The sequence below is a fragment of the Rhinoderma darwinii genome, chromosome 8, assembly GCF_050947455.1.
Source record: "Rhinoderma darwinii isolate aRhiDar2 chromosome 8, aRhiDar2.hap1, whole genome shotgun sequence".
In the NCBI taxonomy this organism is placed as follows: domain Eukaryota; kingdom Metazoa; phylum Chordata; class Amphibia; order Anura; family Rhinodermatidae; genus Rhinoderma; species Rhinoderma darwinii.
Genome location: NC_134694.1, coordinates 11,472,306 through 11,594,305, shown reverse-complemented (window position 1 = coordinate 11,594,305; position 122,000 = coordinate 11,472,306). Strand labels below are relative to the sequence as shown.

The following is a 122,000-nucleotide window of genomic DNA, read 5'->3' as shown; positions in this document are numbered from 1 at the left end:
AAAGACGGCCGTCTCCTACAATGGTGAAAGAATTAAATGCTTCCGGAATGAATCCATAATTTCCTACCTGACCTGTGGCTCTTAAGTGGTTGAGAAACTACAACTCCCAGAATGGACAAACCGCTGTCAGGACATGCTGGGAGTTGTAGTTTCTCAACTGCTGGAGAGTCACCGGTTGGAGACTACTGCATATAGTCCATGCAGGTCTTAGTCTACCATTCAAGAGTAATTGTCAAAAAATAGGAGGTAAATGCCATATACAATTCGTATTAGATTTAATAGAGAAGAGAGGGGTCCCATGTTTAGGACCCTCATCTATTAACCCGAGCGCAGAGTAGCTACAAAGACCCTCGCTCACTCTGGAGGACTCGGCACGTCCGTCCATTACACTGACGGCCCATTGACTTCAATAGAAATTGCGTAATGCTTCATTTCTCCTGTGGTGGTGCTGTAGGGAAATTGAACGCATGCTGCCGGGTTCTCCAAGAGATTACGGCTAATCACTGGAGGTCCCGGAAACGGGAAACCCTCTGACCTGGATAATCCTTTTTATTAGATGATAAACCAGTGTGTACAACCCCTTTAAGAGATCTGTATATACAATAATTCCCTAATGTAGTTCTATTACTTGAATTACACTCTTTAGAAGCTGTATTAAACCTAAGCCTGCTCACCCGGGACTATAGATTACAGTTGCAGTAATGAGCGAGCCGTCGTGACTCCTGATTGACAGCGGTGGGCATCTATTTTTCTACTGACTTAATGGCATTACAACATTGTACGTGACCAACGTTAGATCATTATGCCCCCACGTTATCCGCTTGTGATGACCTTATTCTCTGTATAGCTGGGAAAGTATATAGGTGTAAGGGCCGAGCTGTGATCACAACCTATAGCTATGCCACTGTTTGCGTTGGGTTTGCTTGATCCCCCTATGTTCACAAAAAGTCTTATTTCCAGAAACCGTGTTACTCTAGTCCATGGGCTGTGCATGGCATTGCTGTTCAGCCCCATTCACCTTAATGCTGCAATACCAGACACAGCCTATGTACAAGGGTGGCACTGTTTCAGGAAATAAAGCAATGTGTGTATCTATGACACTCTTAAAGAGAACCTTTCACCTGCCCATACATGTGCAGCATGTAATGGGCAGGGCTGCACAAACCCTGTCTCACTTTAAAAAAAAAAAAAAAATTCCTATCCTCCATCGTTATTTAGATATCTGTGCCGTTATATTTGGCGCCCGATCTGTAAATAACTCCCTGAACTGTCAATGGCACTTGTATGGGAAAGGTTCTCTAACTCCATGCATCTCGTATCTTTAGTGATTGTTTCTGATACTGATGGCTCAAACTTTTAGGTGACTTACAGGATACATCTTATCCCTTCCCCCTTGAGGGTATGTTCACATGCTTCACAAAACACGGCTGTAAAATACGGAGCTGATTTAAAGTGAAAACAGCCTCTGATTTACAGCCGCTTTTGGACCTGTTTTTTTCTTTTGACCCAATCAAAAACTGCTCCAGAAGTAATATGCACTTCTTTTTTCGGGGTGTGTTTTTTTTTTTTTTTTTTTTTTTTTCTGCGCAGTTTTTAAAAACAGCCACGTAAAAAAAACGCCCTGTGGTAACGGAACGCTGTTTTTCCCATAATGAATGGGAGGATGTTTGAAGGCTCTTTTCTCCATTAAGATTCCAGCTGCATCTACGTGTGTTCAATCACTCCTCACATGCATACCTTGTGCCCCCCCCCAGGCTTAATTTTTTGTGTTTGTCAGTGTCCATGATGGTAAATTCAATAAAGTCATTGAATAGCCAAATATGGGCAAAGTGAGAATGTCACATACCCTGGGGCGGCCGGGTCTGTTCGCAGCACTCATCCAGTCTCGGAGGAGCAGGTGCCGTTCTCCTGTGCATAATGCAATTATCTGATAGGCAGGAGCGCTGTGCATATTATTGCAGCTGACGAGACCGTGCCCACATCATTGAGACCTCAAGTGTATCACTTCCCTGGAAACAGGTATTTAAATGCTCTCTGTACCATAGACCAGACTAGTACTAGTAATAGCTAAAGGGCATACCCCTATGTATAAGCAAGGAAATAATGCGCCTGTGTCTCTTGCAGTGACACGACGGGTTAAATGTGAACTTTAATATACCCAGAAAATCACCCTCAGGCGCATGTTTGGAGGTGCCGCTTCACATTCAGCTGCATAAAATACAAGAGGAAAATATATTCTTAATGGGCATGTCTTCCTGTTATGTGGATTCAATCCACAGCATTTAGAAATCTAGAATTTGTGGCAAATTAAAAAAAACAAAAAACAATCCCCCTAAATGCCTTTTTTTTTTTCTTTTTTTTTTTTTTATGGTCTGAAAATTAAGGACCATGATGCTTTGCAGTGCGAGCTGCGTCCACACTTCTAATGTGGGAGGGGCTTATGTCTGAGCACAGAGAACTCTGTTCCCCTGTACTGCTGGATAAAGGAAGCAAATGATACGTACTGTAAGTATATTGTACAATAGCCAGGGATGGGGTATGTGATCGCAGGTACTACCACCAATTAAATGGTGCCCAATTTTGATTGTAGGTTCTACCTCTCCTCTATTTTCAGTAATAAGTTCCTTAAAATTTTAACTAAAGGAGAACACCTGTCAGCATTGAGGAACCTCCAATATCTCCTACACTAGCAGAAGAGATTAGCAGAAACATTTGCCTATTTTGTCCTAGCGAACCAGATTATGGTTAGATTTGAAGAATTCATTTATTGTGTTCACCCTAAAAATTGGCAGGTTCCCTTTTTAGGACAAACCGTTACTTGTGTTTAGCACACAGGAAACGGCTTGGAACTTATGCTATACATAGAAGTCAACGGAGAGGCAGAACCCACAGTCCTTCTGTCTCGTTCACACCAAGACATCTCGCAGAGCTATTTTTTTTTTTTTTCTAGAGATGAATACCCGCAACGAATATTCCCAATGGTTACTCTGATATAGGGTCATGGTTATTATTGACTCCCCATAGGGGGCAGTATTGTACCCTCTTCTGTTTATTAATTCCCTTGTGATAATCTCTGGGATTACAATTTCCATAGTTGCATATGATACTGAATTGTGAAAGGTAATTAACAGAGTATAATTTATTCCAGAGGGGTTTGGAGAAGTTAGAAGGTTGGGCTGAGAAATGATAAATTAAATTCAATAGAGGTAAATGTAAGGTTAAGTAATTAGAATGGGAGAGCAAATGTTGTAATTGCATATTAAATGGTACAAGAAATCTGACTTAGTCACTGGGAATTATTAGTGGAAAGCAATCCATGCCAGGCAGCAGCTGCTAAAGCCAATACAATAATGAGATGCCTTTTAAAAGGTATCTAGATGCACCTGAAACTATCTATATTTATATAAATCACTAGTCAGACCACACATGGGTTATTCTATACAGTTTTGGGCTCTATTGTAAAACAAAAATATAGTAGAACTGGACAAGTTTCAGAGGTGGGCAACCAAAATAATTGAGGGAATAGGTGGATTGCAGATCCAAGAAAGATTATAGAAATTGGTGCGATTTCATGCACCAAACCATAATAAATGAAGCCTAGAATCTGAGGTACAAGCCCTGAGTGCACAGCCCCATTAACATTCGAAGGGAGGAGGGTGTTGACGCCAGGATGCATCTACTACAATCAATGGACCCAGTTTAGGACAATGCATGGTAATGACTTGTTCTCCAGCAAATAAAATGAAATATATTTGAGAGGCGGTTCCCCTATTCATCTATTAGCCCGGTTGGCGAGTGGCTACCAAGGGGGCCTGTTAAGCTGGCCATACACTATATAGATTTTGGATGGCTGAAAAGGCTGATTTTAGACCATTTTCTGCCAAGTTTCAGCACCTTTTCATGACCATGACAGACACCAATGGACGATAGATATGTGGGGAAAAAGTAATTCGTTTCCATTTTTATTTTAATTTATTTTTGTTGTAGTGTGGACCCTTGGAAGATAAACGACAGATCTGAATTCCCACGTCAGGCCACAGATAAAAAAAAAAAGATCGATCAGTGATTTGTCATCTTAACTTGTGGTGGTGCCCAGAACAACAACCTTCACAGATCACCATGTTCCACAAGTCATTCAGAAAATGTTTGCCTAAAACTCCAAATGTATGACCAGCTATACTCTGGAGGACCTGACACCTCCATGCTATATATGGACAGTCCATTTATTTAAGTACTGTGTAATGCTTAATGACTCCTGTGGTGGCGCTGCAGAGAAATTGACCACTTGCTGCCAGGTTACCCCATAGATTACAGCTGATCGTCAGTGGGACACTCTATGGTCAGCGCCTTAAAAAAACTAGAATGTCCTAAGTGGACAACCCCTTTAACATCTTGACAGAAGAGGGCAATTTACTGGTAACTTTAATTTTTAGGGGAAAATGCTCTTTAGAAGCTTGCAAAGGTTGGTGTTCCAGGGGTGGACATTGAGCTTCCCAGCAGCTGTCATTCGGAAACGTAGCAGGCATTGAAAGTCAGTAAAAAGCTAGATGGCCCACTCCAATTAGGGCCCATTAGTCGGTGGCAGCCAATGAAGATGACATGACCTGAGGGCTCTGGAGCTCAATGAGATTTGCAAACCACTAAATGTGATTATAGACTTTTGCTGACCCAACCTGCAGAGGAGAGCGGAGGTATAAAAGTCACTAGCCGGGTGACTGCCTCTTGTTCACACACGGAGATGGCGAAGAGGAAACCCTGCTCCTGTTCTCACCTGAAGATCACAATGGTCGTCCCCATCTACTTCACCATGATAGGTTTGGTTTTGGTGTTTTCCCTTGTGGCTCTCCACGACACAACCCCTGTGTCCAGCTTCTTCCCATATAACGTCCCCCTGGACCCCGAGGGCTCTCTCCAGCTCTTCTGGAACGTCAGTTATGCTGAAAAAGTGGTGAACTTCCAGATCCTCATCAAAAACCTAAAATTTGGGATGATTTTTGGCATGTCAGACCGAGGAGACTTTGAAGGTGCGGATTTGGCGGTCCTATGGAGCGATGGATTGAGCTCCTATTTCGGAGTAAGCTACTTTTTTCATTTTTCTTGAATAGATATTGCAGATAGTACTGACTGTCCGGGTCCAATAGACCCCTAAACCTAAAGTGCAGTTTCTAATGTCAGCCATTTATATGTATTTACATGTCTTTGGGGGTTCTCCACACTGGAGATATGTGATATAAATCAGTGATCATGGGGGCAGGGAGTTTTACGGCCGGAATATCAATCATGCCTTTGAAGAACGTTAGTCAGTGTCATCTCTGCTCTGGCTGATAACTGGGAACAATAGGCCGAAAATACTGCACAGGCATTTTGATACTAGATAGATTTTAGATTTACTGTCCCTTTTAAATGTAATAGGATTTAAAAAAATTTGTTCACAATTTTTAAGATCTCTGCTTGCTACCAGAGAATGAAAATGTTCATATTTACATCCAGGGGCTGAAAATAAGTCCTGATAATATGCTGCTCAAACAGCTGCCTAGCTTGTTACAAGAGATATTTTTTTTAATGACAAGAAAATATATTTTTTTTCATGAGAAAAATCAAGGAGAAAATGCTTCAAAACTGGCACATGTGGATACAGCCTGATACACTGCGATAAGCTGGGCACCTGTGTGAGTAGCACAGTATCTAGGATGCTTTCCGTTCAACAACCACAAGGAGAGATCTTGAAAATGGTGGAGAATTGAGACACAAAGTATATTGGAAAGTTCCACAACTTTTTTTTATTATACAATGGGGAGATTTATTAATACGGTCCTAAAAATGTACAGGTTAAAACTAAACCAAACAGGCAGAAACTGCGCCAAATTTGTCAGTGGTGCACGCTGTATGATAAATTTGGTTCATCTTGCTCGACCCGTAAGACCCTTTTCTCCTCCTCATGGCTGGCGTACTTATCAATGTTTTGCACAAAGGTGCAATTTAAGACTCCTCTTAGCTAAGGTTTTTTTTTTTTTCTAGACAGGTGCAAAATTATTTTTTTAAAGCAATTAGTGCCAGAATTCTGGTGCATTTGGCTTAGTAAATCTCCTGATTCACCAAGCTTTAGTTAATAAAAAAAGATAATCCACAATTTACAGTATTTGTTCCATTAGGAAGTTGTTGGAGTCCTAGGGAAAATTGTCTACTCCTGTGTCGGTAAAAAAATATGTACTCCATTCTCTTGTGAACCACAAGTCCAAGCATTTGTGTTCCCTAGCTGTGCCCATTGGTTCCCCCATTGCGTACCCCCTATACCACAAAAATCAAAGGTTCGAAAATGCAGACCCTTCCTCGCCCCCAAACCATTCCGGGTGTTTTTTTTTTCTATAGAGACTTCCAAATAAATGACCGTAACAGTTAGACCTCCTTAGATACTTCTGGTTTTACTACTTAAACCGCCAGGACAAAATAAGCACAAAAACTTTATATTCATTTTTGTTTCACCGTTTAATTTTGTCTTAACCTTCAACCAATACTTATTACTCATTTTCAGGATGCCTGGAGTGATGAAAAGGGACATCTACATATCGACTCCCACCAAGACTACGAGCTGCTGAAAGCGCAACAGACACCAGAGGGTCTCTATCTTGTCTTCAGAAGGCCATTCGCTACCTGCGATCCCAATGATTACCTAATAGAGGTACTGTGTTCATACTACTTTTTTACACCCAATGCAAATGCATACGTGTAGACCCTGAGACTGCTATAGGGTACTTGGAGAGATGGAGCCCGTTCCTGGTTGGTCCTTTCCCCTTTTCTGTTGGGTGACCAGAACCAGTGCAGGACGCAAGGGGGTAGAGAAGGGCAACAAACATCGGATTCCTCTGTCTTGGGTGGTGACACTCCTAATGGGGGCCAAGTTTGATCTCTGCAATGGGGCCCATTCTCTTCTATGTACGCCACTGACCTAAGATATTTTGGTGTCTGCTGAACAGTGGGCAATGCCCTGGTGACAGGGGTAAGTAATAGTGTGTGGTAAGAGTGGTAATGATCTTTTGTACATCTTTGGTGGAAATGGGTTGCGCCAGTTTGAAAATTCATTGGACGTTCAAATTTTCACTTTCTTTACCAGGATGGGACTGTACATCTAGTCTATGCCCTGCTGGAGAAGCCAGTCCAGTCCCTGTCCGATATCAATATCTCCTCACTCCACCGTGGACTTCAGAGGGTGCAACTTTTGAAACCAGAGGTCCCCACACCCCACCTCCCGAAGGACGTTATAACAATGGATGTCCGAGCACCAAATGTTCTTATTCCAGATAAAGAGACCACTTACTGGTGTTATATCACCGAGCTGCCAGAGGACTTATCCAAACACCACATAGTCATGGTAAGACCAATTACAACTCAATATGGTCTGACACTTCAGATGGGCATAGATTTAGATAGAAAGTGGTGGCCACCAGATGGTCAACCGACAGTTTTTTTTTTTTTTGTTTTTTTTTGCTGATCTCCCTAAAAACATATACTATTAGACTGACAAACCTATACCTCAGGGGCCAAAAATATCCAGCATGGCAGATCCTTTTTCATCAGTTGGACCAGAGCATGGGACCATCAGTGGAGACTATTTGGGGGAAATACAGCTATGATGTCTAAAGAGTGACTTCTTTGGAAATACTTAGTCTACTTGGAATCATGCTGTATTATAAAACCTATTTGATATTCTGCCTGAAAACGCCTGTTAAACTCAGAATCCCATCTCCTCGAATCCACTTTATAGGTGAATTCCCTGATCTAACAACATTTGTAACCATGAAATCGTCACTGTCGTCTACAGGTCCATTCTATGATTACAGATGTTCCTAAGTTGACAGTCAAACTGTATCAAGAGTGTTTCTAAGAATTTAACAGGCAATTTCAGGAGAACTTTATATTCAAAGTTTGAAGCTTGTAGAACCCTAAATATTTTTTGGGGTTGTCACTTTTTTTGCATTCTTTTCTCCGTTAGGCTGTATGAGACTGTGGCAGTTTTGGCACTGACATATGTTGCTACAGCAGAGAGATGAAGCGCTAGTCTTCAATGTCCATCTGCTGTCAGCAAAGTGACCATGGCGTAAGCCGGTGGCCAGATTACTATGTCATTCTATAGCAAATAGGAGGATTTTGCTAGTCTGAAATGTCAATCTTCTGTCTGGAAAAGTCAAAAATTATATATAGGACAATACAACCCTCCATGTTCAATTATTTCATCTTGAGAATAGAGATTTTCTTTAATTCATAGTAACAGTCCCACTTAAACCGACCTAGTCCAAAAAAAAATTTAATTATTGACTATACATTGTAAGTCCACCTACCTGCTGCCCCATTTCAAAATGAATCGGCCACCGTTCCAGTGTACCAGTCCCTCATTTTCTGCTCTCCAATTTGGCCTAAGCAGCCTCAGACTTCGCTATGAAGAGCATCTTTGGAAGTCTTCGTCATGCCTCCACCCTGTCCACTGCTCCCCGATGGATGAGTGCTGATTACGTTGGAGCTACTAGATACAGGCCAACCTCATTAGCTGTGGTCGATCGGAGGGCAGTGGAGTGGGTGGCAGCGTGTCAGTCTTCCAGAAAGAAGCTCTCCATAGCAAAGTCTGAGACTGTGTAGGCCATCTTGGAGAGTGGAAAACGTCATCAGACCAGCACGCAGAAACGGAGGCTGACTCATTCAGGAGCGGGGCAGCAGGTAAGTTGACTATACATTTCCTCCACAAATAATATCACCATACGCTTCTCAAATAACAGCACCATACCCTCACCAAATCGTTTTGCCATACTCTCTCAAAATAATGGCACCATACTCTCTCCAAATAATGGCGCCATACTCTCTCCAAATGGCATTCTCAAACAGTGTCCTGAGAGTCAATGGAGACTGTTGGCCATAGACAGAGAATTGTATTTTTATTAGTGATTATATCTCTAGTCCTCTTTAACTCGTTTGTTTTTTTTGTTTAGTATGAACCGGTCATCACAAAGGGACATGAAGCTATAGTTCACCACATTGAAGTCTTCCAGTGCTCAGAGGAGTATGACACGATCCCAAACTATAGCGGACCTTGTGACTCCAAGATGAGACCACAAAGGCTCGACTACTGCAGGCACGTCCTGGCCGCCTGGGCAATGGGAGCAAAGGTTGGTATAAGTTATATGCAAGGCCAGGAATTCAGCACTTTGACATTTTTAAACATCCGTCACTTACAATTTGCGTAACGTGTGGAGTAACTTCTCTTGTATCCTTTTTTTAAATTCCGTGTTTTTTTCTTCTCCCCTCATACCAAAAGCTAAATTCAGAATTGTGGTGTTTCCGGTTACCAGAGAGCATTGTATTGTCGGAGTTTAGATGTTACATAGTTCAAAGATCAAAGCTGTTAGGTCACATGACTGACAGCAAAATAAAGAAACCGCTGTCTGTTTCCATGGGCAACCAGCAATGTTCTGAAAGTAACCCATAATATTAATGGAGGCAAATACATTGAACTACGGTCATCCAGGTTTCTTGAGGTGCAGGACTCCCTTCTCACTCATTGTTGTGACATAAGTATTGTAGTCCCAGTCTTGCATATATAAAGCTGTACTGATGCCCTCCCTATAACATGGTCTCCCGTATAATGGCAGCTGTCTATATTCCAGGCATTTTACTATCCTGACGACGTTGGCTTGGCATTTGGAGGTCCCAGATCTTCTCGCTACCTTCGACTAGAAGTTCATTACCACAATCCCCTGGAACTGAAAGGTATGTCTTTTTTCACTTGAAGTTTTGACTAAGGGAACATGTGTATGAAGAACCAGCCTGCCAGACTCGCACATTACCTGCAGATCATCTCATCTGTAGCCTGTCAGATTTTTATATAATATATATATCTCCTGCAGATCATCTCACCTATGGTCTCGCACATACACTGCAGATCATCTCATCTTCAGCCTACATGCCACACTTCAGCATAACCTGCAGATCATCTCCTCTCTAGCCTCATTGTTACAGAAATTATGACACTGTAGGGGATTAGGAATTGTTCAGAAATTGGAAAAACTTTTTTTTAATATATATTTTTCCCCAATTCCAACACGAAGCTTTAAATAAGAGAGCAGTGATATAATAGGTTTATAAATAGCAGCGCAGAGATACCTAGCAACGCAGCGCCCAGCAAACCCCATCATCCACTGACAGATCTGTATAGAACCCAATATGCTTCATTAACTCCTTCAGATAGTCCTCAGCAGCTGAAGGGTTAATGCACCCATCTAATAATTCAATGAAAATGCCACCACTGTTATACATTGACATTTTGTGCCGACCCCCAGTATCTTTTAATTATAAACCCCCCCCCAAGGCAAAATCTCATTATTAGATTTCTATAAAATGCGTCATGTAGGACGAGGGCACGGAGGGGCAGGGAGTTGGGCTCAGTGTTCCTGTCTGTCTCGCTGACACATGGCAGATAATACCGAGCCCAGTTCTGCCCATTCCACACAATGAGATCTGTTGAGCACAATGCTCTTGGCAGTGGTAGCTGCGCGGTATTTATAGATGGAGGCTGCATGAAAGTTCAACTTTATAGAACAAAGGCCTCTTTCCCGGCTCACTCCGACTCTTGGTGTCCTTCGTGTGTGACATAAAATGCCATGATTGATTCCCAGGTTTGGAGAAACAAGTAGGCTGGTAGTATGGGCACAGCTCTGTACCAGCGCAAAACTGCAAAGACCCCTCATTAATTTTGGGACTAGAAATAAATAAACTGTTAACTGCTCCAGTCCTGGATACTCACTGTCTAGGTGCCACCTTCCCTTCATAGAGCAAATGGGCATGTTTAGGGGTATATGGGTATGATTTTACTAGGTGTTAAAGGCATTACCCTTGGGGTACAGGGTAAGGAGATGCTGGCGCTTGGGGTACAGGGTAAGGAGACGCTTGGGGTACAGGGTAATGACACGCTGGCACTTGGGGTACAGAACAGTGACATTATATTTCATCCATATCTGGCTGAGTTTGTCCCCATGTCCTCACCCCCCCCCCCCACACCCGTCCGTCAGTATTATTTTTACCTTTCGCCTTGTTTTTTTATAGGTCTACGAGACTCCTCTGGTATCCGTCTCCATTATACCCCCTCACTGAGGAGATATGATGCTGGGATCATGGAGCTCGGCCTGGTGTACACCCCGGTGATGGCCATCCCACCCCACCAGAGACACTTCACCCTCACCGGATATTGTACAGATAAATGCACTGACCTGGTGAGTGTCCTGTATGGGGTTGACTGGGGGTGCCAAAGATGGACAGGGACCTGATCGCTGGATGTAGCTGCTATTACCCGTAATGAGCTGCAAAATCGGGAAATTACGTTTTTTAAAGTTTGTGTCCGAATTCTCGCTCTGAGCAAAATCCTTTAAATCACATTCTGTGTCTTACGGGAACGCGTTTCGGTGTTTTATCTGTTGCACAGTACTACTTCCCACTTCTTTATGCTAGAAGTAATAATTCTGTATCTAATTAGGGGTGTGGTAGAGGCCATCTCTCCGGATGCCGCAAAATAGCGCCCCCTTACTAACCTCCCAGCAGGAAAAATCATATTGTTGGCAAGAAGCTAGATCATGGTGGTCACTGACTCGCCAATGGTTATTCATCTTGGACGTAATTGCCCTTTAATTCTCTGTGTTTGACTATTTAGCCTTTATATAAATTCTAGTTCGGCTCTAGTTGATGGTACACCATGCAGCCAGTGTCATACAAAGGGTTAATGTTGCCTCCTCCTTTCCCGTATCCCTGTCGCACTTCAAAACAAGCTGCATATTTGTGAACACAGGCTGTCAGGGAATAATTTGTGGATGATTGCCGCTCGTCTTTATGCTGCACGCCGCGCCGTGATGAATCTCTGACACGCGCTCGTTCTGGGGTATCGGCAATTTTTGTTCTTTTGATTTTTGTTTTCCTTTCATGAGAACAGAAAAAATTCCTTGTAACAATTAATAATGGAGTCGGAAGGCACGTGCTGCTGTCACGCCAGGACCCCATGCTGCACGCGCACCCGTAGAGCTGAAGTTGGGGGCCGAGACTAAATTTAAAGGCCCAATGCAAAAGTACTTGTTTCCCATTATGTGGCAGAGGGGCTTTGGGACCCCCTCAGACAACCTCCACATGGAAATCGGAGCATGCTGCAGAATTACAAATCCGCAGCATTTCTGTTCAGTTACGGAAATGTGGTGAAATTTTCGCTACGGATTTCGCCCTTCTAATATATGACTATTTTGGCAGGAATTCATCGCAGATTTTCAGTGGATTTACGGCAAAATCTGTGTGGGACTGATCTGCTGCATCTGGACACTCCTTAAGACTTCGTTAAGAAGTAGCAGATTTGCTGTGGAAAATTTTCTGCAGCAAATCCACGTGGAAATCCACATAAGCAAATCTTCCCCAAATTCTGCAGATTTGTTGTGGATTTGCTGCTGCATATTCCGAGAAGAAGAAAAAATCAATGGGTTCCAAATCCACAATTTTTTATTTTTAACATTTTCTGCAATCCACAACAAAATCTGCAAGAATAAATTTCATTGTGGTTCTGTAAGGGTATGTGCACACACACTAATTACGTCCGTAATTGACGGACGTATTTCGGCCGCAAGTCCCGGACCGAACACCGTGCAGGGAGCCGGGCTCCTAGCATCATACTTATGTACGATGCTAGGAGTCCCTGCCTCGCTGCAGGACAACTGTCCCGTACTGTAATCATGTTTTCAGTACGTGACAGTTGTCCTGCAGCGAGGCAGGGACTCCTAGCATCGTACATAAGTATGATGCTAGGAGCCCGGCTCCCTGCACTGTGTTCGGTCCGGGACTTGCGGCCGAAATACGTCCGTCAATTACGGACGTAATTAGTGTGTGTGCACATACACTAACAAATCGGCTACGTAAATTGACGCAGGCCAATTTCCACGGCGTGTAGATGAGATTTGTTCAAATCTCATCCACTTTGCTGCTACTGTATTCTGCTGTGAATTTTCTGTCTTCAAATCCAGACAGATAATCTGCAGTAAATCTGCTACATGTGAACATAGCCTAAAGGGGTACTTATGCTGCATTGATAAAGGGAAAACCTCTTCCGTTCAGGAACCTCTTCCGTTCAGGAACCTCTTCTATTAGCCAGAGTAGAGCGGCTGTGAATGCTCTGGAGGACCTGGCACATCTGTGCATTACGTGGACAGATCATTGATCTTAAAAGTGTGTGTGTCCCATTTCCCCTGTGGTGGCGCTGTAGGGAAACTGAACACTTCTGCCAACAGATCACAACTGATCGCTGAAGGTCTGTCTGTGCAACAGGACACTCTGCTTGGTCCCTTATATCCAATTGGGATTCTTGTCCAAAGTGGGCAAGTGGGGGAACCCCCTATAACTGGTGACCTTGGGTTTTTGCTCCATTGTCTTTAACCAGTGGTTGCTTCTAGGCCACCTCTTAGAAAGGAAGTCCATTACATGTGCTGCTTCCCACAGTTGTACTGAAAATGAAAGTTAAAGGGGGGGCTTTTATTTGTCCTAATGATACTATGGAGTACGATGGAACGTAGTCTGTGTATTTGTATGCCATTTGGCCACTCGTATTCACCATGTTTGAAAGGCCTCATTACAATGTGACCTTACCGCCATCCAAGCAGGGGAGACAGTACCTGCCTCCCCTGCCTATGCTTTGCCCAACGCCAACGGATAACTGAATCCGCATTGCCATATTAACTTTGGCTTGTAGTTTATTGTATAACCAGTTAACTCAAGAACTTGGTGCCCCATGTAGTGGCGTAGCAGTTGCAAGTAATACATCTTCTCTGCTCCTCCAGTCTTTCTGTCTCTGCCCGGGGCTGGAGGATTTGAGCTTGTTATCTTGACCTAGTCCCTTTGCAGGTGGACTGTGCGGGTAGACCGAGCCTTACATTTGGCATGTTCTTTCAAGGTAAACGGGAAGATTCTATGAATTATTCACATGGGCTGTACCGAGCAGGTTTAGAAGTCTTTTTATCATGTGTTCAGGAAGCGGGGGCAGATTACTTTTTGAGTGCCAGTGAATTGTCACTAATGTTCTGCTATTCTAACACCTGGGGACCACCAGGCCGCCGTTCTTATTCTGGCTACAATTTGCTTGGTACAATGTTTTCTTGCTCAGGGGTCTGATTCATGGACGTTGTGGCCTGCAGAGTGGCAAATAACCTCAGCTGTAACGCTAAAAATAAAGTATTCATCCCTTCTACATCTATTGGCTCACGCAATGCGTCTCATGTGGCGGTTCAGATATTTAATTGTTATTCAGGGACTGCAAATATAGGTCTTTATATAAGTTGGGACTCTGTGTAAAAAAAAAAAAAGAATAAAAAAAATATAAAAAAATAGGATATAAATACTAGAAAGATAGAGAAATAATAGATAGATGGATATCAGACAAAATGTTACTACACACAGTAATATAATCATATGCAAAATTCTCCAAATGTATTCAAGCATGATGGGAGTTGTAGTTGTAGCGTCACGAAGCCTCCTGTGACCTTTAGTTCTGCAGGTCATGTGTGGATTGAACCAATAGGTGAATCTTGGTTTCGCAGTTATTTTCTGGAGTGAGAGCTTCCATATTTTACATTGCCCCCCCCCCCCCCCAACGTCCCACCTAGTCCTCTCATGCAGAAGAGACGTCTACATGAAGCCGGGATGTATTAATTATTGAGGAGCACAGAGAAAAACACGCGTTTCAAGGATTTCTTTCTAGATTAAACTTCTTCTTATAGTCAGGTGTGTAGAGCAGTGCGACATGATGGGCACAAAACTAGAAGTACCCTCACTGGGGGCTCTAGGTTCTTAGGGAACAAATTAACTCTTGACCAACCTGTGTCTTCCGGGTGGGACTCTTACCTCTGAATCGCCTATAGCTACATCCCTGGACCTGGTGCCTAAAGTCACCAGTGTTGTAAATGGCACGTGGAAGTTGGGGGGCCCTGTTACAGATCTTGAATTGGGGCCCAGAAGCTTGGTTACACCTGCGTATCCGGTTGGCCTACTATTCCAAAAATACTCCCGAGACTCGAGCATGCTTGGACATGAGATTTCTGGACTCCAACATTAAGTTAGAACTCTGTTAGAACAAACTTATTTAGTCCCAACCTCCCTGAGTCCCTTAGATGTCATCTCCAGTACCTTCAAAGAACTTTTTAAGTGGTTTCTTCAGACCCTCGGTTGACCAATTGCCTCCTGCTGCCGACTTATCACATCTAGCACCAAATAGGAACAGTCCATTAAAGTTTGGTGGTAATGTTGTATTATGTGTGTTTCTGGACCATTTGGTGACAGATTAAAGGGGCATGAGAGCTCATATGAAAGAAATATCCCATTAGTTGAACAAGTGAATGGAGAATCCTCATGTTTTGACCATCACTGATGTGAGACTAGGGGACTAGGGGCTTGGGTTTAGTGAGATCACAAGCTTACTACTCCTCCTCTCATGTTCAGATGACCTCAGACCATTAATGTGGGCAAATTCTTTATTTCCATATTACATTTCCTTCACCTGGACTCAGGCTGCCTCCATAATGGCCAAACGGAGACTTCCATGGGTCCATGACTTTGGATTAATGGTCACTTGTGGGGATATGTTGGCTTCATGTACAGTATAATTTCCCCACCGCCGCTTATCTCCATGAAGTGGAAGGGTATTTCCGTTGGCCACCTCACCTGCCCTGTCCTTAGGTGCTAACAAACTCCTTTGGAGGACATCTACGTAGAGTAGACGCGCCTGACCCCGTCTCCCATCATGCTTCGCTTTATCTCCTGTGCACTCGGGGTTCCTACACTCGCTGTTGCAGACGTATTGCAGGCAGGTTAACAAAATCCCAATAGAGAAGTCTGTAGTGTTGCGTTATGCCATCTATTTCTTCAGGTCTCACCCACATGCCTTGTATTGCAGGCCCTTCCTTCAGGTGGGATTCACATATTTGCCTCTCAGCTTCACACACATTTAACAGGAAGAGCAGTGACCACCGTGACGGTGCGGGACGGAAAAGAAATTGCTATAGTGAATCAAGATAAACATTTCAGTCCACATTTTCAGGTAAGGATATACAGGAGGGTGGGCTGTACTAACAAATAAAATGCCCCCCCCCCCCCCAATCACAATCCTTGCAGGGCAGCAAGACCACAGCCAAGTGTCTGTGGAGAGGGGTCATCCAGTCCTGTTTCCACCCACCCATAGGTAAAGGAGCAACTGGGGCCCTCCTGGTAATGACCCCCAGGGAAGTCGTAGCATCTGCCTCGAATACCTATGCTCTTGTAGTAGAATATATGTATTTGATTTCTGCTCCAATTCCGCTTGTGACCTCATGGGGGTGCTATTGTAGGTGCCATATGCAAAGCAATGCGCAATGACTGGTAGAATGATTTGATCGATTTCCGAATTTTATTTTTGTTCTAATGTTTGGGTTGTACAGGGTAGTTTATTACTAGCTCGCCACCTGTAGAGTGTAGCATGCTCTGCTGCAGTGCATTGTGGGAGATGGTGTGTATTCGCATACAGATAAGATCTTTAACTGGAAATTGTATAAGGCTATTTAAAATATTTTACCCTAAAATGGTAACAAAATTTGTATTTTTGTCTGCAGGAGATCAGGATGCTCAAGAGGCCTGTCCAAGTTTTACCGGTAAGAGAAATTCAGGATTTTAACTAAAAACTTGGACCAATAAATATAAAATATCTTGAGGGTCACTGCGTTTCACTACGGTCAATATTACTCCATGACCCGGGACTGTAGAGCTCGTTCAGTCTTAAGGGAAAAGATTGTCATTACTAAAGGTGACCCACTCAATCATAAAAAAAAGTACAAGGGGGAGTTCAGAGTTTTTTTTAACGCAGAAACCGCGGCGCAAAGCGCACCAAAAAACAGCCGAAAATGCCTCCCATTGATTTTCAATGGGTGACGGAGGTTTTTTTTTCCCGCGAGCGGAAAAAACGGCTCGTAGGGAAAAAGAAGGGACATGCCCTATCTTCGGGTGTTTACGCCTCTAACCTCAATAGGAGGCAGAGAAAACTTATTTCGCTGCGTTTTTTGCACGCGGAGCTTAATGGCCGCGGGCGAAAAATGCCACGAAAATCAGCGTGCAGGCAGAGGAAAATCTGCCTCAAAATGCCAAACGGAATTTATTAGTTATGCAGTAATTCATCCACGGCTGTTGGGGCAGATTTTCCCTATTTGGGAAAGCAGGGTGATAACCCTTTGGAGAGTTGAATTTGCAGCTATAATGGTTGTCACCCAGCTTTTCCAGAAACAGATATAACTCATGAACTCGAGATGCACAGGTCAAGAACTAATAAACGATCACTATATTACATTCATATGAGGAAACTGCAAATATGGTCATAACCAATAAAATGTTCAAAATATATTCCATTTTTATCCGACGGATGAAAAGTTCCAAAATTTATTTCTTTCTTTCAGTAGAATTTTTATAATCTGATCTATTATATTATAAAATCTCATCTGTCGGTTCATTGATATTCCTGGTTCCCACCGGGTAGGCTTGATGCCTAAAGGCTATGTAATTGGTCTCTTTTTCAGAAAAAAACACAGGATATGTCATAAATATCTGATCAGTGGGGGGACGGAAGTCCCCTGACCTATTTTGCCAGATAAGACCGCCACAAATATCTGCAACCTTGAGCGGCTCTTTCTGTAACTTTTAGATACTTTCTTAAAGGGGATTTCACATAACCAATACTTATCACCGATCCACAATAACCATTCTGGAACATGTTTTCTTACTTTGCGTTGTGCCATTCCTCTGTTATTCCTCCTAGAAATTCATGAATAAATTGACATCTGGGTGTTACTATTCCCTTTGTCAAAGGGAGGTGTCCCTACACCCAGTGGCGTAACTACCGCTATAGCAGCCGTAGCGGCTGCTACGGGGCCCGCGGCACAAGTGGGCCCGTGTCGCCCGCCGGCACGGGCCCCCACCATGGCCGGAGGCTCCGCTAGCAGCCGCTATGGCTGCTACAGCGGGACGCCACTGAACACTACGGCAGAGCAGGGAGGTATCTCCCCGCTCTGCCATTAAACAAAAGACATGTATCCCCTCTCCACAGGATATACACGGGACAGGGGATACATGTGTGATCGCTGGCATTGATAGGGAGAACGGGGGACTGAAAGTCCCCTGAAGTTCTCCATCACAAACCTCGGACTTCCGGGGTCTGTCGGCAGCTCCGTAGAAATGAATGGAGCGCTGGTCGCGCTTGTGCGCCTGCGTGACCAGCGCTCCTTTCATTTTTATTGAGCTGCGCAGACGCCGGAAGTCACAGGTTAGTCATGGAGAACTTCAGGGGACTTTCGGTCCCCCGTTCTCCCTATCAATGCCAGCGATCACACATGTATCCCCTGTCCTGTGGATAGGGGATACATGTCTTTTTGTCTTTTCACACTGTAGGTCGCATTTTTTTGGGGGCTTGGGGACGCTGTGTGGCGTTCCCTACAGGGGGGGGGCGGCGGGGGCTATATTGCGGTCCCTACGTGGGGGGGGCGGGGGCTGTATGGCGTTCCCTACAGACCCCCCCCCCCCCTGTGGATAACGCCATACAGACCCCCCCCCCCCTGTGGATAACGCCATACAGACCCCCCCCCCCTGTGGATAACGCCATACAGACCCCCCCCCCCCTGTGGATAACGCCATACAGACCCCCCCCCCCCTGTGGATAACGCCATACAGACCCCCCCTGTGGATAACGCCATACAGACCCCCCCTGTGGATAACGCCATACAGACCCCCCCTGTGGATAACGCCATACAGACCCCCCCTGTGGATAACGCCATACAGACCCCCCCTGTGGATAACGCCATACAGACCCCCCCTGTGGATAACGCCATACAGACCCCCCCTGTGGATAACGCCATACAGACCCCCCCTGTGGATAACGCCATACAGACCCCCCCTGTGGATAACGCCATACAGACCCCCCCCTGTGGATAACGCCATACAGACCCCCCCTGTGGATAACGCCATACAGACCCCCCCTGTGGATAACGCCATACAGACCCCCCCTGTGGATAACGCCATACAGACCCCCCCTGTGGATAACGCCATACAGACCCCCCCCTGTGGATAACGCCATACAGACCCCCCCTGTGGATAACGCCATACAGACCCCCCCTGTGGATAACGCCATACAGACCCCCCCTGTGGATAACGCCATACAGACCCCCCCTGTGGATAACTCCATACAGACCCCCCCTGTGGATAACGCCATACAGACCCCCCCTGTGGATAACGCCATACAGACCCCCCCCCCCCTGTGGATAACGCCATACAGACCCCCCCCCCCTGTGGATAACGCCATACAGACCCCCCCCCCCCCCTGTGGATAACGCCATACAGACCCCCCCCCCCCCTGTGGATAACGCCATACAGACCCCCCCCCCCCCTGTGGATAACGCCATACAGACCCCTTTGTAGAGGTCTACAGAGGGGGGGCTGTATGGCGCTATCTACAGGGGGCACTGTATGGCGCTATCTACAGGGGGCACTGTATGGCGCTATCTACAGGGGGCACTGTATGGCGCTATCTACAGGGGGCACTGTATGGCGCTATCTACAGGGGGCACTGTATGGCGCTATCTACAGGGGGCACTGTATGGCGCTATCTACAGGGGGCACTGTATGGCGCTATCTACAGGGGGCACTGTATGGCGCTATCTACAGGGGGCACTGTATGGCGCTATCTACAGGGGGCACTGTATGGCGCTATCTACAGGGGGCACTGTATGGCGCTATCTACAGGGGGCACTGTATGGCGCTATCTACAGGGGGCACTGTATGGCGCTATCTACAGGGGGCACTGTATGGCGCTATCTACAGGGGGCACTGTATGGCGCTATCTACAGGGGGCACTGTATGGCGCTATCTACAGGGGGCACTGTATGGCGCTATCTACAGGGGGCACTGTATGGCGCTATCTACAGGGGGCACTGTATGGCGCTATCTACAGGGGGCACTGTATGGCGCTATCTACAGGGGGCACTGTATGGCGCTATCTACAGGGGGCACTGTATGGCGCTATCTACAGGGGGCACTGTATGGCGCTATCTACAGGGGGCACTGTATGGCGCTATCTACAGGGGGCACTGTATGGCGCTATCTACAGGGGGCACTGTATGGCGCTATCTACAGGGGGCACTGTATGGCGCTATCTACAGGGGGCACTGTATGGCGCTATCTACAGGGGGCACTGTATGGCGCTATCTACAGGGGGCACTGTATGGCGCTATCTACAGGGGGCACTGTATGGCGCTATCTACAGGGGGCACTGTATGGCGCTATCTACAGGGGGCACTGTATGGCGCTATCTACAGGGGGCACTGTATGGCGCTATCTACAGGGGGCACTGTATGGCGCTATCTACAGGGGGCACTGTATGGCGCTATCTACAGGGGGCACTGTATGGCGCTATCTACAGGGGGCACTGTATGGCGCTATCTACAGGGGGCACTGTATGGCGCTATCTACAGGGGGCACTGTATGGCGCTATCTACAGGGGGCACTGTATGGCGCTATCTACAGGGGGCACTGTATGGCGCTATCTACAGGGGGCACTGTATGGCGCTATCTACAGGGGGCACTGTATGGCGCTATCTACAGGGGGCACTGTATGGCGCTATCTACAGGGGGCACTGTATGGCGCTATCTACAGGGGGCACTGTATGGCGCTATCTACAGGGGGCACTGTATGGCGCTATCTACAGGGGGCACTGTATGGCGCTATCTACAGGGGGCACTGTATGGCGCTATCTACAGGGGGCACTGTATGGCGCTATCTACAGGGGGCACTGTATGGCGCTATCTACAGGGGGCACTGTATGGCGCTATCTACAGGGGGCACTGTATGGCGCTATCTACAGGGGGCACTGTATGGCGCTATCTACAGGGGGCACTGTATGGCGCTATCTACAGGGGGCACTGTATGGCGCTATCTACAGGGGGCACTGTATGGCGCTATCTACAGGGGGCACTGTATGGCGCTATCTACAGGGGGCACTGTATGGCGCTATCTACAGGGGGCACTGTATGGCGCTATCTACAGGGGGCACTGTATGGCGCTATCTACAGGGGGCACTGTATGGCGCTATCTACAGGGGGCACTGTATGGCGCTATCTACAGGGGGCACTGTATGGCGCTATCTACAGGGGGCACTGTATGGCGCTATCTACAGGGGGCACTGTATGGCGCTATCTACAGGGGGCACTGTATGGCGCTATCTACAGGGGGCACTGTATGGCGCTATCTACAGGGGGCACTGTATGGCGCTATCTACAGGGGGCACTGTATGGCGCTATCTACAGGGGGCACTGTATGGCGCTATCTACAGGGGGCACTGTATGGCGCTATCTACAGGGGGCACTGTATGGCGCTATCTACAGGGGGCACTGTATGGCGCTATCTACAGGGGGCACTGTATGGCGCTATCTACAGGGGGCACTGTATGGCGCTATCTACAGGGGGCACTGTATGGCGCTATCTACAGGGGGCACTGTATGGCGCTATCTACAGGGGGCACTGTATGGCGCTATCTACAGGGGGCACTGTATGGCGCTATCTACAGGGGGCACTGTATGGCGCTATCTACAGGGGGCACTGTATGGCGCTATCTACAGGGGGCACTGTATGGCGCTATCTACAGGGGGCACTGTATGGCGCTATCTACAGGGGGCACTGTATGGCGCTATCTACAGGGGGCACTGTATGGCGCTATCTACAGGGGGCACTGTATGGCGCTATCTACAGGGGGCACTGTATGGCGCTATCTACAGGGGGCACTGTATGGCGCTATCTACAGGGGGCACTGTATGGCGCTATCTACAGGGGGCACTGTATGGCGCTATCTACAGGGGGCACTGTATGGCGCTATCTACAGGGGGCACTGTATGGCGCTATCTACAGGGGGCACTGTATGGCGCTATCTACAGGGGGCACTGTATGGCGCTATCTACAGGGGGCACTGTATGGCGCTATCTACAGGGGGCACTGTATGGCGCTATCTACAGGGGGCACTGTATGGCGCTATCTACAGGGGGCACTGTATGGCGCTATCTACAGGGGGCACTGTATGGCGCTATCTACAGGGGGCACTGTATGGCGCTATCTACAGGGGGCACTGTATGGCGCTATCTACAGGGGGCACTGTATGGCGCTATCTACAGGGGGCACTGTATGGCGCTATCTACAGGGGGCACTGTATGGCGCTATCTACAGGGGGCACTGTATGGCGCTATCTACAGGGGGCACTGTATGGCGCTATCTACAGGGGGCACTGTATGGCGCTATCTACAGGGGGCACTGTATGGCGCTATCTACAGGGGGCACTGTATGGCGCTATCTACAGGGGGCACTGTATGGCGCTATCTACAGGGGGCACTGTATGGCGCTATCTACAGGGGGCACTGTATGGCGCTATCTACAGGGGGCACTGTATGGCGCTATCTACAGGGGGCACTGTATGGCGCTATCTACAGGGGGCACTGTATGGCGCTATCTACAGGGGGCACTGTATGGCGCTATCTACAGGGGGCACTGTATGGCGCTATCTACAGGGGGCACTGTATGGCGCTATCTACAGGGGGCACTGTATGGCGCTATCTACAGGGGGCACTGTATGGCGCTATCTACAGGGGGCACTGTATGGCGCTATCTACAGGGGGCACTGTATGGCGCTATCTACAGGGGGCACTGTATGGCGCTATCTACAGGGGGCACTGTATGGCGCTATCTACAGGGGGCACTGTATGGCGCTATCTACAGGGGGCACTGTATGGCGCTATCTACAGGGGGCACTGTATGGCGCTATCTACAGGGGGCACTGTATGGCGCTATCTACAGGGGGCACTGTATGGCGCTATCTACAGGGGGCACTGTATGGCGCTATCTACAGGGGGCACTGTATGGCGCTATCTACAGGGGGCACTGTATGGCGCTATCTACAGGGGGCACTGTATGGCGCTATCTACAGGGGGCACTGTATGGCGCTATCTACAGGGGGCACTGTATGGCGCTATCTACAGGGGGCACTGTATGGCGCTATCTACAGGGGGCACTGTATGGCGCTATCTACAGGGGGCACTGTATGGCGCTATCTACAGGGGGCACTGTATGGCGCTATCTACAGGGGGCACTGTATGGCGCTATCTACAGGGGGCACTGTATGGCGCTATCTACAGGGGGCACTGTATGGCGCTATCTACAGGGGGCACTGTATGGCGCTATCTACAGGGGGCACTGTATGGCGCTATCTACAGGGGGCACTGTATGGCGCTATCTACAGGGGGCACTGTATGGCGCTATCTACAGGGGGCACTGTATGGCGCTATCTACAGGGGGCACTGTATGGCGCTATCTACAGGGGGCACTGTATGGCGCTATCTACAGGGGGCACTGTATGGCGCTATCTACAGGGGGCACTGTATGGCGCTATCTACAGGGGGCACTGTATGGCGCTATCTACAGGGGGCACTGTATGGCGCTATCTACAGGGGGCACTGTATGGCGCTATCTACAGGGGGCACTGTATGGCGCTATCTACAGGGGGCACTGTATGGCGCTATCTACAGGGGGCACTGTATGGCGCTATCTACAGGGGGCACTGTATGGCGCTATCTACAGGGGGCACTGTATGGCGCTATCTACAGGGGGCACTGTATGGCGCTATCTACAGGGGGCACTGTATGGCGCTATCTACAGGGGGCACTGTATGGCGCTATCTACAGGGGGCACTGTATGGCGCTATCTACAGGGGGCACTGTATGGCGCTATCTACAGGGGGCACTGTATGGCGCTATCTACAGGGGGCACTGTATGGCGCTATCTACAGGGGGCACTGTATGGCGCTATCTACAGGGGGCACTGTATGGCGCTATCTACAGGGGGCACTGTATGGCGCTATCTACAGGGGGCACTGTATGGCGCTATCTACAGGGGGCACTGTATGGCGCTATCTACAGGGGGCACTGTATGGCGCTATCTACAGGGGGCACTGTATGGCGCTATCTACAGGGGGCACTGTATGGCGCTATCTACAGGGGGCACTGTATGGCGCTATCTACAGGGGGCACTGTATGGCGCTATCTACAGGGGGCACTGTATGGCGCTATCTACAGGGGGCACTGTATGGCGCTATCTACAGGGGGCACTGTATGGCGCTATCTACAGGGGGCACTGTATGGCGCTATCTACAGGGGGCACTGTATGGCGCTATCTACAGGGGGCACTGTATGGCGCTATCTACAGGGGGCACTGTATGGCGCTATCTACAGGGGGCACTGTATGGCGCTATCTACAGGGGGCACTGTATGGCGCTATCTACAGGGGGCACTGTATGGCGCTATCTACAGGGGGCACTGTATGGCGCTATCTACAGGGGGCACTGTATGGCGCTATCTACAGGGGGCACTGTATGGCGCTATCTACAGGGGGCACTGTATGGCGCTATCTACAGGGGGCACTGTATGGCGCTATCTACAGGGGGCACTGTATGGCGCTATCTACAGGGGGCACTGTATGGCGCTATCTACAGGGGGCACTGTATGGCGCTATCTACAGGGGGCACTGTATGGCGCTATCTACAGGGGGCACTGTATGGCGCTATCTACAGGGGGCACTGTATGGCGCTATCTACAGGGGGCACTGTATGGCGCTATCTACAGGGGGCACTGTATGGCGCTATCTACAGGGGGCACTGTATGGCGCTATCTACAGGGGGCACTGTATGGCGCTATCTACAGGGGGCACTGTATGGCGCTATCTACAGGGGGCACTGTATGGCGCTATCTACAGGGGGCACTGTATGGCGCTATCTACAGGGGGCACTGTATGGCGCTATCTACAGGGGGCACTGTATGGCGCTATCTACAGGGGGCACTGTATGGCGCTATCTACAGGGGGCACTGTATGGCGCTATCTACAGGGGGCACTGTATGGCGCTATCTACAGGGGGCACTGTATGGCGCTATCTACAGGGGGCACTGTATGGCGCTATCTACAGGGGGCACTGTATGGCGCTATCTACAGGGGGCACTGTATGGCGCTATCTACAGGGGGCACTGTATGGCGCTATCTACAGGGGGCACTGTATGGCGCTATCTACAGGGGGCACTGTATGGCGCTATCTACAGGGGGCACTGTATGGCGCTATCTACAGGGGGCACTGTATGGCGCTATCTACAGGGGGCACTGTATGGCGCTATCTACAGGGGGCACTGTATGGCGCTATCTACAGGGGGCACTGTATGGCGCTATCTACAGGGGGCACTGTATGGCGCTATCTACAGGGGGCACTGTATGGCGCTATCTACAGGGGGCACTGTATGGCGCTATCTACAGGGGGCACTGTATGGCGCTATCCACAATAGTGACACCCAGTCAAAAGTTTGCCATGGGGCCCAGTCTTTCCTAGTTACGCCCCTGCCTACACCGTATCCCACTGTTAGCGCTGATTGGACATTTGTCAGTTTGTGTAGGAACACCCCCCCCCCCCCTTTTCAGGGAGGAATAACCGATGTATGGCACAACATAATTTTAGTGCATCTTTTCCTAGAGCTTAGTTTTGTAGTAAATACTTGTATTCCCCATAAAATGAGCGGTCGGAAGAGGTGATGGGGCCTCTTTAAACTGATAGATGGAGGTCCAATCATGAGACCCCCTTTTGATCAGCTAAATGGAGGCTAGAGATCTGCAGCCCCTTTATTATTTATACAGGGCACATCCTAACGGTTGGCTTTGCCTAGTGCTACAGCTCAATCCTATGAGGCTGACCTGCTGTACCAAACACCGCCACACCTATAGGACAGTAGTGTAGTAGTTAATGCTGGCTAATAGATGAGGGTTCTAAAAGTTAGACACGCTTCTATTATCTCAGTATTTCCTAATGGAGTATTAGGCCATGGGTTTTCTTTAAAGGTACAACCACCCCAAGTCAATAATGCATCTTATTTACTAAGCCCCAATCCTTTTGCTTGTAGTCAGTCTTAATCCCATGTGATGTTTCCTCTCATTAACCTTCAACCTGGGCTCTCTCATCTCCTAATTATAGCCGCCTGGATGGATCAGGATTGGTTACGTTATTTTTTTATTAATCTATTAATCAGATTGTTTTTCCAGAAAAGTCAATAACACTTATGCAGACAACTCCACATGAAATGGCTTGTGTGTACTGTAAGTAAATTCAAGGTCAACCCCCCGTAGGCATCTAGAATACGCTAAGTACGCTGGAAAGAAGGGTAATCACCCGCAGAGGGTTAATGGGGGGCAGTTCAGCTGCTTGTATCTACTAGGTTATGGGTGCTGTTCAGCTGTCTATATCTACTTGGAGATTAGGTGTAGTTTAGCTACCTGTATCTACTGGGTTATGCATATCTCTCAACGGTCCCAGATTCAGTGGGATAGTCCCTGATTCAGGGCAGTGTCATGGAGGGGTGGTGGTATGTCCCAGTGTCAACTGTATCTGTCCTCTGCTCCCTGCATCAGCATTCACTGTCCACTAGTCGAGTACTCAACGTAGCGCTATGCCTGGGAAGTGCTGAGCCCGGGGAAGCCCTTGACGACACTCTCCATATATCGACAGTGATTATTAGGGGCCCCTCATGGAGCAGGTTTCTCAACGCTCTGGCTGGGGATTCTGTAATCTCAGAACCCCAAAAGTCACTGTCCATATATGGACTGATTTTTAGGGGCTCCCTCCAGGAGTGGAATCCCCACCCAGAGGTTTGCCGATGCTCTGGCCAGGGAATCCGCTTCTAGAGGGAGCCCTTGACATCCCTGTCGTGACATCAGGGACTTCCTCCAGGTGCATATTCCCCAGCCAGAGAGTTGCCGGGGACTCAGATCCTGGAGGAGCTCCTGGTGTCACTAACCATATATGGAGTGGAATCCCCGGCCACATCGTGGCCGACGCTCTGGCTTGGGATTCTGCTCCTAGAGGGAGCTCCAATGGTACGGTCTACAGGAGGGGGTGTAGCGCTATAGTCAAGGGGGAGTATGGTGCTATAATCAAGGGAAGGTATGGCACTATCTACATGGGTACCGTGGCGCTATCCACATGCACACTGGAACTTTGTAAGTGGGCACTGGTACTAGGGGCAGCTAAGGTGGCATTATACTGTATGGGGCCAGCTAAGCGGCATTTTACGGTATGTGGCAGCTAAGGTGATACTGTAGGGGGCAGCTATGGGGGTATTTTACTGCATGGGGCAGCTATGGGGGCTTTATGCTGTGTGGGGGGCATCTATGTGGGAATTATACTGTGGGGGCTCTGGGGCTATTTTACTGTGGGGAGGCACTATAGGAGCATGATACCGTGTGGGCTGAACCGGCTATGTGTGGGTGTGGCTTAAAGGTAAAAAAAATCTGCTACGACTCAACGGTTGTCCCTCTTTTTTGCAATACTTGAAGGTTGGGAGGCATGCGGTTATAGGGGCAGATCAGCTGACTGTATCTACCGGGATATGGAGCACAGTTCAGCTGCCTGTATCTACTAGATCATAAGGTGCAGTTCAGCTGCCTGTATCTACTGGGTTATGGGTGCAGTTCAGCCGTACCTCCCAATCATCCCGGATGCAGCGGGACCATCCCGGATACTGGGCGGTTTCCCAGGTGGCTGGGGCCATGTCCCACTTTCCTAAGGATGCAGATACAGTTTAACCCAATGCTGAAGCAGGGAACCATCAGCTCCCTGCTTCAGTTAGTTTCTGTCACCGTCTATATAAGGCACTGGCCCATAAGGCGCTGGGAAGAATCCCTGCGCAGGCCGGTGTGATGACATCCCTGCATCACGCTGGTCTGCGCATGCGTCCCGTCTGGAGGATATGTTTTTTGGTGGCTGTGTAGCACTATATACAGGGGGAGAACGCTGTGTAGCACTATATACAAGGGGGGATATGTCTGTGTAGCACTATATACAAGGAGGGCGGACATATGTTCGTACAAGGATACTGACTGCTGGGGCACTGTAAGCCTATCATGTGTGATACGGTCTGCTGAGACAAGGAGGGTATGTGGGACTACCCACAGGGGACTGCATGGCACAGTCTACAGTATGACAGGGGGACTGTGTGTGTAACCATACAGGGGGTTGTGTGGGGAACGCTCCTACAGGTGTCTTTGATTAGAGCCCTGAGACATAACTTTGCTTGGTGCCCCAGAAATGCCAAATTTGCCCCTGAGGGTTAGTACAAGGGTACTTACTGCTGGGTCCCTGTATCTAAGGCTACGTTCACACGAGCGTGAAGGATTTGTGCGTTAAAAACGTAAATCTGGTTGCATTTTGCATCAGTGTGCTTTGCGTGTGGAATGTGTTTTTCACGCACTTGCAAGCACTTTTTTTTTTCTCAATGTAATTTGATGCATGAAACACGCACACTGATGTCGTCCGCATGCTGTCTGTGGTTTTCATTGACTTCAATGGGTGGCTAGGTGCGTGAAAACGCACCAATATAGGACATGCGGTGAGTTTCAGACACTCACAAATGCGTGAGTTTTCACGCAGCGAATAGCCCCATTGAAATCAGTGGGTCCGTTTTGCTGTGCGTTATTTCAACGCATAGCCCACGGGCGAGAATAACGTTTGTCTCAATGAGCCCGAAGTCTCATGTATGATACGGTCTGCTGGGGCCCTGTATCTAATCCTACAATGTGTGATATTGTCTGCTGAGACAATGCATCCAATTCTATCCAGCAATGTAGCTATAGGAGCCTTAGTCTTATAGATGGTCTTCTCTCCGATGTATATGTAAAAATATTTTTTTTTTCGTGCCTCTGATCTTTTAAGACCCTAGGAACGCCTCTGGTTATGGGGTGCAGTTCCGCTGCCTGTATAAACTGTCATGGGTGTAGTCTGAGCCAATCTTTGACGTGTGAGACCTATGCAACCGCACAGAGTGCATCACCCAAGCAAGATGAAGGAAGCCCTGCGCTGGCTCCCCTCTTGCTTTTCTGCAGCACCCGGCAGTGCTGCGGCCACGGCTGCTACGGGGCCTTCGGCATGATGGTGCCCCCTAGCCCGGCACTTGATGCCACCAAGCCAGCCGGCCAATAAATGTTGATGGCACCTGGGGGGGCCCGGTGCTAGCGACTGAGACATTCACTTGTAAAGGCATCCTCAGGACGCAGATACAATTGAATAGTATGGGCTACAGGTTAGGCCTGTAGACTATAAGACACTGGGACCTGCGCAGGCCGACAGGATGCATCATGGTGGCCTGCGCATGTGTCCTGTCTGGAGGCCGTGGAGCGCGCCGGCCGTCGCGGAAACGGGGCTGGGTAAGTGAAAAAAATAATTGTGGGTGGGACTGTGTATCTAAAACGGGGGGGGGGGGGGGGGGGGTTGGTGTGCGCCAATATCTACAATGAGGGTGGGGGGATTGTGTGGCACTATCTACGAAGGGGGTGTGGCACTCTGAGGGGGAGGTGACACCTGTGTAGCACTATATGGGGGGGATGTCTGTGTGGTACTATCTACAAGAAGGGGGGTTTTGTGTGTGGCGCTATTGACAGGGCACAAAAGGGGCATTATTCCTGTGTGGGGGCACAGTTACTGATGGGGCACTTTTATTGTGTTGAGCACTGAGGGATCTTTATAACTGGGGCACTATGGATTATGAGTTTGTTTACAGGATGGGGTATAGGTGGGGAGGATGCTGGAAAAACAAGAAACCAACATCACCTGTGAGCCACTAGCTATAAATGTGCTGTAATCACTTAGGCACCATGCACACGACCGTGCCCGTACTTATGGGCACGGACAGCCTCCCGTATTTACGGGCTGTGCTCCCATTATAAAGTATGGGCGCACAGTCTGTAAAAAAATGTTTTTAAAAATAGGACGTCATCGTTTTTTTTTTGGAACGTTTTTACGACACTGACACCTTCTCGTCGGTATACGGGAAGGTGTCCATTGGCCATAGAAATGAATGGGTCCGTAATTACGGTCCATAATTGGGGGCGATTTTCTGGTTGTGTGCATGGGGCCTTATACACAGGAGCTCTACAGACTATATAACGGTCATCTACCTCTGTGGTCACTATCTGGAGGTAATATTGGTCTTTGTATAGTGGGTTTTTATAAAGTAACAGTGTGGGAGTATTATTCGGTCACTATGTGGTTATGTGGAGGTAACTGTATGGTGGTAATATTCAGTAACTGTATGGGGGTATTATTCAATAATACCCCCATACTGTTACTGAATAATAATTCGACACCATAGCCACATAGCATGAGGGTATTATTCAGTCACTATGTGGTTATGGGGTGGAGGTATTCAGTAACAATATATGGGTATTATTCAGTCACTGTTTTTATGGTATGGTGTTACTGAATAACACCCCCATACTGTTACTGAATAATACCTCCACACCATAACCACATCATAGTATGAGGGTATTATTCAGTCACTGTGTGGTTATTTTGTGGCGGTATTATTCAGTCACTATGTGGTTTTGGTTTGGGGGTATAATTCAGTAACCGTATGGGGGTTTTAGTCACTGTTACTGAATAAAACCCCTACACCATAACCACATAGTGGCCGAATAATACCTCCATACTGTTACTGAATAATACCCCCACACTATAAACGCAGTGACTAATACCCCCTTACTACTACTGAATAATACACCACTGCATTACCAGTGACTGAATATTTCCCCCATACTGTCACCAAATAATACTGCCACACCATTATCACGTAGTCACTGAATAATATCGCCATATTGTTAGTGAATAACAACCTTCTACTGTAACTGAATAATACCCCCACACCATAACCACATAGAATGTGGGTATTAGTCACGATGTGGTTATGGTGTGGGGGTATTATTCTGCAACAGTATGGGGTATTCAGTAACGGTATGGGGTATTATTCAGTCACTGGTTATGGTGTGGGGGTATTATTCAGTAACAGTATGGGGGTTTTAGTCATGGTTACTGAATAATACCCCCACACCATAACCCCATAGTGACTGAATAATACCCCCATATTATTATTGAATAATACCGCCACATCATAACCGGATAGTGACTGAATAGTACTACCATTATGTTACTGAATAATACCCTCACACCATAACCACATAGTACGAGGGTATTATTCAGTCACTATGTGGTTATGGCGTGGGGGTATTATTCATTAACCGTACAGCAGTATTCAGTTACCGTATGGTGATATAATTCAGTAACTGTATGGGCATGGTATTCAGCTACTGTGGTTATGGTGTGGTGGTATTATTCAGTAACCATATGGGGGTGTTATTCAGTAACCGTATGGTGGTATTATTCAGTCACTGTTGTTGAATAATACCTTCACACCATAATCACATATTGACTGATAAATACTACCATACTCATACTGAATAATACCCTCCATATTATTTTGTGGTGTGGGGGTATTATTCAGTAACCGTATAGGGGGTACACGGTAACCGTATGGGGGTTTTATTCCATAACCGTATGGGGTTATGATTCTGTAACAGTATGGCTGTATTTTTCAGTCACCGAATAACACCCCCACACCATAACTACATAGTATGAGGGTATTCAGTAAATGTATGGTAGAATTATCCATTCACTATGTGGTTGAGGTGTGGGGGTATTCAGTTACAGTATGGGGGTATTATTTAGTCACTGGTTAAGGTGTGGGGGTATTATTCAGTAACCATATGGGGTTATTATTCAGTAACCGTATGAGGGTATTATTCAGTCACGGTTATTGAATAATACCTTCACACCATAACCACATACTGACTGAAGAATACAATCTGGTTATGGTGAGGGTGTATTTAGTAACCGTATTTGGGTATTATTCAGTCACTATTTGGTTATGGTGTGGGGGTATTATTCAGTAACCGTATGGTGTATTTGGTAACCGTATGGGGTATTATTCAGTCACTGTTTATGGTGTGGCAGTATTATTCAGTAACAGTATTGGCGTATTATTCAGTCCCTGTGGTTACGGTGTGGTGGTATTATTCCATAACCGTATGTGTGTATTCAGTCACCGTGGTTTTGGTGTGTGGTTATAATTCAGTAACAGTATGGGGGTTTTAGTCACTGTTACTGAATAATAACCCACACCATAACCACGGTGACTGAATACACACATACGGTTACTGAATAATACCACCACACCGTAAACACAGTGACTGAATAATACCCCAATACTGTTACTGAATAATACCTCCACACCATAACCACACAGGGACTGCATAATATCCCCATACCGCCACACCATAACCGGATAGTGACTGAAGAATACCACCATACTGTTAATGAATAATACCCCCCCACCCACTAAAACCACATAGTGATTAAATACCACCACCATACGGTTACTGAATACCCCCTCCCACACCATAACCGCATAGTATAAGTATATTATTCAGTCACTATGTGGTTATGGTGTGGTGGTATTATTCAGCAACCGTATGGGGGTATTCAGTCACTGTTGCTAAAGAATACCCCCATAATGTTGCTGAATAATACCTCCATACCATAACCACATTGGTGTGGGGGTATAATTCAGTAACCGTATGGGGTATGCAGTAACCATATGGTTATGGTGTGGGGTATTCAGTAATTGTAAGGGGGTATTTAGTGACTGACTACCACCACACCTAAACCACAGTGACTATGTGGTTATGATGGGTGTGGGGGTGTTCAGTAACTGTATGGGGGGGGGAATTCTGTCACTGTGGTTATGTTGTGTGGGTATTATTCAGTAATTGTAAGGGGGTATTATTCAGTCACTGATTATGGTGTGAAGGTTTCATTTTTTTAACAGTATGGGGGTTTTGTTAAGTCACTGGTTATGTTGTGTGGGTATTATTCAGTAACCGCATGGAGGTATATTTCTGTCACGATGGGGTTATGATGTGGGGTTATTATTCAGTAACCGTATGTGGTCCATAACCGTATGGGGGTGATTATTCAGTCACTGTTATGGAATAATAACCACATACTGTTACTGAATAATAACCCCACATAACCACATCGTGACAGAAAAATACCTCCATGCTGTTACTGAATAATACCCACACAACATAACCACAGTGACTTGACTTAAAACCCCCATACTGTTAAAAAATTAAACCTTCACACCATAATCAGTGACTGAATAATACCCCCTTACAATTACTGAATAATACCCACACAACATAACCACAGTGACAAAATAATACACCCCTACTGTTAGTATAGGGGTGATTATTCTATTATTTAGTAACAGTAGGGGTGTATTATTTTGTCACTGTGGTTATGGTGTGGCTGTATTATTCATTAAAATTATGGGTGTTTTATTCCGTAACCATATGGGATATTATTCAGTCCCTGTGTGGTTATGGTGTGGATGTGTTATTCAGTAACCGTATTGGGATATTATTCAGTCACTATGCGGTTACGGTGTGGCAGTATTATTCAGTAACAGTATGGGGGTACTTTTCAGTCACTGGTTTTGAATAATACCGCCACACCGTAACCGCATAGTGACTGAATAATATCCCAATACGGTTACTGAATAACACCTCCACACCATAACCACACAGGGACTGAATAATATCCCATATGGTTACGAAATAAAACACCCATACTGTTACTGAATAATAACCCACACCATAACCACATATTGACTGAAGAATGCCACAATACTGTTACTGAATATGCCATACTATTACTGAATAATACCCCCCCCCCCACACCCACTATAACCACGTGGTGACTGAATACCACCACACCATAACTGCATAGTGACTGAATAATACTATCGTGAGGTTACTGAATAATACCGCCACACCATAACCACATCTTATTAGGGTATTATTCACTCACTAGGTGGTTATGGTGTGGTGGTATTCAGTAACCGTATGGAGGGATTCAGTCACTGTTGCTAAAGAATACCCCCATACTGTTACTGAATACCCCATACTGTTGCTGAATAATACCTCAACACCATAATCACATTGGTGTGGGGATATAATTCAGTAACAGTATGTGGTTATTATTCCATAACCGTATGGGGGTAATTATTCAGTCACTATGTGGTTATGATGTGGTGCTATTATTTAGTAACCATATGGGGTATTCAGTCACTATGCGGTTATAGTGTGGGGGTATTATTCAGTAACAATGACTGATTAATACCCCCATACTCTTACTGAAAAATACCTCCAGACCATAACCGCATAGTGACTGAATAATACTCTCATACTAAGTGGTTATGGTGTGGGGCTATTATTGAGTCATTATGTGGTTATAGTGTGGGGGTATTATTTAATGACTGAATAATACACCCATACTGCTACTGAATAATACCTCCACACCATAACCACCTAGTATGAGGTTCTTATTCAGTCACAATGTGGTTATGGTGTGGAGGTGGTATTCAGTAAACGTAAGGGGGTATTATTCAGTAGCAGTATGGGGGTTTTCAGTAACTGTATGGTGATATTATGTGGTTATGGTGTGGGAATATATGGGTATTATTCAGTCACTGTGTGGTTATGGTGTGGAGGTATTATTCGGTAACACTGACTGAATAATACCACCATACGGTTACTGAACACCCCCACACCATAACCACATAGTGACTGAGTAACACCCTTGTACTATGTGGTTATGGTGTGGAGGTGGTATTTAGTAACTGACTGAATATGGTTACGGAATAATACCCCTATACAATGTGTGGTTATGGTGTGGAGGTATAATTCAGTAACCGTATGGGGGTTTTAGTCAGTTACTGAATAATACCCCCACACCATAAACGCATAGTGGCTGAATAATACCCCCCTTACTATTACTGAAGAATACTGCCACACCATAACCGCACTGTGACTGAATAATGCCTCTGTGAAGGATTTGCCTGAGACCGCTTCTGTGTCGACGCCCGTGGTTAATCAGCCTGCATCTGTTCCTAGGTCTGCTAGAGTGACTCGATCTGCTACCACTCAGGCTGGTAGGCTGAGGAGTGTGAGCGCCTATCGCAGCCTGGCCAGACGGTTCTAGCTCCCGCCCTTGGTCTACTTATACCTTCATTTGCTGCTTGTCCTTTGCCTGTGATTCTCTTGTTTCCGGATTCTGCTTTTCCTGCTGTTACCATTGACCTCTGCTTCATATTGACCCTGGCTTGACTGACTATTCTCCTGCTCTGCATTTGTGACCACGTACACTCCTGGTTTGACTCGGCTTGTCCACTACTCTGTTACTCACGGTGTTGCCGTGGGCAACTGCCCCACTTCCCTTTGCTTTTGTGTACCCTTGTCTTGTTTGTCTGTCGTGCACATATTGAGCGAAGGGACCGTCGCCCAGTTGTACGCCGTCGCCTAGGACGGGCTGTGCAAGTAGGCAGTGACTGAGTGGCGGGTAGATTAGGGCTCACCTGTCTGTCAACCTATCCTGATATTACAACCTCCATACGAATATTGAATAATACCCCCACAGTATAACCACATAGTATGGGTGTATTATTCAGTAACATAATGGTAGTATTATTCAGTCACTATGCGGTTATGGTGTGGTGGTATTCACTAACCTTATGGGGGTATTATTCAGTCCCTATGTGGTTATAGTGGGTGTGGGGGTATTATTCAGTTACAGTATGGTGGTATTCTTCAGTTACTATCCGGTTATGTTGTGGCGGTATTATTCAATAATAGTATGGGGTTGTTATTCAGTTACGATGTGGTTATGGTGTGGGTTATTATTCAGTAACCGTGACTAAAACCCCCATACGGTTACTGAATTCTACCCCCATACCAAAACCACATAGTGACTGAATAATACCCCCATACTGTTACTGAATAATACTGCCACACCGTAACCGCATAGTGACTAACCAACACCGCCATACTGTTACTGAATTATACCCCACACAACCACATAGTGACTGAATAATACCCTCATACTATGTGGTTATGGTGTGGGGGTATTATTCAGTAACATAATGGTAGTATTATTCAGTCACTATGCGGTTATGGTGTTGTGGTATTCAGTAACAGTATGGTGGTATTATCCAGTCACTGTGGTTATGGTGTGGGGGTATTATTCAGTAATAGTAAGGGGGTATTCAGTCACTATGTGGTTGTGGTGTGTGTTATTATTCAGTAACAGTGACTAAAACCCCCATACTGTTACTGAATTATACTGCCACACCCTAACCGCATAGTGACCGAATCATACCCCCATACTGTTACTGAATAATACCCCCACACCATAACTGCATAGTGACGGAATAATACTACCATTATGTTACTGAATAATACCCCCACATCATAACCACCTAGACTAAATAATACCCTCATACTGTTAATAATACCACCACACCATAACCACACAGTGACTGCACTTATGGTCTGGCTGTATTATTCAGTCACTATGTGGTTATGGTGTGGAGGTATTATTCAGCAACAGTATGGGGTATTCAGTAACAGTATATGGTTGTTATTCAGTAACCATATGGGGGTATTCTTTAGCAACAGTGACTAAACAATACCCACATACTGTTACTGAATTATACCCCCACACCATAACCACATAGTATGAGGGTATTCTTCAATCACTATGTGGTTATGGTGTGGGGATATTATTCAGCAACAGTATTGGGTATTCAATAATAGTATGGGGGTATTATTCAGTCACTGTGGTTATGGTGTGGGTTATTATTCAGTAACCGTGACTAAAACCCCCATACTGTTACTGAATTATACCGCCACACCCTAACCACAGTGACCGAATAATACCCCATATGGTTATGGAATAATACACCCATACTGTTACTGAATAATACCCCCCACACCATAACCACAGTGACTGAATAATACCGCCACACCATAACCACAGTGACTGAATAATACCCCCATACTGTTACTGAATAATACCCCCACACCATAACCACACAGTGACTGCACTTATGGTGTGGCTGTATTATTCAGTCACTATGTGGTTATGGTGTGGCAGTATTATTCAATAATGGTATGGAGGTATTATTCAGTCACTATGCACTTATGGTGTGGCTGTATTATTCATAGTGACTGAATAATACCACCATACCGTTATTGAATAATACCACCACACCATAACCACATAGCATGAGGGTATTATTCAGTCACTATGTGGTTATGGTGTGGGGCTATTATTCAGTAACATAATGGTAGTATTATTCAGTCACTATGCGGTTATGGTGTGGCGGTATTCAGTAACCGTATGCTGGTATTATCCAGTCACTGTGGTTATGGTGTGGGGGTATTCAGTAATCGTATGGGGGTATTCAGTCACTATCTGGTAATGGTGTGGCGGTATTATTCAATAGTAGTGACTAAATAATACCCCCATACTATTATTGAATAATACCGCCACACCATTACCGGATAGTGACTGAAGAATACCACCATACTGTTACTGAATAATACCCCCCCACACCATAACTACATTATTCTGTAAATATGTGGTTATGGTGTGAAGGTATTTTTCAACAACAGTGACTGAATAATACCACCATATGGTTACTGAATAATACCCCCACACACCATAACCACATAGTGACTGAATAATACCACCATACGCTAACAGAATAATACCACACTACATTTACATTACTTTATAATGCCCCCCACACCATAACCACATTTTGGTTATGGTGTGGGGCTATTATTCAGTAACCGGGGCTGAATAATACACAGACGGTTACTGAATTATACCCCCACACCATAACCACATTTTGGTTATAAAGTAAATGTACTGTGGTATTATTCAGTTACCGTATGGTGGTATTCAGTCACTATGTGGTTATGGTGTGGGGGTATTGTTCAGTGACGGTATGGGGTATTCAGTAACCGTATGGTAGTATTATTCAGTCACTGTGGTTATGGTGTGGGGGTTTTATTCAGTGACTGAAGAATACCACCACACCATAACCACCGTGACTGAATACCACCATGTTACCGAAAAATACCCCCATACGCTTACTGAATAATACCCCCACACCATAACCACAGTGACTGAATAATACTACCATACCGTCACTGAACAATACCCCCACACCATAACCACATAGTGACTGAATACCCCCATACGGTTACTGAATACCACCAACACACCATAATCGCATAGTGACTGAATAATACCCTCATACTATGTGATTATGGTGTAGAGGTATTATACATAACAGTGACCGAATAATACCCTCATACTATTACAGAATAATCCCTCCAGACCAGAACCACACACACACAGTGACTGAATATCACTATACAGTTACTGAATAATACCACCACACCATAACCACATAGTATGAGGGTATTATTCAGTCACTATGTGGTTATGGTGTGGGGGTATTATTCAGTAACAGTCACTGAATAATACCCCCATACTGTTACTGGAAAATACCACAACCACATAGTGCGAGGATATTGTTCAGTCACTATGTGGTTAGGGTTTGGGGGTATTATTCAGTAACCGTATGGGGGTGGTGTTCTGTCACTGTGGTTATGGTGTTTGGGTATTATTCAGTAACCATATGGTGTTATTATTCAGTTACTGTTGTTGAATAATACAGTCACACCATAACCACATATTGACTGAATAATACCACCATACGGTTACTGATTAATACCCTCATATTATGTAGTTATGGCGTGGGGGTATTCTGTAACCGTATGGGTGGGTATACAGTAACTGTGGTTATGGTGTGGGGGTATTATTCTGTAACTGTGTGGGGTATTATTCAGTCACTGTGTTTATAGTGTGGGGGTATTATTCAATCAATGTTACTGAATAATACCCCCCCCCACAACATAGTGACCAAATAATACCTCCCATACTGTCACTGTGGTTATGGTGGGTGTGGGGTTATTATTCAGTGACCGTATGGGAGGTATTATTCGGTCACTATGTGGTTATGTTGTGGGGGGGGGTATTATTCAGTAACATTGATTTGAATAATACCCCCACACCATAAACACAGTGACTGAATAATACCCCCATACAGTAACTGTATCGGGGTATTATGCACTCATACTGTTACTGAGTACCCCCACATCATAACTACATATTATGAGGGTATTAATCAGTAAGAGTATGGTGGTATTATTCAGTCAATACGTGGTTATGGTGTGAAGGTATTATTCAACAACCGTGACTAAATAATACGACCATATGGTTACTGAATAATACCCTCACACCATAACCACAGTGACTGAATAATACCCTCATATTATGTGATTATGGTGTGTTGGTGGTAGTCCGTAACCGTATGGGGGTATTTTTCAGTAACCGTATTGTGTGAGAGGGGGGACATATGCTCTGGAGGCGCTAGAATTCAGTGATGTAGTTCTCTGCACATCGCCTTCTGAATTGATTGCATTATTGATTTAATAATTCTGCATTTGGGGTCCCACTCTTAACTTTGCCCAGTGCGATACTAGGCTGTGTCAGGTGATGTCGGATGGGGGTCGCCTCCCTCCGTTACAGATGTTGAGAGAGACCTGCCCGGAGAGGACTCTTTCATGGTTGGAATATGCACAATTGTCTACCTTTTTACACTCGGCCCTGCCGGATGGCATTTGCATCTCAGTGACCACGTCCTTTGAATCGTTGTTGCTTTTACAAGAGCCACCTACTCGTGTGATCTCTAAGATGTATACCATCCTATTGGAGACTTCTGTCAATCAGCCCCCTGCATATGTTGGCGCATGGGAAGAGGACCTAGGTTTCTCCATATCTCTGCTTGATTGGGACAGGGTTTTTCTCCTGACCCATAAAATGCCAATGGCTTGCCACGCTCAGGAGAAAATTTTTTTAAAATATTGACCAGATGGTACCGTTGCCCACAGATTTTGCATAAAATGTACCCAGAAGTATCAGATGTCTGTTGGCGGTGTGGCAACGAGACTGGCACGATGTTGCACATTTGGTGGTCATGCCCAGTGTTGCAGACTTTTGGAAAGCGGTGTCCGACATCTATGCATTGATGGAGTGTGCTCCTATCATACCCACTCCTCAGATGGCTCTGTTATCCTTGATTCCGGGTCCTCTGTAAGGCATAAAAAAGGGCCTACTCAGGCACTTTCTGACAGCAGCACGGACAGTTATTCCTAGACACTGGAAGACTTCTGCTGTGCCTACGATTGGTGAATGGGTTGTGGAAATGGGACCTACTGTGTAGAATGGAGTCTCTTCTTGCAGAAGACAGAGGCTGCTATGACGCGGTTCTTTCTCAGTGGAACACATGGTCATCCTTCAAATCTGGTCCTCATTTCGCAGACTGGTTGAGCTAGAGAATTCCGTATGGTGATCTATATAGCCAGGTCCTGATTGGGCTTCATCGGAAATTGAGGCGGTACAATATTCCTCTTGTGGTAATGTGTCTGCTCCTAGCACTCATTAATATCCCTCATCTTACTCCCCTTGCTCTTCTTCTGTCCGTCTTCTCCTTCCTTTCTTTTTGTCGTCTTTTTGTTTGTCTCAATCTTTTCCCCTCTTACCTGTTCAGGGGGGGGGGTGGTCACTCTTCATAATGTGTGTCCAGTTAGGAATTATGTGCCTTGCAAATATAAAAGGGCATTCTCTACCTCACATGCCATGTGCCCGACTGTATATTTTTCTAAATGACGGTGACAACCGCCCCGGAGTAACAAGGATATTGATGTACATAAGCGTTCACTTTTATCTATATGATATGTGTTGATATGATATGTTATGATCGATTACGAAAGTATTCACGCACTCTGTTCTTATGTGTTTGTAAACTTTACAATAAAAATCCAAATTATGAAAAAAAAAAAAAAAAACTTTGCCCAGTGCCACACTTAGTCTAAAACCGGCCCGGGTGGTTCTCTTCTCTGCACTGAAACTTACACGTGACGTGTCATGTGACATTACAATGAAATGTATGTCAGACTCTGTGCAGTGAACAGGCCGAAGCCGAGAAGGAGCACCCAGTGGTGAGTGAAAACCAACACTCACTCCCTGGGCTTCCAAGGCATTATTCATACTTTTGTGAGGACACTTGGGGACATTAATGCCCCCCACACAGTATAAACGCTTATGAGGCATTTTTTTTATTTAATTTTTTTTAATGATGGGTTGGGGCGCCGAAAGAAAATTTCACATCGGACGCCATCTATCTGAAGGCCGGCCCTGGGTGCAGTAAAGTTCCTGTATCTACTGGGTTATGGGGTGCAGTTCAAACGCTGGTATCTACTGGGTAATGGGTGCAGTTACGCTGCGTGTATATACTAAGATACAGGCAGCAGAGCTGCACCATATGAATTTTGGTTATGGGGGCGTAGTTTAGCACCCTGTATCTACTAGGTCAATATGGGAGGCTGAACTGCAGCATATCTTCTGGGTTACTGGGCGCAGATTATTTGCCATGATCTCTTGGGTTATGAGGTGCCGTTCATGAACTAGTAAATACAAGCAGTTGAAGTGCAGTTCTTGTGACTCTACACCCATAACCCAGTGGATAGTTTAGCTGCCTGTATCTACTCTATCATGGGGTGCAGTTGAACTGCACCCCAGTACCCAGTAGAATCAGACCACTAAACTACACCCATAACCCTGTAGAAATAGGCAGCTAAACTGCTGGAATCTACTGTATTATAGGGTGCAGTTCAGCTGCCTATTTCTACTGGGTTATGGGTGCAGTTTAGCTGCTTGTATCTACTGATGAAAAAGGGTGTAGTTCAGCTACCTAACTCTACGAGGAGGTTAGCCTCTCATAATTACTGGGTTATGGGGTGCATCAGAGGTGCCTGTTTTTACTGGCTTAAGAATGCATTTTAGCTGCCTGTATCTACTGATTTATGGGGTTCAGTACAGCTGCCCTAATCTACTCAGTCATGGGGCGCTGTTCAGCTGCATGTATATTCTAAGTAATGGGGTGCGGTTTAGCTGCCCGTATTTACTGGGTTATAGTCGCAGTTCAGTAGCCTGTATCTCCTGGGTTATGGGGTGCAGTTCAGCCTCCTGTATTTAAAGGGTTATGGGTACAGATGAGCTCCCTGTGTTGAGTGGTCCTAGGTTTTTGTGGCTTTTCTACTAGAGTCACTATTATTGCTTTTACATGAGTAGATCATATCGAAGAAGAACCCTAAATATTGTTACTCAAATTGGCACAACTTTTTGGGCTCATCGACTCCGCACTTTCCTATTTGGTCACCCAGAGTTCACATAAGAGCACAAGTCTTAACGAGTTTATACTGCACTAGGAAATCTTGTCTACTTTTCTTCCAGAGACTGCACAACTGTTCCACAGGTTGTGTTCGGTATTGCAGCTCATACCAACATTTGGGTTATTTGTTTTGCCAAATCCAAGCAAGATAACTTAAAATTGCAGTTAATGTTCTAACCATGGAAACCACATGAAATGGGTTTAACGTATTCTAGACTATAATTCTATGATCCTATAACAAAACTGTGCACCACAAACCCAATCATTACTACTTCAGTTATTCCTAAGGATCCGTCTTCGTTATGCCGCACGTATGTTGTGGAGTTAACCTTTCCCCTGCCATAGGGCCTATATAAAACTATAGTAACTACATATGTCCTGTATTTGAACGCACAGGGGGATTTGCTGATAACCAGATGCTCTTACAACACAGAAGACCGAAGCCGAGTAACAGTGGTAAGAGTTCACATAGCGCCCGCATCTTAAAACGTTTCTTGTAGATCTCCCAAGTTGCTCTCACATTCTGCAAAGAACTAATGTTGGAGTAATTCTGGATTCCATAACTGGTGGCGATTTCTCTCCCGGCTTCCTTTCCTCGTTTTATTATGGAATATGGCTCAATTTCAGTCTTTTGTCGCCCAATCTCTTCTTCTTTATTTATCCTTCCGTCTCTCATACCTTTTTATATAGTAAAATCCTGGGTAAGCCGCGCTTAAAGGGATTGTATTCAATGGTTTTAATGGCCTTTTGTGGATCAAGGTGTGTTTGACCTAAATAATAGTGCCATACCATAGAAACATAAAAGTAGCATACAATGTCCATATGATAGTGCCTAAATAAAATAAACATTTGACAATACTATGCAGTGTAAATCGAGGTCATCGTGCCAGTTGTAATATTATTTAGCCCGTGTGGTAGGGCCCTAAATGATGACGTTTCCTTCTTGTGTTGATATTTGAAGGGTGGTTTCAGCATTACAGATGAGATGTGTGTGAACTATATACATTATTACCCCCGTACTGAGCTTGAACTGTGCAAGAGCAACGTGGATCCAGGATATCTGAAGAAGTACTTCAACCTTGTGAACAGGCGAGTAAGGAAGATCTTCAGGGGAGGGGATAGAACACCCCATAGCCAATCAGACCACAGGATTGATGACGGCTGATCTTGTGGGTGGCGCAATGACCTTCCACTCATGTATTAGTTAGGACCATGAAAACATATTGAGCGGTTTAAAGTGATAGGAACAGGCGCCACAGCAGCACAGAGTATTAGAGAAGACAGATGTACTGATTTTGTTTGAGGTTGTAACCTGTGCACTTATGTGATTATATCTGTGAGGACAGAGCAGTGTCAGGATGGGAATGGAAACAAATGGAGGTCACATACAGATAGCAAAAATACCAAAGTCCCAGGGGCACAGAGTATTTCAGGGCTACGGGTAACAGTGTGACAATAGGAAGAGACAAATGGGAGAACACAGACAATGAGTAAAACATTGTTTGCCACTTGAGATGACGTGCTCCTTCAAATCTGGATACGTGTAGTTTGCTGGATTGCAGATGACAGACCCCTTTGTCTAAACCTTTTCATGCTTAGGATGAAAGTCCCAGCAGCTGGACCCCTAAAGGGATGGCGTTTTAGGTGTGTAAACTGTGCGGTCGCACAAAACGCATCACCTGTCATTGGTGAAAGATGCGCTAATGACCTTGACGGCCTGGGCATCTGGAACTTGCACCCTCGATCCCGCACTTGGTCCTTGACGCTATGAAAGCGCAGCAAAACAATTGCTGCACTCTACATTATGTACCGACATTCATTCATATTTACAGTGCAGTTTTTTTTTTCCTCCTACACTTTTGCTCCCCTCAGAATGAGTGGCCTAATGCAGCTGCCTCCTTATGGGAACAACTCCATTTACACTAGTGACAGGGACGTGTGCTGGCTCATGGGTCACATACAGGACACTACTCCATTGTTGTAACATACATTGACATTGTAAGTGGGATCGCCCCATTAACAGCTGTTCTTCCCATAGATTCAGCGGTGATGAGGTCTGCACGTGTCCACAGTCATCTGTCACCGAGCAGTTCAGCGACGTCCCATGGAATTCCTTCACCAGTGAAGTTTTGGATTCCTTGTACGGTTATTCTCCAATCTCCATGCATTGCAACAAATCCTCCGCTGTGAGGTTCCCGGTGCGTATCACATGTTCTATATACCAATAGGATCGTAGGGATATAATGTATGTTTTATGTTCTAGGTCAGACGACCAGATTAGATCTTGGGTGTCCAGAGTGACATCAGAAGCAACAGGTGAAGGAAGCATGGGGCAATGGTTTAGGATCCCTGCCCTTCACGCCATTGTGACTCAACAAAACCAACATTAGGTCATACAGGGGCTGCAGAGAGAGCCCGGTTTCGATGCTACGATGGCTGAAAGTGCCACATAACAAGACACGAGTATTATAAATGGCACTTTAGTTATGGAAGGCCCTTGTAACAAATTTTGCATTCAGGCCCAGGAGCTTAAAGTTGCACTTCAGGGGTCATGCAGAAATTTCAAGCAACTTTAACTTTGATTTGACACGGTATAGTCATGTACAGGGTCCGCACCAGGCAAACCTGGGAAGATGCCAGGGCCCACTGGGCTTCATGGACCCATTGCGATGTGGATAGATGTGCTCAATGCTTGTTAAGGGTAGGGTAGTCAGGAGGCCCACTCCACTGTGACCCTATCGCCGAAGGGTCCCTGGAGCCAGCCATGGTCATTTGTCTAAAATACAAGTGAAAGGTTAGTTAGTGTTGGGGCGTCTCCGCGAAAAGTGAATCATGGGATGTAACTATTACGAGGTAACCCTATCTCCATGGTCATAGACAAAGCAGTGTTAACAGTGGCGTAGCTAGGGGTTTAACACAGGCGTGGCAAAACATATCTGAGTGGGAGCCCCCCCTCCCCCAAACGTAAGTCTACAACTAAAGAGGCACATTCTACTTATATACCAGCCATCATCCCTGTATGTACTAGACATCATCCCTATTTAGAACCCCCATCTTCCCTGTAAATACCAGCCTGGCTGATGTATACAGGGATGATGGTGTTTATATACAGGAATAAGATCTGGAATATAAGGGGATGGGTAGTCCAGCCATCATCCCTGCATTAACCCCCATTATCACTGTATCCATGCATTATTGGGGAGGGGTACTTGCTCACCCTCTCCTCACATGCGGGCGTCTTCTGCTCCTCTGTGGTGGGCAGCGTCAGAGGTGTGCCCAAGCAGACATGCCTAGTGGGCGGCATGTCTGCTAGAGTATTGTGGCGTGAGAGCGGCTGTCATAGCGGGGGTGGTTGTAGTGAGCCCCTCCATCTCAGTGAGCCTGGGGCCACTGACCCCCTCCCAAAGCTACGCTGCAGAGTTGTAGCTATAAAGTGAATGTTAACCAAAAAACGGGGAGGCAAACACTGTAGCGTAACTCAAACCTTTTGGGCCCCAATGCAAAATCTGACCCTTGGACCCCCCCCCCCCCCCCCCACTATGTATCGGGGCCAATGTGCAACTGCAACCTCTGCAGACCCTATAGTTACACCCCTGAAAAAAACAGCTAAAGGGCTCACTTACAATGAAGCAAATGAGCCTCAACAAGGGGGATCCTGGACTCGGCATTTACATTCCAGTATACATTTAGAAGATTTTTTTTTTTTCTGTCCCTGCTCTGAACCTCTGGTTAATGTAACTGTGCGCTGCGGCTTACGCGTTTCTTAAAGAGCACTGAAGAAAATAAATTTTATATAACGGTAAAGAAGGATCAGGATCTTGAAACCCTTCGTTTTAAAGACCGTGAGACACAGAAACCTATAATTCCCTAATCTCTACGCGGCACAATCCTATACTGCACTTTTCTCCGTTCGCCTGTGAATGCGGCTTTGTTTTCACTCTGAACTGGGTGAAATGTTTTCCCATGGGGAAGGAACAAGTAATCTTTTTTGGATAAACACTACTAATGCGCTGCTCACCCACGCTGCTAGTGAGATGGAATAAACAGGAGCCCCCTCATCTCTCGCTCTGTGGAGGGGGCGGAATCTCTGAGCAGTCTCTTTTTTACTTGGCGTAGAATAGAAAGGTATTTTATATCTTGGGTCTTTCTCTCCGCTCTGTGGGAAGGTGTTTGTAGGAAATTGAATGACAGATTTCACGCTGTATAGAGCAGAAAGGAGGGAAATAAAAAAAAAAAACTATAGAAATCCTCTGGGATTTCACTGGGTGAATAACCCTGAATAAATACAGATATGCCTCTGCTAGTACCCAGCATATAATATCTTGGAGCTCCTGAGTCTCAATGCAAAATCTAGAACTGTGCCCCCCACCTGCCATGTGCCATTTATAATACTAGCTTCTTTCTATGCGGCAGAGGGGCCATATAGTATTCTAGTTACTGCTGCTGCTTCTATTAGCCCCAGGGAAGACTTATTTGGCTTCTCGCTTGTCCAGCAACATCTCTGCCTATTACCCACCCTCTACACAAATGCACCATCCATAGTGCCCTCCCTCCCTCCCTCCCAAAGCCCGCCCTCCCTCCCTCCCAAAGCCCTCCCTCCCTCACTCCCGCCCTCCCTCCCAACGCCCTCCTGTCCTCCCGCCCTCCCACCGTCCTCCCTCCCACCCAACGCCCTCCTGCCCTCCCTCCCAACCTCACTCCCTCCCAACGCCCGCCCTCCCAACGCCCTTCTGCCCTCCCAACGACCGCCCTCCCTCCCGCCCAACGCCCTTCCGCCCTCCCAACGCCCTCCCGCCCTCCCAACGCCCTCCCGCCCTCCCAACGCCCTCCCGCCCTCCCAACGCCCTCCCGCCCAACGCCCTCCCTCCCTCCCTCCCTCCCTCCCAACGCCCGCCCTCCCTCCCTCCCAACGCCCGCCCGCCCTCCCGCCCAACGCCCTCCCTCCCAACGCCCTCCCTCCGGCCCTCCCGACCTCCCTCCCAACGCCCGCCCTCCGGCCCTCCCGACCTCCGGCCCTCCCGACCTCCGGCCCTCCCGACCTCCGGCCCTCCCGACCTCCGGCCCTCCCGACCTCCCTCCCAACGCCCGCCCTCCGGCCCTCCCTCCCAACGCCCGCCCTCCGGCCCTCCGGCCCTTCCTCCCAACGCCCGCTCTCCGGCCCTCCGGCCCTCCCAACGCCCGCCCTCCGGCCCTCCCGACCTCCCTCCCAACGCCCGCGCTCACACCCGCCCTCCCCCCTCCCAACGCCCGCCCTCCCTCCCGCCCTCCCAACGCACGCCCTCCCTCCCTCCCAACGCACGCACGCCCTCCCTCCCAACGCACGTCCTCCCTCCCTCCCTCCCTCCCAACGCCCTCCCTCCCAACGCCCTCCCTCCCAACGCCCTCCCTCCCTCACGCCCTCCCTCCCTCACGCCCTCCCTCCCTCACGCCCTCCCTCCCTCCCTCACGCCCTCCCTCCCTCCCTCCCTCACGCCCTCCCTCCCTCCCTCCCTCACGCCCTCCCTCCCTCCCTCCCTCACGCCCTCCCTCCCTCCCTCCCTCACGCCCTCCCTCCCTCCCTCCCTCACGCCCTCCCTCCCTCCCTCCCTCACGCCCTCCCTCCCTCCCTCCCTCCCTCACGCCCTCTCTCCCTCCCTCACGCCCTCCCTCCCTCCCTCACGCCCTCCCTCCCTCCCTCACGCCCTCCCTCCCTCCCTCCCTCACGCCCTCCCTCCCTCCCTCCCTCACGCCCTCCCTCCCTCCCTCCCTCACGCCCTCCCTCCCTCCCTCCCTCACGCCCTCCCTCCCTCCCTCCCTCACGCCCTCCCTCCCTCCCTCCCTCACGCCCTCCCTCCCTCCCTCCCTCACGCCCTCCCTCCCTCCCTCCCTCCCTCACGCCCTCCCTCCCTCCCTCCCTCCCTCACGCCCTCCCTCCCTCCCTCACGCCCTCCCTCCCTCCCTCACGCCCTCTCTCCCTCCCTCACGCCCTCTCTCCCTCCCTCACGCCCTCCCTCCCTCCCTCACGCCCTCCCTCCCTCCCTCACGCCCTCCCTCCCTCCCTCACGCCCTCCCTCCCTCCCTCACGCCCTCCCTCCCTCCCTCACGCCCTCCCTCCCTCCCTCACGCCCTCCCTCCCTCCCACACGCCCTCCCGCCTCCCGCCCTCCCAACGCCCTCCCAACGCCCTCCCGCCCAGCGCCCTCCCAACGCCCTCCCGCCCAGCGCCCTCCCTCCCTCCCTCCCTCCCTCACGCCCTCCCTCCCTCCCTCACGCCCTCCCTCCCTCCCTCACGCCCTCTCTCCCTCCCTCCCTCACGCCCTCTCTCCCTCCCTCCCTCACGCCCTCTCTCCCTCCCTCACGCCCTCCCTCCCTCCCTCACGCCCTCCCTCCCTCCCTCCCTCCCTCCCTCCCTCCCTCCCTCCCTCCCTCCCTCCCTCCCTCCCTCCCTCCCTCCCTCCCTCACGCCCTCCCTCCCTCCCTCACGCCCTCCCTCCCTCCCTCACGCCCTCTCTCCCTCCCTCACGCCCTCTCTCCCTCCCTCACGCCCTCCCTCCCTCCCTCACGCCCTCCCTCCCTCCCTCACGCCCTCACGCCCTCCCTCCCTCCCTCCCTCACGCCCTCCCTCCCTCCCTCCCTCACGCCCTCCCTCCCTCCCTCACGCCCTCCCTCCCTCCCTCACGCCCTCCCTCCCTCCCTCACGCCCTCCCTCCCTCCCACACGCCCTCCCGCCTCCCGCCCTCCCAACGCCCTCCCAACGCCCTCCCGCCCAGCGCCCTCCCAACGCCCTCCCGCCCAGCGCCCTCCCTCCCTCCCTCCCTCCCTCACGCCCTCCCTCCCTCCCTCACGCCCTCCCTCCCTCCCTCACGCCCTCTCTCCCTCCCTCCCTCACGCCCTCTCTCCCTCCCTCACGCCCTCTCTCCCTCCCTCACGCCCTCTCTCCCTCCCTCACGCCCTCCCTCCCTCCCTCACGCCCTCCCTCCCTCCCTCACGCCCTCCCTCCCTCCCTCACGCCCTCCCTCCCTCCCTCACGCCCTCCCTCCCTCCCACACGCCCTCCCGCCTCCCGCCCTCCCAACGCCCTCCCAACGCCCTCCCGCCCAGCGCCCTCCCAACGCCCTCCCGCCCAGCGCCCTCCCTCCCTCCCGACGCCCGCCCTCCCTCCCTCCCGACGCCCGCCCTCCCTCCCTCCCGACGCCCGCCCTCCCTCCCTCCCTCCCTCCCTCCCAACGCCCTCCCTCCCTCCCTCCCAACGCCCTCCCTTCCAACGCCCAACGCCCTCCCTTCCAACGCCCTCCCTCCCTCCCTTCCAACGCCCAACGCCCTCCCTCCCTCCCTTCCAACGCCCTCCCTCCCAACGCCCTCCCTCCCTCCCTCCCAACGCCCTCCCTCCCTCCCTCCCAACGCCCTCCCTCCCTCCCTCCCAACGCCCTCCCTCCCTCCCAACGCCCTCCCGCCTTCCCTCCCTCCCTCCCTCCCTCCTTCCTTCCCGCCTTCCCTCCCTCCCTCCCTCCCTCCTTCCTTCCCGCCCGCCCTCCCTCCCTCCCTACGCCCTCCCTCCCTCCCTACGCCCTCCCTCCCAACGCCCGCCCTCCCAAAACCCAACGCCCGCCCTCCCAAAACCCAACGCCCGCCCTCCCAAAACCCAACGCCCGCCCTCCCAAAACCCAACGCCCGCCCTCCCAAAACCCAACGCCCGCCCTCCCAAAACCCAACGCCCGCCCTCCCAACCTCTCGCCCGCCCTCCCAACCTCTCGCCCTCCCTCCCAACGCCCGCCCGCCCAACCTCCCAACGCCTGCCCGCCCTCCCATCCCACCCTCCCAACGCACAATTTTGTAGATGTGTTTTGCACTCACTGCTCTCTGTTATCATTTTCAGGGTGAGTGGGAAAAGCAGCCATTACCAGTGATCAAACAAGCCTTGCCGCAAACATCCACAAGCTGCCCATCCCAAGAGAACTCCATGTCTGCCGGGCCTGCCCTTGTTAACATAAAGAATTTGGAATATTGAGGAAATTTCATGTAAGGAAATAGTGCAATAAAAATGGTTTTTCTCTTCCGGTACTGTATTATACTTTGGCTGTCAACCTATGGGTGATGCCACATGTCAAGGCATCACTTCTATTGTCTATAAAGTGCCAATATAGAAGTATTTTCATGACAAAAGATATATTTGACTAAGTTGGATTAAAGGAATAGAAAAACTTTCACTATATAGCCCTGACTTAAATGGAGAGATAGTTAAATAGCTAAAATCACCATACTGTCCCATTTAATCACTGTCACTATTAATCTAGAAAAGGCTTAAAACATGTCCAAAACATGAAAATGCATCTTCTTATTAGAACAAGCGGTTTGCCACTTCTGTATGTTCCTTCATTCCTTATAAATATGATAACTATGTCAGTATTTTGAGCAAGATCAAAGTGGGAGGCGCTGTTGCCGTAGCCCTGCCACAGCAAGTATTATCCATAGATTCTTGCAATAATAATAGATGTAACTGTAAACAACAAATGTATGGACCAATTCCTGAAAAAAAAATTAGGTTAGCATTATATTAAGTTGTCTGTGTGAGATAATATTTCAATTCAGTTTAGAGGAGCAGAGTCGAGTCATCTATAGATTCATGGAAACAGACTTATAAGAAGTTGTAATTTCTTGATGTAGATTCCAGCCAACTCTGCGTTTAAGCCCAGTGGGCGGTTTCTTTTAATGATTGACAGCTTTCCTGATTTAGTAATTGAGTAGGACCGCCCACTGAACTCATAGGCCCAATGGAAACCAGACTCTCAGTATAACATTACATATAAATGACATCTTTTCCAACAAATCTCGAGACCAATCCACACCGCTCATGACAACATAAAAGAGAATCTGTTAAGTACGTTTCTGCTCAGAAATCAAAATTTCTGAGAACGCTTCGTGTCCCATCACTGTGTCCTGGATTTTCTCAGCCAAGTCTGGATAAAGCTACAAGGAGAGATTATGAACAAAGTAGCTAATTTACAGCAGCCATTTAGAACGCTATGGAGTTGTCTTTTTGTCACACAGTCACCCAGAATTCATGCAAATGCATAGTCAATCTGCACTGAAAACATAGGGAGGAGCTTTAACCATAGCAGCCAATCAGACCATGGCTTTATATTCTAATTTGATTGACTATAGTAACCAACCTCTCCGCTTTTCTTTGATTACATCAGCCTCATTCTTTGTCATGTAGCATTCCGATGTAAATTACTGAGCTGTGCCTCAGAGTAATGCATGTGGTTGAGCTCTTAGCTGTGGGAAAAATATTAAAGCAGCGCTCTACCTCCTCAGCAGTACTCGACTCCTGTAAGAAACCTGGCCTCCTAATTGATCTCTCCCAAGGGGCTGTGAAGTATTTACATTGAAGACATTGGTATCCATGCCAGTTTACAAATTAATCTGGGGAATTATAAAGCACAGGCAGGAGCGGGAACTTGTGACAAAAGAAACTGAAAACTTCAGTGAAGTCTTTACATTTCACCGACTCCAGAAAAATATTATAATCTGCATATTTTTGTTTGGAACTTTCTCATACATGAATACGAAGAGGCAGACAGCTGGTACCAGAGCTTGGCAATGCCCTCCTGGGACTTTACTGAATGGCTAATGAATCTCGGAAAGGTTAAATTGTGCAAAAACTCTAATGTCAGGGGTTTAATTCAGTGGTGCCAGGATCGGACTTTGTTTTGTCAGTGAGACCGGCAGTGGGCGAACAGAGTGACAACCTATTCACCTTTAAGGAACTATTCCAGGAGGCCCCCCTAGACTACAGCCACAGATGCTGCGTTACTTACTGATGAATATGTTTTCCAAAATAAAAGCAGCGATTATCATCTTAGAAGAAACTAAATGTTAATGCTGCCTCGTCACACCAAAGCATTGCCAGAAATTAAACACTTCATCCAGAGCTTCCTGCTTCATGAATAGAATGCGAGAATCGTAGAACAACTGTGAAACTTATACAGAAAGTTATTTTTAACTCAGTTACCCTTTTTCTATTCCTATTGCTGCTTTTCAGGATCTTTGCAAAGCTGGGTGACAACTCCTATGGACACTAACTGGACAATCGCCTTTCAGAATGCAACAACCTTGGCAATTCGCTTAATTATTTTCTGGGAAATGGTAACAATACGATAGGGAAGGAGAATATATGCAACGAGGCAGGAGTTATAGCGGAGTTTAGGAGTCTTCTGCATAGTGATGGGGGTTTCGGCTCGGCGCGTTACCTTTTTGGTGCTATTGTTAGAGTTTTCCTGCCGTCAGCGCTCACAATGAGACAGCTTGACAAAGGTAACGCACGCTCGCTGTCATAATCATAGAGCAGTCACGGTTCTCAAACCCCCGCAGAGCACGAACAATGTGTCAAACCTGCATTGGGTGTTCAATTACCCCACTTCTGTAAAAGAAACATGTTCCACCATATAGTTATCCAGAGTATGGCCATGTTCTACCAGACATGATGGGGGAAAAACTCCAAAACAATATAAATCCACAATAGCAGCGCCCCACTGGCCCACAGTCTAGGTGTAGTATTGCAACTTGACCCCCTTTTCTTCATTGGAGTGAACTGTTTTTAAGAAAGCAGACATGTTTTTCTAATCCTGTACATCACCTTAAAAAAACAAAACTGTAAGCATTTTTGAAAGTGCAAATATGAAAAACGAGATTTTTTTTTTTTATCTTCCATCTTCATCTGCCCTTTTACTCCCAGTACAAATAATTCTTATTAAAGCCTTGAGGGAAATTGTTGTGTAAATTACTGCTATACAGGACTCTTAATAGCGCCACCATGATACCAATGTCTGATTGAACTGCTGGACCATTAGCTAGAACAAAGAGAGCATGGCAATCCGAAAACCTTTTTGGAAAACAGGTGAACAGGGCCCTTTTTGTTTTAGGCATCGGTGTGGGTCCAGTAATCAAACCTCCACAGACCACACATTGGTGGTACAGCTAACCAATATGCCAACGCTTATGGTAGGAAACCCTCTAAAAATTGTCAAACTGAGACAAGCAGGGGTGGAATGGGATTTACGCAACATGGCGGGACTGGCAGCATTGGGTACAGGACATTACATTCCCAAAGTGACACAAAAGAAAGTTAGAACTTCAGCCACTGGAAGAAAGCTGACCAATCCTTTGTAAAAAAAATATACATATTTGATTATTTTCTACGAGTTAGGGTATCTTCACACGGCTTGTTTTCGCCCGTTTTTCAGCCCGTAAACGGACGAAAAACGACCGAAGAACCGGAAGCAGAACGCCTCCAAACATCTGCCCATTGATTTCAAAGAGAAAAAACAGCGTTAATTTCCGATGGGGCTTTTTTTTTTTACGCTCCCATTTTTCAAAACAGCCGTGTAAAAGAAACGCCTGCGAAAAAGAAGTGCATGTCACTTCTTGTGCCGTTTCTCATTGACTCTGTAGAAAAACGGCTGCGAAAAACACAAGTTGCTTAAAAAAAAATTGCTGAAAATCAGGAGCTGTTTTCCCTCGAAAACAGATCTGTATTTTCAGACGTTTTTGATAAGCGTGTGAACATACCGTAAGGCTGGGTTCACACGAGCATGTTACGTCCGTAATGGAAGGAATGTATTTCGGCCGCAAGTCCCGGACCGAACACACTGCAGGGAGCCGGGCTCCTAGCATCATAGTTATCTATGACGCTAGGAGTCCCTGCCTCGCTGCGGGACAACTGTCCCGTACTGTAATCTTGTTTTCAGTATGGGACAGTAGTTCCACGGAGAGGCAGGGACTCCTAGCGTCGTACATAACTATGATGCTGGGAGCCCGGCTCCCTGCACTGTGTTCGGTCCAGGACTTGCGGCCGAAATACGTTCCGTCCATTACGGACATAACACGCTCGTGTGAACCCAGCCCAAGTCTAAGTTTTTGGTCTCCCTCTTCCATGTTAAAGCTGCAGCGCTCTCCTAGTATTAAATTCTGATATAAGTCTGGGGGTATACACCACTGGGCGCAAGGGCACACAACAAGCCAATGTAACGGGTGCGATGGACCAGCACTATGCCTATGTTACATCCAATTTACTGACGACATGTTCCCCACCGAAAAAAAAGATTAGTTTATAGCCGGTCACTCTTTCCATTATCTATCCAGCTTTAGATACGTTTTTTTAAAGGTAAAGTTAAACCTGTATGTACTTTTCGTACTTTCTGCCAAGGTGGCATCTTGATCAGTTCATTAAAAATGGGTGATATCATGCATAGGTAACATGGATACATCACCAAGCTCTTCAGGCAATGCTACATGATTGAGGAGGGGTTAACAAGTGGCTCTCATGATGTTTTTGTGTCATTGAGACCAGTTCAGTATATTCCCTTGACCCGATTATTGTTGGGGTCAAACGGGGACTTGAGGTGGGCTTCTGCAGGATACGTCACCCCCATCCTCTCCAGGGCATATTCTCCTCTGCGAACAAAGTCCATGGTGACCTGAAGGAAGATACAAGACGTGATTTCTGTAGAATTTCATAAGATTTCAATTGCTATTGAAAGTTAAAGTTAATTTAAAACTAGAAAAATCTGATTAATAAGGCAGGCTGAGATGGAGCATGTTGTGACTTGACTGCTGCCAGGGTACTTTGGCACTGTGCTGGCACCAGAGAAATTAAAAACGTAATTTCCGCTCATCGAATATGTTACCTGAATTGTGCTGGTTAAACGACACCCTGCAGTGCCTTCTGTAGGTGCCACCCCATGCTGTGTACGGTCACAGTGTATAATAACCATACACTGCCTAATTCTAAGTGTACAGTATGGTGCCCAAATAAGTGCCACACATTCGCCGGACACTTCCGTACAGTTGCCTAGATAAAGTATATTGTTCTTGCACTTTACGGTGGTGGCACTATATACAAAGTAGCTGTGCCACACCATGTTAATACCATACAGTGCTCAAATAATACCAACATAGTGACCAAACAACTCCTCCCCACACATAGTACCCGAATAATAGCATTACACAATATCTAAATACTGCAATACAATATCAAGATTTATGGTGGAGGCAAACCTTGGGTGCCAGGCCAGCTGTGGCGCCCCCTTCAGCTAAGGCTGGTGAGGAATTGTTTTGTTTCACCAGTAAATGGCATGTCATGGTGGCCGGACGTGGGCTCTGCTATCAGAGTTGTTTCTATCAATGCAGCCTGATCTGATGTGACAGCCTCACATTATTTCTCTCACTCCTCAAATAGTTATTTTCGGCTAGATTTAAGGAGAGCGACATTTACAGAAAGTGCCGAAACCTCCGCTTTATAGGTAGATTAATATCCTAGCAGGCGGTCCGCTCCCGAGTGCTGAGCCCATCACCCCCAGGTCTTGATTATCTGTCCACGTTTTGTACGAGACTGAACAACCAGTGAACCAACGTCAACTTCTAATGTTCTCCAGAGGGCCGCGCCAGCTGGATCCGCATTGTAAAATAGCTCGTTAGCTAATGAATGGGACATAAAACAGCTGGTATGGAATGAGATGTGCCGTGGTGTCTTTATAGGATGCCAAATTTATTTTACTGATAAGTCACAGCAAGTATTGTGTGTGACGGGTCTTAAGAGCATCAGGAAGATGGATCGTATAGTTTGTGCCCCTTCCTTAATGAGCGTTTCTGGGTAATCCGGGAGAATCTTCATCTTTTGAGATGAAAAAAAAAAAAAGCTGTCGCGGCCAACAGAGTGATCAATACACCGGACCAATTTATATGATGAACTACGCTATTATATTAATGGTGGCCATGGCTTCTGAAGAACATGGTCAACAGCTAAAAGATCAATAAATTCAGAAATAGACTTTAGAAGGCTCATGGAAAGTTAGAGAGTGACTAAAGACATTGCAAAAGTATACTGGAAGCTTCCGAGAACTATGTTCCGTTGTTCTGGTCCATTAGTGGTCTGAGACATTTCACCAAAAATATCTCTTATTGGGTCGTTCTGCATGAAAATGATAAAGGATTTGCCATTAAAGTCACTTTCGAGGTAGAGTTACGTCCAAGATACAGAAATCTCCAACAAAGGATAAAGGGGTTCAGGCAGTAAGAACTAGGGTACCCTGGGCTACCAGATAAAATTAGGACTCAAGTACAAGATACAGTAGAAAACTATATCCTCATTGGGTTAATTACAACCCAAATGAAGGGTAAACTTCAGAACTAAGTGATCTAGAGGAGAGATTGATGCTGAACCTCGTGGACAAGGCTGGTACTTGGTGCCATTATAGTATGACAATCCGGGCCCAGATAGGACCTTCTGGTCTATCAGTAATGGACCTGAACCCAGGGATGGACTAAGCCTCAAAGACATAACTTGAAGCTCCTGGGCCCCAATGCAAAATCTGTAGCAGGGCCCCTACCTAGAATGTGATAGTTATAATACTGGTTCTCTCAGTACCCATGTGCAACTACTACCCCCATGTCAGCCCCTTCCTTCTAACATTGGTGGACCACCAACAATGTCATCTCCTGGGTTCTACTAAACTGTTGTTGGGCAAGAAATATCTTCTTCATTTCTATAGTCACCACCCTAAAGGGGTTTTCTTATTTTGGACTTTCCCTACTGGTTGGAAGGGTCTCTCGACAATAAGCTCGTCACAAAGGGTCCTCTGCTGGGACCACTGGAAATTAATTGTACTCTTTGGGCAAGTCTGGCAATTAATGTTTGATGTCCCTGCAGCACCGCCACAGGGAAAATTAGGTATTACACAGTGCCTATTCAAAATTAATGGGTTGTAGGTCAGGACAGGTCTTCTAGAGCAAGAGATGCTTTTTGTAACCGCTCTCCACTCTGGAGTGAGTCTGTGTCAGCTATCTAGAATCTTCCCTTAGCAATTGTGAAAGCTGCTTATCCTGGCTCAGGTATTCTGTTATTAAAAGGGGTGATCACCTGATTGCTGGGGTGTCTGAAGCCAGACCCATGCCAATCAGCCGTGATCACCTGGATACGTTGTGGCCAGGCATATATTGTAGTCAATACATGTTGTATTACATGACTCATTTAAATTAATGGTGGTCAATGTAATACATGGACAGTCTGAGTCCGGTAAAGTAAGAACGTCATACAGCAGCTAACAGAGAGAGGTCACAGAGCTCTATGATGTGGAAAGGAGTTGTGATTGAGACAATCTTTTTAATCCTACACCTACCAGTGATAAGGAGGTGATCACATTCCGTTTCACAGTAAGCTGTAAAACGAGATGCTTTTTTTCACCACTCTAGAGTCCAGCCTTTTGTGCTGACATCTAGTGGCCAATGTGAACATTGTAAAAATAATTGCAATATTTTATCAGTGACAACAAAAAAAAGCATCAATTCTAATTTTAAATGTTTTCTAATAATAGCATCCATTTAAGTCTCCAATTTTTTCTCTTTCTGCAAGCCAAATATTTACCTAATGATCCGTAAGCGCTTCACCTTGCGTAACACAACAGCTTAACAAACACCTGCAAAGTGTTACACAAGCTGGTAAGGAAAGAACTCCATTAGCTTAGTTTTACACCAGTGGTAAAGACACAGCCCTAGGAACTGAAAAGTGATATTCCGATATTTCCAATTCCCACATCACCATTTCTCTCCTCTCAGTACACCTGCCCCCTACACCTGGCCAAAAATAGAGGCTTTAAGGAGCGGTTTAGTAAAAGGCGCAGAGTGACAGAAATAGACGGCAGCTGACGTCACCTATAGAGGAAAACACGGTGTAACGTGCGCTCCTAGGCATTGCAGATGAATTCACGTCGATTTACACGATTATTCTAATGGGCTTAGTTCCTTAAAAAGCTCATATAACCCCACCAGTGCCGCCTGAGAGATCAAGTAGAATGCTGGCCGCACATTTACTGTCGGTTCACTTTATTTGGAACATCTCAGACTATATCAGGCAATTGCTTAAACGACAATTCCATGAAATACTGTTTTAAATGGAATTGCTTCCTTTAGTATATAGAGAAGCACATAAATCTTCTGTCTACACAGTGCTGTACATAGACAGCCCATTTTAATGCCCCTCTCTTCTAAGTATCATGGGGGGGGGGGGCAGGTGGCAAAACCGGGCCCCCTTAATAAACAAGGGGTAGGAAAGTTGGCCTGTTAACAATGCAATTCTTCTATAGAGAGGAGTTCTGCATAGGTTCTCAACCACGAATAGCAAAGGGGATGCGACAAACCGGGGATGGGCCCCCTTCTCTGAGAGCCCCTTAGGAGCCGGATGGTTTGCCTCTATAGCACATATACTCTTGCTTCTTCACTTACAATATGACACCCGCCCACACCATGATCATATTTTTTAATTTAGTGATTTTTAACACTGGGTTTTTCACTCATTGGTCGAAATTGCAAATTTCAAAGCTAATTTCTGATTGGTTGGTTAATGAAAATAGCACTCACCGGACCTCCATCAGGATTTCGAATGTATCCATACGCAATGGTTTTATTAATTGCAAATCCAAAGTCAGCCCTCCGAATGTGACCGACAGCTACTCCATTCCTCCAAATGGCTTCCAGCCCAAATAAAGGGACCTTCCTGGACAATAAGGTAAAATAAAAAAAATGGTATGAATGAATTTCAAAGGCGACATCCGAAACTAAACAATCAGCTTTTTATTAAATTGCTTTCGATCTCTCCATAGAAAGATAACTAGCAGCACAGAGTATTTCAGGAGAACCGTGTGCTGATCCTGTGGGAGGCAGTGGCCTGTGAATTAATTGTATTACTGAGGAAAGGATAGTATGTCGGATTAATGAAAGGGAAGATGGGTAAATGGAGGATATAGACAGATGGTGTAAAGATAAGGGCCCACTAGCAGCACAGAGTATTTCAGGACTTGAATGTGCTGATCTTGTAGGAGGGAAGTGTCCGGTCTACTCATATGACGGTCAGGGAGGATTAGGAATGGTGAATGGAAGCAATTGGAAACCACCAATAAAGAGAAAGCTTCTGGAAGAATGAGGGTCGCCCAATGGCATGTACCCCTACTAAACTGGTACAGTCTACAAATAAGGGCACTACATTTATTATACACTTGTATACAAATCATTTCAAACACTCACTCATTGATTGTAAATCCCACCAGACGCTTATGGACTCCCTCAGTCTTCTGCTTCTCCAGTGCTTCGCGTCCAAGGAATGGGATGCTGGATTGGAGTTTGCAGGTAAAGCCCAGGCCGGCCTCGAGGGGCGTATCATCCGGGCGCAGGTCTGCATGCCAGTGTCTGTAGCCTAGAAGAGGACATAGATCAAAGCATGGGCACCGCGCCTCTAAATCACAAAGCAAAGTATTATTACATATTATCCATCAAGTTCTACATCCCAAATAAAGTCCATGTCCCTCAACCGAGTGCAGATCGTCTCTGGGATTCTACAATATTTTTGCACTTAAAGGGAATTGTAGACAGAATAACCTTGTAAATGACTATTTTTGGCGCTACCCTGTATGCCACCTGCCATGTCGCATGGAACACAAATTGCCCAGTTCTTTTATATTTTTTGATCACATACAGGTATAGCAGTGACGATAGAGAACCACGCGGCTTAAAAGGGTTATCCCCCATCTTATAAGGTGATGGCAAATCGCTAGGATATGCCATCACTTTATGATCGGTGGGGGTCTGACCTCTGGGACCACCACCGTTCTGGAGAAGGAAGGGGATACAGCGCTAAATCAGAGCTGCGGACAATTCAAAGTTGTAGGAAAAAACAAAAAGGGAGCGCAGCCCTAAATCAGCACTGCAGCCTATGCAAGTCGGACCCCTATAAATCAAAAATAATATGGCATAACCTAGCGATCTGCCATCACTTTATAAGATTGTCCCAACCGTTGTCTCCGGGACGAGCTGCGTGCATTAGTATTACATGGTGCGCGTTCTTTGCAGTGGTTCAAAAAGGGGGGGGTCTCAAGCAGGGGACCCCTCTTTATAAAGTAAATATGGTCTAATAAGGCATACATACTTACCAACATAAGAATGGTGGGACATTTTAAACCACCTGTATACCTTTTTCTTTCATTAGATCAATGTTTTTTGTGTTTAAGCATTTCTCTAGTTGACTTTTTAACATTTTCTTCTACTTTTTAGATTACAGCTTCTATGTATCCTCTATACACGGAATTGGCCAAGAAGGAACGATACACTTCTGTCAGTTCAGCTGCACTGACGGCTCGCCTGGGAACTGGTCTCTAACAAACAGTATCCACCAAATATTGATCAACTTATATGTGATCGATATTAGGTTGATCCGGACCTGCTCTCACCCGTGCTATCAGTACAGATGAACTGACGGAATCAACAGAGAGAATGATACAGCTTCCATGTATACAGGATACCTAGAAGCTGTATCGTTTAAGGGAAGAAAAAAAATGTTAATAAAAGTCTAACACAAAATATATTGATTTAATTTATAAAAAAAAAAAACATTCAAAAGTGCACATAGCCTTTAAAACCTGCCCTCGTTCCAACCCCCCCAAAAAAACCTTATGTGAGACACTCTTCGCTACCCCTAGAAAGACTATGGTTGTTAGGCACGTTATCCCTAGCAACCAGACTGTCAGCTGTAATATATTCTGGTAAGTTCTATTGCCATTGCAAAGGATATATGTATGTGTGTGTGTGTGTATACACATATACATGCACACACACACACACACACACATACATATATATATATATATATATATATATATACACATACATATATATACATACAAATTCGACATGGCTGCTTGGTACAGAATTAGCTTTCGCTTTAATTAAGCAGCGTCGCAGTCTCATGTTGGGACGATTATAAGTGTTTAACGCGAATTGTCCATCATTTACTATTAAAACCCACAATCATTTTGTTTATTTTTTGAATTTTTTTATGCCAGGAGCCCCTAGTTATTTAGCCATCCGTGACTCATAGTAATAACGGTCTCAGTGTGACACAGGAGCTGCTCGGGGATCCTCATTAAATCCACACATCTGTTAAATGACAGCAAACTGTCTCCCGTGTGATCTCACATAAAAGTGTCACAGCTCTTTTTATTCCAGAGAATGAAGATTTCTTCGGCTTCTCATGTCACAGATAAAAAAAAATAAAATCTTAATCACAGAGACAAATGTTTTGAGAGGTGGCAATTTATCTCCATTTGCAAATGTCAATATCTTTTCATTTCTAATGAGACCTCGACATTCAATTCACTTAGCGAAGGTCTAAAGAAACGGAATGTTATTTTTCTTCTTCCTTTTTTGGTGTTTTTAAAGTCCACATAAAACATGTATGAAGTTTAGCGAAGAAAAAAACAGTCAGGGAGCGACGGAGATAACATAAAATTCAATTTCTACAGCAGAATCCAGGTGAAGGCATTCTTACAGAAAACATGTCACAACGAAGCACATTTATTTTGGATCCAGTGCTCTCGATTCCGGTGTCCACTGCTCCAACATGTATTTAAAGGGCAATTCCACCCACAATCAATATTACCATCAATGGTGCAGCACCTTTGGTGGATATTGGCTATATATTTTTAGTTCATTTTTAGTCAGGGCAGTGTAAGAAAAAAAATCTCCAGTTGCCGAATGGAAACCATCAGTGAGTTGCTGATGACAGACCTTATGTTCGTATTGTGTGTCTCTTTTGTACTATTAATCCATATAATGTTGCCCCGCTGTGACTAGACTGTGGGTCTGACTAGATCAATAACATCTCAATACCCCCTGCAGCCCTGATCACATGAATACACGTGAAAACATGCAAATATTATATGTATATATGTGTTAATGAGCATCATGTATTTATAAAGGGAATGAGCCTGGCTGTCCTGTTTAGAATAAAGCCACCATAAGATCTGCAAACAGCAGCAGCAGCTATCCTGCTTGCTGATTGTTTCCAATCATCATCATTACAAACATGCTAAATCTTGGAGTGTTTGAAGTTTCGCTTTAAGAATGGTGGAACCGTAGCACTTGTCCTGAAAGAAAACCTCTGTTCTTTTTACCACTTATGGTTATTGGAGGCCCTCAGGCGTATTAGCCGCTGGCCCAGAGACTGGGAGGCATGTAAAGGGTTAATCTAGCTAGTCGGCTAGGGGACGTCCCTGTACAATTTTACCATACAGCCTATGGCAGCCTTAGGCCTTCCCCTATCAGGGTGTGTTTAAGTGGACATGGGCGTTTTTTTCTCCCCTCCCTTTATGGGTTTATAAAGAAAGTTCGGGAAGAGATCTTCCTCTTTTGGCCATTACTCGTCCCACCCTCCCTCCCGATTTCCAGTTATTTTACTATGTCGGTTCGACCCTCGTGCCAACCCACGTTTAACCTTAGATAAAGCCTCGCCTAAGTTCTTTGTTCAGTTATGGGTACAATGTTTCTCCAACCCCGCAGCCCAAAGTTACAGGGTAAAGTTGTATGCCCACAGTCTAGCGAGTCTTACCTTTTTCAATACTGAGGGAGTCAATGGCTCTGTACCCGGCATTGCCAATTCCATGATTGGCTCCAGCTTCCATGACTGCTTGGTATACGGGCACACAGGCTTCCCTGGGCATATGCAGTTCCCAGCCCATCTCTCCTACAAATGACAACCGGATGGCACGTACCTGGATGAAGACAGGGAATAGGGGGGCATCAGATAGTCAGTATAAACAAGAGCAAGGTCAAAATTATTGGTTGCCCTTCGACAACACCTATGGGCCACCTATGAGTCACAAGCAGATAAAGAGTTAAAAAGAAGAAGCACATGTAGAGTGGCTGCTACCTTCTCGGATGACTCCATCAGAGCGGAGTTCTCTGCTTCATTAGAATTGGTTTTACCAAAGGGGCAGCCTGGAGCTAAAGTGCTTTAACGCATTTAATGCAGAAGCGAATGCCGACCTGGACTTAACTCGTCACATCCCCCCACGTACTCTATGTATACAGATTCGGAGAAATCATTACTGCTCGTATTTAGGACCAAGACAGTTTTGGGGTGGCTTAGAGTGCCCATTATGGCTACAAGACATGTTCCTGAAGACCACCACCCAAAAAAGGGGTAAGAATTACTGTTAGGAAAATACATCATGCCATGCAGAGGAATGGTTGTCATCTTCTCCCTAGCAGGAATTGTGGTGCCCTTCATTATGCGCTACTGGCCCTTTAACTGCTCAGTGACATCATCAGAGGCGTAACTATCCAAGGGGTTAACTGTTAGCGGCAGCCTCCATTAGTAAACTCCCTAATTAAAGCGCACAATGGGCCGGCCACATTTTATTTGAACTTTGCGTTGTACTGTCGCTCTGTTGTTCTTCCTAGAAATTTATTAATAAATTGAAAACTGAGTTATTATTCCCATTGGCAAAGGGCGTGTCCCTGCATATTCCCAGTCAGCACGGATTGGGTATAGTCAGTCTGTGTAGGGACACACCCCCACACCCAGTAGTCAACTTATTAATAATTACTAGGAGGAACAACAGAGGAACTGCACAACTCAGAGTTGGGAAAAGATGCTCCAGAATTGTTGTTTCATGGGGAATACATATATTTACTGAAACAGACATGTCAGGAGAGGTGAGAGGCTGAGTAAATAAAGCTTAATCATTGTACAATGAAAAGTTCTGCCACTTTTTAACATACTCCTTCAGGAATTTGGAGGCAGATTTTGACCTGCCGGCAGAACACTTGCTGCATTGAACACCGCAGGCAAAAACGACAGCGAAAAACGCAATCTCTGCCTCCCATTGATGTCAATGGGAGGTCAGAGACGGAAACGCCCAAAGAAAAGGAAGGTCGCTCCTTTTTCCCGTGAGCGGTTTTTGCCACTCAAGGGGGGGAAAAAACGCCTCCGCCTCTCATTGAAATCAATAGGAGGCAATTTCGGGCATTTTTTGGTGCGGTTTCCGCATCAAAAACAGCGCCAAAATACTCAGTGTGAACTAGCCCTTAAATAGCTGTAATTGGGCACCTTATGTGGTATTTGTATACTGTATTATTGTATTATATGGGCACTATACACCATAAAGAGGGTGCATATGGATAATGATTTTTTTTTAAAAACGGTTGCCACCAGGCCAAAATCATCTTCCCCAATGTCTCCATTATATGGCTGCTGTTCATAAAGCCAAGTATGATGCTGGAGCTTTAAGTTGCTTTAATATTGATTGGTCTTGTGGTTTTTGCTTGCGCGCTGATTAATGAATGACTGGAACGGTTCCCTGGGGTTTGATGACAGGCAACCCCGCAACATCAGACTTTAATCAGGAAGATTTACGGATAAATAGATGGAGATCCTGTCATCTTCTCCACACGGAATAGTTTATCCAGCAGTCGCCGCATTGGATAAACTGGGACTTTTTACTACACCATTTGTCATACGCAACGTCAAGGAACGAGACTAAATAAAGAGAGATCAGAGTGTCCCTATAATGTGTAGAGCAGACGTCTAATAGTTTGATACGGACAGGTAGAAAAGACGAGAAGACCGTCCCTTGTCTTGTCGGAGCCATATAGAAATCTGGCCGTTTTTACATTACTGCAGTAATTTTATAGGAAAAGGGCCCCTGGGCAACAAGCAGAGTAGGCCCCTATGATCACCAGGATATCAGGGATAGATATGCACTTTTTACTTAAATTTGTATACCCAGATACTGCCAATACAATTCAATTAGGCATTTGCCACACAGTGCCCCCATAATACCACCATACATTGCCTAAATAATGCCTCCATACGGTATCTAAATTATACTACCATATAGTGCTCATACACAGTGCCAGTTCTGTCCCACACAATACCGCCAATTAATGCCCAAATAAAAAGTGCCATTCAGTATCCAAATGATACTTGAATACGGTGTCTAAATAGTGATGGGGTAAATGGAAAAGTCCCTGGTGGTCTGGGGCAGTGTAGGAACTAATAATAAAATCCCTGGTAGTCTAGGGCAGTGTAGGAGCAGGCAGTGAAGGAGTGATCAAGAACGTCCCAGTGTAGGGGCTAATGATAGTCCCTGGCGGTCTAGGACAGTGTAGGGGCTAAGGATATAGTCCCTGGCGGTCTAGGACAGTGTAGGGGCTAATGATATAGTCCCTGGCAGTCTAGGACAGTATAGGAGCAGGCAACAAAGTCCCTGGTGGTCTAGGGCAGTCTAGGAGCAGGCAACAAAGTCCCTGGTAGTCTAGGGCAGTATAGGAGCATGGCAACAAAGTCCCTGGTGGTCTAGGGCAGTATAGGAGCAGGCAATAAAGTCCCTGGTAGCCTAGGGCAGTATAGGAGCAGGCAATAAAGTCCCTGGTAGTCTAGGGCAGTATAGGAGCAGGCAATAAAGTCCCTGGTAGTCTAGGGCAGTGTTTCAGCGAATGATAAAGTCTGTTGTAATCTAGGGCAGTGTAGGGGCTAATAATAAAGTCGCGGATGGTCTAGGGCAATGAGTGTTACTTGTTATTCTCCAGGCTCCACCAAGGTCCTGCTGAAGGAGTCCATATCACATTCAGCTTCCCTTCCATAGAGGACTGTGCGGTTAGGAGTGTGAATATGCACTCTGCTCGACTACTGGAGTACAATTTTTTTCCATTCCACTGTTAAACTGCTGGGTCTAATTTTACCAGTGCCCCTAGAAAACAGGGGGGGGGGGGGGGGGTGTCAATTGCCCAGTTTATCAACCCTCAAAGTAGCCTCTGTGAAGTGGCATGTGACAAGACTGCGATGAATGTATTGTTACATTGACGGATAATGAGAATGTATAGGTTACAATATACAGTACGTTATTCATGATCCACCCATCACCGCATCATGGTTGGCCAGCAATGAGGCACTCCTGGTGGGGGATACTAAGGGTTAAAGCTGGACATGCAAACCAGATGAAGGTTGGTGCCGCTAAAGATTTAATCTTCACTTTAAAACAAATGTAATGCTTAAGGGCCCCGACACCAATATTTTATGCCATTACTAAGAAAAGGAAGACAGACTAACGTGAATGTAAAGCTCAAAGAGGAGGGGCCTTGACAACCAAAAGTCGTCAGAATGGAAACTGGGGAAAGTTTTCACTTTGTTAATGTTCTATACGGGCCAAAGGCCTAGAAAATATTCATTGTGTCTTTTCTTTCCCAGGTACAGAAACATCATGAGGAGTTAAGGATTTTTTTTGCTACCAGCAGAGTTAAATGAAGTACAAAACGCACAAATCCTTCACGGTGTGTGATAGAAGACGGCGTACATTGCAGATGATGTTCACGTAACCCCTCACTTGTCTCCCAGTCCTTCAGATTGTGTCAGAAGCGTACTTTATGAAGCTCTTCTGCACACGGGGCCGTGCGCTGGGCAAGCCAGGAGCTCTTTTCTCCATTATACTATTAGATCAGTCAGGCAAGGAGATAGATGGAAGGATATAGCTGGGGAGGATCTGAGAGAGTCTATTTGGGTTACAAAAGGGAAGCTTTTAACAAAACACAGCTGCTAGGGGGCTGGGGGGGTCACTGAACAATTCCGAGCACCTGCAGACCCAGAATAGCAATATAAAAGGAAAAAGTAGGGTGTAGGGCTGAACCAGCTAACTAGGATTAAGGTAACGGTCTATGTCATGTGGATGTGAGGCCTTCTGTAGGTCGTTCCCCAATGCTACTATGACACGAGGGGACCCACAGTTTTAGAGGGGTTGTCGGGTTTACAAAACACATTTTCAAATATCTTATTAAAGGGGTTCTCCACTTTGGACAATCTCCACTACTTTTCTGGGACCCCCAGAGATCAGCTGTGAACTTTGGGGAAACCTTGCAGTAAGTGTAAAATTTCTCTGCAGCGCCACCACAGGAGAAAATAAGTATTACACGGTGTCCATTCAGATCAATGTGTTGTCTGTGTAATGCAGGACAGGACAGGTTCTCTCTCAGGTTCTCACGATTTGTAACCGCTCTCCACTCTGGCGAGTATCTGCACAGGGGGACCCCCCTCATAACTCAGATTTTCCTAATAAGGTGCATGAAAATGACTCTTCTAAACTGGACAGCCCCTTTAAGAAATGTTCAGCACCCTCATCTATTGGCCCAGAGGAGAAAGCCCCTACAAAGAGTATCTCTTACTCTATGCATTACACAGACAGCCCATTGATTTCAAATGAGAACGGAGTAATGCTTCCTTTCCCCTGTGGGGGTGCTGTAGTTAAATTGAAAACTTGCTGCCAAATTTCCCCACAAAGTACAGCTGATTGCTGGGGGACCCAGGAACAGGATACCATGTGATCGGCTTATTATTGGGGGTCCCTTCTAACAAGCTGGAGTTGTAAAAGTGGACAACCCCTTTAATGAAACCTAGCACCAGGGTCAGAACTTTAGGACTGGCAGATGACATGAGGCTAAAACACGTCAGGGGCACTTGGCTCCTGCGTCAGGATTATGTAACAAGCCCTTGGCACTATGCTGGTAAAGAATGTATCCAGCACCTTGTCAGCCAAAATTAGACATTTTTATTTAACCCGACACGAATGCAACCAACAAAAAAAAAATTAAGGCTGGCTCTTAGTCATAGCCTGTGAAGCTCTTGAAGTACTCTGTGCTGCTGTTGGTAATTGGTCCTCCTAGCAGCTCTCTCATATTCATGACACTGTCCATGTTTTAATCAGTCCTCTCCTACATAATCATATAAGCGCCCCCACAACATGAGCAGAATTCCCCTCTCCTGCTGACATGGAAGTGGCAGTAGCTACTTGTACCTTATATCCAGCAGCCGTGACAATCCTGTGTGTGGAGAATGGAAAAGCCTCATTGCTCAGATCTTCCTTCAAGACGTCTTGTAGAATGGAGCGACTGAAGACAGAGAACACAGAAGGTTACGTGGAGCTCACAATCTAATGTACTATTAAACGTGTATTCTCATGACGACAACCTATGGCCTATTGGTCATATGAACATCATAAATGGACGTACCCTGCTTGGCATCTCTGTGAGCCAGAGCCGGGAGATGCCCAGTATGAGTGGCTAGTACTCTGGCAATCCCAGCCCGACTATATTTCACTTGGTCAGATGTGAATTTGCATGGCGCCGTAAGACATTTCCCCCTGTAGCAAAAATGTATGGCGAATCGAAACTTACCCCAACGGTAATGGCTGGGGGTGTGGAGGGTAGACTCGGAGCGATCGTCAAGGCAACTGTCCTTAGAGAGGGGGTGGTCACATCCGGTGGTAATTCTTGCTATTTGGGGTTTTTTTTTTGGATGCATTTTAGCTTTGTCCATTAGGTGGCAGCTATGAGCAGTGACTACAGCTCGGCTGCATGGTCTATTGGAGTCTAAGGTGGTCTAAAAGTCCACCAAAGCGGAGCAGGAAATCAATGCATAAAGAATAAAGGGCCGATTTCCATAGAAGCTAGATGACAAGATGACCACAAGAACAGCTCCCACAGCGGCTGTCACCCACCTTTCCCAGAGTTCTGAAAAGCAAACCTGGCTATTTATGCCGGAATGGTGGCCCTAATGGTTTTCACCCATCTTTCCCAGAAACAGATAAATAAATAAGAAACTTGACGGACGTGGACGACCCAAGGTCTTTAAATAAAACTGCATCCATCTTTTAACACTACCAGCTTGTGTATGCAGAAACGTCTTAATTCACAGCTGTAAAATGTTATAGAAGAGTTATCCGGTGGAGCAGTATAAAGAGAGAAGTCTAGCAATGAAATGGAAATACAACCCGTTATAAAGGGTATACCGAATAAAAATGTTTACCGCAATATAATGTAACGTTCACTGGGTAATAGTGCTAACCACCTCCCTTAGGGCCAATTACAAGCCCCGAGAGGGCTCACATCATGGCACTTTCGCCCGACCCTCAGAACACTTACAGCCTACATAGGAGGTAATAGCCTACATAGGGGTTTCTATTAGACCAAGGGGGTTCTAAGAGAGGTGGGGGGAACTATTTTCAAATAGCGCTTGCTCAAATTTGAGCCGACCGTAAAATCTGATAAGCGTTAATAGAGGGGGGCCCATTCAGGAACCTCATCTAATAGCCAAAGTGGAAAGCGGCTACAAAGACCATCTCGCGCTTTGGAGGACCCTGCACATCTGTGTCTTACGTGTTCACCCCATTGATTTCAATGAGACCCATGTAATACCTTATTTCTCCTGTGGTGGCGCTGAAGGGAAATTGAACGGATTACAGATGGTCACTAAAAGTGCCTACAGTGGGGCCTCCTGCGATCAGCTTATAGTTGGGGGACCAGTCTAACAAAAAGGCATTTTCCAAAGCAGAGAACCCAATTATAGTGACAAGAAAGGCTGAGCGACACTTTAAAGGGGGTCACCAAGACCAACGTTTGACTTTGATGCATTCTGACTATTTCTAAATATATACCTCTTGCGGGGTTAGGCTATTTAAAGGGCCGTAGGGCCGACAAGGTTGCATGTGAATTCAGGTAAGCAGCATGAGATCAGTTCTGGATTCAGACAGCAGCAATAATCTGTGTTATTAGGATTTAATGTGACATGTCTGGTTCTCGCCCTGTCGCAGGCTGTTTGTTAGAGGACACACATGTGCAAGCCACACGCATTAAAGATTGATACTAGTTCAAAAGAGATTTGGACTGCGGGGCTGCCAGGAAGGAAACATCTTGCTGATTTTAAGCCAACGTGGCAGGTGACACAGAACGACCCTAAGGATAGGACATCCAATATTCTGACGATTTAACAAAGAACATTTTTGTCTACGCCAGGCAACGAGGAGGGAGGCGCAGTACAAAGAAATTGTCATTTTGTCGCTGGTTCTGAAAATATGCTTGGAGGAACATGCTGGGTATGGTATGCCATTTTAAGTGGCAGAGGGGATTCAGAATACCCACAGCAGGCACTTGCCTTGGGCACAATGGTCTTTAAAAAAAATATTTGTTCTAATATTATGTACACATGCGGTAAAATTATCAAGTATTCATTATATACTTGTCTATGACTGATAATCTAGCACTGATTTGCAGCACAGAACTGCAAGATTATCAAACTGTCTGGATTAGCAAATGCCGGATTAAAGAAACTTCACTATAAATACATTAGATATAATCGGTTTGTATCAGAATTTGTTCCGTGCGCATGGTGATGGGCTGCGCACACACAATACCCCATTCATTTTGAGTGCTCTTGACTGGTTACCATTCGCATTAGGTGATTCGTCTGGCCACCCATAGTGGCTCATGAAGCCACCTATGTAAAGCAGGATGGCCAAGCGTGGCACCAAGCCCACTCTGCGTAGTCTGACTCTTGGGCGGGGAAGCCACTGGCGATGCAAACCCTTGAACATATCCATGTTTAGTGAGTCGAGGTCCCTTTCATTGGGATGTGCTCTGAACCCATCCTCTATCAGTACCCATCAAAGGTTCCTACAAGTAAGGGCTTATTCTGACGAACCTGTGTCAAATCGGCTGTGAAAAACGGCTGCTTTTCATGGCCGATTTGCACCCATGCGGGACCCGTTCTCACAGATCCCTCAGCCTTGAGTCTATTGAGGTATCTGTGAAAACGGACATGTCCTATTTTTTTCACGGGCCGTTCACACAGTCCGTTAAACGGCCGTGTAAATAGCCCCATAGAAATACATGCAGCCGTGTGACGATCGTAAAAAAAAGCATCCTTCACACAGACAATTTTAACAGTCATCTAAATAAGCCCCAAAAGTCCTAAACTCCAACAGATTTACCAGGCGTCAGATTATCAAATGTTTCACGCTATCAGACATATAGTAAAGAAGACCCAATTAAAACCAGCACGGAGACCTTCTTGATCGACCTTCTACATATGGAACAGTCGAGAGCTCCGTGATCATATTTCAATGTGTCATAGACCACAACAACCAGAAGTATTGTGGTAAGTAGGTCCTAATAACCGACCTGGCAGGCCCCTGAACGCTGATCATCCCTAGATCTTCAGAACAGTCTATGAGCTGGCACTTGAACTTCTTGTCTTGAAGGATGTTGTTGATGTGGCTCCAGTTGTGTTGAGCGACTGCTCCACCGATGGCCAGATAATAAGCGTCACCTGCAAAGAAGACAACCTACACCGATCAGCCATAACATTAAAACCACTGACAGATAAAGTAAATAACATTGATGATCTGGTTACAATGGCGCCGGTCACGGGGTGGGATATATTAGGCAGTAAGTGAACAGTCAGTTGTTGAACTTTGTGTGTTGGGAGCTGGAAATATGGGAAAGTGTAAACATCTGAGCGACATTGACAAGGGCCAAATTGTGAAAGACTGGCTCAGAGAATTACCAAAACAACCGGTGTGGAGTGTTCTCGTTATACAGTCCCAAGGAAGGACTACCGGTGAACCATTGACAGGGTCATGGGCGCCCAAAGCTCATATGAATGTGGATAGTGAAGGCTAGCCCATCTGGTCCAATTCCACAGAAGACCTACTGTAACCCAAATTGCTGAAAAAGTTACTGCTAGGATAGAAAGATGTCCGAACACGCAGAGCATCGCATCTTGCTGTATATGGGGCTGCGTAGCCGCAGAGCAGATCGCTGCAGACCAAGTACGCCCCTTCATGGTAACAGTGTTCCCTAATGGCAGTGCCCTCTTTCAGCAGGATAATGCCAAACTGCAAAAATTGTTCAGAAACATGTAATAAAGAATAAAAAAAATTAAAAAAAAAAAGTTAATCTAGGACATGTAGCTGCATAAAAAAAAAAAAAACTTCTACACAAAATATAGAGAGTGTGTCACAGCGAGCGGCATCTGAACTGGCTATAAATGGAGTAGACCGTATCGCTAAATGTTCATATCAGTTTTGATGAGACCGAAAACATCAGAACAAGAGCTTCAAAGACAAAGACGGAAGAGAGAGCCAGGGTTCAGAGGTCAACCGAGCCGCATATAAGAATTGTGGCAACTAATAGGGATCATACGTAACCCAACTGTTAACGGAATATAATGCGATCCAGCAGAACTGAGTTTTATGCCCATTTCCAATTCATTATTTCATTAGCTAACAGATTAGCACAAAACGTGGCATACTTGGCATGGGTGCAGGCTGTGTCACCTCTATAGGTCATGGAAGGTGAGGTGTCCTGGTACCAAATCATCTTGTGGTATCGAGTGGTCATTTAGGAGCCCACGTGAGAAGGAGGGGTACTATATTGGTTGGTTATAGGGCCCTCTCTCAGCAGTGTAAACCCTTGGGCACAATCTATGTGGACGAATATAGCTGTATGTGTTGACACAAGGCTTTGGCTACACCGGGATAATGTGTTACAATACGCCAACCTAGCATTTTACTATACATACTGTCCCACTAAGGAGAATGTGGGAACGTCATTCTCCCCAGATACATATAAAACTAATATATCGAGCATACTATGTAGCGATATAGGTTTCTTGGCCTCATTCAGTTTCTTGAATACCCACCTTCAAAGTCTGGTGCAAGAACCGATGGAGACCCTTCAGGTGTAAGGACGCTGACGGTAAGATCACTCTCTGTTCCTCCACCCTCGTTCAACATGCAGGTGTATACGGTTGAACCTACACATGGAGAAAAATAAATATCAGCAGCACAACCAGACCATATGGACCACATAGAAATCCCAACTTCGGGGGGCTGCTCGCTGAAGATAGTCCCAGTCCAGGAGAAATAGCAGATCCAAATAAAGAGAAGGACACCGCAGCACTCCAGTGGCAAAATTGGTCTTTAATTCACCAAACACATCACCCACAACGTTTCACCCCTCACAGGGTCTTTTTCAAGCTGTGGTGTCCTTCTCTTTATTTGATCCTACACATGGGATATAAGAAAACCGTAGACATTCCGTAGTGTAAGCAGAGCATATGCCAATGGGTCATTAGAGAAGTAAATACCAATGAGACGTTGGTGACAGGGCTCAGTATATTCCATTGGGTCACCAGGGACATAGTATATATCCCCAAATACAGCTAGATCAAGAGGCAGTAAAGGGAGGCAAGCAGCAGTTAAGAAGTCAGCTGCCTCCCCTGCCAAGGAAAGAGTATTAAAATACTTCAAAATTACTCCGAAAGATCACATAAGAGGACAATACTCTGATCCTCCTGCAAAACAAGGAATGGAGCAGCTGTCAAGTGAGAGCTGCTCAGTACTTTTCTTCCTACACCAGTCCCTGACATCAGAGACTGAGGCCCACCACAGAATTTGTCCATCCAAACTGGCCTACGGGGTTTGTTTATTTTTTTTAAGATATTATATCCTTATTTAGAGATTATATTCAAATATTTTTGCATTAAAGGCTATGTACAACTTTGAGGGCTTTTTAAAAAAAAAAAATTCTGTGTAATTTGTATAACTTCCTAATTAGTTTTCATTAAAAATGTATTTTACTTTTGGATATATAGCTGTTCTGTATTCTCTATATATTATTATTATTTTTTATACAAATAGGTCTAATAGCCTTTAAAGAGGACCAGTCACCCCTCCGAACGTGTCTATTTTAGTAAATACTTGCATGCACCATGAACTAAACATTTCTTAGAACTCTGTATTGGACCATTCCTCAGTTATTCCTCCTAGAAATGTATGAATAATTGACAACTGGGTGTTACCATTTCCCTGGTCAAAGGGGCGTGTCCTTACAGTCTCACTCTGAGCACTGATTGGACAGTGTCAGTCGGTCTAGGGACACACCCCCAACTGTTAACACCCAGTTGTCAATTAATTCATAAATTTCTAGCAGGAATAACAGAGGAACGGTACAACATAGAAAGCTAAGAAAAGATGCTCCAGAATTGTTATTTCATGGGGAATATAATTATTTGCTACAACATACATGTCAGGAAAGGTGACAGGTCCTCTTTAAGCCAACTCTGTATTACTTCTTGGTCTACGTAATGGGGACTCTCTTAAGTAAAACCTCATACAATGCTTCTTCTTTCCTCCTTGGGTTGATTGTTTACCTGGATTCTTGTCAATGTTTGCAGTAAACAGCCAGTTAGCCGCCTTCTTGGCATCTGACCCAACTAGGTAGAACTTTCCAAAGTAGGACATGTTGAAGACAGACGCCGCGTTCCGGCACATAACACATTCTTTCCTGATCTAAAAATGACAGCACGTCAAACACAACAGATGAACATTGGTGGAAGGGGGAGAGGGGGAGAAGATATTCTGAGCTTTCCACAGTTCGTAAAAGAAATAGGGATGGAAATAAACTGTACAATGACTCATCCGAAAGTTTCTGTCAGGTGGGTAAGATGCACAAAGATTTCCAAAAGTAACCCTTTCATGAATCTCCGAGCTTGGACCCCCAATCATCTCGGTGAGCAGGAGCAGATAAAAGTTTTCTGACATTGTAAACAGAACGTTCCCCCCAATCTCTGGTATGTGACAGTCGTACAGAGAGGATCGGGACTGCTAATTATAATGGAGATCTGTAAGGGGGTTGTCATCCTGACATGATACATGTTCTCTCCTCATCACAGCCTGTGCCTCATCTTCACGGAGATGGATGCCGAGAGACGCTGCCAGGGATGCTGCCACCGAAGCTTGTCAAGCGCAGAAAAGAATATATGTGGATTATTAACTTATCCCATCCCCCCCCAGATTCATCTCGACAGATAGGACCACCGCAGGTCAAAGCCTCCGACATGGGATCATTTAGTGTTAAAAAGTTTGGTTCTAAGGAGACTAAAAAAAAAAGAAACACAAAAAAATAACAAACCCAAAAACAACAACTTAGAAGGGTTGGATAGATCGAATGACGTAATAGAACATTAATAGATATCTCTATTGTGTATATAAGGAGAGGGAAAGCAAGTCAGTATTTTACAATTACTTGGCAGCACGGCTAAATATAGGGTGCTGGTATTATAGAGCAGTCCCTTAAAAAGGGGCCTTTTCAAAACCAGTTCCCTTTGCTCAACCACGCACCCCAACTCTTTTTTTTTTTTTACTTTACAGAGCTCCAAGTCCTCCTCATGGTCATAGGGGTTCCCCAGAACTTTATACATTAATGGCCTACCCTATGGATAGGTCATCAATGTTTTAACGGTGGGGATTCAGCCTCCTGTGAGCACCGTGTCCCCTTTATTGTGTCCACTTGAATGGGACTGAGCTGCAGAATCAGGCAAAGCCGCTTGTACAGATGAACGGTAGCACCTTTTGTGTGCTAATCGGAAAGGATCCAAGTGGTCAGACCACCCCCGCACGATAAAGGTGGAGAACCACTTCAAATAGTAAAATATAAGCTACCTGCAGCCACCACTAGAGGGAGCTTAGGTGCTTACTGCATACTAATTTTTGCATGTAACTTTATGGCTATGCTGGGGATTTGGTGCTCTGTATCAGAAAAAAAACAAAACTAGAGCTCCGACCCCTATTAAGATATATTATAAAATGAATTAGCAGAGAATGTGTTAAAATATGGAAATTCACTTTAAAAAGCTGCATTTTAGGAGGGGATGCAGAGGGACTGATACAGATCTATGCCAGAGCTTATCTTTGCTTATATTTCTATCTTAAAGCAAGAATTCTCTTGGAAAAAAAAACGACAAAGACCAAATGTTTTACAATCTGTGAGCTGCATCATTTACTGTGGCAGGGAGAGGAAGAGAAGAGAGGGAAACTTGGTAATTTCAATGAAAAGGGAACGGAATAATTAGAAGAGACTATTTTTAGGGACATTGAAGGCAGAACAATAAAAAGGAGAACACGGGGTAAAAATACATCGCCTGCAGCTGGTCACCTGGAAGTAGAGATAAGACAGACTTGGAAGTTTTGCCTCACCACAGGGTTCTGGCGAATCCGACGATCTGGTTCTACCGGCAATGAACTGACCAACATGACACAAAAAATACATAAATATAATATTTTTGGTCTTTTTTGCCCTTTGGTTTATTGAGAACATTGGGAGCAACTCTGCATTTGGACCCCAGGGAACTGCCAAATAAAATTTTGTTCGCTTTACTAGTGGTTAGGACTGCCAGCACAGCAGTACAGGTGGAACTGCTATCAGGGGTCCAAGCAGGGCTGGCCTTAGGGGTGTGCGTCCTGTGCCATTGCACAGGGCGCATCACTCCAGCAGGTCGAATGGGGCGCTGCGCTTGCTCCCTTCCCCTGCTCGTTTCAGAAGAGCCCAGGCCCGGCGACACAGCCACCGCCTTTCGGCCAGGGCGCTTACTCACTCAGTGGCGTGGGTACCGCTGTAGCAGCCAAAGTGGCTGCTAGCGGCAAAACCGGGCATGAGGGCGCTCATGCAGCCTGTCGGGACGGGCCCTCGATGGCCGGCGGGGCTGCTACAGAGGTAGCGACGCCACTATAGCAGAGCAGGGAGGTATCTCCCTGCTATGCTATCTACTAGCGCCACTGTAGCTCCCTGAAGGAGCGGAATCCCCATGTGGCTGGGGATTCCGCTTCTGGACATATATGGACAGTGACAACTCCTGAAGCGGAATCTTCGTCCACAGCGTTGCCGACTCTGTGACCGGGGATTCCACTCTAGGAGAAGCCGTTGACGTTACTGTCCATAAATGGACACCGACAACAGGGGCTTCTCCTGGAGTGGAATCCCCGGTCACAGTGTCGGCAATGCTGTGGATGGGGATTCCGCTTCAGGAGTTGCCCCATATGTCACTATCCAGTCCCCAGAATCCCCCCAGCCAGTGGCACCATCTATAGGATGGGGGGGTTCTATCTACAAGGGGGCTGTGGGCTATGTGGCACCACCTACAAGGGGGAATCTGTGAGTGGGGGCTGATGGTCATTTTACTGTGAGTGGGGGGGCTGATGGTCCTAAAGTGGTTTCCACCTCTGAGCTCCAATTGAATTCAATAGGAGGCAGAAAATACCTGCGGCGCTCGTTTGGTGCTTTTTTTTTCCTGCGTCTTTGACATTGTTTTTAAGCCTTTTAAAGCTAATGCAAATACCTGAAGGATTCTTTTTGCCTTACAAAAATCGCTGTGTTAACATACCCTAAGAGCGTAGTGCTTGTTTTTAGCTGTTTTCGGTCTCTCTCTGAATAATTTTTGGTAGGGGTGCCCTGAGGAAATTTTATTCTTCCAGTGCTGCTGCTGCCGAGTCTGAAAAGGGTGGGAAACTCTGTACTAGGCTACAGGATCACGCCGGCCGACGCAAGGATCCTGTCGTGGAGCAGCTCAGCTCGTTGTGGGAATGGGGCCTAGGTAAGTAAAAAAACTTTTTTTGTTTGGGGGCACTATCTACAAGGGGGAGGTGGGGGGCTGTATGGCACTGTCTACATGAGGGAGGTGAGAGATTATGGCACTCTCTACAAGGGGGGGGCTGTGTGTGGCAGCCAGGGGAGCGGGGCATTATACTGTGTGGGGGCCACTAAGCGGACATTATACTGTGTAGGGGTACGACAGGGGGCAGAATACTGTGTGGGCACAATTAGACGACAAAATACGGTGTCCTTGAAGGGGTTATAATATATTATTATTATACGGTATGGGGGCACTAAAGGGGCATTATACTGTGTGGGGGCACTCTATAGGGCATTATACTGTGGGGGGGTATTATACTTTTTTCATGATAGAGTGGGGCGCCGAAAGATAATTTTGCACGGGGCGCCATCTATCCTAAGGCTGGCCCTGGGTCCAAGCAAACAAAGGTGCCCAACTTTACCTATAGGCTGCCATCCATATGTTTGCCCCCATTTATGCATTGAGGGCCATGAAGTATTACTAATAAAATTAAAGGACCCGATTTAATAGACAATGATGGGCGAACCTGGTGCCCAATGTTTAATTTCACGTAAGTGTGAATGCACAGGCTACAATTAGTCTTCTGTTCCTCCTTCCCCATGCGCCAACTAAATCTATGATCAATGGATATGAATGGACACTGTGTCATGCTTAATTTCCCCTGTGGTGGTGCTGCAGGAAATTTCAACTCTCACTGCCAGGTTTCCCCACAGATCACAGCTTATCGCTGAGGTGTCCCAACAGTGGGACAGTTTATGACCAACTTATTGTCAAGGAACCCTTCTAACAATTAGGGATGGTCTAAAGTGGAGAAATCCTTTAAAATGAAAAGTTCTAAGCTGAATTACTTACCACATCATGGTGAGGGGGGAAGGTAAAGGTGTACTCTTTTTCCAGAAGTTCACTGTAGGTGTAATTTTGGTGCGGCTGAAGGCCATAGGCGCCATAATAATCATAGTTTTGAACCTACACAGAAAGAAATTAGATCAATATTCTCTTTGATTAAACACTCAGGGTGACCCTCCCCCTATTTCAATGTGACAACCGAAGGGAAGTCCAAACTAATACTATACTTAGAACCTTACATATACATGATACTAGCAGCGCTGTAAGATTTAGGTCTATTTCAGACACCCGTACTATGGCCGCGACATCCCGACACCCATTGGTTTAACTAAAATCAAGTCACCATAGTCGCGTCTATTTATTGGGCCATAATACGGACGCGAAAATGTGGCTATTTTAAGGGCTTATTTGTACGAGCTGCCCTTTTATAGGTTTATTAGCCCTGACAGTGGGGCTGATCCTACATTCACCTTGTAGTCAAGTAACAGAATCATTGCATAATAGTTATATAATGCCCTCTTGGGGAAAAAAAAGAAATTCCAAAAATTTATGGTGACACGTCGGAGGTTTGCTTATATTTATTGTGACTATTTGGATCCCCCCTGAAACCACCTCCGTATTATAAAATCAGTATTATATGATCTGAACTCACCGGAGCTGGACCTTCTGGATTAAACCACCCGGGCCGTTCCCAGCCGTGCCGCTCCTGGAATACACAGCCCTGTTGGAGCAGCTCCTGTAGAGAAGACATACAACATCCTAAGGTGACATTAGAAGACGATAACAGGTTAAAGGTGTTGTATGATTCGAGGCCCCATGCACACAACCATCACTTTCATCCATCACGGATGGAATTGCGGACCCATTCGTTTCTATAGATTTACGGACGTGTGTCCGGGCCGTAATGATCCGCAAAATATAGAACATGTCCTATTCTTGTCCTCAATTGCGTCACGGACTCGCCCATAAAAGTCTATGGGCGCTTCTGCAATTGCGGACGGCTACAGATGAGCGTCCGTAGCCATCGGATCCGTATTTGCCGACAGTAAAAAACTATTACGGTCGTGTGCCTGAGGCCTAAGAGTCTGCTTTTTGTCCAGAAACAGTGCCGCTCTTGTCCAGGGGTTTGATTAGTATTGCAACTCAGCCCCATTCACTAGGGCCCAAAGGAAATATAGATGTAGCAGAGCCGAATAATTTTACTTTGAGGACTGCATCATGAGAACTATCTGCGTTAACGCAGTATGGTTACCTGCAGCCCTATGTCATCTCAGCTCTGCTACATCTGACAAACTCCGTTCTGTCTATGCACAATAAACACCTAAGATATACAATACACAGTGCGTTGTAAGCTATAAAAAAAGCATAAAAGCACTAAAACAGACAATAATGGTGTTCTAAATATTCCAACTTATGTGGCTTTTAACTTCAGGCAGATGCAGCAGGAGGTTCTTGGCAATCTTAACTATCAATCACGTAGTGCCCGAGATGCTTAGCAACCATCTTAAAATATACCAGTTACCGGGAGACCGGCTAACCCCATTTTACTGGGAACGCAGGGATCTGGCAGATGACACCACAGGGAAGGCACTCGATAATATGAATAAAGTCTCAGCGTGTTATTATAACCAACGAGAATGATTAAAAAAAGTTAAAAAAAACAAAAAAAATCTTGAAATATATCTGTGAAACTTTTTGTGCCTTCGTTCTCTTAAATAAACCAATATAATGGTATCTGGAGAGGTTACTCAGAAACAAGACATGTACAGGGAGCATATAGATGTGAGGGGGCATCGGAGCTAAATTGGGCTGGCTTATGCCATTATACATTTACATGTGCTGCCTGTATAGTATTTACGCCCCCGCAGGCCATGAGAACGCGCCCTTGTATATTTTGAGTACCTTTTATATACCCCAGTTGTCCTCCTAGCTATATCCGTTTAAGGCTACATTCAGACAAGCGTCGGCAACCTCCGACGTGAAAAACTGCAGTTTTTCACGTCCGAGGTGCACCCGCGCGGAACGCGTTGTCACAGATCCCCCATAGACTAGAGTCTATGGAGGGATGAGTGATACACAGTAAAATAGGACATGTCCTATTTTATCAAGGACCCTTCACACGCTCCGAAGAAACAACGGTCGTGTGAACGGTCGTTGTTTTAACCGCCGTCACACGGACGTGATACACGCTCGTCTGAATGAGCCTAAGTGGCCACTAGTCTGGGCACTATTATACATCACACTAAGATTTTCACCCAACTGGACTACACTTCTGGACAGCAAAAGATCAGTCTATAGAATAACTTTAGCAGCCTGGACTACAGTTCTACAAAAGGACAATCGGAGGTTTCGGCGTTGTATTTGGGAGCAATTTAGCAGGACGGTCTGAAGAAGAATTACCTCATACAATGGATCTATCCGCATGCCTCTTCCAGCCAGAGGTTCATCATATGGGAAAACGACAGAGTAATTTTTGGCATAGGACTCATGGCTCCTCTCACGGATCCAACGGTTGTGATTCGTTAATGAATGATGGAATCTCCTGTAGTTTAAAGAGACAAGTGGTTAAATAATGGAAGGATATCGAGAGTAACATTCCTTTAATCTGGCATCTAATAGTTCCCACAAGAGCCAGGATACTAAACATTCCGGATTATCAAATGGGCATGGAAAATATATATAAAAATGACCCTTTAACTGTTGCAGCGCTGGAGTCCTGGATTTAAATCCGACCAAGGGCAACATCTGCGTGGAGTTTGTAAGCGCTCCCTGTTTAACCGTTTAATGGATACGTCATGAAAGTTTATGATGTATCCGTTAAACGGAGACCATTGTGGTCTAAGGAGATGGATTCCACTGTTAGGCATCCGTCACAGCCTCCGTTTAACAAACATCGGGGGGGCTTTTCTTGGCGTACATGTCAAACAGAGACTATAAAACGCAGTGTAAACTGGGTCTTAATTGGCTTCCTATACAATTTAACCCAGTGCGTGTCGGAGATTAGATTGTAAGCCCTATTGAGGACAGGGACTGATGTGAATGGTGACGATCAGTACAGCGCCGCAAAATAGGTTGGCGCTATATATGCAAAATAAATACTAGAACTCTGTTCTAGAGATCAGGGCCAGATCCAGATGTATGTGGGACTAGAGCTGTTGCTGGACGCACCTTCCCCGGTGGCAAAGACTATTCTCTGCTGTGGGTCTGTATCTAAATACCCTAGTCATAGCGTCCTGCAGGCGACCCACCACCCAGGGTACGTGTTACAATCCATAAAATCCCAAGAAGACCTGGTACCTCTACAATATTAATGAGCAGATTATGCTATCTGGGGCACCTCCGACAGACGCATCACACAAGACTATTTTGAACCGCTTTGCGCCATTTTGGAGGTACACACAAAACTCAGCCCAATGACAAAAGTGTCAGTGCTTTGAATTGTACTAGCGACAGAATTGATAAACGGCCTATTGCTAAACCTGAATGTGAATAAATCAACCTGAAGTCCCGGGGGCCGACAAACCGCATGATACCGCCACACTGTGCCGTATTGTGTGATGCAATTATCGTTATTATCTACGCTTTTACATGGTGTTAACCTTGAGGAGAGAACGGCCGCGCTCACCCGTAACTAAACGCATCCTGGGAATGAGATAAAGTGACTGTAATTGTCACATCTCCTGCAATCCGGCTTTTATATCTCTTCCTAGGCTTTGTCTTACAAGCGGTAAACTGCGGATTGTTACTCGTGGAAGGACATCGGTCCTGAGCCGTCTCTTCCTTCTCCTCCATTTACTTCTCACCTCTGTTATTAGCCGCGGCAGAATTAGACGGCAGAAATAGATTTAATGACCAGTTTTAACGCACTGTGTGATTACCGCCTGGCGCTGCCCAGCCGCTCGAGGAAAAGCGTAGTAATCACACGGGCCGGAAAATACATCATAAAGAGAGATCAAGACGCCAAGAGTGCAATGTCACAACCCACGGTAGTCTAGGAGCGGGGTGATAACGAACTACAGCTCCGTTATAATTCATATTTGCCACTCATCCACAATTGATTTCCTATTTCAATGGGATTTCAATACAAAGGAGTTGAGATGAAGAATGAATATAGACATGTGATCTGAGGTCAATAAAGCTTGATCATTGCATAGTGAAACGTTACGCAACGTTTTGTATTTAAATTACATCCTTGCTGTCACTGAATAGAAATATTCTTATTTAGATCCCAGAGGCTAAAAATCCTGAAGTTCTTTTGCTGATCACACAGGTGAATAGCTCGTTACATTGTATCACGGCTCTCTCTTGTATCAAGCCATGCAGCTGTGTGAGCAGAACATGATCAGGATCATTTTTCAAACTCTGGGTGTAAACAAAGATGTTTTTATTCACCGACAGCAAGCAGGAACGTCGAACAATTGAAACAAAGTATATTATGAAGTTGCAGAACGTTTCATTGTACACTGGCTTCGGCTGGAAATACCATTTGACACACAGGAGAAAGTTTGGATAGCAGCCAAGAATGTCTTTTGAAGTCCCAGGCCATTACAGAAGCAACCTGTGAGGCCTTATAGCGTGCAGCCTCCCGTCCTAAACTTGGCTCATATACCACCCGTGTGTGATATAGTATTTAGAGATATTCTCACTCAGAAAAAAAAAAAAAAAAAAAGAATCTCAAAAGTGAAGCGGCTGTCAAATGACAGTGGCTCCTCTATCAGGAATCAGTCGCTATCAGATGACTTCTGTTCCTTCCCTTCCCACCACAACAAAAAAAACCTAGGGTTAAATTTGCACCCTAAATATCTCGCAATTGGCCCCATGCTCTTATTATTTAAATATGTTATCTTCAAAACAGTTCATAGGAGGAGACCGCTGTCAAATGACAGCCGCTTCTTCTCTATGATAGAATGGAGCTGCTGTCAGGTGACTACTGCTCCTACCCATTACAAGCACTCCATAAATAAGATCAGAATGGGGCACCTAAAATCTTCACCCTGTTCTAGGATGACCTCCTTTCTATCATTTTATTCTGCAAACTGGCGATGAGGTCGGGGGTTTTGTTCTGGACAGCTCAGGTTTTGCGATATTCTCCTAAGGAATCTATGAGCAGCGATTATATGCGAGAAAACATGGATGGTTCTCAGCAGACACGGATCTCACCTGATGTCATAGCCGTACATGTCTTTCTCTGGGCGGCCATGAATAATCCAGTGAGCAAGCTCCTTCCCACATCCTCCTCCCAACATCATACCTGAGGAAACCACAGGAGCCGTCACAAGAAATAGGTCTTTACATCGACTCCCAGTAATGAATCTGGGATTCAAGGTCAGTGAAACGTACTGGAAACAGAACAGACATGCTATCCGGTCCGCCCTGGGCCCTACTGCTGATAGGAAGTGACGCCTGCCGCCAAAACGGCTCACAAGACCGAATTATTAATTGCGCCTTAAGGCTGAAATCAGGCACCTTCAAATTAAAAGTTCTCTATAGGATGCCCTAAGGAAAGGTTTCCCAACCAGAGGCTCTCCCGCTGTTGTAAAACTACAACTCCCAGCATGTGGCAGTCAGGGCATGCTGGGAGTTGTTGTTTTGAAACTAGTTCGGGAACAAGGCAAGAGGGTGCACTAAATAGCGAGCAACTCAGGGGCGGGGGTGATCAGGTAAGAAGAATAACTCATGGCCCTATGAAGGGGTCTCCTCATTGAGCCATCTCCCCAAGAAACAGCCTCTAGGCGGCTTCCATGTCCGTGCTTCCTACTGCACTTGGACTCCTTCGTAGCTTGAAAGAAGTCCAAAAATATGTAATGCGTTCGAGGGTCGGTAAATAGATACCACAAATAGTCAATCGGCATATATGGCCCTATTTTTTCCAGGGCCATTTAGTGGGTACATGCTATATGCCAGCCTTTATATGATCTTATATCGCAATATTCATGATGTATGGCACCAGCCTCCAACCTATGACTCTAGTGTGGTGAAGCTACAACTCCCAATGGGTCAGGATAGTTGACAGCTTTTATGGTATGCTGGGAGTTGTAGTTTCCCAACAGCTGGAAAGTGACAGGTTGAAGACCACTGGATCGTTACATTGCCTCTTTTACTTTACTACACTGCTGTATTACGAGGACTGTCCTGGGCGTGTCTATTATGTTTATATACGAGGATTTGCTATGGGGGAGACGTTCATAGATTGCACATTCTGGCTCCATTACCTGCACTATTGAATCCACAGCCCAGAAAAAAGCCTCTGACTTCAGGAGACTCGCCTAAGAGCGGCTTGTGATCAGCAGTAAAGGATTCTGGGAAATACAGCAAAGTAGACGAAAAGTTATTATGGTGCCCATATCCACGACCTGTACAAAATATAAGTTTACATATGACAATATCATCCTTATCAGAAGAGTATTGTGGGTGATTGAGGAGTTCTATGGTCTATGACAGACTGGGAGCCCATGGGCCTATCAGTAGCAGGCCCCCCATTCTGACTACAGCGCCTGGGCACAGGACCCCTCAAGTGTCTAATATCTCTATGCGAAGATGTCAATAGTCGCATCCCAGTGCAGTCCCCCATAGGTGACAACAACTATACTACTAGAGTCGTGTCCGATGACAAGAAAGTGACTTTCTGTGTTACCTGCCGGCCTCCAGTTCTGTCTAAAAAAAAAAACTCTGAGGCACGGTCAGTTATCCTGGAATCCCACTTCTCATGCCGTCCTATGTATTTCTCAGTATGAGCCCAAGAACTTGTGCACTGCCTAAGAGTACATGTGCCCCAAGGAACACAATGTGGCATCATTAGTTCATGGGTGATGTAGCAGATAGGGAAAGTCGATCTCTCCTTTCACGTCAGATCCCTTATTTGTCATTCTATTATTAGTAATTGAGTGTGCAGAATGGATGAGGTATATGAAAAAGGGGATTTAATTACACAGCCATTTATCTACCATGCCATATTGTATCTGTACATGCAGTATTTGTAGCATTACTAGAAGAACGGCCCTCGGATGAAAGCAATAACCATTTTAGGTGTCACAAAGGGATCCCTAATCTACGGTCATATTTATAGCCCCCATACCACGACCTTGGGGGATGGGATCTACACCGACTTATACTGCAGAACGTGTAGTGTGAATAGCAAATATGGGTGTTATTGCCCTTTAATGAAGACGATCACTAAAAAGCTGCTGAATGATTCATTTTTTTGTGTTTTTCAGGCAGCTGCTCGCACACAAAGACATGTATAATGGAGACGCGTCTGCCACCTTCTGCCTTATACACCTCCATCCAAGTAACACTGCATTTGCCTGGGCCTGAGGATCTCCAGTGTAAATGTCATGTTGCGTCTGATTCGGAAAAAGATGTGACCTAGATATCGGTGGTCGAGGCAGTACAAGACGTCCCCGCAGGACACCGCAGCAGAGGCCCTTCCCTGTCCCACCAGCAGAATTAAAGGAGGCAGTTTAGGAATAGCGGACGAGGCATCACAGGATCTATCATTGTAATAAAGCCCCACGTGAACTCTAGTAGAAGTCCATAAGTCTTACAGTCAATTCTAAGTCTCTGTTTTTGTGATAGCCGGATGACAACCAATATGGTCGGCCTTTACAGCACCCACAGCGGCAGTCATCCAGCTTTTCAAGACTCCTGAATGGCAATTTAGTCTGCTCGTGCAATGTTATAGGGGGTCTTGCCAGGCAGATTTATCACGTAGGAGTCTAGGAAAGCTGGGCAACGAAAGAAACTGGTAAAGGATGGTGGGCTTTAATATATAAAAAAAAATGTCAGAAGCAATATTTATTTGGTGGAAAAATGCGCACTTTTTAATGAATGCATGGAACGAAATACGAAAATGTAAATTACGGGGTGCATTTATAGTAAATAATAAATTATAATCCAACAAATCAATCAAATCTAAATGCATCTCCATTGTATAGAATAATCCACATATTAGGATGAGCGCTATACATCTCTTACTATTTGCTGCCACCTAGTGGCCATGTATTTACTTGTTCCATTTATTTTTCTCATCTTTGCCAAGAAGCGCCACCTTGAGGCAACTTTAACAACTAGTGCTTGAATAGCAAGTGCAGTTTAATAGGTACATCGACATGCCCAACAGACCCATCAGCAGTTATACGTCAGCTTTTTTCCACTGATGGAGAATTTTTAATAATTTGAATATTGAATTGTTAAGTTAATCAAGATTGTGCAAAAATGTAATGAATGAGTTAACTTGTATTAAAACCCCCTGCAAAATGCCCAACTAATGCCCCATCTATTAGTTCAGAGTTGCTCTATGCAGAACTGCCGGTGGCCACTGGCTTCAATGGGCATCATGTAGCGTTTCAATTTCATTTCAACGGGTCTGCAGGGTCCCTGATGGTCACAGTGATAATTGTGGGTCTGAGGAATCAATCATCCACGATCTAATCTTGTGAAACAATAATCTGACTGGTAAACGCTCACCTGGGCCACACACGGTGGATTTAATACCCGTTGTCTCTAGAGCAGGTACCCGGTTGATCGCCCCCTGGATATGTTGCATGAAGATATCCCAATCCAGATCAAACAGGCCGAATGCAAAATCATTTGAAACCTGTTAAAAATAAAAGAAATAAATAAAATATCAAGGACTTACTAATATTCATTCTGATTATTTTTTCTTTTGGGGTAAGTGCACGATACTGTTCCCACCTTCAGCGGTCTTTCATTTATTGTCTGGCATGAACCGGGGTAAAGGGGTTTCCAGTTTTACGTAAATAAATTGCATAACGAGAAGTTCTGCAACTTTCTAGTAGACTTTGTATTTCAATTACTCGCAGTTTTCAAGATCTCCGCTTGCTGACAATGAACGGGAATATCCTTGTTTGCAGCCAGAAGCTGAAAACCTGTACAGACCTAATAGTTCTCACAGCTGGTGTATTAGAGCAGGCAATCGTCTAGGAGTTCAGGACATATTCACGCTGCATTTTTATTTTTAGTTTTTTTAACGCATTTTTACCAAATCTGCAATAAAAACAACGCACCAATTTACTTCAATGGGAATACCTGCCGTTAGCACATACGATGTGTGTTATGCGGGTGTAATAAAGCACCGTGTCAATTCTCATCCAATCCAAACTTTCTCATTGAAGTCAATGGGAGGTTTAAAAAGGGCGGCAAAAAAATGGTTTTGTATGCGTTAAGGCACATGAAATACGCGGCGCCTATTTTTTAGTCAGTATATTTTAAAACACAATCCAAAAACGTACAGGTATTTTAAAAATCAGCCAAAAAAATAAATAAGTAAATTAATTTAAAAAAGAAAATATGACTCCGTGTGTGAACATAGCTAAATACATCAGCAGCACAAATCTCTCTCCTACCCTGGGTCTAGAATCCAGGATATTTAACCCTCAACAGATGGTTGAAAAGCACAGAAAAATACTATAATGTATATAGATAAAGGGGTTGTACAGCATTAGAAAAAAAAAATGGCAGCTTTTTCACCAAATACAGCGCCACACCTATCCACAGGTTGTGTGTGATATTTCGGGCCCATTTACTTTAATGGAGCCTAGCTGTAATACCGAACACAACCCAGGTGTGGCGCTGTTTTTCTAAGAATGTAGCCATGTTTTCTAGTTGGCCTGTAAATTAAAGGAATTCTCATCTCAACAACCCTGTTGGTTTTTGAAGCCTTGTCTGTGGTGATTTTCTTATGGCCAAACAGGTCGGCCTCAATTGAAGAAGGGGTTGTCCAGATGAGACGATCCCTTTAACTTAAGGCCTATAAAAGTCAACATGATAAAGGGCTTCTCCACATTGTATAAATAAAGTTTATTGAAACAAGCTGCTGCACTAACTCAATCTCTGTCACTGCCTGGACAGTCAAGACCAAATTAATGGAAGACCGATATTACACATGAAGAGCTCTTTTCAATAAAACTTTATTTATAAAAACCTGGGGAACACCTTTTATTATAAAAGATGGTAATTACCTTTAAAGACTCGATAGATACAATCAAATATTTATAATCAGTTTGAATTCAATTACATTTTCCCTCCAAACGATCATTTAAGTGTAGGAAGGAAGGTGCTCCGGAGAGAGAGGCTGGCGGTTCAGACCTGCCGCGGTATAATGACTGATAATAATAGTCGCTGACTGGAGGGGGAAGGAGCAGCAGGGTACGCGGTTGCTCATCTCGCTTGGTCTCATGTATCTGACAGCAATCAGCGTCTCACCTCTTCCCAGAATATAGGGTTTGACTCATATCCTCCCACTGACAACGCGTCACCTTGGAGACGGAGATACACCGAAGCGTCGTGGTCCCGCACATTTGGCATGTTCTAAAAATAAAAACGCCAAAGAGAATATTGAAGAAAAGGAATTTAGACACATTGTAATCTGCACAGAGCTCCTCGAGACTCAAATCCCAAGAAAAGAGAATGGCGGAAAAAAAATCAAATTAAATATAAAAATAATATAATAATAAAAATATTATAATAATGATATATATATATATAAATTTAAAAAAAAACACAACATAAAATTGATTAGGTTCCCAAAAAACATTTAAAAAAAGGATGCAGCCCACCAGGAATGGGCCCCCTCTCTTCATTTGCCATTTAGAACGCTGGTATCGTCTTACGTGGCACAGGGGTCTTCGGGCCCCCTCAGGCACCAGGGCCCTGTTGTGACTGCTACAGCTGCACCCTACACCCGATTCCTGGGTACCATACAAATCCACTAGTAAAAAATATAGATTTAGGATAGAGTGCCTCTAGTGGTCATTTAAGGACCTGTATTTTTTTTTTTTTTTTATAATGTGGGATTCCTTTAATTCGGCAGTTGATAATCCAGAAAGTCTTCCTTCCTGAAGGTTCTTTACCCTTACAAGTGAGGTTTACTTTCTATGGCCATCCACCAATCCAGAATATTTGGTAATCCAGCGTTTATTATGCCTCATTGATGGAAGAAATGTTATGTATTTGTGCCATTAGACAACATGGTATTGGCTTCTCTGCATCAACACGACATAAGGTTTTCACCTTTGCCAACACAAAATCTCCAATGGATGCTGCACTGTCTAATCAAGGTCATACCCAGTGCACTGTGGGTATGACAGACGGGCGCAGGGCGTGCACTCCACACTATGGATATGTGACCTAATTAAAAGTGCACCAATATTTTAACATAATCGTGTGGGGTTGTTGGCAACTGTTGACATAAAGACAGCAGATATTTCTTTAGGACACATAAGTAGGACAAGATTAAAAAAAAATACGGGACCTGGATTCCCTCGATCCTCTGAGTGACCACGTATGCATGGTGCATTGCTATGAGAGGAACATTCACGCCGGCCATTTGTCCAAGCGTTCTAGCCCAAACACCTACAGAGAGGAGATTTTTAAAAAACAAACAAAAAAAATAAAAATTTGTATGATAGATAGATTAGATCGATAGATAGAGAGACAGACAGGCAGGCGAGAGACAGGCAGGCGAGACAGGCAGGCGAGAGACAGGCAGGCGAGAGACAGGCAGGCGAGACAGGCAGGCGAGGCAGGCAGGCGAGAGACAGGCAGGCAGGCGAGAGACAGGCAGGCAGGCGAGAGACAGGCAGGCAGGCGAGAGACAGGCAGGCAGGCGAGAGACAGAGAGACAGCTTCATTTTATGTATATTTATTAGGCAGGTTTCTTTTACCTGCACAGTTGACCACACAGGGGGTCCGCACAATGCCGTACTGCGTTTCCACAGCCAGAACCCTCTTGACCCCAAAGTCATCAGTCTTTACTTGGATGCCAGTGACAGGGCAATTCTCAATGACCTGTGTGGGAAAAGAAGAGGTATATCAGCCCCTAACTCACTTATTATCGTCTTTTATGGCTCGTATGCAGGGGGCTTAGCAACCGAGACCACGAATTAGGAAGGAACGTTGCACTTTTTATGTATATGGACAAAAAAAAGATACAAATAGAATAACGAGCCCGGTCACCTTCCGGTGTCATCGAAGTCATTCCCAATATACTGCCCTCCCCCGTCATCCGCTAAGAAGCTGAGATATGTGGAGTTGTTGGGTGTCATGGTGGTCACCAATCGTTATCTTTCCCTGACTATTGTTATAGCGGCTCTGCTGACTCACAAAGTAGTACTACATGGGAGCACCCGACCAAACAGCTCCTCATATCTCAGCTTCTTGGACCCATGACCTTGAGAGTGTGACATATGGGGGGGGGGGGGGGATCTTGGTGTATGAATATATGAGGAATAATGATTCTCCTCAAGGTTCTATCTTCTGAGCTGCAAAACCAGATCTGTAATATGGTGAGAACCTAAACCCTAAATGGACAAACACTTATAGGCCGATCCTATATTACCTGAGCCCCCCTGGCAGTAGAAGCCCTTGCTAAGGTAGTACAAGTGCCAGCAGGGTCCATAGTACCATCCTTAGGGACGTAGAGGGTGCCATACAGATCGTCAACGTTCATGAGTGGATATAAATCCTTGGTTTCAGCCGGAGACAGGACATACGATTCAACACCATAAACCTTTCCAAGCTATCAAGGAGAAGAATCAAAATCATCATCAAGGTAGCGAGAGTTACAATTACAAATTATTAAAGGGGTTGTCTGAACAAAAATTAAAAGAAGGGTCTGATTTTTTTCTGTAGAAACAGCGCCACTTTTGTCCATGGGTTGTTTCTGGTATTGCATCTCAGACATAAACAAGTGAATGCTGCTGACCTGCAATACCTGACAGAACCTATAGAAAAGAGTGGCGCTGTTTCAGTGAAAAGTATAACTGCTGAAGATAATCATGTCTTTTCTGCTGCTAGTAAACCGCTCATACAACAGACTTCCCAGCAGTACCGGTAATTATATTATGGCAGGATGATTTCTTATTATATCAGAGCAAACACACATATACAATGTAATAGGAAAAACGTAAAGATAGGGATCACTGATCCCAATGCCATTGTGCACTGATGTGTTTTCTAATTCAGAGGGCCCCTTTACAGTAATCTGCTCCAGTGATGGGTCTTCTGTAAAGACAACTGTGATGATATTTAACTGATCTTCAGGAAATAAATGAACACTTCTCTTACTCGAGATCTAATAACACTAGGATGTTAAATAGAACAATTTGCAAACAAATTAAACCAGTGATCACAGCTCTGCTGCCTGTGAAGTCAATGCGAAAACTGTTAGATTGATGGCGGTTATAGGATCCATACATTATGTAGGCAAATTGATGTCTCTGAAAATGTAACATTCTGACTGCCTGCAGCCGCCACTAGAGGGAGCTTGCTCCATATGGTTTATACATTGAACTCAATAATAACAGTATGCAGAATGCTCCCCCTAGTGGTGGCTGCAGGCAGTCGGAATGTTATCTTTTAACTATGTCTGAGCAGGTGATTTGGAGCTCTGTATCAGAAAAATAGAGCTCTAACCGCTATAAAGATATATTAAGAGATTATTTAGCACAGAATTTTGGACCTAAAAATGTCAATGAAAAAAAGTGGAGACGCACTTTAACTCCTTCTGCACACGTACGTAGGGGAATATGGCCTGTTCGCGCATTCCCACGTGCATGACGCGATGGTGATCGGGTGGGCACAGCTGAGCCCGCACGATCACCGCAGAAGCCCGACTGACAGCCAGGCTCCCGCTGCAACAGCTGAGATTGAGGAAACCTTTTCTAACCCATTAAATGCCGCGGTCAATATCGACCGCGGAATTTAAATCTTTTGACAGAGAGAAGGAGCTCCCTCTGTCACCCATCAGCGGCCCGCGAACAATTAAAATAAAAGTTAATCAATAAGTCCCATGGATCCCAAAATAGTAGCAATGAAAACTACACCTTGTCCCGCAAAAAATAAGCCCTCATATGGCGATATTAACGGAAAAATAATTACGTTACGGATCTTGGAATGCGGTTATGCAAAAGTGGGTGATTTTTGTTTAAAAGGTTTCTTATTGTGCAAATGTAGTAAAACATAAATAACCTCTACATATGTGGGATCGCCGTAATTGTACCGACCCATAGAATAAAAGGAACGTGTTATTCATGCCGCATAGTGAACGGCGTAAATTTAAACGCGAAAAACAATGCAGGAACAGCGAATTTTTTTCAATTACCCTCCCCCCGAAAAAGTGAATCAATATAATATATGCACCAAAAAATGAAAAAGAAAAAAAGGAATGCTTGGTCATTAAGGCTAAAATAGGTGTGTCTGAGCAGGTGATTTGGAGCACTGTATCAGGAAAACAGAGCTCTGAACACTATAAGGATATATTAACCCCTTAATGACAAGACATTTTTAAAGTTTTTCCATCGCCGCATTCAAAGAGCTAGAACTTTTTTGTTTTTGCGTCGAGATAGCTGTATAATGTCTTGTTTTTTGCGGGACAAGTTGTATTTTTTTTTTATTCACACCATTTTGTGCTATATATAATTTATTGATTAACGTATATAAACATTTTTGGGGGGGAGGGTGAATAGAAAAAAAGAATTTGCCACACTTTTTTGCGCCCTAAATTTACACCGTTTACCGTGTGGTATAAATAACACAATAACTTTATTCAGCGGGTTGTTACGATTGCAACGATACCAAATTTATATCGATTTTGTATGTTTTACTACTTTTACACAGTAAAAACGCTTTTTTTTCAAAATTATGTCTTTGTGTCCCCATATTTGAAGAGCCGTAACCTTTTTATTTTTCCACCGATGCAGTTGTATGAGGGCTTTTTTTTTTTGGGAGGGACGATTTGTTTTTATTGGTACCATTTTGAAATAGATGCAACTTTTTGATAACTTTTTTTAAAAAAAATTTAAGGCGGGATTCACAGAAAACAACAATTCTTGCATTGTTTTTTATTTTATATTTTACGACGTTCGCCAAGCGGGTTAAACAATGTAATAACTTTATAGTTGGGGTCGTTACGTACGCGGCGATACCAAATACGTGTAACTTTTTATTTTTTATTTTTTTAATAATAAATTTTGTAAGGGGAAAAAAGTGGGTTTTTAATTATTTTTTTCACTTATTTATTATTAACTTTAAAAAAAAAAAAAAAAGTTTAGTAAATAGTCCCACTAGGGGATTTCACTATGCGATCATCCGATCGCTTTTAGAATACACTGCAATACTTCTGTATTGCAGTGTATTACTGCCAGTCCGTGTAAAACCATGCCATAACTAGAGGCAGACCTGGGGGCCTTTGTTAGGCCCCCGGTTGCCATAGAAACCAACGGTACCCTGCGATCTATCACAGGATGTCGGTGGAATGAGAGAGGGTGCTCCCGGGTGCTCCCTCCCTCTCTCCAAAACCACTCCGATGCGGTGCTCGCTATTGAGTGCTGCATTTGAGGGGTTAAACGGGTTAGATCGATACCGATATCGATCTCGCCGGTTCCAGCAGGGATGCCCCCAGCCCTCAGCTACCACTGGTAGCGGAGAGAAGGGAGATTTCACTGCTCCCGGCGCTGTTTATTTATCCTGATGCAGTGCCATAAAAAGACTACTGCATCAGAATAAAGCCCGTTAGTGGCCGTTGTAAAAACATCTACGGGCGGTCACTAACGGGTTAAGAAATCAATCCGTACAGAATTTGGGACCTAAAAAATTACATAATGAAAAAAAGTGGAGATGCACTTTAAGGGCAGTTTATACCAAATATTGCCCACTTAAAGGGGCTGTCCAACATAATAGCCCAACAAAAATTAAACGCTACTGCTCTATTTCTGCCCGGACCTCCATTGAAGAGAGCATCAGTATTAACCAGCGAAGTTTCATTAAACAAACGTCAATGAGGCCGAACAGGTTCTGGATTATCAAATATTCCAGATTAGCAGACACATAAGTAAGAAAACTTTTTATTCATAGAGATCCTTTAAGAAAACATACAAATTGGTGAGAAGCCCAAAATAAAAGAATTTTGAAAGAAATGATATTCCAATTTTTTTATGAAGTGGAATCAGCGGCTTATTGTACATTATTACACCGTTCTTACAGACATGAGTCTTTTATACTCATCCAAACGCTGCTTGTTGGAGGCAATGAAGAGACCTCCGTTCTCGATCCATCCTGTGTGCAGACCCGTCTCTTTCTCCAGTTCTTGGCTGACGACGTTACGGGTATGAGCCAACAGTTCCACCTCCACATCACTGGGCCGCAGCTGCCACAAAAGTCCTGGGAGGAGAGAAAGATTACAGGTCATAAACCAAATCAAGAAACTCTTACTGCCATATACTTCATTATAAGGTAATCCCATCACATATAGAGCTAGAATAAGCCATTACGATTGCCGGGCCCCCCTGATCCTGAGAGTGAAGGAGCTGCAGCGCTCCCAGCCACAGAGTAAGGAACTGCAACAAAGCTACATTTAAGTGCATAATACTTTGAGGGATAGGACTAGCCCTTAAATTTTTTTTTTTTTAGTTATGACCCCATAGTCCCACCAGTCCCCTGCTGAACTCTGGTCCTTTTTTTTTTTTCCTCCAAATGCCCACACAGCCTCCTCGGTTTCTGCTTTCTATATGAGGATTCCTTGCTATATGGCATCTTTTGACTCTACGGCCTCATGCACACGGCCATATTATGGATCTGTAGAAGCTCAAAGTTGTATCAAACCCTAAATCGATCTAAATATGTTTATGGGCTCATAACGTACTTCAATATTTCATACAAAGGTTTTATCAATACTTCTGGGAGAGACTATATCCCTGATACAGTGCTGTATGGATGCACCATGTGGCGGCACACTGAATGCCAGTGACTCAGTAGTATGGTGCCATTGTGACTCCACGTGCCTCCATGTACACGGCTCTTGTACTGAATATGGGAGCCATAGAGTCCATGCTGAGACTTTGAGAAGATTCCCAAAAATAATTCCAAAATGTAATTGACAGGTCAACCAAATAAATGTGGTTCAAGTTACCTGCCGTGTGCCACGTGGTCCCAGAGGTTAGACGGTCTCTTTCCAGCAGCACAACATTTTTCATGCCCATCTTGGCTAAGTGGTAAATAGTTTGGCATCCCAAACTCCCCCCACCAATAACCACCACGTCTGCAGAATCAGGCAGGGGCTTAGTTGGACCTTTTGTAGCCGAACCTTCCTCCTTCAGCGTTGTGGCGTATGGCACGCTCTTCTCCGATGTGTGACCGGCGGCAGTGCTGAGCCCACAGTAGCCAGTCCTGGTGGCCAACTGTACCGTTCTGCTGAAGTATCTCATGGTCATCTATAATAGATGAAGTTCATCAGCCACTCAACAAGCCAAATAACCTCAGGGACCCTGCAAATTGTCAAGCATTGATGGTACAAAGACCTCGATTATAAAATCCCGAGAAGACGTCTTATAGGACACCTCCGCCAGGTCCAGTCATTGTCAGCATTGACCCTGGGAACGTGGAGTAGTGGCATGCACGAGTTATGGAGACAACCTCCTCTCCGGAGACATAACATGTGCCGCTGGGCACAGTCACATGACCCTGGCACATTCCATCTGTTCATCTCCTGTCTTCTAGAACCACCAATCTGGTACTTAACCCTCCACTCAAAGTCTCTTTTTTTGCTGATCACAGCCCATTATTATTGGTTTCTATATAGAAGTTGGATATATGTTTCACAATAGAATGTCCAGCCTTAAAAAAATATATGTTTGCTTCCTTGGATAATACATGTTGCCCTGCCCCTCCTCAAGTGTTAGGGTATGTTCACACGCCCTATTTACGGACGTAATTCAGGCGTTTTACGCCTCGAATTACGCCTGAAAAAACGGCTCCAAACATCTGCCCATTGCTTTCAATGGGTTTTACGATGTTCTGTGCAGACGAGCTGTCATTTTAGGCGTCACTTTCAAAAGACGGCACGCAAAAAGACGCCCGCCTCAAAGAAGTGCATGTCACTTCCTGGGACGTAATTGGAGCAGTTTTTCATTGCCTCCAATGAAAAACAGCTCCAATTACGTCCGTAAAAGACGCCGCGAAAAACGCGTGCACTTGTAAAAACGTCTGAAATTCAGGAGCGGTTTTCTCCTGAAAACCACTCCGTAATTTCAGGCGTATTTTCGCGTTGTCGTGTGACCATCCCCTTAAACTGCAGCTCTGCTTTTTCAGCTTGGCTCCTGGGTAAAAGCACAAGCCCAGCACAATCTCATCAGGACGCCAACACGTGGAGGATTGAGTAAAGTTACAGAAAGGACAGAAGGATTAGAAACACAGTATTTGCTCAGCATGCAGAACGTCCTCCCGTATACTGTATGCAGGTTCACTGATCCTGGTCACTGCATGTGCTCAATGTTTGGGAACGGAGCTGGTGGAAGGAGGTGTGTGGGGGAGGCGACAGGACTCTCCCCCTCTAGAACAACACCTCAGTAGGGAACGCAGCCACCTGTATATAATAATAGATAGACAGAGCAGAGTCATTACTAAACCCTAAATATTACCTAGACGGGTGTAGATACTATATAGGAAGCCAAGGCAGGTACTATAGAGATAAGGAAGAAAAAAAAATGGGCACAATTCTTCCGTCTCCTACCTAAGCCTCTTGCACTGTAGTTTTCATCCGTAATTTCGGATAAAATTGTGGACCTATTCATTTCTATAGGCCACGGACACCTTTCCGTATATTTACGGATGTGCGTCCGTGCCATAGAAATGACCTGCAAAAGATAGAACATGTTCTATTCTTGTCCGCAATTGTAGCACAAACTCACCCATATACTTCTATAGGTGCTTCCGTAATTGCGGGCGTCTACAGCTGTGCATCCGTATTTGCGGACGTTAAAAACCCTTACGGTCGAGAACATGAGGCCTTAGTCAGTGCGGACCTGTACAAGCCCCACCCCTCTTGAACAGGACCTAAAATATAGGGATGTATTCACACATGCAGCTTTTAATTCGGTTTTTTCATGCAGTTTTCGAAGCCAGAACAAGGTGTGGATAATAAAGAGAAAGAAAATATAAAGCACAGATTCTACTTCTCTCATGTAAATCTACTCCCGGTTTTGGCATTAGAAACTGAAAAAAACACAAAAAAAAAAAAACCTGCTTGTGTGAATACACCCTTAGCAAAAAAGTGAGGGAAGAAGCAGACCCAAGGGTCACAACGTCCCCCAATTGAAGAGAAGGAACGTGGTAAATAAGTGCTGCCTCTGGACGTAGGGCTGTGGTCATACACTAGGAGGGGGCGCCACTATTTTTTGCTGCGGGTTGTATTGCCTTTTTTGTATTACACCGACCACAGGCAAATGTAAATTTTTTTCAAAGAATGGGCACTTTGGGTTATTTCTTACCAAAAACAATCATTTCAAAACAACCAAACTCGGCAAGATCTCTCAGTGAATAAAGTCGATCATATACCAGGCACCGGTTTACGCCAAATATAAGAATAAACACCGCCAACCAGTTGCGACAATCGTATAACCCAACAGTCCACATGCTACCACCCAGCGACATATCACCAGTAGTCTGCACTACTGCTTTATTTTTTACTTTTTAGAAAGAAAAAAAAAAAAAATGTTCAACAAAAAAAATAGCGCAAATGACATACACAGCGGTAAGCACCTGACTAGAAGATGTGCCCACCAACAGTGGTAAACAAGGGCAGGCATGAAGCAGAGCCTTATTGCACCAACAGGTAAAGAAACGTAACCAGAGGTAGGCCCAGCTTTACCCGGCCTTTGGCTGATTGGTGCCACGTGAAGTACTCTATTGATGCCTCCCTTATGATTTACCATAAAGTGCCCAAATAACACGGCCATAAGGCGCCCAAATAACACAACCATAAGGCGCCCAAATAACACGGCCATAAGGCGCCCAAATAACACGGCCAGATAGTTGCCTAAGGGCAGGTTTACAGGAGTCATTTCTTGTGGCGGTTTTTGCCGTAATCTTGGTAACTGCAACAAAACTGTCCCATTTTGTACCAAAAAAAACACCGCAAAAAAACTACTAATGTAAAATATCTGTAAATAACACGGCCAGATCAATGAACCAGGGAGCTTCGCTGCATCGCCACAAAGCGTGGGATCGATAGCGCAAGCCCTGGGTGCCCAGGCCGGCATCATCCCCTTAGGGCAACCGCACTGGATACACATGCTGAAGACCGGCCCTGAGTAGACCCACAAACCACCCCGCTGCCCTAAACGCAGCACTCCAGTCCAGAGCAGGACCGCTAGTCCATTTGGTGCTCTCTAACCTTATACCTTGTCCCATGAGCTTACACTTAAAAAGTATTAAAGCCTGTATGGCATGGAATGGATACCCAAACAGCTCTGCTATACAGTCCAGTGCACTCTCCATACTGAACATGTATCAGCTCACCCCAGGAACCAATATCTGCAGCTGTAGACGGCGCAGATCACACAGGATTAGTCTTACGTGTTGCCCTCTCCAGGTCTCGGGGTCAAAGCTGCACCAGAAATGAACTTTATTTCTAAACTTTTCCTACACAGAGTTCCCCGGCATGAGGCGACGTTCCCGGGGTGACACAAGTGCACGCCCGGCCTCCTATCCCTTTAATGATCTGCTGAAATATTCCATGTCCTCAGCCTGGGGTTCACATACCGTCTGAGCTGACAGCAGCTGGCGGCCCTGGACAGGAGGAGACGCTGCTTAACCAAGAAAAGGAGATGTGGATATTTTTGGTCTACGTGGGCTTCCCACAACTCCTTCCAGCGAGGGTTAAACTGGATCTCCTCCCTGAACCCTCCCCATGTGAAAGTCAATAGCAGCATGCACTGCAAAGAACATGTCAGCCGCCTGTACAGAACCACATGGGAGCTGACACCCTGATCTCTACCCCCCTGTCTGATAATGGTATAGTCTACTTAAAGGACTTGCCCATTTTTATATAACAAAAAGGTTAACCATTGTATAATGTTCTACAACTCTCAGATATACTTGATCCAATGCCTTACCATGTTCATTGCTTGCTGTCAGTGAATGGGAACATGCAGGTTTATATCCAAGGGAAGAAAACCTGTACAGACCTAATGCTTCTACTGCGGAGGGTTTGATACAATTGTATCCAGTCCAGACAATTCCCTGTGACCTTAACGACCTGAATTCCAGACTGATACATTTCACCTGATACATTGTATCCAGACAGGAGAGATTTGTAAAAAAAAAACCTCAGTTTTTGCGGACCACGATTACGGTCAGCAAAAAGGACCCAGTCACTTCCATTGACCGCGGAGACCTTTAAGTATCGCTACGGATGAGTGTCCGTGCCGCAGAACTGTGCCGGGAATTATGGAGTATGTCCATTCTTGGTCCGCAATTGCGGCACGGACTCCTCCATAGAAGTCTATGGGGGAAGCCAAAATTGCGGATGGCTGCGGAGGTGCGTCCGCAACTACGGATAGCCATCCGCAAATACAGAAGTGTTGCTAAGCGACACAAAAAGGATTTCCCATCAACCAGGTTTTTGCGGATCCGTATATGCGGATGCACTACGGACCGTATTTTGCGGATACCATTCAGCAGAAATGGGTACGTTGCTGATGACTATAAAGCAATACGGAAGCGTATTTCCGGTCAGTATTTGCGGATACGGTCGTGTCCATGAGGCCAGGCCCCCTGTACACGGCCGTAGCCATAATTACAGGCACGAACGGCCGTGGACAGTCACCCGCATTCGCGGTCCGTGCTCCCATTATAAAGTATAGGAGCACGGTCCATAAATTAAAAAAATAGGACATGTCCTATTTTTTGCGGATCCTAATATAGGGGAAGTTGTTCGCGGGCAATAGAAATGAATGGATCCGTACTTTGATCTGCAATTACGGATCTAAATTATGGTTGTGTGCATGACTTTGTATGGGAGAACGGCCCGAAAATGTTGGCTGCGGCCCGCGGCGGTCGGCGACCGGCCGTGCCCACAATGGCCTTACCTGACAGAGGATTGTTTAGAATAGATACAATATTTTCAAACCCTCAGCTTTAGGTCTGTACAGGATTTTAGCAACTGGATAAACACAGTAACATTCCATTCCCTGACCGCAAGCAGGGATCTTAAAAATGGTGACTATATGAAACACAAAGTATATTCGAAAGTTACATAACTTTTCACCATAACAGTAAGAACATTCAGTCGGTAATCTTGGGACAACTACCATGGCCGTTACTACAACTCCCGCAGTGTTTGTCACCCAGCTTTCCAAGAGTCCTGAACAGCAATCTATTCAGCTAGATAGCTGGGGATGTATTAATGCAACAGCGGTAGGTTTGCCATTCAGGAATCTAGGAAAGGTGAAAGTTATTCTCTGTTGGAGCTGTACTGGAAGCCATATTGTCACCCAACTTTCCCAGAACAGATATCATAGATCTAACACTAGAGCGTCTGCATTTCATGCCTTGGTATTGGTGCCATACTTGGCATTCTGCCCTGTTCACTTCATGCATTGGATGGGACATGATGGGGAGGTTAATTATCATCGGTGAGGTGCTGCGCGGTGGTGATAAGGGGACGGTGAAATGACCTTGTCCACCCACCTGTGCCCCCTCCATGTCTGTTCCCTTTCAGTCTTTGTATCTTGTCTCCTATATTTCACCACTTTTTGTACATATAGGACGACACGGACGAATTTATGACGTTTGATGAGACTAATGATGAACCCTATTCCAGTCGAAGAAAAGAGATAAGCGGCTGCCAGACACCTCCCCCTCTGAAAATCCAATCTGTCTGACTGTTTGGGTATGTTCACACGGCCAAATTTCAGACGTATACGAGGCGTATTATGCCTCGTTTTATGTCTGAAAATACGGCTACAATACGTCGGCAAACATCTGCCCATTCATTTGAATGGGTTTGCCGACGTACTGTGCAGACGACCTGTTATTTACGCGTCGTCGTTTGACAGCTGTCAAACGACGACGCGTAAAAATACAGCCTCGTCAAAAGAAGTGCAGGACACTTCTTTGGACGTTTTTAGAGCTGTTTTCTCATAGACTCCAATGAAAACAGCTCCAAAAACGGACGTAAAAAACGCCGCGAAAACGGCGTGAAAACGCAGCGAAAAATGCGAGTTGGTAAAAAAACGTCTGAAAAGCAGGGTCTGTTTTCCCTTGAAAACAGCTCTGGATTTTCAGACGTTTTTGTTGACTACGTGTGAACATACCCTTTCCCTGATGAGAGACGTTGTGGGACTACTGGGTTGTCCTAAATACAATTAAGGTTTTTCAAAGATTTTAAAAAGAAAAGGGCCTAAAATACAAACATTTTCCAATATAGTAACTTTACCAATTTCTCTCCAGTCCCCCGCCACCGTTGTCCTGGGTCCCCCACCACTGCGTAATGTTGCGTCATCCATGGTGAAGACATGCCACATGACCGTGACGTCCAATCGCTGGCCGCAGTGGTCACATCCTATCAGTAATTACGTCGCTGCTTTGGTCAGGAACCGGGAGGCACCGTCTGCGGAGCACCAACCACGAATCAGTAAAATCCGTACATGGGAAAAATAATTTTCTTAATTTTAGCTCTCCCTAAATTTTTTCAGGGTCAAGATGAATTTTTGTAAGGACATCGGTATTTGCGGTCCAGGTTTAATCCACAATTATTATCAGAACCTACAAAAATAATTTATAAGAGACAAGTATGGAAATATTCTTTTGGGAAGAAGTTGTTTGCTTCCTTGTCATGGAAGTCGTTTCTGTTTCTCTGGGGGGGGGTGGAGAAAATGATGACCGGGGCGTAGCTGGGGGTCTATTGGGGCATATGTCCTGGGTGCCAGGGAAGGTGCCATCAAGCCACTTTGCCTTGGCCAGGATATTTAGATACAGGGAATGGGGGCAGCGAACTGAACCTTTGCCCCGGGTGAAGGAAAACCTCGATCTGCCAAACGGGAACTCAATGATTGACACTGTTTCCATGAACCACTGGGGTCGTCAGTTCGGATCCAACCAGGGGCAAAATCTGTATTTGGTTTGTATGTTCCCCTCCAGGTTTGGTAGCTTTTCTCCTGGTTCTCCGGCCTCCTCCTACACCCCAAAAACATACCTATAGGTTAACAGTCCTATAAAATTAGTCCTCGTGTGGTCCAACAATCACAAAGGATTTGTTCCTCGCAGTGCACTGAGATGTTAATGATGGTGGTCTGGTTTGTGGCCCCATAAATGAGCCAAATACTTCTCCACGAGTTCTTTCACCCCGAGAGTAAATAAAAACTCCAAGTAAAAGTCATTTGTGAAATATTTGGCGCTGGTGTCCTGCAGGTGTGCGGAGGTCTGGACGATGAGCTCATCTCTTGACATAGAACATGCAGATGTAAAGTCTCGCCATCACTTGTCATGCTCCCAGGTAGACAGCTACGAGGACTGGGCCGGAGCCACTGAGACAACAATAATTGCGGAGATTCGTTCCAGCTTGGAACCGGCCTCCTGTCTGTTTGGACGTGCGGTCTGGGTTTTATTGTGTTATTTACATTTATATATTGGGAAGGGATTGACACTTTGTGCCAAGTCTTACGTCTGCATGGCTGGAGAGAATCAGACAAGGATTTGCGGGTTGGTCTGGAGTTGACAAGGGGACAATTACAGATCTACACATTATATTAAAGATACAGAATAATGAAGGCATTCGATACAAATATCTCAGATATGGCATATGTGGGCAGGAATGGGGGGAAATGTGGCCAAAGGTCAGTGGAATGTTTTTTTTTTACAAAATTGAACCAAATTCTGGCAAAAAAATTATTTGCTCAAAATTTATATTTTCTGTGAGATTCATGAAGATGAACATTTGCACTTTTTGATGGCCATTCCCTTGGGTTGACTTGGTCATGTAGGTCCAGCATACTGCCCATGGCTAGCTATAGTATGCCCATAGAATTTCCCTTCTTTTTAGGTGTCGTAGGTGCCCGTGGAGACCTCATCCATAGGTTTGTTACCGTGGTCGAGGTTACATGTACTATAGAGGCTGGTCCTGGGGATTCTATGAGATCCATAAAGAGAGGGCCCCAGCTGAAATTGACCCCTTCCCCATGAGCTATGTGAACTTGCCCCTCTTCAAAGCACCATAGCATAGCAGGAAAGAGGGGGAACTGGCCCAAGCGTCACACCACCCCTCATTATTATAAGAAATAAGGACGGAATAATAACACGAGGTCTAATTGTTACAGGATGAGGAGGGGGTGTCATGAACCAGTACCCCACAATTAATAAAATGACTGCTCTGTAAATCTGGGGGCAACACTCGTTCTCTGACTTCTTCACACATCTTTCCCCACTGGTACTACACAGTTAATTCAAAATTCAGGACAGTTTCAGCGACTTAATATTTATTAACTCTTCTTGTTCTTTCACTGTGCGCTGGTTGTTTTCTTCTTATGTCAGCCAGTTATGCTCCTGACCTCTTCTTCTTTTGTTGCTGGATGCAGAAATATGAGCCACAGTGACCATTTTTTACAGATATGGAGCTATCATTTTGTCACAGGGTCACCCGGGCTTCATTGTTACACATAGACGCTGCTCTCTCCTCCTCTCTTTGTTGCTCCTCCCTGTCGGCTTTACACTGAAGTCAGTACAAAGCCTCGAAGTAGAAAGATAGATTATTTAAGAGATACGTTTTTCAAGGTGTCTTTCCATATTCCAAATATATTTTCTATATATAACCTTGGTTCTAGCTTGTATGTGTTTACAGTTAGAACATTGTTTTTAGGGTGGTGGAGGCATCTGAGCGTATCGTCACATACTACACTGTGGACTTTAGACCTATTTGATTCTTACATAGACACTATTTAAAAAGCTACTGGAATAAATATTAACTTAGGTACATCCAGAGAACAGAGATTTGTGTTCCAGTAAACTGAATGGGAATAGAAATTGAGTACGAAGAATAGTTGAAGTCACGGGCATAATATTTCCATTCACCGGCATTGTCTGAGATTCTCCAGGAATCAGGGAACACCTGGTAGATTCCGGGCAGCGCAGCCAAGTCCCCCACATAACCTTGAACCTACATGTAGGGTGGTCAGTGACTGACAGCAGCTCCTGCCGGCCAAATACCACTCCTGGGTGTTGATATCTACCTATAGAGATCAGAGCTGAAGAGGAGGGGACATTAGGGTGCGTTCACACGTAGTGTAAACACTGCAGAATTTCTGACCGTATTTTCTGTGCATAAATTCTGCAGTGTTTTTGCGAGAGAAATTGACATGATGCAGAATAAGAATTGGTCCGCACGGCGGGTCAATTTTCACACTTCTTTTCTGCGTATTTTTTGCGTGTGGATGAGATTTTTTGATATCCACTTTGCTGCTACTGTAATACGCTGCGGAATTGGCGCCCATAAATTCTGCAGTATTTACGATTTGTGGAAGCGAAACGGCAATGAAACAAGGAGGTGAAAGGAACTATAGGTGAACGCTGACTGTCACTATATACCAGCATGCTTCCCAAGTGTCCCAAATCCAGCGCTTTATGGCACTCACTGGGCACTGGCACTATGTAGGCACTGTTTGGCACTATGAGGGCAGTATTTACATCAATGTGGGCAAAGTATGGCACTTTCTGGGCAATGTTTAGCTCTGTGCCATCAAGCTATAACATTATTTGTGTTCTGATTGACTTTAGATGGGCAATGTATGACCCTGACTGAGCAATTATGGGCACTGTATGACTCTGACTGAGCAATGTGGGCACTGTATGACTCTCACTGGGCAATGTGGGCACTGTATGACTCTCACTGGGCAATGTGGGCACTGTATGACTCTGACTGAGCAATGTGGGCACTGTATGACTCACTGGGCAATGTGGGCACTGTAAGACTCTCACTGAGCAATGTGGGCACTGTATGACTCTCACTGGGCAATGTGGGCACTGTATGACTCTCACTGGGCAATGTGGGCACTGTATGACTCTCACTGGGCAATGTGGGCACTGTATGACTGACTGAGCAATGTGGGCACGCACTGTATGACTCTCACTGGGCAATGTGGGCACTGTATGACTCTCACTGGGCAATGTGGGCACTGTATGACTCTGACTGAGCAATGTGGGCACGCACTGTATGACTCTCACTGGGCAATGTGGGCACTGTATGACTCTCACTGGGCAATGTGGGCACTGTATGACTCTGACTGGGCAATGTGGGCACTGTATGACCCTGACTGAGCAATGTGGGCACTGTATGGGACTTTTTACCCAAGGACTATACGGTATTATGACAGTATATTCACATACAGATCTAGATGCTATTGGGAAGATCCTAAATAAATAAAAAATTGCCGGTGTCTTTGTCCTCTCCTAGAAACTTGGGAGGGTATTATTATGGGGGAACTCTGTCACTGTTTAGATGTAGGCAATTATTAATTAGCCCCTGACACTGTCCTCTTCTGTATAGTTACACACACTTATTTGTAGATCCGACACTGAATCAGCTTCTTCAGAAATACCTCTATAATTCCGTGTACTGCCCTCACTCCCATTCTCTTCTGAATGAGCGTGTCATCTTTACAATGACAAGCAGGTGGCGCATGCAAGCACATAAAATGAGTACGCATGTCTAGAAAACACTGCCAATGGAAAAACTACTGCGCATGCGTGTGCAATTTTACCTAGGAACCAAAATTGAAGTAGTTATTTGAGCCCGGATCGGATTGTGTGTCGGCTTCCGGAGTACCCATGCTTCGTGTATGCTGGGAGACATGAAGCTGTAGACTGTACGTGGGCTCTGGCATGTCGTATGTGAGGAACTGGGCATACATGAGAGGCTGGCTCCCGGTATTCTTAACCCTTTAAGCTTTCATTTTAAGGGTTAAATATGGTATTTGGAAGCTGAGGACACAATGAGGGACTCCTGGGGGTGCACTCCGTGGAGTGTTTACTGACCGTTAATACTGCACGGTAGTGTACATGAGGCCTTAAAGGGTTAATCTGGAATACATGCGTTTCCTATACCCCATTTACGTGGTATTCCAAAGACTGACGTTTATGGCCTATACATGGGATATGCGACAAATGTTAGCTCTGTGGGGGCAGCCGAGGAAGCTGCTGTCTGAAGGAAAAGTACTCCGAGCTTACTGCGCTCTCCTGGGACAATGGGGTTCTGTTCTTACTTTGTAAACAGGGCTGAAACAGCGCCACTCTTGTCCATAGGCTGTGTCTGGTATTGCTACGTTATTTATAAAGGTTCTTTTTTTTTTTTTTTTTGACAGAGTAGAGATGGCAAAGACTGCGGTACCGAAGGACAAAGCATCTTCAGCTGTGAACGAGAAGAAAACTCTTAATCAGACCAAAAAAACCAAAAAGAAGGAATTCTGGAAAAAATATCCCAAGATCGCTTCAAAGGAAGAGACTATTAAGTCGGTGACACCTGTTCTGCCACCCAAGACCCCCCAGGACTTTTCATCTAACTGGAAAGCCTTACAGGCAGTAAGTGGGGGGGGGGGGAGAGAGACTCCCAATATATAGTCTTTATAGACAGATCCCATATAGGAGGACATCCCGTCATGTGTCTACTTGGTCGCATCTTGTGTAGTTCTTGTAATTGTCAATTTTGTGCTTTTTCAGTTGCTGAATCCAGAGAGTAGCCGTCCCGTCCCAACTGCGACCAAACCCACAAAAAAACAAGACACGGGCTTGAACAAGGAGGAAAAGGTCAACGGGAAGGAGAAAGCTGAGCCCAAAGCTAAAACTGCTGCCCCTAAAATCAACGGACGAGTGAAAGAGACTCCGACAGCTGATAAGAAAACCGTAAAAAAGCCGGACACGACCGACAAGAGGAAAGAGAGGAAGAGGAAGTTAAGGGATGATAAACCCACCATGGACCCCAAAAAGAAGCCCAGCAAGGAAAACCCAGCCGAGCCACCAAAGTAAGATCTGTTTTTCTAGTGTTTGGGTTTACAATTTGACCCCCAAAATCCAAGAATAATTAGTCAAATCCTAAAGTCTAGATTTTAAAACTAGAGGACAAATAAAGGGTTTGTGTTTTTAATAAATGGTGACTTTTCAGAATAGACATCTGGTTCGATGACGTGGATCCGGATGACGTTGAGGCTGCGCTGGGTGCAGAGGCCGGTCATATCGCACGCCGGATGCAAGGACTGCCAGAGAAAAAGTCAGATGCCCTGGACATGGTTCTAGTGAAGGACAGGGCATTCGAGGGGTAAGTGCTGATACCACTGGGATTCTGCCTGCCCAAGTACCACAGGGTTTCATGCCAACAAGGTCCCTGGAGCAATACGTTAAAGAATTATCTTGACAACATGGATATACTATAAATGTGTGACGTGAGGCGGCCTCAATTCTGTCACCCCCACCTATTGGGGGAATTGGAGTTACACGGGTCACCAGCTCTCCTTTTTGCGGCCCTAGACAAGGGTTACGGGTGCCCATGTTTTCCCAATAGACCGGCTTTTGCCCTGAATGTTTCTTGTTTAATGGGCAAGTTGAAGGTCTTCCATATTTGCACAGTAGCGCTGACACCGCAGTGCACTAGGCTTTTCACTTTTGTATTTAATGCGTTTGTTGCTGTTTCTTTGCATGGACAGAACTCATTGTACGTTCTACTTACACTTATCGACCTGTACGATGGTCCGGAGAAGCTGCTCATTACTAGACCCAGCAGGTTTGACGTTTTCACCTTTCCATTCCAGACTCACAAGGATTGTCGCCATTGATTGTGAGATGGTGGGGGTTGGCACTGACGGAGAAGAAAGCATCTTGGCCCGGGTATCCATTGTCAATAAGTTCGGGAAATGCGTGTACGATAAGTTTGTGAAACCCACAGAACGAGTTACTGACTACAGGACGGCAGTGAGCGGGATCAGGCCTCAGGATATTAAGAATGGTGAGGACTCCTGGCTGGCACTGTCTTGTACATATGTTATGTGCCGTTTTATTATTATGCTTTCTATGGTGACCAATTCTATTTATTGGATAGTTGAATGATAAATTGAACCAAAATAGAATATTTAACTTGAAGACTGGTTACTTAAGGTAAAGATTACTATATGAGAGAACTTGGTTGGCATCATTCTTCCATGATCTGCTGTTGCCCCAAAGTAAACACTATGTAATGACAAAACCAAATGCTTAAAGGGGTTTGCCTATAAACATCATTTATCACTTATCCACAGAATAGGTAATAAATGTCTGATTGGTGTGGGTCCAAGCGCCCCCTATGTGATTGGAGCAGTACTGCGAATGCTTGGCCACCGCTCCATTCACTGTCTGCACGAGATAGCAGAGTCCAACGCTCAGGAGTCCCTTAGACTGTAAATAGAGCAGTGTCAGAGCATGCGCTGTACCACTCCAATCACATAGGCGACCCGGGCATGCTCGTTCTCTGGATCGGTGGTGGTCTCAGCAGTCGTACAGACATTTATCACCTATAGTCGAGTCTTCAGTTGCGGATCTCATTCTACCTTAACCCCTTCCCTCTTTGGCCACTTTTGACCTTCCTGACAGAGCCTCATTTTTCAAATCTGACATGTTTCACTTTATGTGGTAATAACTCCGGAATGCTTTTACCTATCCAAGCGATTCTGAGATTGTTTTCTCGTGACACATTGGACTTTATGTTACTGGCAAAATTTGCCCGATACATTCAGTATTTAATTGTGAAAAACACCAAAATTTAGCGAAAAATTGCAAAAATTAGCATTTTTCTCAATTTAAATGTATCTGCTTGTAAGACAGATAGTAATACCACACAAAAATGTTGCTAACTAACATCCCCCATATGTCTACTTTATATTGGCATCGTATTTTGATCATCATTTTATTTTTCTAGGACGTTACAAGGCTTAGAACTTTAGCAGCAATTTCTCACATTTTCAAGAAAATTTCAAAATGCTATTTTTACAGGGGCCAGTTCAGTTGTGAAGTGGCTTTGAGGTCCTTAGATATTAGAAACCCCCAATAAGTCACCCCATTTTAAAAACTGCACCCATCAAAGTATTCAAAACAGCATTTAGAAAGTTTCTTAACCCTTTAGACGTTGCGCAGGAATTAAGGCAAAGTAGAGGTGAAATTTACAAAGTTCATTATTTTTTTCCAGAAATTCATTTTGAATCCATTTTTTTTGTACCATGGAATGTTTTACCCAAGAAATGCAACTCAATATTTATTGCCCAGGTTCTGCAGTTTTAGGAAATATCCCACATATGGCCCTAGTGCGCTAATGGACTGAAGCACCGGCCTCAGAAGCAAAGGAACACCTGGTGGATTTTGGGCCTCCTTTTTATTAGAATATATTTTAGGCACCATATCCGCTTTGAACAGGTCTAGTGGAACTAAAACAGTGGAAACCCCCCAAAAGTGACTCCATTTTGGAAACTACACCCCTCGAGGAATTTATCTAGGCGTGTAGCAAGCATTTTGACCGGCCAGTTTTTTTGCAAACATTTTTGGAACTAGGCCATGAAAATGAAAATCTACATTTTTTCAAATAAAATGTAGGTTTAGTTAATTTTTTTTCATTTCCAAAAGAACTAAAGTAGAAAAAGCACCACAACATTTGTAGAGCAATTTCTCCCGAGTAAAACAATACCCCACATGTGGTAATAAACGATTGTTTGGACACACGGCAGGGCTGAGAAGGGAAAGAGCGCCATTTGGCTCTTGGAGCTCAAATTTAGCAGGAATGGTTTGCGGAGGCCATGTCGCATTTGCAAAGCCCCTGAGGTGACAAAACAGTGGAAACCCCTAACAAGTGACCCCATTTTGGAAACTATACCCCTCGAGGAATTTATCTAGGGGTGTAGCAAGCATTTTGACCGGCCAGTTTTTTTGCAAAAATTTTTGGAACTAGGTCATGAAAATGAAAATCTACATTTTTTCAAATAAAATGTAGGTTTAGCTAATTTTTTTTCATTTCCAAGAGAACTAAAGTAGAAAAAGCACCACAGCATTTGTAGAGCAATTTCTCCCGAGTAAAACAATACCCCACATGTGGTAATAAACGGCTGTTTGGACACACGGCAGGGCTTAGAAGGGAAAGAGCGCCATTTGGCTCTTGGAGCTCAAATTTAGCAGGAATGGTTTGCGGAGGCCATGTCACATTTGCAAAGCCCCTGAGGGGACAAAACAGTGGAAACCCCCAACAAGTGACCCCATTTTGGAAACTATACCCCTTGAGGAAATTATCTAGGGGTATAGTGAGCATTTTGACCCCACAGGTTTTTGGAAGAAATTATTGCAAGTAGGCTGTGAAAATGAAAATCTAAATTTTTTTTCAAAGAAAATGTAGGTTTAGGTATTTTTTTTTTTATTTCCACAAGGACTGAAGGAGAAAAAGCACCGCAACATTTGTAAAGCAATTTCTCCCGAGTAAAACAATACCCCACATGTGGTCACAAACATCTGTTTGGACACACGGTAGGGCTCAGAATGGAAGGAGCACCATTTGGATTTTGGAATGGTTTCTGGGTGTCATGTCATATTTGCTGAGCCCCTGTAGTACTAGTACAGTGGAAACACCCCAAAAGTGACTCCATTTGGGAAACTGCACCCCCTGAGGAATCATCTAGGGGTATAGTGAAAATTTTGATCCCAAAGGTTTTTTGCTGAATTAATTAGAATTAAGCCATGAAAATGAAAATAAATTTTTTTTCCAACAAGATGTCGTTTTAGATACACATTTTTCATTTTTGCAAGGAATAGAGAAGAAAAAGCACCCCAACATTTGTAAAGTAATTTCTCCCGAGTACGGTAACACCCCATATGTGGTTATAATCAGCTGTTTACGTATATGGGAGCATTCAGAAGAAAAGGAGTGGTATTTATCTTTTGGAGCGTAGATTTTGCTGGAATGGTTTGCGGACGCCATGTTGCATTTGCAAAACCACTGATGTACCAAACAAAAGTGACCCCGTTTTAGAAACTACACCCCTAAAGGCATTTATCAAGGGATGTAGTGAGAATTTAGACATCACAGGTGTTTTTCAGAAATGAATACGCAGTGGATGGTGCAAAGTGAAAATTGCAATTTCTCCACTGATCTGCCCATTCACCGCACAAGATGTTGTGCCCCTAGAGAATCTTGCCCCATAAATTGTTAAGCGGGTTCTCCCGGGTATGGTAATGTCTTACTTGTGGCCATAAATTGCTGTTTGGGCACACTGTAGGGCTAAGAAGGGAAAGACAGCCATTTTGAGCATGGATTTTGCTTGGTAATAGTTCTGTTTGGGGTTTTGCTGGTATTTCCGTTTATAATGTGGTGGTATATGTAATCTGTGCGGAGTATATCAGGGTCTATGTAATCTGTGCGGAGTATATCAGGGTATATGTAATCTGTGCGGAGTATATCAGGGTATATGTAATCTGTGCGGAGTACATCAGGGTATATGTAATCTGTGCGGAGTACATCAGGGTATATGTAATCTGTGCGGAGTACATCAGGGTATATGTAATCTGTGCGGAGTACATCAGGGTATATGTAATCTGTGCGGAGTACATCAGGGTATATGTAATCTGTGCGGAGTATATCAGGGTATATGTAATCTGTGCGGAGTACATCAGGGTATATGTAATCTGTGCGGAGTACATCAGGGTATATGTAATCTGTGCGGAGTACATCAGGGTATATGTAATCTGTGCGGAGTACATCAGGGTATATGTAATCTGTGCGGAGTACATCAGGGTATATGTAATCTGTGCGGAGTACATCAGGGTATATGTAATCTGTGCGGAGTACATCAGGGTATATGTAATCTGTGCGGAGTATATCAGGGTATATGTAATCTGTGCGGAGTACATCAGGGTATATGTAATCTGTGCGGAGTACATCAGGGTATATGTAAGCTGTGCGGAGTACATCAGGGTATATGTAATATGTGAGGAGTACATCAGGGTATATGTAATCTGTGCGGAGTACATCAGAGTATATGTAATCTGTGCGGAGTACATCAGGGCATAATAATAGGGTATAATAATGGGGTAAATAATACAATTATCCATAGATGTGTGTTACGCTGTGAAGCGATCCGTTATGCACAGGCCGGCGTCACACTGATAAACGGTTTTCTTTCTTATCCCCCTTTTGTAACGCTCTGCACCTTTTGGGGACTTTTTTTCTCCTTCGTAGTTTGGGAAATTTTGCTGAGAAAGTTTTGCACTGGTATAATACGGGCGCCCTCGCTTCCAGCGGATGTCCCTTCCCTTTCCTAGTTCCTAAATCCTGGGGCCCTGAAACTGCAGGAATGTTCCCCTCCGGCCTGCGCATTGAGATGTTTTTCATCACCGCATTACTAGTGGCGTAACTTTTTTATTTTTCAGTTGATTGAGCGGTGTGCGGGCTTGTTTTTTGCGAGACGGGCTGTAGATTTTATTGGTACCATTTTAGAACACATACGACTTTTTGATCACTTTTTATTTCATTTTTTGGTAAAGGAAATTACCAAAAACAAGCAATTCTGGAATAGTTTTTTATTGTTTTTTTTATCGGCATCCACAGTGCGCCCTAAATTACATGTTAGCTTTATTCTGCGGGTCGATACGATTACGGCGATACCAAATTGATATAGTTTTCTTTATGTATTGCGGCTTTTGCACAATAAAATCACTTTTTTTATAAAATCATTTGTTTTCTCTGTCGACATTCTAAGACCCATAACTTTATTATTTTTGCGTGCACAAAGCGGTGTCAGGGATTATTTTTTGCGGGACGGATTGTCGTTTTTATTAGTACTATTTTGGAGTAAATGTGACTTTTTGATCACTTTTTATAGCATTTTTTGGAAGGTGATGTGACCTAAAAACAAAGATTATGGCGCTGTTTTTCATGTTTTTTTTTTTTACCGCGTTCACCGTGCGGGATAAATTACATAATAGTTTTGTAGTTTGGGTCGTTACGGACGCGGCGATACCAATTATGTATAGTTTTTTTGATTTTTACGGTTTTTCCCATAATAAATGACTTACTATGGAAAAAAAGTCAGTTTAGCTTTATTTTTATTTGAAATGTGTGTGTTTTTATTGTTTTACCACATTTTTATTAACTTTTTTTTACTTTTCTGACTTGTCCCACTAGGGGACATGAGGGCCTGATGCCCCGATCGCTACTCTAATACACTGCACTACATACGTAGTGCAGTGTATTAGCGCTGTCAGTTATTCACTGACAGCAAGCCTATGAGGACTCGCCGCAGGCGGGTCCTCATCGGCTCCCGTACAAGGCAGACTCGGACGCCATTTTCTGGCGTCCGATTGCCACAGCAACCCAGCGATTGCATCACTGGGTTGCCGATCGGGTGAAAACCTATCAGATGCTGCGCTCTATTGAGCGCAGCATCTGAGGGGTTAATCTGCCGGATCGGAGAATAGCTCCGGTCCTGGCAGTTACAGGAGGGTGCCAGCTGTATAATACAGCTGTCACCCCGCGGTGATGGTGCCGGCTCTGCTCCTGAGCCCGCACCATTACTGCGCCGTATATATACGGCGCTTTGCGGGAAGCACCTCCCGACAGCGCCGTATATATACGGCGGATGTCGGGAAGGGGTTAAAGGGAGAATATCAAATAAAAGACAGTGGTCTGAGATGAGAAGCCGCTTCACTTTTGACCATGCACCGTGTCTCAGCCACGATCTCCTGACTTCCAGACAGTCCATGAACAAGAGTGGTGTGGTTTCTGATCTATATATATATATTATATATCTCACACCACTGCCTTGAACAGCTTTCTCTTACTTGCAGTTATTGAAAAGTGTTGTGTAACATTGACTCCTGTACTTCGGCTGCAGAGGTGGAACAGTTTGCGATACGTTCAGCTCATCCCACATGTATATCACATCTCTTATTTCAGGGGAAGATTTTAAGGTTGTGCAGAAAGAGGTATCTGAGATCCTTAAAGACCGTATCTTGGTCGGCCACGCTGTACATAATGATTTAAAGGTAGGTAATGATTGACAGATCTGCTTCCTGAGAGTTTCTTTAGTGGGTTGTCTCGAGAAGAAAACCCTCATCTATATGCCTATTAGGGTATATGGACAACATAGAGGGGAGACCCCCCCCCCTCTTTTAGCCAAAGCAGAGAGCTGCAAAGAAAGAGAGGCTATAGCTCCAATGGACTTGGCCCAGCCATGTATTACATGGTCGTCCTTTCATTTGAATGGGCGCCATGTAAAACTGCAGCGACCTCTGCAGGGGCAACTTTAGGGCCATATAAAAGGCAGTCGGCAGATCACAGGTACGGCTTTAATATTAAAAGAACACCACATTTATAGGGGTTTTCCCATCTTGGACATTTATGGCATATCCACAGGATATGCCGTAAATCCGATAGATGCGGGACCTGCACCTGCCACTGACTGACGAGGTGGTCGGGAGTACGAGCGCTCCATGCTGCGCTGATTCCGTAACCCCTATTCTCTTCAGTGGGAGTAAGGGAAACGGTGAGCTCATCTGTTTCCGCGTACCGGACCACCTCGTCAGTCCGTGGCCTAAGAGCAGCAAGAGAAGGTAGGACGGGGGTCAGGGGGTCCAATTCTAGAGATAGGTGGGACATGTATTTATCGGACATTTATGGAATAACTTGTAGAAATGCTGAAATGTCCAAGATGGGAAAACCCCTTTAACATCAGGACTAAAAGATTTCTGACTTTTGCATGAAAGAACAGTTGCCAGTGGTGTCTCCCATAGCAAATTATTTACAAAATGATGGTTGCTAATGGCAACAGCGCTGTTATGATTTGCTCGTTACTGTCTGTCATGTGTTATGCATTTGTGACTGTTTTACATCAATGTTTTTATTCTTTTAGATCTTTTTTTTGAGTCATCCTAAGAAGGCCATTAGAGACACTCAGAAGTACAAACTATTCAAGCAGAAGGTGAAGGTACGATCACATACATACAGGAGACTATTGGTAAAGGCTGTTACTATGGGCCCAAAACTTAAAAATAAAGGCTTCAATGTACATGACTACAAGTTGTACATATGATGTCATGTGACCACAATGGCCAATCACAACCAGCATAATTCTGAAAACAGGAAAAAGAACATGGGTCAGTGTCACTTAGTTAACCCCTTAAGGACACGGCCAATTTTAGCCTTGAGGACAGAGCAATTTTTTTTACATTTCCCTCTTTGCATCCTGACGCTCATAACGCTTTTATTTTTTGTACGACGTAGTTGTATGAGAATTTGTTTTTTGCGGGACGAGTTGTACTTTATGTACGTACCATTTTTTTGGTACAAATACATTATCGTTTAATTTCTATACATTTTTAATTAGATTAAAATGCAGAAAAAAAGCAGTTGTGCAGCAGTTTTAATATTTTTTTTTTTACACCATACACCGATCATAATAAATAATGGTATACATTTGTTGTACAGGTTGTTACGGTCGTGGCGATACCAAATATGTCTTATTTCATGTTTTGGGACTTATATTTTAAAAAGTTGATTTATTGTAAAAAATGTGTGTTTCTGTGTATTTTTTTTACTTTTTATTTATTTACCATTATTTTTTTTTTACATTCATTTAACTTTTTTTTTTAATCCCATAAAGGGATTTATCATTTTGATTTTTATTTTGTAATGTACTGGCATAGATCTATATGCCAGTGCATTAGCCTGTTACTGATTGTACACAGGCAGTTGTTAGGGCATACCTCAGTATGCCCTAACAACAGGAAATATGTTCAGACAGCCCTGGGGTCCTTCACTGGACCCTGGGCTGTCTGGCCATACGAGTTGTGGGCTTTGATCGCGTCACAGTTATTTTCTGTGACGCGATCAATGTGCAGTCCCCCCTCTTTGAATGCCACGATCAGCTGTCATCGCGGCGTTCAAAGGGTTAACAGCGGAGAGAAGATGTTTCTCTTCTCTCCGCTGTCAGAGCGGGGCCGTGGCTGTGTATTACAGCCGTTGCCCCGCTCTCGATCGCAGGCACAGACGCGCAGGGACGGCTGTCACACAGGACGAGTATGCTCGTCCTAATGCGCGAAGTGCTCGCCGCTCAGGACGAGCATACTCGTCCTGTGTCGGCAACCAGTTAAAGAGGCTCTGTCACCAGATTTTGCAACCCCTATCTGCTACTGCAGCAGATAGGGGTTGCAATGTAGATTACAGTAACGTTTTTATTTTAAAAAAACAAGCATTTTTGGCCAAGTTATGACCATTTTTGTATTTATGCAAATGAGGCTTGCAAAAGTAAAACTGGGCGTGTATTATGTGCGTACATCGGGGCGTTTTTACTTCTTTTACTAGCTGGGCGTTAGGAATGGGAGTGTATGATGCTGACGAATCAGCATCATCCACTTCTCTTCGTTAACACCCAGCTTCTGGCAGTGCAGACACACAGCGTGTTCTCGAGAGATCACGCTGTGACGTCACTCACTTCCTGCCCCAGGTCCTGCATCGTGTCGGCACCAGAGGCTACAGTTGATTCTGCAGCAGCATCAGCGTTTGCAGGTAAGTAGCTACATCGACTTACCTGCAAACGCCGATGCTGCTGCAGAATCAACTGTAGCCTCTGGTGCCGATGTGTCCTCGCTCGTCTGACACGATGCAGGACCTGTGAGTGACGTCACAGCGTGATCTCTCGAACACGCTGTGTCTGCACTGCCAGAAGCTGGGCGTTCTGAAGAGAAGTGGATGATATTTCTATACACAACGCCCAGCTAGTAAAAGTAGTAAACACGCCCCGATGTACGCACATAATACACGCCCAGTTGTACTTTTACTTTAAACACGCCCACTTGGACTTTTGCAAGCCTCATTTGCATAAATACAAAAATGGTCATAACTTGGCCAAAAATGCTCGGTTTTTAAAAATAAAAACGTTACTGTAATCTACATTGCAGCGCCTATCTGCTGCAATAGGAGATAGGGGTTGCAAAATCTGGTGACAGAGCCTCTTTAAATAACTTCTAATGTACCTAAAGTTATTGGTGCAGATCCAGGAGTTGAGACTTCAAATATCGCTAGAAGAGGCTGAGCTGTGCCATTTGGAGAGTGGACTATGAGCGGTCTGCACTCAGAAGAGTGTCGTAGCTCCCTTGTTCCAGGAATCGGTTGGGCTTTAAGCACCTGCACCCCTACCAGTCACAACTGGTGACACTGACCTTTACCCTTAAAATTGGTAAAAAAAAAAAACGTAAAGCACGATATTTGTGAAGGCGTCAACTTTTATAAGAACTGTTCTAGGAAATGATCATATAGAAAAATGCATTGTGGTACCGGTGAAAAATCCAGATTGTAGTTCGGATTTCCCGTCCTGCGGTTCTCTACATTTGAGCCAATGGGAGAGAAAAAAACAGCTAAATGCCAATGTACCACCAGAGAACTGATATTACCTTGGCTACCATTCATTAGATAGGACTTTAAAGTTCATAGTCTATTAAATTTAGAAGTTAGTAAAGGGGTGCTCACGGTACTCACCCTCTGTGTTTGTGCAGGATGTTCGGCACAATTCAGTTCTTAAATCCACGGGGGCCAATAGGCTGCGTTCGGCGTCAGTATGCAGGCCTCGTAGCGTGGACACCCATAGCTGGTTTGGCACCAGAATAACCGGTGAAAGTAAAGTCAAATGGATTCCAAATAGAAAAAAAATCGCTCCTTAATGTGGCTCCTCATGAAGTAGTGACTTTTTTTTTTCTATTTTGTAGCCATTGAAATTTAGAAGCTACATCTGCGTTTATTTATAATGTACTGACTCCTCAGTCCTGTCTCCTTGTAGTGTGGACATCCATCCCTGAAGCTGCTGTGTGAGAAAATCCTAAATGTAAAAGTACAGACCGGAGAACATTGCTCGGTAAGTGACGAATCCCCCTCTCGCAGACCCTCTCCTTCCCCTGTATTAGCCAGAGAAGGGAACGGCTTAAGCTCTGGAGGACACAATGTATTAGTTTTTGATAGATGCCATGTTATACCACACTTCCCCTGGAGAGGCCGCCATATGCTTCTACCAGTTATACCAGCTGTTTCGCCGGGGGTTTTGGGAAACCGGCGGGTCCTTGTGTAGGGACAGGGTTGTCCAGGTGGGGACATATGAATCACCTTCAAACTTTCTTATCCACAGACTTATTACAGATCCCTTTTTGTATAGATGACCTCGTCCCCAGATATCGAATGCCCCCTCTATGAAATGGTTAGTCAACCTTCCTAGAAGTGACCGACTAGGATGAGGGTGTGCTGGGCTCTATTAACCCTTGTGTACTCATGTTCCTGCTCTTCTACCGTCTCAGATCCAGGATGCACAGGCCGCCATGAGGTTATACATCATGGAGAAGAAGAACTGGGAAGCTGCTATCAAAGCAAAATATAACCACACTAAAAGGGAATCCCAGCAAAAGAAGCCATCATCCGCCATCTCCTAGTCCGCGCGGGACCGGTCAATATCGTGGTGACTGGTTAGGACATACAGAGTTTTACTTTTCCAGCTCGGCTCCTTGACATTGAATCTGTCACTTGTAAGAGTCATGACTTCTCCTCCATGGGAGGCTCCTCTGCTGCAGAACATGGAACCACAAGATGCTACTTATCCCTGGGGCTCAGAGGTTTTACATGGTTGCCTTTGTGTCCTATGTAAAAATAGGGTTGTCATTTTCCAAACAATTTTGTATTTTATCTGTATATAAATTGCCCTGAATATGGGGTTAATGTTTTTGCCATTTAAGTCTATTGAGACATGTTTCATTTTAATTGATGCACATGTCTGTGTTAGGAGCTGGGATACCTGAGAATGTGATATAAAAACAATGGACGAGGGTCACTTTAAATAGAACTGTACATAAAGAGCTGGTAAATCTGAAAATAAGCAAATAGTAATAAACTTTCTTTATCTTCTGAATGGTCAGGGGAGAAGTGAAGAAAACGTCAGCTGGTTGCTGCACAGCAGTGTGACTGTAGTCTGGACCGCCCCCTTCATAGCTGTCACTATGGGGGGCGGGGCCTGACTGCAGCAACCAACTAGTCGCATCCTCCTAATAGAAGTATATTGTACATTAGCTCATTCTTAGGTTTACTGACTATTTATGAAAGGAATTATTATTATTATTTTTTTTTTAAAGGGAACCTACTGATAAAACAAGGACATTAGCTGCCCATAGACATGAGAATAGTTTATGCAGATTCCACAGACTGTCATGTGTATGCAGTGGGTAAGGGGACAAGGATTGGGTGGGTCACATTACTTTGTACTGTCAGCTGCAGCCAGAATAGAAGTTCTTCCTAACATACTGTAGAAAAAAACAAACATGTAAGGCTACAGTCACACCAGCGTATAAGACTCACGTGTGAATCTGGTCCGTTATGCTTGTGTTATTCACGCACTCAAGGCATATCATATATTTATTTTTTTCAATTGAATTGGTGCGCAAATCACGCGTCCATTGACTTCAATGGGCGTATTGGTGTGTGATAACGCACCAATATAGGACACGCAGTGAGTTTCATGCAACGGACTCTCACTGCGTGGAAACTCCTGCATGTGTGAACGGCCCTATTGAAATCAACGGGTCCGTGTGCTGCGCGTGATTTCCATGCGCAGCACACGGACGTCATTCACGGTCGTCTGAATGAGCCCCAACTGGAACAGGCTGTAAATCTGTAGCCATGGAAATATATAGGGACCGTATACACAAAACGGTAAAGTTACCGTTTTATCACCCTACATGTATAAATATATACGAGGAGAAACGGATTCCTGCTTTACGATGTCTGTATTGTGAACAAAAACCTAAAAAATGGAGTCAATACACAGCTTTGACTAATAAACATAATTATCTTTATTTATACAAAACATAAAACATGTATCACACAATAAAATCAAGGATGATTGCCACAGTGTGGAAATGTTCGGAAGCCAGACAGATGTAGATCACAGTGTGTAAATGTAACGGTATTATACTCAAAAGGATAACACAGAAGGGGACTGAAAAGTCAATACAATTAGTATACACAGTCCAAGATCATAGTAGATGGTTGTAAACATAAGGGATAGGGCAGAGATACCTAGCCCATCCACAAATTGGTATAGAGGAAGGTGTATGAGTAACATGTAAGAGTCTTACCCATGGTATGTTATCCTGCTGTCTGGCGTCACACCCGACGCGCGTTTCGGCGGAAAAGCCTTCGTCCGGGGGTGGTGCCAGAGAGCTAAGAGGAGGAATTTATACAGATAGAACACCAATCATGTACGCAGCTGGTAAGTAGCCTCATCACTTACAGCTGACCAAAGTACTGAGGCAAGTGACGAGGCATTCAAGACGCCAATCACATCACATGCATGACACATCACAGAGTTCACGATGAAGGTCAAAAGCCTGCGCATGCGCAGGCGATGATCGGGAAACAAACATAGCCCGCAAGTAGACTGCCTGACCAGCTGAACTGAGCGGTCACATGACCGAATCAGCCGTGGAAGTCACATGATCTGGCAGATGTAAACAAAGAAATATCGGAGCTACAGACAAGTGCATAGATACACTGCTGTGTATCCCAGTTTCAAAATGTAAATGCATGTCATCACATCTTGGAAACCATTATATGCCATTGCATGCAGATATGAAAATACATATACTATCCCTAATCTTTCCCTATTTCATAATATACAGTGTACATGTGTACATATAAAAACAAAAACAACAGTGAATGAATATACAATATATATGACAGATATATACATATATAAATATATACATATATATATAAATATGTACAAACAAATAATGCATTTGTGAAGTGAATAAATAAATGATACATAACATACAAAACACATTTACTATGTACAATAAAATAAATCAATCATTACACTATATGGGTAAAATATGCATATATGCATATAACCATATGTAAAGGGATATACACACATACATATCAATACATGCACAAACCAATATTATAAAAACTAAAATATATTAAATATTTTAATTGTAAAAAATAAAAAATAATAAATAATAAATAAAAAGTGTAAATAATAAAAATAGTGCTGCATCAACCATATTATCCAAAAGTATATGAAAAAATGAAAATAGTGTGTGTAAAGTGAATTGTGAATAATAAATTAGTGTGTGTTTATAAAGATCGTGGAAGAAAATAATAAAAGAGAATTGTGGATCTTTCATTATTTATTCTCTATGTTGTGTATTTTGATAACTGGTGATTAGAAAAATATATGTGAATAGATATAAAAAAACTATATATACACATATATACATATGAGTGTGTACAAAACCAAAAGTACACACATATATATCAAGGAAGATCCTATTTATGTGTTAAAACCATATATGTTATGTGTGAAGTACGTGCATGCATGCATGAAACACATAAAAAACATAAAAATGTGCAATATGCAATGTACCCCTATGCCCATGCATATGAAACCAACAAAATAAAGAATAAAAAATAAAAAATAAATAAAAAAAAAAAAAAAAAAAATATAATAAATGAAAAGAAAAAGTATATAAAAGAATTAATGGCATGTCTACATGACCACATATATAAACAAAATAAATTATTATAAACTGAATATATAATTCAGATAATACAGAAAAAAAGAGAAAGAAAAAAACCACAGAATATTCATTAATTATATCCATCCATCTGATGAGAAGGTAATAGTGCAGATGTTCATCTGAAATGCATAAATGGCCTCCAAATAGACTCATAAATCATCAAAAAATGGTCAACAAGACCTAAAATTCAGAAACAAAGACAAGAAAAGAAAAAAGTTACAACATTAAAATTATCATGTCATTGTTCGACACCTAAAAACATCACACAAGAGATCCTGACACCAGTTATAGAAAGGCTGCAAAACCCAAATTCTCGTTAAGGCCTGTTGGATGCATGGTTTTCAATTTCCAGATCCAACGGGTCTCTAATCGAAGAAGTTTCTTCATCAGAGACCCACCTCTAAGGCCCACCTCCGTATGGTCTATGCCCAT

General features: G+C 45.1%; 3 protein-coding genes across 7 annotated transcripts; 2 read left to right on the top strand and 1 right to left on the bottom strand.

Annotated features, from left to right (window-relative positions):
* The first annotated feature begins 2,397 nt into the window (after positions 1 to 2,397).
* On the top strand, positions 2,398 to 50,388 carry DBH (dopamine beta-hydroxylase). The gene is made up of 13 exons (XM_075835084.1): positions 2,398 to 2,505; positions 3,988 to 5,074; positions 6,533 to 6,679; positions 7,112 to 7,369; positions 8,979 to 9,155; positions 9,654 to 9,756; positions 11,089 to 11,255; positions 15,953 to 16,096; positions 16,644 to 16,682; positions 42,625 to 42,684; positions 43,190 to 43,317; positions 44,267 to 44,426; positions 50,082 to 50,388. The coding sequence occupies exons 2-13, from the start codon at positions 4,739 to 4,741 to the stop codon at positions 50,211 to 50,213; spliced, it is 1,851 nt and encodes a 616-aa protein (XP_075691199.1). The 5' UTR covers positions 2,398 to 2,505; positions 3,988 to 4,738; the 3' UTR covers positions 50,214 to 50,388.
* A 3,899-nt stretch (positions 50,389 to 54,287) lies between these two features.
* SARDH (sarcosine dehydrogenase) lies at positions 54,288 to 98,873 on the bottom strand. Of its 2 annotated transcripts, none has more exons than XM_075835082.1 (21): positions 98,730 to 98,873; positions 95,101 to 95,401; positions 94,174 to 94,352; positions 90,532 to 90,711; positions 89,858 to 89,981; positions 89,446 to 89,546; positions 88,398 to 88,502; positions 86,640 to 86,769; positions 84,386 to 84,472; positions 83,334 to 83,424; positions 80,574 to 80,715; positions 78,826 to 78,909; positions 78,180 to 78,293; positions 74,070 to 74,208; positions 72,558 to 72,671; positions 71,036 to 71,183; positions 67,876 to 67,969; positions 62,637 to 62,799; positions 59,282 to 59,450; positions 58,619 to 58,754; positions 54,288 to 54,681 (listed from the first exon to the last, which is right to left on the bottom strand). In XM_075835082.1, the coding sequence occupies exons 2-21, from the start codon at positions 95,399 to 95,401 to the stop codon at positions 54,556 to 54,558; spliced, it is 2,727 nt and encodes a 908-aa protein (XP_075691197.1). In that variant the 5' UTR covers positions 98,730 to 98,873; the 3' UTR covers positions 54,288 to 54,555. The 2 variants fall into 2 exon arrangements, with proteins under 2 accessions (XP_075691197.1, XP_075691198.1); XM_075835083.1 differs by lacking the exon at positions 98,730 to 98,873 and adding an exon at positions 98,487 to 98,670.
* A 6,861-nt stretch (positions 98,874 to 105,734) lies between these two features.
* Positions 105,735 to 121,177, top strand: REXO4 (REX4 homolog, 3'-5' exonuclease). Of its 4 annotated transcripts, none has more exons than XM_075835078.1 (9): positions 105,735 to 105,826; positions 106,322 to 106,538; positions 106,677 to 106,978; positions 107,119 to 107,271; positions 107,762 to 107,955; positions 113,911 to 113,999; positions 114,866 to 114,940; positions 117,788 to 117,862; positions 118,296 to 121,177. In XM_075835078.1, the coding sequence occupies exons 2-9, from the start codon at positions 106,329 to 106,331 to the stop codon at positions 118,425 to 118,427; spliced, it is 1,230 nt and encodes a 409-aa protein (XP_075691193.1). In that variant the 5' UTR covers positions 105,735 to 105,826; positions 106,322 to 106,328; the 3' UTR covers positions 118,428 to 121,177. The 4 variants fall into 4 exon arrangements, with proteins under 4 accessions (XP_075691193.1, XP_075691195.1, XP_075691192.1 ...); XM_075835080.1 differs by lacking the exon at positions 118,296 to 121,177 and adding an exon at positions 118,130 to 118,269 and having other exon boundaries at positions 105,761 to 105,887; XM_075835077.1 differs by having other exon boundaries at positions 105,762 to 105,887.
* Positions 121,178 to 122,000: the final 823 nt, after the last annotated feature.

Excerpts from the sequence above, each read along its gene's own strand:
- REXO4 (XM_075835078.1), top strand. The coding sequence starts at position 106,329 with ATGGCAAAGACTGCGGTACCGAAGGACAAAGCATCTTCAGCTGTGAAC. Across the intron at positions 107,272-107,761 it reads AAGGACAGGGCATTCGAGGG|ACTCACAAGGATTGTCGCCA; the intron begins GTAAGTGCTGAT and ends TTTCCATTCCAG. Across the intron at positions 117,863-118,295 it reads AGACCGGAGAACATTGCTCG|ATCCAGGATGCACAGGCCGC; the intron begins GTAAGTGACGAA and ends CTACCGTCTCAG.
- SARDH (XM_075835082.1), bottom strand. The coding sequence starts at position 95,401 with ATGACCATGAGATACTTCAGCAGAACGGTACAGTTGGCCACCAGGACT. Across the intron at positions 90,712-94,173 it reads AGTATAAAAGACTCATGTCT|CTTGGAAAGGTTTATGGTGT; the intron begins GTAAGAACGGTG and ends TCTCCTTGATAG. Across the intron at positions 54,682-58,618 it reads GAAATCCTGATGGAGGTCCG|GTCACCATGGACTTTGTTCG; the intron begins GTGAGTGCTATT and ends ATCTTCCTTCAG.
- DBH (XM_075835084.1), top strand. The coding sequence starts at position 4,739 with ATGGCGAAGAGGAAACCCTGCTCCTGTTCTCACCTGAAGATCACAATG. Across the intron at positions 9,757-11,088 it reads CAATCCCCTGGAACTGAAAG|GTCTACGAGACTCCTCTGGT; the intron begins GTATGTCTTTTT and ends GTTTTTTTATAG. Across the intron at positions 16,097-16,643 it reads ATTTCAGTCCACATTTTCAG|GAGATCAGGATGCTCAAGAG; the intron begins GTAAGGATATAC and ends TTTTGTCTGCAG.